Source organism: Medicago sativa, chromosome 6 (genome assembly GCF_051527215.1).
Source record: "Medicago sativa cultivar Bolivia chromosome 6, Bolivia_mono, whole genome shotgun sequence".
NCBI lineage: Eukaryota > Viridiplantae > Streptophyta > Magnoliopsida > Fabales > Fabaceae > Medicago > Medicago sativa.
In genome coordinates, this window is record NC_140754.1 from 45,038,028 (window position 1) to 45,182,206 (window position 144,179).

General features: G+C 35.7%; 6 protein-coding genes, 2 long non-coding RNA genes, 3 other non-coding genes and 10 pseudogenes across 26 annotated transcripts; 12 read left to right on the forward strand and 9 right to left on the reverse strand.

Moving 5' to 3' along the window:
* Positions 1–12,363: 12,363 nt before the first annotated feature.
* Positions 12,364–13,578, forward strand: LOC146915447 (uncharacterized). Its single transcript, XM_085721352.1, has 3 exons — positions 12,364–12,540; positions 12,592–13,281; positions 13,366–13,578. Exons 1-3 carry the CDS (start codon positions 12,364–12,366, stop codon positions 13,576–13,578), a joined length of 1,080 nt encoding a protein of 359 aa, XP_085577478.1.
* A 4,661-nt stretch (positions 13,579–18,239) lies between these two features.
* LOC146915448 (uncharacterized) lies at positions 18,240–19,457 on the reverse strand (annotated as a pseudogene).
* Positions 19,458–20,127: 670 nt separating this feature from the next.
* Positions 20,128–27,253, reverse strand: LOC146915449 (uncharacterized; annotated as a pseudogene).
* On the forward strand, positions 21,755–21,861 carry LOC146915450 (small nucleolar RNA R71). Its single transcript, XR_015017109.1, has one exon. It is a non-coding gene; the product is annotated as a small nucleolar RNA R71 (small nucleolar RNA).
* Positions 27,254–38,988: 11,735 nt separating the features above from the next.
* LOC146915451 (uncharacterized) lies at positions 38,989–39,665 on the reverse strand (annotated as a pseudogene).
* A 247-nt stretch (positions 39,666–39,912) lies between these two features.
* LOC146915452 (uncharacterized) lies at positions 39,913–40,589 on the forward strand (annotated as a pseudogene).
* A 7,981-nt stretch (positions 40,590–48,570) lies between these two features.
* On the forward strand, positions 48,571–50,498 carry LOC146915453 (uncharacterized). Its single transcript, XR_015014604.1, has 2 exons — positions 48,571–48,873; positions 50,246–50,498. It is a non-coding gene; the product is annotated as an uncharacterized LOC146915453 (long non-coding RNA).
* A 2,388-nt stretch (positions 50,499–52,886) lies between these two features.
* Positions 52,887–54,814, forward strand: LOC146915454 (uncharacterized). The gene is made up of 2 exons (XR_015013334.1): positions 52,887–53,189; positions 54,562–54,814. It is a non-coding gene; the product is annotated as an uncharacterized LOC146915454 (long non-coding RNA).
* Positions 54,815–57,107: 2,293 nt separating this feature from the next.
* On the reverse strand, positions 57,108–57,210 carry LOC146915455 (small nucleolar RNA R71). The gene has a single exon (XR_015017223.1). It is a non-coding gene; the product is annotated as a small nucleolar RNA R71 (small nucleolar RNA).
* A 1,013-nt stretch (positions 57,211–58,223) lies between these two features.
* On the forward strand, positions 58,224–58,856 carry LOC146915456 (uncharacterized; annotated as a pseudogene).
* A 3,429-nt stretch (positions 58,857–62,285) lies between these two features.
* On the forward strand, positions 62,286–66,846 carry LOC146915457 (uncharacterized; annotated as a pseudogene).
* A 3,690-nt stretch (positions 66,847–70,536) lies between these two features.
* LOC146915458 (uncharacterized) lies at positions 70,537–71,509 on the forward strand (annotated as a pseudogene).
* Positions 71,510–75,758: 4,249 nt separating this feature from the next.
* On the reverse strand, positions 75,759–77,178 carry LOC146915459 (uncharacterized; annotated as a pseudogene).
* Positions 77,179–95,923: 18,745 nt separating this feature from the next.
* LOC146915460 (putative protein disulfide-isomerase A6) lies at positions 95,924–101,654 on the forward strand. 16 transcript variants are annotated; one of them, XM_085717841.1, is made up of 13 exons: positions 95,925–96,167; positions 96,521–96,702; positions 96,835–96,931; positions 97,071–97,237; positions 97,455–97,526; positions 98,098–98,769; positions 98,899–99,009; positions 99,153–99,454; positions 99,564–99,655; positions 99,753–99,892; positions 99,994–100,232; positions 100,316–100,360; positions 100,500–101,047. In XM_085717841.1, exons 8-11 carry the CDS (start codon positions 99,377–99,379, stop codon positions 100,011–100,013), a joined length of 330 nt encoding a protein of 109 aa, XP_085573967.1. In that variant the 5' UTR covers positions 95,925–96,167; positions 96,521–96,702; positions 96,835–96,931; positions 97,071–97,237; positions 97,455–97,526; positions 98,098–98,769; positions 98,899–99,009; positions 99,153–99,376; the 3' UTR covers positions 100,014–100,232; positions 100,316–100,360; positions 100,500–101,047. The 16 variants fall into 16 exon arrangements, 3 of the variants coding, with proteins under 3 accessions (XP_085573968.1, XP_085573967.1, XP_085573966.1); XM_085717842.1 differs by lacking the exon at positions 98,899–99,009 and having other exon boundaries at positions 95,924–96,167; positions 96,447–96,702; positions 98,098–98,295; XR_015014613.1 differs by adding an exon at positions 96,357–96,446 and having other exon boundaries at positions 99,153–99,655; positions 99,994–100,360.
* Positions 101,655–105,374: 3,720 nt separating this feature from the next.
* On the forward strand, positions 105,375–108,995 carry LOC146915461 (uncharacterized; annotated as a pseudogene).
* A 4,432-nt stretch (positions 108,996–113,427) lies between these two features.
* On the reverse strand, positions 113,428–113,570 carry LOC146915462 (small nucleolar RNA snoR137). Its single transcript, XR_015016945.1, has one exon. It is a non-coding gene; the product is annotated as a small nucleolar RNA snoR137 (small nucleolar RNA).
* Positions 113,565–114,165, reverse strand: LOC146915463 (large ribosomal subunit protein uL14-like). The gene is made up of 2 exons (XM_085716421.1): positions 113,980–114,165; positions 113,565–113,896 (listed from the first exon to the last, which is right to left on the reverse strand). Exons 1-2 carry the CDS (start codon positions 113,990–113,992, stop codon positions 113,580–113,582), a joined length of 330 nt encoding a protein of 109 aa, XP_085572547.1. The 5' UTR covers positions 113,993–114,165; the 3' UTR covers positions 113,565–113,579.
* Positions 114,166–115,511: 1,346 nt separating this feature from the next.
* Positions 115,512–118,173, forward strand: LOC146915464 (uncharacterized). The gene is made up of 3 exons (XM_085721354.1): positions 115,512–115,595; positions 116,553–117,322; positions 117,447–118,173. The coding sequence occupies exons 1-3, from the start codon at positions 115,512–115,514 to the stop codon at positions 118,171–118,173; spliced, it is 1,581 nt and encodes a 526-aa protein (XP_085577480.1).
* Positions 118,174–118,609: 436 nt separating this feature from the next.
* Positions 118,610–121,968, forward strand: LOC146915465 (uncharacterized). Its single transcript, XM_085717844.1, has 7 exons — positions 118,610–119,362; positions 119,452–119,711; positions 119,801–120,004; positions 120,084–120,176; positions 120,333–120,437; positions 120,631–120,984; positions 121,595–121,968. Exons 1-7 carry the CDS (start codon positions 118,639–118,641, stop codon positions 121,733–121,735), a joined length of 1,881 nt encoding a protein of 626 aa, XP_085573970.1. The 5' UTR covers positions 118,610–118,638; the 3' UTR covers positions 121,736–121,968.
* Positions 121,969–122,426: 458 nt separating this feature from the next.
* On the reverse strand, positions 122,427–122,813 carry LOC146915466 (uncharacterized). The gene has a single exon (XM_085721355.1). The coding sequence runs from the start codon at positions 122,811–122,813 to the stop codon at positions 122,427–122,429; it is 387 nt and encodes a 128-aa protein (XP_085577481.1).
* A 638-nt stretch (positions 122,814–123,451) lies between these two features.
* Positions 123,452–125,291, reverse strand: LOC146915467 (uncharacterized; annotated as a pseudogene).
* Between the last annotated feature and the right edge of the window lie 18,888 nt (positions 125,292–144,179).

Below are 144,179 nucleotides of genomic sequence, written 5' to 3' on the forward strand. Positions count from 1 at the left end.
CCTGAGGTCGGGGAGAATCCAAGGCCCTCTTTACGATTGTTTTCCAAAATCTGAATCACTTTGCCCCAGCCGGCGGCTTGCCCTTCTTGAACAGCCTTCTGGGCGTCTTTCAACGAAGCCATGCTAGCACTAGCTCTCCGGGGTTATGCACCTTCAACAGCAAGCCTTGAAATGACGTCCCTTCAGCGGACCCTGCTTCAACACAAGAGAAAGATGACACTTGGCTAACCAGATATGCTTCTTCACCATGCACAGTGACAAGCTTACCATTCCTCACAAACTTGAGTTTTTGGTGCAGAGTGGAAGTGACTGCCCCAGCGTCGTGAATCCACGGTCTTCCGAGGAGACAACTGTAAGAAGCATTGATGTCCATAACCTGGAAAGTGATCTGAAATGTTTCAGGACCAATGGTAATTGGCAAGTCTACTTCCCCAAGAACATCCTTGCGAGACCCGTCGAAAGCCTTAACCAAATAGCTGCTTCCCCTTAAGGAGATTCCATGATGACTCAACTGTCTCAGTGTAGATTCAGGCATTACATTTAAAGATGATCCGGTGTCCACCAGCACATTGGATATCATGTCAGACTTACAGTGCACTGAGATGTGCAAAGCTAAGTTGTGGTGTTTCCCTGCTTCGGGGAGCTCATCGTCACCAAACTCCAAGTTACTGAAAGCAGTAATATTACCCACTATTCCATCGAACTGATCCACAGAGACCTCGTGATCAACATAGGCCTGTTCCAGTACTTTCATCAACACTTTCCTGTGAGCTTCTGAGCTCAAGAGCAAAGACAAGATGGATATCTTTGATGGAGTTTGCAGCAGCTGGTCAACAATCTTATAGTCACTCTTTTTGATAAGCCTCAGAATTTCGTCCAGATTAGACTCTTCAATAGATTGGCCTGTTGGGCCGGTGTTCTTGTCAATAGGAGGAGCCACTGGTGGAGTTATTGTAGCAACAGGTGTAACCACCTTCTTCTGGAACAAGGGTGAACGGACTTTTCCGCTTCTCAGAGCTGTAATTTCTCCTGCAACATTATCAACCGTAGCTGGGGATACCAGAGGCACTTCCACTCCATTCTCAATCATGGTTGCATCATACTTGTAAGGGATTGCTTTTGTAGAGGCATAAGATACCGGACCAGGTAATTTGATCACTAAGGGTTCAACATTCCTTGTCTGGGATACACCTTCAATCGGAGAATCATGAAACACTGGCACAATCACACATACATCACTGACAATCAAGTGCCTGTCATCCATCAGGCTCTGTATATCATCTTGCACCACACAACAGCCCATAGGATTTTGAAGACATTCTGAACAAGAAGCATGGTCGTGACTGAACAAAGAAGCTTGGCAAAGTTTGACATGTAGCGGTACCAGGGGAGTAGCAACATTGCGGACATCCAACATGGGATCCTCTTGAGGAACATGAACTCTTTCGAAAGCCTCGATCATGTTAACAACAGCATGGTTTGGAAGTGGATTGTCGAGAACATGAGGAACACTATTTTCAAAAGTCAACCGTCCTCTGTCCATTAGGTCTTTTACAATATACTTCAGAGCATAGCACCCCTCAACATCATGGCCTTGAGCACCCTGATGGAATTCACATGTGAGATCCTGTCGGAACCTGGGAGGCAATGGTGTAGGCGGAGGCTTGCCTGGCCTCGTGACACAATGTCCCTTAGCAAGTAAAGTTGGGAGCAGCTCAGCATACCGCATAGGTATTGGTGGGAAATAAGCCTTGGGCCGTGGACCCTGTTGTTGTTGCTTTTGTTGTTGTGCAGGAGGCTGGTGTTGTACTTGTTGAGCAATGGCATTAACGGGCACTGGTGGTTGGCCCGGTGGCAAAGGATATTGCTGGTAGAATGGTGCGAAGAAAGGATGTTGAGAGTACTGCATGTATTGGTAGGGTAAAGGTAACTGAGTAGCATTAGCAGGTGTAGACTGATTACCAGATACCATCCCTACTTCGGATTCTTTCCTCTTATGGTGGCCATTACCGTACTTCTTTGGTGCACTGGCTGAAGATTCACCCTTTTCAAGAACGATGATACCTTCTCTGACAGCCTCCTCTAGACGAGTTCCCATAGTAACCATGTCGGAGAAATTGTTTGGAGCAGAGACTATCATTCTTTCCTTATATTCCTTCTTCAGAGTCTTCAGGAATGTCTGTGTTAATTCTTCCTCATCAAGCCGAGGAGAAACACGGGCAGCTGCCCCTCTCCACCTCTGAGCATATTCACGGAAGGTTTCATCTGACTTTTGAGACAAAGACTTAAGAGAATCCCTATTCGGCTTCAAACGGGTATTGAACTCATAATGACTTTCAAAAGCAGCAGCAAGTTCTTCAAAAGTATGGATATTGTCCTTGCTCAAACCAGTGTACCAATCTACCGCATCTTCTGCTAGGCTGTCCTGGAAGCATTGTATCATCAGTGCATCATTATCTGCATAATTAGCCATCTTCCGGACGTACCGAATGACATGGCTATGTGGATAAGAAGATCCATTGTATTTGTCGAAATTTGGCACTTTGAATTTCTTAGGAACCTCAAATCGGGATACCAAGCATAGATCACGAGCCTTAGCAGAAACACCATTCCCACGGTTAGCTTTAACCTCACGGAGTTCTCCAGCTAACTCTCTTAACTGTCTTCTCATAGCCTCCATTATTGGATCTTGTCCGTGCGGAGTATCAACATCAATTACCTGTTGCACAGTGTGTACAACAGGATCGGTAACAACAGTAGTCACTTGAGGCATAAAAGTAGGTGTAGTAGCAAAAGTTGTCCAGGGAATCTGTCCTTGATTGCCAATACCAGAAATACCAGCCGCAGTGTTAGGAGCATAGAAAGCTGAGAGTCCATAAGGGCGTCCATTGGGCATGACAAACCGAGCATCAGACATCACAGTAGATAGTGGAATAGATGGAATCACTTCGGTAGAAGCTGGGACAGACGTGGCTGGTTGTTCTTGTGCAGCCATCATAGTGGACATAGCGTCATGAGCCTTAGCCAAGTCTTCTTTCATAGCAGCCAATTCGGCACGGAGCTGAGCATTTTCTTCTTCAAAGTTAGCCATGATTCTTCTCTTGTAAAATCTTGTTTGATGAACTCTATCTGGTTGGTAAACCTTGCGAACACGAGCCACTTTTCAGACTGCGGCGGACAAAACCAGGAGGCAATGAGCACGAGAGAAGTCTTTTGTGACCAATGAATGTATATGATGCATGAGATGTGTTAATGCATATGCGAAAAGACTCTTTTTTGTGTCATCGAAGGGTTTTAGGCAAATTAGAAACTTGCAAACATTACTAAACAAATGAAACATCAAGGAACAATCAAACATCATAGAGTCTTACAAGATGATTCCCTTTGAAATACTAAGCCAAGGGATAGACTTTGAAATGTAAAACAACATAAACAAATGGAAATAACAACAGGAAATGGAGATCCTCAAGCATAGGAAGTGGAAGCATCATCCTCAGACTCAGACTCATAAATGCAGTATCGGGCATAGAAGTTACGGGCACCCCTAGCCCTCTTGGAATCCCTCATAAGCAACCTATCTTTCTCTTCAATCTCTCTCCTAGCCTTAGCTAACTCTTTCTTCAGTGTCATCACCTCATGAGTCTTCTGCTCATCCTTTCCATCCAAAGTCATGATCAAATTCTCAGCCTCATAGTATCTAGTCTTCCACTGATGCTTCTCCCGACTCTCCATAGCTAGATGCTCCTGATACATCTCCTGAGTAGGTGGTAGTAGAGGCAAAGGCATGGTAGGAATAGATGCAGACACATATCTCATGGAGGGGTAAGGCATACCAATCTCCTCAGCTTGGTTTATCACCCACTGTGTATAGGCCTCATGAGCAACACCGGACCTTACACCCATATGCTTCACCTCTTTCTTCCGAAGCTTGGACCAAGCTTCCATGAAATCTTCTCTTATTCATGTGGGAGCATTGGAATAGTGGAAGAAGTAGGGAGATGTAGCAAGATTGATGGGCTTCTCTTTCATCGGGAAACCAAATTGTCGCAAGGCGAGCTCCGGGTTATAGTTGATTCCACCCCGGGTACCAAGAAGAGGTACATTAAGAAACTTCCCACCACCAAAGATAATTTCCTTAACTCTAGAAGCTGGAGTAAGCCAAACTACTTCATTAGGAGTGAGAGCCATAATCCTCTGTGAAATAGACCAATTCTCCGGATTGTCATGGAAAGACTTCGGAAGGTGCGAAATAAACCACCTATAGAGGAGAGGCACACAACAAAGGATGTATCCACGACCCTTGCCGGAACGATCGTGAATAGCATGGTATGTGTCAGCTAGCAAAGTAGGAACTGGATTCTTGGAGTGGAAGATCATGATAGCATTCATGTCCACGAAGTCATCAAGATTTGGAAAGAGAATAAGCCCATAGATGAGGAGTGCAAGAATAGCCTCAAGAGAGTCTTGACAAGTGGTTTTGAGGTTGGCTTTGTCAAGTAGATACTCTGAAGTGAACCCTCGGATACGAGCTTTAGTGACAAGATTCTTGGAGACATCGGTGGTCTTGAGATAGAGATCTTTAGCAATAACCAATGGAGTAGGAGGATGCTCTGAGAAAGGTACCCCCTTAGCAATAGGTAAACCTGTCAAGGAAGAATAAGCCTCTAGAGTAGGCACCAACTGAAAGTCGGGAAAGGTAAAGCACTGATACTCCCGATCATAGAATTGCACTAGAGTGTGCACAAGCTTCTCATCCACATTAGTCTGGAGAATAGTAAGTAAAGCCCCGTAACGATGTCGGAAACCAGTCGGATCCTCGACCTTGAGTGCCAAATCTCTCAAACTAGCCAAATCCACTTCCTTGAACTTGTAGGACTTAGTCTTCCCCATTCCTACAATGTTTAAAAATTCAATTTGTTTAAGCCCTTCGATAACAATGCATGGAAAAAAGTTTATGCATGTATGCATGTATGCATGATTATGTTCAAATACGGAGAAACATGGTGGGTTGAAATTCAAAGTCAAGGAGTCATGGGTGGACACGGTGTCCGGTGAAACTAGGGCTTTAGGAGATAGTAACTGGGTTCTAAGAAGGTTCCCAAGTTGCAACCTCTCCGACGTATATCATGGTGCCACGAGACGAACACTCGCTCCATGATTATCCGTAAGAAGGTCTAACTTGAGTGTAGTATCGCGTGACGACTAAAACTCGAGACAACACTTGGTTTAGCCTCCGCACTACATCCTAGAAAATGGCCATGGATGGGTTTGGTTATCTACGGTTCATAGCGTCATAGAACAATTAGAAGTAAAGTGCCTAAACGCGACAACACGCGCCGACAACATCACCCCCAAAATGCCTTAGCTATGCGGGATTGATCGCATAATCCAAAACACGAGGCAACCCTCGGAATGAATTGTCGATTATATCCCTCCTAAATCCTAAGTTCACTCAGCCCGGGAGCAGGACTTTTGATATTCTCACCCCACACGTTTGCAAGAATTTAAACATTTATTCACATAAGAAAGCAAGTAAAAGAAACAAGTAAAAACGAAAGCGCAAGCGTGGAAATAAAGACTAGGCGTAACTCTCGAGTCTCCCCAGTGAAGTCGCCAGCTGTTTTATCTTGGTTTTCGGGTGTCAAACATTGATTACGTTTGAACCTTTTTAACCGATGATATCTTATTTTTTCTTGGGAAGGGAAAAAGTAAGCAAAACCCTTGAGAATCGAGGTCCGGGAGTTGTTTTCGCTACGGGAAGGTGTTAGGCACCATAACGACTATAGTATCCTATAGGAACCGTCTTTATTTTCTACGCGCGCGCTTTATTTTTAAATGCTATTTTGAAAAGTGTTTATTTGAACCTAAGAGTTTCTAAGTGAAGAATTGGAGGGAGAAAGAAGTGTTTGAATTTTTATTTTATTTGAATTGAAGGAATTTTGATTCCTTGCCTACGTACCCGTTTAAGGGATCAAATCCATCGTAGTTCTCTTCCAAAAATGTTTTTGTTTTTGTTGATTGATTTTAAGTTTGAAAATTGGAATTTTGAAGAATGCAGATTGAGAGGCCTTAAGGGCATGAGATTGAAGAAAAAAGTGAGGTTTGATTAGTTATTTTGGAAAAAGGTCAAGTATGATTAATTTTCATTGAAATTTGATTAAGAAAATAAGAGGGAAAATCAATGGGATTTTGGATCCCAAGGTTTATTGTGAAAATGATTTGAGTGATATTGTTCATATTTTTTGGAAAAGAGATTTTTCTAAGTGTAAATCCTAAACATTCATCTAAACATTCAATCCTAACCATACATCTAAACATGCATATCCTAGACATACATCTAAAAATATCTATGTGATGTGTGTGCATGTGTCGGTGCTTGTGTCGGTGTACATTATTAGAGTCCATTGTCCTTTACATCATTGGCCTAAATACATGCTATGGTCTTGCAAGAATTTAAAAGCATAGGAAAAAATATTACAAAATTCCTAAGTTTTACATTCTAATTTTTTTGGTAAAATTTAAAGTGCAAGAAATAAGATGAAGGAGGAGATGAAATATGGAATGCTTATGAATGAATGAAACATGAAATGAAATGGTTAGTAACACAAAGTCTAATAGCATGAAAATTATAAGCAAAAGGAATACTTAAAAACTTGACAAAAAATAATGAGACTTCTAATCTAAAGGTGGCAAAGCACATCAAAAATTTACCATAGCATCAAGGCTCCTAATTCCCCATATCATGACAATTTTCAAAGGGTTTATTTCAGCCATGACATGAGAATTACCAAGAAATATCAAGCCAAGAGTTATGGCACATTCATAGACTTATCTTTACACTTTATTTTCACAAACAAATGTTCACATGACTTGTAGAATAAGTTATCAACCACAACACATTAACATATAGTAAAAAAAACACATCAAATACAGATGTAAGCTCATCACTAATCCACATGTTACCAATCAACAATAGGTTTCAAAAATTTGGATCAAGGTTGTGCAATTTTCACAAGTTTTAACACTAAACATCACAAGGAAGCAAGAAAGACATCACAAACATTTTTACTAACCTTTAATATACAAAATCATCATAGAACCATCACAAAACTAACAAGAAACATGTAAGAAATTTTTTAGGATTTCAAAGGATTTTTAGACTCAAAACATACAAAAACTTCACAAATTTTAAGAAAATGGTAAACAAATTAACAAGAAAATACTACATATATCTTTCTTAAGCTTTAACACATAAAACTATCACAAAAAAGTCAAGAAGAATATCAAGAACATGTGAAAAAACTTATGGAATTTTTAAAGGATTTTTAGGCAAGGCAGGGGGTGCAGTGAGCAAGAATTTCAGTAAAACATGCAGGAAAGGGGGGTGCGCATAGCAGGCTAGTACGCAGGCAAGTTATTGGGCTCAAGAAAGGCAGGAAATGGGTCCGGGAGCGGGTTGAACCGGTTCACAGGTCTATATAAGGCCTTGAACCGGTTCCCTCTCACTTTCCACATCCCTCTCTCTCTCTAGAACGCTCTCCTTCTCTCTCTAGTTGCAGAGCTTCGCCGGAAACTTCATCTTCTCCGGTGAGAAGTGCAGATTTTGGCGAGCTTCAAGATGCTCCGATCTAAACTTTCTTTACATTTTTAAACAGCTACTTCTCTTCTCTTTTCAAATCCATGATTAGTTTTCAAAGATGATGAGTAGATCGGAGCAGATCTAGAGTTGAACTAATCGGTTTTAGGTTTTCAAAACCTTTTTCGAATCTCTTGAAACGAAACCCTAATCTACTCTATCCTCTTCACTGATTATGGATTTGAACTCAGGTTTTGCAAATGAACGGTGAATCTTCACGAATTGCATTTTTAGGGTTTCAGTTTCAAAGTTTTTCGAATGTTTTCATGATTCTTGTTTCGATTCACCGTTCATTTTCGTTCACAAGTCTTCGATGATGATTTATGACAAAAAAACGAGAGGATTTGATGAGTTTACCTGGAGATTCTTCGTGAATCCTTCCTGATGTGTCTGGTAGATTCTTTGTTGTTGCGAATTGAGAAATGAACCGGTGAACTCCTCTTCTTCTTTTATGCTTCGAATCTTTTCGATCTTTCTTCTTCTCTTCTCTCACTGTCTTCTTCCTGTGATCACCTTAGGGTTTGAATTGTAGGGAGAGGACAACGATTTGATGATGAAATCTTCGTTGAAGATATCTGAGAATCGAAATGATTCTCAATCAATTGAGAAATTGAAGCTGTTTGATTCGTTTTTTGTGGAATTTGTTGTTGAACTGTATATTTGATGATGAATTTGGTACGAATTTGAGTTGGATTGTGTTGCTGGAAAACGGTTAGGGTTTGAAGATTCTTCAAACCTTCATTGTGTTCTTGTGAAATTTCTGGGTTTGATCTTTTTGATCTGGGGAGAGAAACGTGAATGTGTTTGTGAGTTGGCACTGTGTGATTGATCCCCTCTGCATTGATGAGTTGGCCTCTATTTATAGGCCAAGTGTGATACTCTGGACTAATGGACTTGTGACACCTGTACTGGACTTGTGTGAATTCGGCCTTGCTGGATTTTATCAAAAGGACCTTTCTGCAAAATTGGGAACTACAAGGACCTGTCTGCAAAATAATAGAAAAAAGACTAAAAAAATAGACTGGACAAAATTAGGACCATTTTGCAATAGTTAAAATTTTTGGGGACTGAAATGCAATTGACCAAAAAGGAACTAAAAGATAAAAGTTTGACTTGGAGGACCAAAATGCAAATTAGAAAAATTTTAAAGGAAGAAAAAAGGAAAAGGACTAAAGTGCAAAAAACTTAATAAAAATTGAATTTTAAAAATGTAATTTGGAATAAACGTAAAGTGAAACCAATAAAAAACACAAAATGGACTAAAACGAACCAACTACTTAAATGAGGTACTTTAAAGTAACCTCTCTCTGCCAAAATTTCGTGTGAAATGACCAAAATGCCCCTAGGGACTAAAATGACTCAGATGCAATTCTTAAAATGGATTTTAACATGGAGTTAGAGCAAGAGTTTATTTAGACAAATTGAAAAGACTCAGAGACAATTTTTTTAGAATTTAAACAGAGTTCTAATACATGAAAAGACTAAAATGCCCCTAAGGGCTAAACTGACTCAAAATGACTTCAAATGTGATTTTTGAAATGGATTTTGACATAGAATGGAAACAAAGAATTATTCAAACTATTTGAAAGGACTCAAACAATTTCCAAGGACTAAAATGAATTTGGATACAGGAAATGACTAAAATACCCTTTTTCATGAATTTTACAAGTAATATTGAAATAAAATGCAGAGAAAGATGTAATTGATCAGAGACAGTTCAAATGACTTAAAATGTAAGAAAAGGAGAATTGAGCTAGTATTTTTAGGTCCAAAATTAGGGTATAACATATCTGCCTTATACATGAGCAAGAAAAAGGTTGGACTGCACACACACACTCACTTGAGACTTGATGTTGGGTTGAATAGGTTCACGAGGAATGTTTGAAATTGTGATTAGTGTACTTGAAACAAAACCTTAAGAGAGACATGTTGTTTCAATTGCATTGCCATAATTAATCTTTTTGTTGCTGCTATGTCCATTGCCTTTTGCTTGAGGACAAGCAACGATTCAAGTGTGGGGGAGTTTGATGAGTCATAATTTAGTATATTTTAATGCATTATTTAGTTTAGTTTTATTTAGATTTGATTTTATTTTATTGCAAATTTATTTCCTTTTTGAATCTTTTACTTTAAATTGCATTTTATTTTATTTCTGGAATGAATATATGGTGGAAGGTGTCTTGGAGCAAAAGAAAGAGGACTGGAGCAAATACAGTGCAAGAATACGAAGATACGGAGACAAAAATATGTCTCCACAAAGTCATAAGCTTAGCACGGCCCGTGCCAACATGTGGCACGACCATGCCACCCTCCGAGCCTCTTTTGCTGCTTTTTCTTTGGGCCCAAGTTACTCTGTTGTAGTTTTACTGATTAGCCCTTATAGTTGCTTAGATTTTAAGTCAATTGTAAAGCTATAAATAGAGTAGCTCTCCCTCATAAACATTCACCTTTTCTTAGAATTTGTTAGTGACAATTATTTTAATAAAGTTCTTTTCTTTTCTTTACTTTCTTTCTCGCAATTTATTTTATTGTTTTCTCTCTTCTTCCCCCATGTCTACGATGAACATGAGTGAGTAGACTTCTTTGTCTTGGGATTATTGGATAAGTCTAATGACGTAATCCTAATCGAACCAATGCTTTAACCCTAATTTCATGTAACTTTAATTTCTAATCTAAATTCACCACTTTAACATGAATTAACCATTATCAAACTGTAGAAGCGAAAGTGGAGGGTTTGATAATTGTTAATCCATCATCTCAAACATCAATTCATAATGCGAAAGCGGAGCTTTGATGTTGGAACAAGTGAATTTAGACAAGAATTGCAAAGGCAGTGAAATAGTCTTTGCAATTCTTGAGACACAAGTAGTTTCAAACCTTATAAGCATCTTCTAGTAATCAAGTCAGCGAAATAGGCTTGGTTACTAGGGGTAAACTCTCACCGGACTTTCATCGGAAAGGTGAGAGGCTAAAGGGAAACCGGTCTTTAGAAATTAAGGTGTAAACCATGAAATTAGAAGTTAAAGTCTTGTCTAGAGAAGGGTTTGTTATTATGACGAACCAATGATCCCAAGGCTATTTTTATTAATTGTTATTTACTTTCAACAACTGAACCTCCTCTTTTCAATCTCTCTCCTCCTCTAATCATTTTGTAAAAGTTAATTAGATTGACCAACTCCCTAGCGGAACGATACTCTTTTACTACTATTACTTCGATAGATCGTGCACTTGCGGTTTGGCCTATCAAGCTTCTGAAGAAGTTCAAGCTAGAAGATTGTAAAGTGATGAACACTCCAATGCATCCAACCTGCACCTTAAGCAAAGAAGATACTGGACCAACAGTAGACTAGAAGTTGTATAGAGGTATGATTGGTTCTTTGTTATACATCACTGCATCTAGGCCAGATATTTTATTCAGTGTATGTTTGTGTGCAAGATTCCAATCAGACCCTAAAGAATCTCATTTAACTGCTGTTAAGAGAATCTTCAGGTATTTTAAAGGAACAAGTAATCTTGGACTCTTTTATATGAAATCCTTAAATTATCAGTTGGTTGGATTTTGTGATGCTGATTATGCTGGTGACAGGATTGAAAGAAAATCAACCAGTGGCAACTGCCAGTTTCTGGGTGATAATCTGATAACCTGGGCTAGCAAAAGACAAGCAACTATTGTTATGTCTATAGCAAAGGCAGAATACATCTTAGCTGCAAGTTGTTGTACACAACTACTTTGGATGAAACATCAGTTGGAAGATTATCAGATTAATGCTAACAGTATTCCCATTTATTGTGATAATACTGCTGTTATTTGTTTGTTAAAGAATCTAATTCTACATTCAAGAGCCAAGCATATTGAAATCAAACACCAATTTATTAGAGACTATGTTCAAAAAGGAATTTTAGATATACAATTCATTGATACCGAATATCAATGGGCTGATATATTTATTAAGCCTTTAACTATGGAAAGATTTGATTTTATAAAGAAAAATTTGAACATGCACTTTGTGTCTGATTAAATTTGCTTGCTCCTGAATAGGAATTTAGGTCCTGAAGTTGTTCAGAAGCTATGGTCCATCAGAAGCTCTTTATTGAGGTTCTGAGGAAAATGTGTTTTTGAAGATGACATCAGCATCTGAACTCTAGAAGCTGGGATTTGTGCTCCTGAACAACAGAGTTAGTGGAAACATTGGAAGTTAATTTTTAGTAACACATGTCCCACTAACTTGGCAGTTACTCTGAGAAACTCTGATGTGGCTTATGTGTATTGGTGTGTAAAGTAAGAGGGCAATGATGATTTTAAGCTTTGAACGTTCTTTCTCGCGCCCCCATGTCATTAATGTTGTGTTTGTTTGTCCCCTTCTGAATTGTAAACGTTTTTTACTCAAAACACTTAGACAAAACACACACAACTCACTTCACAAGCTACACTTTCTACTTTTCACACTGTTCTCTGCGAAGTAAGCTCGTCCTCTCCAAACCAAATCCTAGAACCCTAAAAACTGTCTTCAACATCAATGGCATCCTCAAGCTCCGTTCCAGAATCAAACATGCAAGAAGTAGTTCCAAAATCAACTACTCAAGAAACTCCTGCGTATGAAATCAGAGGAAGAACCATGTCTCTTGAGGAATGGGAACTCAATGTTCAGACTGAGAACCCTATAGATTTCATCTCTTTGTCATATCATGGTTGCGACATCAGAAGCTACTATGAAGCTTAAGTTTTGATGGATTACTTCACTATGTTGAATGGTCCAACATATAAGAACCTAGTGAGGCACTTCTGGGTTAGAGCACAAGTTTACGACCATAAAGCTGCTAAGCTGGAAGAAACGGAGAAAATTATGATTGATCCTACTCTTACTGGGAAATCAAGAAAAGAAATGGGCTTGGAACCTTTCACGGTTACAGAAATTAGGTCAAGCATCATGGGAATTCCTGTCTTCATCTCTTAGGAAGCTATTGCATTTGTAATCAGAAGACCATCAGAAGGAAGTTTCACAGATGGTGTGGACAACAGCAAGAACATTCCATGGAATGAAGTTGTGAACATGTCTATGTTCAACAGCACGAAGAAAGGGGCTTACTGTTATCTGACCATGGAGAAGAAGCTGCTCCTGAAGATACAGAATGAGAATCTCCTACCAAAAGGTGGTGGTGGAGATCAACCTTCTTTGCAGTACAGAGTGTTCCTTCATTACTTCATCAAGAAGGAGAGTGCAAATATGCCTAAGTACATCTTCAAGCACATGATCAAAGAGCTCAGGGAAAGCCAAGATAACAGAATGTGCAGGATTCCCTATGGAAGGCTAATTTTAGAGATTTTTCATCAAGGAGGAATTCTGAAAGTACTTACAGAGCTCAACATATTCACTAATGATCAGCTTGGCACTAAAACAGGCAAAGTGATCAATGGGCAAACTCTCAGGAAGATGAAGCTGATAGAGAAGGGAGCTTATAAGAAGTTTAGCACAGATCTGAAGGAATCAGATGTTGTATCTGATTTAATGGATGGGTTTCCTCCTATATGTAAGCAAGATCCTATTAATGTTCAGATGAACTACATTGTGGATCACTTTGAAAGTACTGGCAAGAATATCAGGCTCTGTGATGTTCCAGACACCATGTATGGTGGTGCTTTGCCTGTGGCCAAGAGTTGGAAGACCAAAAGGAAAGCTCTCACAAAGGAATAGTATCTGGATGATGGTCCTGAACAACCTGCTAAGAAGGCCAAGTTAGATAAGAAGGAGAAAGCTTCTTCTAAAGTGAATGAATTTAGTCCTAGTGTACCAACTATTCAAGAAGAAGTTCAGGACCTTGATGCTGATATGGTTCTGAACAAGAGAACCATAATTGGTAAAGCTGCTGCAACTTCACAATCTGCTCCTGATCAACCTTCTATCCCAAAGAAGAAGAGAAAGCAAGCTATCAGGAAACTATAGGAATCAAGTTATGTAGAAGAAGAAGATCAAATTACAGCTGTTACTGATCTAGTCACAAGAGAAATGAAGAAGAAGAAAACTGAAGATGTTGCTGCACTTGAAAAGATAAGGGAACTTACAAAAAGAATTGAAGTCCCTGTATCAAGCATAGCAAGGGAAGATGTTGGAGTAAGTGCACAGGAAGTAATAAAAGCTACTGAAGAAGTACAAGAGTTGGTGACTTCAGAAGCTGGAAGTTTGCTGATGGTAGCTGCAGAGGGAGTCCAGGAGGAAAATGTTGATACTTCAAAAGCTGGTGTGTCAAAAGCTGATAAAGGAAATCCTGATTCTCCACATATTGATAATATTATAGTAGTAGAATTTGATTCAACCTCCACATCCTCTCAATCAACCTCCTCAACATCCTCTTTAGACATGGATAATGTTCCTTTGATCAAAGTCTATGAAAACTTACAAAAAGCTTTATCCCCATCACCATCCACCAAACTCCACAAAAAGCATGTTGATAACACTCCCTATGAGCCCATAAATTCAAATATTGATGAAAGGATTATTGGTTTGTCTCAAATAAAAGCAGACTTTTGCAATAGACTACCTGTTAACCATCCTTTAAAACCACCAATGATTGAACCTCTCAGCTTTGTTCCTACTGATGCAGAGTTGATAGATGAACATATAGGTCCTGAGTCTTCAATTCTCAATGAGTCAACATCATCTCATCCATCTTCAACCAACCAAACTTCAGGAACATCAGTCTTATAGAATCTGGTCAGTCACTATTCTGGTGAACTATTAGGTGTTAAGCCCAAACTAGAGAGAGCCTCTGAAGTAGCTTCTATGGAAGTTGCTTTAGAAAGCCCCCCACATCAAATACCTAACTTACAAATGGCCTTAACAACATGCCCTAATGTCTCTACCTCTGAACATGTTGTTCTTGAACTTTCTGTTCCAGAACAACTTGTTCCTGATCAAACTGAATCTCTTTCTATTCCTGAAACCATCAGTGAACCTGATTTTATGATCACATCAGAAGCTTCTGATGTTGAGGTTGAGCAATCAAACTCTTCCTCTACTGTGATTGTAAACTATGTTCCTGATCAACCCTCAGAAACCAGAATTCAAACTCAAACCTTCACAAATGACCAAACTTCATCATCAAGCTTAGCCATTCAACCTTATGCTCCTGCCAAAACCAATGTACCCTCTCCACCCACATTGTTTCTATATTTTACTATTTTAGCAGATGTGTGTGAGAACATATTTCAAGAGTTGAACAATTTGATTCAAGCAAGGAATGATCTGATTCTTAAGGACAACTATGAGAAGCTATGGAAAAGATTAAAAGAAAGAGTAGACTTCTTCTTGATTGAGCTTCAGAGAACTTGTCTTGATGCTCAAGACTCTGCTCAACAAAAGCTTCAAGATTGGTTGAAAGGAGTTGATAACAATCTTCAAGAAGTGAAAGTGCTAAGAACTTGGGTGCAAAATCCTCTATGCTTAAGAGGAAGGAATGCTACTAATTTCATTCCTACTGGTGTGCATCCCAAGGAATTGGACTTAACTTAGTTGAACAATATCAATTTCAAATCAGCCTCTACTAGTTTGGATCTGATGCAAAGAAATGCTGATTTGGAAAGAGAAAACAAGAAACTGAAGAAAGAACTCCTGGAACAGAAGCTACTTTGGCTTGAATACAAGTCATCAACAGAAGCAAAGCTGGAAGAAGCAAGAATAAGGGAAGAAAACATGATCAGAAGCAATGAAGTTTTCAAGAAGGAAATGAAGCAACAACAAGAAGAGACAAACAAGATGCTGAAACAGATGATGGACATGTTCCAAAAACAAGCCCAACCTTAGATTCCACACCCTTAGTTTTTTTTTTTTTTTAATCTTTTGTATCTTTGCATGCTTGTGCTTCTGAATTTATGCTTCTGAACTAATTGTGCTTCTGACTTAATTTTGCATCTAAACATGTTGATGTGCTTCTAAACAATGTTTATGCTTCTGAACTATTTTTTTTAAATGCTCTGATATATGTCTTGTAATTACAAAATTTCTCCCTGTTTTTATCATCTCTTTCTTTTTGTCTTTGTTGATGACAAAAGGGGGAGTAGATGTATAATATTTATAGGCTCTGAGCCCCATTAATTTAATTTTAATTGAGTTAAATTAATAGGACCTTCTTCTTATCTCTTAGTCTATTAATGTGAGATTATTCTTAGTGAATTTCGTTTTTAATGATGAATTTAATTAACATGGATAGAACTCAGGGGGAGTGACTGGATAAACCGCAAGTGCACGTTTTACCGATGTAGTAATAAAAAGAGTATCATTTCGACAGGTAGTTGTTCAATTCAATTAACTTTAGTTGATGATTAGAAGAGGTTGAATTGCAAAGTTGGGGTTTTTAAACGATAGAATATAATAATAAAAAGAGAGTCTTGGGATTATTGGTTCATCATAATAACGAATCCTTCAGAAACAAACCCTTAAACTTATAACTTTATGTTAGACCTAATTTCTAAAGACAAGTTTCTCTTTAGACTATCACATCTCCTTTCGGTCTCAGTGAGTGTGTTCATCCAACAACCATGCATATTTTCTGGGGTGATTGCCTTTGGAATCCTTGAAGCTCGAAACTTTATGTGTCTCAAGGTTTGCTAGACTATTTTTATGTTTCGCAATCCTTGTCTAAACACTTTAGATTAGAAATTAGGGTTACATAAAATTAAGGTTTAAGGCTTGGTTTGATTAGGATTATGTCATTAGACTTATCCAACAATCCCAAGACAAGAGAAGTCTACTCACTCATGTTCATCGTAGACATGGAGAAGAAGAAGAAAAGCATAAAGTAAAAAGAAATAAAGAAATAAAGAAAGAACTTTTATTAGAAAGACAATTGTCACTTATTGAATTCCAAGAATAAAAGATGATTTGTTGTGATGGCTAGCTACTCTATTTATAGTTTATATTCGACTTAAAATATAAGAAATTACATCACTAGAATGTTCCACAAGAAACTGCGGGCTTTTTGGTCAAAACTAAATAGAGTAGCTTGAAATCTAAGCAAAAGCAGCAAAAGCCTGTCCTACGAGGTGGTACGGCCGTGCTAGTTAGTGGCACTGGCCGTGCCATGCTTCTGACTTGGGAAGACATATTTTTGTCTCCAAATCTTTGTATTTTCGCTCCGAATCAGCTCCAAACTCTTTTCTTTTGCTCCAAGACTCAATCCATTAAATATTCATTCCTGAAATATAATAATATGCAATTGAAGTAAAATAGATCAAAAAGGAAATAATACTTAAATAAAATAAACTTAAATATAAATAAAAAGAGACTAAATATTATATAAAAATAACTAATTATTGACTCATCAAACTCCCCCACACTTGAATCTTTTCTTGTCCTCAAGCAAAAGGCATTAATCATAGCAGCAACAAAAAGATTAACATATGACAATTCAATTAAAAAAACTTATGTCTCCTCTAAGGCTTTATTTTAATGTACACTAATCACAACTCCAAGTATTCTTTGTGAACCTATTCAACCCAACAACAAATCTCAAGTGAGTGTGTGTGTGTGTGTGTAATCCAACCCATTTCTTGCTCCTATATAAAAACAGATATTATGAGGAACAGGTTCTAACCTTAACACTAAAGTAACCGAGAAAAATTCTTTCTTCATTTCGTATAAGAGAGATGGGAATTAGTTAGATTTAATTTGACGATTTAAATACTTGGGGGCTTGCAGATTGCTTAGGGGGTATCAATTCTCATAGGAAGTCAGCGAGGGGGTATCCTTTCCTCCTAGATTCCATGATCACCCTAAGTAGTGCTACAAATTAATCATCTTCACGTAGGAAGTCAGCGAGGGGGTATCCTTTCCTCCATGTGTTGATGATGTATTTAATTATTTCCTCTTTTTAGAGGGATTTATGGAAATTACATTCAGTTTATTAGAGAAGCATCACCACACGTAGGAAGTCAGCGAGGGGGTATCATTTCCTCCATGTGTTGGTGATATTGCTTCCGCCTCATTTTGGTTTAACACATTATAGCACATTATTCCCCACACAAACTTATACTACTTTTACTCTGAAGACGATTAAGGGTCCAAGTTACCATTAAAGTTAGAACGTGTTCCTTAAAATACCTACTCATACACTTGCTCAAGGATTGCAACTAAGAGATTTTCTCATTGGAGAATTTTCACAATAAAACATGATGTGGGTATAGCAAGAACACTAAAAACACAAGAAATCACTTTCATGTACAAGAAACGACCAATTTGGAAAAGACAACAAAAAATTTATGTCATAATTTTCAATAAAAACAAGCTACTTAATCATTCCTTTCACAATAAAACAAAATAAAAGAATAAAGTTCAAGGGAGTTTGGAACACTATGACTCAAGACACTTTATTAGCCCCCCCCCGCCCCCCCCACCCCACCCCCACACTTAGGAGAAGCATTGTCCTCAATGATTCAAAAACAAGAAAAATAAAAGAAAAGAGAAGAAGAAGAAGAATAAGTAGAAGTAGGAGGAGAGGAAAGAGTAGGAGAAAGAGAGAAGAGATAAGGGAAGAGAGGAAGAGGAAAGTTCACAATTTTTCATTGAGGTCCATAAGGAGGACCTAGGAGATGAAAGTGTTGCATCATCTTTCAGAGCATTTCATTGTTCTCTTCGGTCATGCAGTTGCCCCTTAGGACATCATTTCTTAGCTCGAATATTTCAACACCTTGACTTTGTTGCTCGGTGCTTATCCTCTCAACCTCAGTTTGTATCCATGCCCATATTTCATTATCATTGAGCCTACCGGCTTCTTGGTCATGGTGCTCCTCATCATGGTGCAAGTGTGCACCTTCCTCCTCACCTAGATTTTGCTCTTCATGTACCTAGTCATAATCAACATACAACAAATTTTCCTTCACCTCGATGTTAGTCCGAGATGGGTTAAGAATTAGAAATAAAATAGGCACATTGAGCTTGAGTGCATATTGCATGGGTGAACGATGTTTTATGAAGTTCATATAGATGAGGGTCTCTATGTTAAGCCTATTTTTGCCCTCAATTGGATTTATCCCCTCGTCCTCATGCACTCCAAATTGCCTAGTTATGTATGTGATGATACCACCCACTACTATCTCTCCCTTACCGTCAGACCTATTACCTACATAGGCAAGATAATCAAGCAAGTAGAAACAAGTGTTCACATGGTGGTTATTAAGCATAGCCCACAACATGAAAAGCTCATATGTCCTAGTGTTCTCTAACTCAGTTCTTCCCCAAATGGCGCAAGCCATAACCCTATGAAGGTACCTAAGCACAGGGTTGTGAATGTTACTAGCTTTATTGTCACGTGTATTAAATTTCCTTAGACCGGTGATACGTTCCCAAAAGATAGCGGGTTGATAGTCGGCCGACTTTAGATCTTGATCCCAAGAGTCATGGATGTACCCCGCATTTGCAAAACCCATTTCATCACAAAAGTGCTGAAGAGACATCTCGTAATCAATATTCATAAGCGGAAAAGATACTCTATGACCAGGATTATCAAAATTCAACCTATCCTCCGTAAAAACAATTGATCTTAAAAACTCCTAGGTGAAGTTTTCATAACCTCTCATAGGTCTCACCATATCAATCCATCCCAGGTTTCCTAGCAACTTATACACATTATCTCTAATGCCTAGTTCATTCAAACTATGAGAATCAGGGTATCTACAAGCATGTAAAGGTTTATAGGTTAGAACTTTATACCTATCCTTTTGCTTGTTGTCCTTGAATTTTATTCCATGATTCTTTGTCTGTGCTTGTTTCTTTGGGGGAGGTCCTCCTGAAGAGCTTGCTACTTCCTTTCAACTCCTCTTTGAAGCCATTACCTTGACCTTGTTTTGACTTTGTGTGGTTTTGGTGAAGGTTAGGGTTTGGGAAGATTTTTGGTGGAAAAGGTTGGTTTAGTTATGGGATTAAGGTTTAAGTAAGGTTTATGAGTTTAGTTGTGGAGATTGGTGATGAATTTGTGGTTTTTAGGTTAGGTTAATTGGGGTTACGAATTTGGGTGATTTTTGGTTTGGGTGGACGAAAGTTGTTTTTGAGTGAAGGGTTATGATTGAAATGATGTTTGGAATTGATTTGGTGAAGAAATTGTGTTGATGGTTATGGAGGTTTTAGAGAGAAGTTTGAAGGTAGAGAGATGTTTGTGTTGATGAATGAAGGAAGAAGAAGAAAATTTTGTTGTATATGGCTTACTAGGGATCGGGCACGGCTGTGCCAGCTCGGGGCACGTGCCATGCCAAGCTTCTAGTGTTTTTGTCTTTTTTGTTGGCATGGTCTGGCACGGCCATGCCAGTGGGAGCACGGGCCATGCCAAGGTTTTGGTCATAGGGGCTTCAAAAATTTTCATTTTTCTTGAATCATACTTGGACAATTACCTACAAAACAACTTAAAACAACGAAAAACAAACAAAATAAAAGCAGATAAATGCGTGGATTGCCTCCCACGAAGCGCTCTTTTAGAGTCATTAGCTTGATAGTTAGAAAGTTTCTTTAGAAAGGATCAAAGAGATCATATTGTGTAGATGACGCTATGAAGCGTTGTTTCTCATCATGATCTTTAATCATGCAACAAGAATAAAGAGCGGGACCTTTCATAACATTTTCCAACTCAAATCCTACCATTTTATCACTCACTTGAAAAACAATCCTACCATTTTTAACATCAACAATAGCTCCCGCAGTAGCGAGGAAAGGTCTTCCTAGAATTATAGGGTCGTCATCGTCTTCTTCAATGTCAACTACTACAAAATCAGCCGGGATGTATATCCCTTATATCTTAACAGGTATGTCCTCAACAAATCCGACTAGTTTTATAGTAAAACGATCAGCTAACTTCAAGACTAACTTGGTAGGTTTCAACTCTCCTATCCCCATCCTCTTAAAGAGGGATAAAGGCAACAAACTAACACTAGCTCCTAAGTCGCACAAGGCTTTGTCAATGGTCTCACACCCAATCATACAAGGTGTGGCAAAACTACCTGGATCTCTAAGCTTAGGAGGTGCCTTCTGGATGATTGCACTATTTTCCCTAGTCAAAGCTATTGTCTCATGATGCTCTATAGTCTTTTTCTTTAAAAAAAAATTCCTTTAAAAACTTAGCATATAGAGGCATCCGAGACAAAGCTTCCGCAAAGGGAATTTTAATGAAAATCTTCTTAAGTATGTTAACAAATTTATTAAATTGAGCCTCCAAGTTAAGCTTAGCATGTTTTAACGGGGAAGGAGCTTTGGTCTTATCAAGCAGTTTCCCACTTTCTATCACAGTTTTCTCACCTAAAAGCTTAACACTTTCTTCCTCAATGTTTTTAACCTTAGCAATAGTTTCTCCTAACTTACTACCCCCAAAAGAAATAGCATTAACATAGGCTTTGGGGTTGGCTTCGGTTTGACCAAGAAAGACCCCCAGTGTTTGAGAAGAGGTAGCCACTTGTTGGGCCACTTGGGAGATTTGGGTCTCAAGCATTTTAGTGTGGGTAGCAATAGAATCTATTTTGGTATTGAGTTTGGAAAGAGAATCATTCAGAAATTCGGTTTGGTTTTTGAGCTCTTGAAGCTGTTTAGATTGATTCATGATATAGTTTTCCATTAAAATTTTCAAATTTGATTTCTGAGCGACTCTCTGGTTGTTTGCATAGCCAGGTGGTGCTACTTGTCCATAGGAATTTTGAGGGTTTTTATAAAAGTTTTGGTTTTGCCTCATTCCTTGGTTATATTGAGCGTAGTTCATTTGCTCAATACCATTAGTAGCACTACCTAGTGGGCAATCAACACCAATATGACCAAATATACCACATATTTCACTAGAAGGAGATGTAGGAGCAGTTGTGATAGCACTAACATTTAGTTTTTCAAATTTTTGGGTTAGTGCATCAACCTTAGCAGCAAGATGATCATAGTTAGAGACTTCATACATACCTGCTTCTTTTTTACAGGGTGAAGAATTAGTGATGGCTCTCTCATCGGTCCATTTGTAGTGATTCTGAGCCATGTCTTCAATTAAAGCGTATGCCTCCGTAATATTCTTGTTCATTAAAGCTCTACCTGCAGCTGCATCAACAGTCATCTTAGTGGTATATGATAAGCCATTATAAAAAGTGTGGATATGAGCCACTTCTCTAAACCATGGTGGGGACAAAGTCTAAGCATTTCCTTGAAACGCTCCCACACATCATAAAGTGATTCCCCATCTTTTTTATTGAACTGTGTGATTTGGTCTCTTAGTTTAACAGTTTTAGAGGGGGAAAGAATCGGGCAAGGAATGCTTGCCTCAGTTGATCCCATGATGTGATGGAACCAACATCAAGGGAATGGAACCAAGCGCTAGCTCTATCCCTTAAGGAAAAGGGAAAAAGATGAAGTCTTACAGCTTCTTGGTTCTCTTTTATGGTTTCGCTGATTCTTAGAAAAACAGAGATGTGTAGGTTTGGATCCTCAGCGGGCGATCCAGAAAACTGATTTTGCTGCACCAAGTTAAGTAGTGCAGACTTAATCTCAAAGTTGTTACCCTCAACCGTCGGATACACAATAATAACATGTGGCTCATCCGTAGATGGTGTTGCATACTCTTTGAGAGTGCGTTCAACCATAGCGATAATATTTCGTGCTTCTCTCCTTCTTTTATGCAAATACTTTTCGATCTCGGGAACAAAATCACGAAGACTTTTAGTTCTTTGCATAAAAAATTGAGAACCCAAGAAGTTAACGGTAACAGAAAGAAAGAACGAAAGAGAAGAAAAGGAGAAAAAGAAAAATTATAATCACTAAAAAAAAGTTAATCAAATTAGTTAACTCCCCGGCAACGGCGCCAAAAACTTGATGGGATAAACCGCAAGTGCATGGTTTACCGATGTAGTAATAAAAAGAGTATCGTTACGACAGGGAGTTGTTCAATTCAATTAACTTTAGTTGATGATTAGAAGAGGGTGAATTGCAAAGTTGGGGTTTTTAAACGAGAGAATGTAATAATAAAAAGAGAGTCTTGGGATTATTGGTTCATCATAATAACGAATCCTTCACAAACAAACCCTTAAACTTATAACTTTATGTTAGACCTAATTTCTAAAGACAAGTTTCTCTTTAGCCTATCACATATCCTTTCGGTCTCGGTGAGTGTGTTCCTCCAACAACCACGCCTATTTTCATGGGTGATTGCCTTTGGAATCCTTGAAGCTCGAAACTTTATGGGTCTCAAGGTTTGCTAGACTATTTTCATGTTTCGCAATCCTTATCTAAATTCACTTGTTCGAATATCAAAACTCCACTTTTATTTTATGAATTGATATTTGAGATGATGAATTAACTATTATCAAACCCTCCACTTTCACTTCTACAGTTTGATAATGGTTAATTCATGTTAAAACGGTGAATTTAGATTAGAAATTAGGGTTACATAAAATTAAGGTTTAAGGTTTGCTTTGATTAGGATTATGTCATTAGACTTATCCAACAATCCCAAGACAAAAGAAGTCTACTCACTCATGTTCATCGTAGTCATGGAGAAGAAGAAGAAAAGCATAAAGTAAATAACAAAGAAATAAAGAAAGAACTTTTACTAGAAAGACAATTGTCACTTATTGAATTCCAAGAATAAAAGATGATTTGTTGTGATGGCTAGCTACTCTATTTACAGTTTACATTCGACTTAAAATCTAAGAAATTACATCACTAGAATGTTCCACAAGAAACTGCGGGCTTTTTGGTCAAAACTAAATAGAGTAGCTTGAAATCTATGCAAAAGCAGCAAAAGGCTGTCCTGGGAGGTGGCACGGCCGTGCTAGTTAGTGGCACTGGCCATGCCAAGCTTCTGACTTGGGGGAGACATATTTTTGTCTCCAAATCTTCGTATTTTCGCTTCGAATCAGTTCCAAACTCCTTTCTTTTGCTCCAAGACTCAATCCATCAAATATTCATTCCTGAAATATAATAATATGCAATTGAAGTAAAATAGCTCAAAATGGAAATAATACTTAAATAAAACAAACATAAATCTAAATAAAACGAAACTAAATATTATATAAAAATAACTAATTATTGACTCATCAGGGAGCTAACAAACCTCACCTCAAAGTACTATTAGATTGAGGGGGAGCTTACAAACCTCAAACCCTTATAGTCAACTTGTTAATTAGATTAACAACAATTGCACATTTTAAATACTAATGTTTGTCATCATAAAAAAGGGGGAGATTGTTGGAATAAAATGTGTTTAACATTACCCTTTGAGAGTTTTGATGATAACAAGGTATTAAATATTGTCAATTGGATAAGTTGATATTTGTTCAAGTGTATAAGACCATAGACAAAAATTTGACATCTTAAATAGGTTCTCGAAGAACAAAAGAGAGCTAAGGAATCAACAAAAAGGAAGCTTGAAGCATCTGAAGAGAAGTGCTCCTGAAGTATAGTTCTCCTGAAGTGATTACGTCATCAGAAGCAAGTTCATCAGAAGCATCTCATCAGAAGCTGAAGATCACCAGAAGCTGAAGTTCATCAGGAGATGCAAAACTTAAAGCTTCAAAGGTTGTTCAATGGATTTAATCTCGTCTAAGCATTGCAGAAGACTGAAAGAGTGAAGCAACGACTATTTTGAAAGGATTTGAAGGCATTGGATGCTTATTCTTTAAAGAGCGTTGACAAAGTACAATTTTACGAAGTGTACAACCACTACCTCCACTACTCTGTTTTTGTCTCTGCTACAAGACAAGAAAAACAGCTCTGCCTGCAACAATGTTCCTTCACAATTGGAATGGATTTGAAATTGATCCTTCATATGACAATAACCATATCAGGCAAAATATCATTGGTGATTGATCAAAACTTCAAACGACTCTCTTTTGATATGCTGGCAATTCACAACATTTCTTTCACACCTCTATATAAAGGAGTGAAGACTTAGAGATTGACAAGGACTCAACAACAATTTACCAGTGCCAAAACTCTGCTGAAATTGTTCTGCATTCAAAAGTTCAGTTAGAATTTCTTTTTCAAAGTTCATATCTTAGAAATTATAAAGTCTTAAGAATCTGTATCTGATTTGTATTGTGAACACCACTGATTGTATATCAAGTGTTCAACGTCAAACATTTTTCTTTGTAATTCTGTTTGAATAGAAGTCTCTTGCAGTTGTGCTTGAGCATAGGATGTCTCTTGATTGTGTTCAGGAGCATAGGAAGTCACTTGCAGTTGTGCTTGAGCAGTTTGAAGTCTCTTGCTAAGTTTAGCAGTGAGCAGTAGTAATCATATATTACATTTTTAGTGAACTATCCTTGGAAGTGCAAGGGGGACAGGACTACTTTCAGTTTATGGAAGGAACCTGTATAATTTCTTTGTGTCTTTCTTCTTTCTCTCTCTCTCTATTTTTATCCGCTGCAAGTTAGTCTTGAACATCACTTTAGAAGTAGAACTCTATCTGTTTCTGATCAGTGCTTTCAGCTTAGGAGAAAACGAAGAAAAAGCTAACACAATTCAACCCCCCTTCTTGTGTTTTTCTCACCTTCAGTCTGCTGGTATTGGATCTGCTGCGTAGTCAATTGCTTGACAAGGTCCTCGAATGAGGGTCCAGATGTAGCCACTGCTGGTGGTGGCGTGGGTTGAGTAGGCTGGGGAAGTGGTACTTGCAGTTGTTGTTGCAATTGTTGCGCGGTTGGATTTCCATACCGTAGAAACTGATGGTTCCTCCAGTTGGGATGATACTTAATTGTTGAAAGGTTAGGGACATTGTACCTATTTTGGTTGTTGCCATGGTTGTACACATTCGCTGCGTATGCTTGAGGCAACTCAATTATGGAATCATCTTGTAAGATGGGACATGTAACACCCAGATATTTTTATACATGTCATTTGTAATAATAATCTTGATTTATAATTTATTCAGCAACTTATTTTATGTGTAAACTATTTAAGAAAATCTTGACATTCCCTACTATGGTTAAATAACTAGAGAATTTTCATGTAGTTCATTTTTATTAATCAATGTGGTGTGACAAGGAATTTTCATGTAATTCTGTTTGAATAGAAGTCTCTTGCAGTTGTGCTTGAGCATAGGAAGTCTCTTGATTGTGTTCAGGAGCATAGGAAGTCTCTTGCAGTTGTGCTTGAGCAGTTTGAAGTCTCTTGCTAAGTTTAGCAGTGAGCAGTTGTAATCAGATATTACATTTTTAGTGAACTATCCTTGGAAGTGAGGGGGACAGGACTACTTCCGGTTTATGGAAGGAACCTGTATAATTGTTTTGTGTCTTTCTTCTTTCTCTCTCTCTCTGTTTTTATCCGCTGCAAGTTAGTCCTGAACATCACTTTAGAAGTAGAACTCTATCAGTTTTTGATCAGTGCTTTCAGCTTAGGAGAAAATGAAGAAAAAACTAACACAATTCAACCCCCCTTCTTGTGTTTTTCTCACATTCAGTCTGCTGGTATTGGATCTGCTGCGTTGTCAATTGCTTGACAAGGTCCTCGAATGAGGGTCCAGATATAGCCACGGCTGGTGGCGGCGTGGGTTGAGTAGGCTGGGGAAGTGGTACCTGCAATTGTTGTTGCAATTGTTGCGCTGCAATTGTTGCGCGGTTGGATTTCCATACCGTAGAAACTGATGGTTCCTCCAGTTGGGATGATACTTGTTTGTTGAAAGGTCAGGGACATTGTACCTATTTTGGTTGTTGCCTTGGCTGTACACATTCGCTGCGTATGCTTGAGGCAACTCAGTTATGGAATCATCTTGTAAGATGGGACATGTAACACCCCGATATTTTTATACATGTCATTCGTAATAATAATCTTGATTTATAATTTATTCAGCAACTTATTTTATGTGTAAACTATTTAAGAAAATCTTGACATTCCCTACTATGGTTAAATAACTAGAGAATTTTCATGTTGTTCATTTTTATTAATCAATGTGGTGTGACAAAAATATGCTATCATTCCTTACATGATTTATTTTTATTTAAATCAATTACTGTTGTACTTTTACTTGTAATCTATTTTAGAGTTAAGAATTTGTATTATATTACTTTATTTTATTTTTGGTCAAGATTATATTAATTATTTTATTAATTGGTTTTCTATTTGGATGTGGTCATACCACACGTTTTTCATTGTCTAATTGCCTAGTCAAATATGCTTCACATTATCTCCTAATTATTTGGGTGTAGTGGCTTTGTTTTAGAGAATTAGTAGGAACATTTACACAGGAAACCAATTCGTTTTTGCATATGCATAGGATAAAACCGTTTCATTCAACAACAGACCCATGATCATTTGTGCTTTCCACAAAGTCATTGAACATGTCTCTTCAGTGCCAATATTGTCTATATTTAATTACACAAAGTGTCCTCCTCTCAATTTAGACATTAGTTTTCTTTAATGGCCCCAAATAAACTATCGATTTCCTCCCCTTATTTCAAATTGGGGCTGCTCTTTCTCTCCATCTCATTCAAGAGAATGAATTACTCTCTTCTCTCTTCCTTCACGGTTTTTCCTTGCTAATATTTTCAAAGAAAAGCTCTTTAATGTTTTTCAATTACCATACATCTTTGGTCTTCAAGGAATCATCAACAACAATTCCACTTTGTTGCCTTAACCCCATACTATAATTTGAATAGGAGAATGAAACCTTTCCCATTTTTGGTACATGCACGTCCTCTCTTTCCTTTGACATATGAATACAATCCCTTCTTCATCCATATTATTTTGAGGATCCATCCAGCAACCACCTTCTTAAAATTCATGGAAGCCTAAGACCTGCCATCGTAGAATTTCGACCACGTCTTCGTTCACCGTTCGATTGAGCTAATTTTCGGACAGTGTGTTCCCAACATGCGGTTCTTCATTTTCAACTGTCCAATCGTCAAAATAATACCTTGAGTGAGATAAATTGTGTCTGCACCGTAACTGAGAATTATGGCTTAGAGTCGTGACTTAGGAAGGAAAGCGTTTGAGGTAAGGGCTTTTTCCCCATACATCCATACTAAGTGCTAGGGCTGTGTTATTAATAGTGGTAGCAATTCTTGTCTGTTGAGAAGAAAAACAACTAAAATATGAATTTATATGGTAAAATTTAACCTTTTATAAAAGTTATTCGTTTAATTATATTTTATATGATGTGTGTATGATATTGTTATGTAGAATGAGATTTATTTTATTTTTCTATGCATATGTGTTTTTGTGGTATTGGGAAAGAAGTGTTCGATTTTGTTGATAAACTAAAGAAATGAAAAATATAGAAATATGAGTTTTATGAAAAGATTGACTTTTGGTTTTTGTGGACAATGATGTGTTAATCTCTGACTGTGTTTGCCTACATGTTTGCCTAAGTGGCAGGTATTTTATTTGACTATGCATTTGCCTTAGTGGCTGGTTAATAATATAATTTTGTGTGGTGCCTTAATGGCGGGTTTTGGTCTGCATTTTCATGATCATGCATGGCATATGCATCTGTGTGGTGCCTTAGTAGCGGGAATTGCAATTATATTCTGTGTGGATGCCTTAGTGGCGGGAATTGCAATTATATTCTGTGTGGATGCCTTAGTGGCGCGAATTATATCCGGATCATGTGGTATTTAAGAGCATGCATTTTACACATCATTGCATTACATTGAGTCTGTTATACATCTGTGTGTTGATAAGTGATTAAACTGTTATATATACAAAAGAAATGTGTATGAACTTTACCTTAAAGACTTAAATGTATTTTTCTTATTTCTTTTTGATTGAGAAGTTTTGATACTATCTATTTTGTGGCATTGTTCTTTTGCTTTGAGTATCAACCAATTTGGATAAGCAAATTGGCCCCTTACACTAACATTTTAGGTATCAAAGAAGGCATGGTGTATGCTTTGAAGTTTTTGCTTGAAGTGTGTACGGGGGACAAATCGGGTTTTAATTGAATTGTAATTTTAGATGTAATTTTGAAGGATATTTAGTTTAAGAATTTTAATTAAATTATGTAAAGAATTTCGTATAGGTTTTATTAAGAATTTATTACCGATTGATTGAAGGAAAAAAAATATAGTCTTATTTTTCTTAAAGAAACAAAAGTAGTAGTGATTTTCTAAAAATGAAAATGATTTAGGCGTAATGTCTTGGACCAAAATCCGGGGCGTTACAGGACAGGTATCTGTCGGATGCTCAGGGGAGGTGCAAATGCCACATACCCTTTCTGTCTGGGTCGTCCTAAAGCCAACTGTTTTACTAGAGATGTAAGCTCGTCAAGTCTGGTTTCTAGAGCTTTGTTTGATGAGGAGGCTTGAATTTCATTCACTCCTTTTGTCAGAGCCACTGAATTGCTTCTAGTGGTGAATTGTTGGGAGTTGAGAGACATGTTCTCAATGAGGGCTTTCGCTGCTGCAGGTGTCTAATCGACAAGGGCTTCGCCATTAGAAGCATCTAGGATGTTTTTTTCCGTGGGTAATAGCCCTTCATAGAAATACTGAACAAGTAGTTGCTCAGTAATTTGATGTTGAGTGCAACTGGATACTAACTGTTTAAATCTTTCCCATTATTCAGCAAGTGACTCGGTGACACGTTGTCTGATGCCACATATTTCTTTCCTTATTGATGCAGCTCGGGAGGCAGGGAAATATTTTTCTAAAAACAATTTCTTCAGTTCGGTCCAGCTCGCAACATTGTTCGGTTGCAGATAGTACAACCAATCCTCTGCCGCTCCTTGCAGCGTGAACGTGAATGCTCTTATCTTAACATGATCTTCAGTAATTCCTGCAGGTCTTAGGGGTGTAGGGAACACGACCTTAAACTCCTTCAGATGCTTATGGGGATCTTCTCCTGCAAGACCACTAAACTTGGGCAACAAATGGATTAAGCCATATTTTAATTCAAACGGAACCTCAACATTAGGGTAATTAATACACAAGGCATTGTACTTAACATAAGGGGCATTGTAATTAATCACCTAAGCTTATTGCTAGCCAGACTATGCCTAATAAGTAAATGCAAAGTTGGTTATATCTCAGGATCAAATGGTTGCAAAACTTCAGGTCTGGACCTAGTCATGCATGATGGAAAAAAAAAACTTGAAAAACTAACAATTCAGCAAATACCGACAATGTTCCTAACTCTAAAATAAATTAAAAAATGCAAAACCCTGTGAAATAAAATCTAAAAAAGTATGAAAATACCACTAAAAAATTCTAGAAACCAAATATAAGTTACGCAATTTTTTTTTGGAATTTTTCGAAAATATGAAAAATTAAAATAAATTAAAAGTACCACTAAACGAAGGAATTTGGGATTTTGAGCACCAGACTCCTTTAGAAGTCACTTCTTCTAAAGGAGTCCTGATCAGTGAATTTTTCTAGATTTTGAGACGAAGTTTCAGAGCAATCGGACACAGTAGACTGAAAACCGATTTTTTACGCGTCTGAAACTCGACAGAAACAGTACGGTCACCTGAAAATCAACAAAAATAAACACAAAACAGATGTTAAAGGGGTTAGTGGGTTCTTATATTGGCTATCCTTAATCGAAGATCCCCGGCAACGGCGCCAATTTGATCGTTGTCGTGCACGATCAAAAATAACTGTTTTAAAATAAATCGTACAAGGTAGTTAACCTTGGTCGTCTCTCGAAGATTTCTGATTTAAAAATTGCCAATAACAAGAACAGCAGCTATGAATTCTAAAATATAAATTGGGGGTTTTTGTTTGCTTCACGGAACAACTTGCAAATTAGGATGACGAATTCAATTAATAGAAAAACAATCCACTGGTTTTAGAAAACTTTGTTTATCATCTATCACAGGTTCTCAAAAAATATTTGTTTTAAGAGTTTATGCTTTGGTTGATTATAAAACTCATTTAACAAGCGAAAATCAGTTTTATAAAGAATTCGTTTGATTAAGCATCATATGTAACAACCCGATTTTCGTTAGATTTATTTTTATACGTGCTTATACGTGATTAATTGCCTCTATGTGTATTTTGGTTGAGATTATTAGAATTCGGTATTAGAAAGGTATTTTAGTCATTTTGGACTTAGGGGTATTTTAGTCATTGTGTGATCAAGGGTAAATTAGTAATTCCTCCGTGATGATTATTTTTAGTGTTTCAAGTGGGAACCATTATTTTTACTAAGTTACTAGTGGGTTCTGGTAATTAGTTGTGAGCCGTTAAGTATTCGATAACTTTTTACCGTAAGTGAGTAAGACTTTGTGGTTTAGTAATTTAGAGGTCTTAAGCCCATTAAAACTTTTTAAGGGTTAAGCCCATTAGTGTGTACACTATTTAAGCTCTAGTCATTGTAGAAAAATAGGGTTCACATTCATTTCATAAGAATTTGAGAGAGGTAGAGAGAGAAAGATCAAGAGGAAGAGAAAAAGGGTTAGAAGAGAGAAGCTTGAAGATCAAGAGGGTGGTAGAGATTCTTGGAGCTAAATTGAAGCTTTTGCTAGGATTTTTGTCAATTGAGGTAAGGGGGATAGTGTTCATTCATAATCTTAAGTTATGATCTCTTTTTCTACTTAAATTCATAAGTGCTTAATTGTGAAAAGTGATTATTGTGAATTTAAATGGTGATTTTCGTGTTCCTACTTTGAAACTAATTTTGGGTATGTGAAATTGATGCTAAGCATGTTGTTGTTGTTGATTTTACATACTTGAATTGTGGTTATATGAAACTTTGTTGATTTTTGCTCAATTTGATGAAAAATGATGTTGTAGTTGTTGAATGATGATGAGATCATGATTATATGATGTAGTTGTTATTTTGTGATGATGTTCTCATCAATTTATGCTTTGGGTATTGCTGAAAGTATTGTTGTGATTGAATTGTGGTGATTTTGCAACTTTTGTGAAAATTGGTTGATAATGAAGAAGTTTGATTTTGATAATGTTGAATGAGTTAAGGAAGTTGTTAGAATGAATTAGGATGATATGATTTTCTGTTTTAATCACTTGGTTTTGGAGAGAAATCATTTTGGGAAGAAAACGGGTTTTTGAGTAAAAGTTGTTTTTTAGTGCTTTTGCAAAATAAGTCATTTTGGGATGAGTTTTGATTAAGTTGTTTTGAGTTGAAATGTTAAGTTTTCATGTGTAGTTTGTATGGTCTAAGTGTTAAGGATGCATTGGCGAAAACGGAATCGAAAACGGATTTGAAAACAAGATTTTATGGGCAAAAACGAGAAAATGCATTTTTCTGTACTGGTGAGGTGACACGACCGTGTGTCTAGGTGACACGACCGTGTCAGGGTCTCCTGTAAGGGGTGACACGACCGTGTGTCCTGATGACGCGACCGTGTCAGTTCTGCAGAACCCCGAAACCTCGTTTTTCATGTTTTTGTGTACTTTTAAGCATGTCAATGGATTCCAAATACCTAACCCTATTTAATCAATTGATAATTAAGCTTCTAAGAGTGTCATAGCTTGATTCTACCTTTGGGTTACAATTGGTTTTCTTTTGTGTTAAGTTAACTTTGTTTTTGAGCCGAAAATTGTCAAATTGGTGTTTTAGTCGCAATTGGCCGGTGAAACACACATGTATATGCAACTGCACACAATTGTGATTTAAGTGTATACATAGTTGAGGCACTAGAGTTTGTTTAATTGGTTTTGGTTCATCTGTCTCAATTATTTTAAAATTGTAAAATATGATACAAAATTTGTCGAAAATAATCTTTAAGGACCAAATACTTGGTAAAACCTTTGAGAATAGCTGTTATAATTATATGAAGATATGTGAATGATTGATAGGTGTTGAATATGTTATTTATCATAATGTGTTGTATTTTCTCCTTTACTTGGATTGTGAGAAATTGTATGGAGTTGTAGAACTATATGATATAGTTGATGTTGATTAATGCATATATGTTAATTGATGGTGATATTGTTGGTGAATGCATATATGTCAATTGATGTTGATATTGTTGGTGAATGCATATGTTAATTGATGGTGGTATTATTGCTGAATGCATATATGTTCAACATATTTGATGTTGAGTAATGCATATAAGTTAATTATGATGATGATTATGTTGATGATAATGTGATGATGACTCTTATTTGAATTGTGACTTGTTGACTATGTGGACGTAAATACTTGATAATGCAATTGTTGCTGGAGTTGATCAATGTAAATGGAGGTGGTCTCTTACATTGTGGTTGTTGAATATATATGAGGTGATTTTGCATTGTCGAGTCTTTGCTTTTATATCCATGCATCATAGTCATATTGAGTCTTAGGATGTTTACATCCAGTGGTGAGATCTGAATACTTTGTATTCAATGGTTAGGATATTTATATCCAGTGGTGAGATTTGAATAGTTTCTATTCAATGGTTTAGGATATTTATATCCAGTGGTGAGATTTGAATACTTTGTATTCAATGGATTTGATGTTTTTATTGCATCATGAGGTGACGACCTTTGTTGTTGGTGATGGTACCGCATGCATCTAGAAGAGTCTAGAACATTGCATGCATTTATATGGTTGATGAATTGTGTCATAATTGAATATGTGAATCTTTAAACTTGAAGGTATGTATAAGCTTGGTAGATATGATGAAGTATGGTTGTTGAATACTAGTACTAGTTTTCATACCAGAAATACATTTTGAACAAGATGGTCACCATTGAAGTTGTTGTTCTTGAGTGTTGTTCATTTTTGATTTGTAGATTTACTTCTATGCAGTAATGCACAGTCGTGCGGATTAAACACATGGTCGTGTGTAATCTCACTGGAACTCTAGTTGGAATTGTGCTGAAGCAAACACACGACTATGTAGATTTTTGGCACGGTCGTGTGTGAGTTACTGTCATTGAATAAGTTTTTTTTTTCTTCTACTAGTATACCTAACCTTGTTTTCCCGCCGTTGGCTATCCAAGTGATTGTGTCTAATTCAATTTATGTATGCATTAGGAACATCAAAATGGATATAAGTGAAATTCTTGAAATTTTTCAAGTTTCAAATGTGAGCAACATAACTGGGGAAGGCAACATATGTGTGGAAGATTCAGAGGTATGTTCAAGTGATTACATCGTTGTCTAAACTCAGTGGTTGTTTAATTAATTTTGTAATGGCAGGTGCGCACGACCGTGCGTGAATTTGGCACGATCGTATGTGACAGTCTGATAGTGTCTTGTGTGTGTTTGCATTAAACACTCGACCGTGTGTGTATTTGACACGGTCGTGTGTGACAGTCTGATAGTGTCCGGTGTTTGTCTTCATTAAACACATGACCGTGCGTGTATTTAACACGGTCGTGTGTTACATTCTGGTATTTTCCCATGTCTATATTTAACTTTTTTCGTATGAACACATACACATATCCAATTGAACCAACAATCATTAACATTAAATATTTAGACAACATACGAGAGTATTCATTATGGGTGTGTACGAGCTAAATATGTTAAGAGCTAAATAAATTACAACAAATTACAATAACATGATAATTTTTCAAACAAGTTCAGAGCTAACTAAGGTAAAATAGGTGCAACACGATTATTGTGGACCGGTTGGAGGATGTTGGATGTTGAGTTGTTGCATCATTGATGCAAGCATTTGTCTGACGAGTGCAACCTCCTCATACGTCCTGCCAACCTTAGCCTTCATCCTTCCACGCCAATCCTCTTCGTTTTGCCTTCCTTCCATAGGTTGTTGTCCCTCACCCATTTCTTCATCTTGCACAGGCTGCTCTGGAGGTACCTGTGGATCTAAATCAATATAAAGCCAATTTGCATGATTTGTTATGCCAGTTCTCACTGGATCTGGCAACAAAATTGAAAATCAAGATACCAACAAATACCAACAATCTAAAATTTGTTCTGTTCCCATCTATGTCCCTAACCATATGAATATTTTTACAAAATCAAGATCAATGGTGTATTTCCCCTCAATGCCAATTTCTTCAGTTGCCACTTTCGCTCCCAACTTCCAAGCGATGAAACTAATCAATCCCCCCGCCACCATCTTACCTTTGGGTTGAGCTACCACATATGCCAAATCGTTTAAAAGGTAATAGCCAGTGTTTACAGCACAGTTGTTAACCATAGCCCATAGAATGAATAGTTCATCACTCCTCATCGTTGTTGTTTCTAGCCTACCCAATATGGTGCATGCCATAACTCTATGTAAGTAGCGGAAAACAGAGTTATGTATCATACTAGCCTTGGCATTATTAGATTCAAAATGGTCCCGCCCAGTTATTTGTGACCAAAACTCATGTTGGTCATAATTTTGAGGCATATTAACCGGGTTACGAGAGACATGAATGAACCCCGTGCTTGCGAAACCCATTTTGTCACAAAATTCAGTAAGTGACATGATGTACTCTACTTTACCCAAACTAAACGAAACGGTGGAATTTTCTCTATCTTGAACAAAACAAATGGTACTCATAAATTCAAGTGTAGTGGTTTCGAAAGTGTAGTGTGGCTCTCCTACAAAATCATTCCAGCCTATGTTACAAAGGAGAGCCATAACATTGTCTTTTATACCGAATGCATCTAATGCACGTGAATTGGGATACCTATTCGGCCAAATTTCTCCATTCAAAAGTGTGTTGTACCTTTCCCTTTTAGATGCAGAGTTCAGAATAATTCCCCTCTCATTACGTATACCCATTTTCTTGGTGCCGCATGAAGTGCCACCAACATCAACTCCCTTTCCCTTAGAAGCCATTTTTCAAATTACCTGTTTCTGTTGACAACAAACAAAATGTGTTACGGATAACGTAAGGCTACATCTTGAATCCTAAAAAAAAAAAAGATTTGCGTGCCAAATGGATGTTAACAGTTCCATTTGACGATAAATTGCATTAAGGCTAAGGCTACAATGCCTGATTGAACAACCATCCATATCAAGAACACCCACATCCAGATAAGTCATTAATATAAAGCATGTTCCTTTGTAGAAAAAACTTCAAAACCAAATCAAGAATGGAATAACAACAATTACTGTTATGAAAAATAACTCATTGAGTAAGACCAAACGAAATCATTAAATGGAAGAACAACAATTTTAAAACCCACATCCAAATAAGTCATTAATATAACTCATTGATATTACGGTTAAGAAAAATTTGCAGTAACTTTAAGATTGTAAACCATTGAATTAAAGAACAACAATTTCAAAACCCACATCCAGATAAGTTAATTTCAAAGAGAAAAATAAAACTATGGAAGAACAACAATTACTTAATCCTAAATTTGAGTTTGTAAAGGGATTGAGTGAGACTAATCAAAAATTACCTCTATATATCGAGATTGATAAAGATATAGGATATGCCGGTGAGTGAGTTCGCCGAAGGAGAGTTTGGCGGCAAGAAAGAAGACAACGTACCTTCGTGAGTGAAGAATGAAAGGAGAGTTGGGATATTGGATTGTGGGTGATTTTCGTTTTTGATAGTTGAATAATGGGTAGATTTATGTTTTTGATTGATTTGGGTTATTTATGACTAGGATTTGGGTGGTTTTCATGAACTATCTGTAGGGTTAGGGAAGTATGGGAGAAATAGTGCTATGAGAACTTGAATAAGGCAAAAAGAAAAGAGTAATGAGAAGTGTTATGAATGAGGGAAAAAAATGTTATTATGCGTGTTTGTCTGAAGAAAACACACGACTGTGTGTAAGTTTGGCACGGTCGTGTGTAACTACACTGGTCCTATAACTCAATTTTGGCATAGGCATACACACGGTCGTGTGCTTTTTTAGCACGGTCGTGTGTAAAGTTACTGGAATGTGGTGTTTTTGTCTGAAGAGAGAACACACGACTGTGTGTAATTTTGGCACGGTCGGGTGTATACACGCTGGCCTTCTAAACCAATTTTAGCAATGGTTTGAATAAAGAGTAAGGCGGGATTATACGCACTGGTCTTCTGAACCAATTTTAGCACTGTTCTTTAAAATATTACTCGAGTAACATGATTTTTGTTCTCCATTAATATGCATACATTTACTAATTCTAAGCACTACCGTTCCTCTATATCGCTCCATCGTTTTTATTTTTTCATTTTTCAATCAAACGTGATACAAGATTTAGGACATAAAAAGATGAAATATTAAATAATTTGTCCACAATAACATTGATATCATGCTAGATTTAGGACATAAGTAGGATTTTTTTCAAGCAAATGTATTTTAAAATTGATGCAATGACATGTCATTCATCATAAAATAGTGCATACATTTCTTGTACTAACAAAGAACAAATTCATAGAAAAGATGGAAGAAACTTAGAACAAATTTACCAAACAAGTTTAGAGCTAAACAAATTACAACAAAGATAAACTTGGATCCATTGTTCACAACATATTCCAATAAGGATTGCAAGTCCTAAAGGAGAATTTTCAAAATGAAATAAAAAAACAAATCATTAAAGTATCCAAGTGGTGCAACGTGATTATTCTGGACAGGCTTGAGGATATTGGATGTTGAAGTGTAGCATCATTGCAAGAAGCATTTGTCCTTGGTTGTCGATCTTAGCCTCCATCCTTCGACGCCAATTTTTGTCATCTTGCATGCCTCTGACTGGTTGTTGTTGTTCCTTGTCAATACCCATTTCTTCATCATGATCATGCTGCTCTTGAGGTTCATCTTGCGCATGCTGTTTTTGTGGTACCTGTTGTGCTACATCATAAAAAAGCCAATTTTCTACGTTTGTGGTGTCAGTTCTCGATGGATTTGGCAATAAAATTGAATCTTTGCCGAAAACCAACAATTGAAAATTTGCATTCGACCCATCTAGCTCCCTAACCATACAGATATTTATACAGAAATCAAGATCAATCTCATAGTTCCCTTCAATGTAATGTCCGTCAGCTCTAGCATCCGCTCCAAGCTTCTCAGCAATGAATTTAATCGCTCCCCTCACGACTATCTTATAAGTCAGATATCCGACTAGTAGCTTCTATCGATTCTTGTCTTCTATCTTAATGTTTTGCATTTTTAATTAATGTTAGCATTTGTAATTTTAACTTCACGTAATCGTCCATTTAATGTTATATTACTCTATTTTCAATTTATCGTGTTTTGAAAAATTATGTGGTGTGGTCATGAATTCAAATAAATATATTATAGTCGAATATTTATATAAATCTTCAAAACTAAAAAAACAACTAAGATAAGGAATTACATAAATTACAAATAAATAACTAAAAAACAACTAAAATTGAAAATCCAAATAATAAGATTTAGTTTTAATACCATTTGTTCATGTTGATGACCAACTCCTATTATTCAAAATCCATGCTTCCTTTTATTGTTCATGTCCATTAGCTTCAGCAACCCTTGAACCCAAATCATGATAAGAACATTAATTTTTTAAAAAAATAAATGAATCATTATATTGACAAGAAATTATTTTATGTAAATTCAAATTATCAGACTTAGATTAAGCAAAATTGTGAGATTGTGCTTGTATATATATAGTGTTACAAAAAAATATTGGTGTGTAACATAAATGAGTAATTAATATGTAACCAACAAATCCTGATAAATATTCATTATTCTGTGTTCTTATCCAAAAATCTGTCAAATTTAATGTTATAAGAAAAGCAAAAAAAAAAAAAAAGCTTTTTCTTTGACCAACTATACAACACTGTCTCGTTTTAGTGGTTTTTTAAAAAGCATTTATATCAATTTCTGATAAAAAAAATGTAACTCCAAAACCAACTTTGGCCTTTTTTAATTTAAATCTGTTACATTTGCCCAAAATGCCAACAAAAAGTACATTTGATTCCCTAAATCTGAAACACATCACAGCTACCTACTATGTTGCTGTCAAATTATCAGATGCAATGCTATTATACAGCGGATAGAACACTTCCTCTTGTACTTTCAAATGTTTGACCACTACAAATTTTTTTCCTTTCCCTCTAAAATTTTGATTTTCAAATCTTCAAATTTTTTAAGCTGTTGAAATTTTTGACCTTTCCCTCCCTCTTTCATTTTAAATTTTCACAAGTTCAATTCAACATCAAACATTAATTTCTACTAATATTAACAAAAAAACATAAACAGAAATATATGTAATTAATTTCATAACCAAATCAAATATATTTCATTAATTCCATAATGAATTTACAATAACCAGTGGACAAATACTAAACTAATAATTAGCAAATCACTTAATTAACTCACAACCTAAAAGAAATTCTAGATAAAATTCAAAAAAGTGACCTGAACATCACACATAACTGTGCTCACTATAGACACGATCGCGCACATCTGCACTAGACGCAAGCATTTTTTGTTCTGGCAGGACGCACGATCGTGTAACAATTGCACACGACTGTGTCTCACTTCACTGGTGTCATCCTTTTCTTCTTCTTATATCCATAGCACGTCCGTGTGAATATAGTGCACGACCGTGCCAATGCTTATTGTTACAACATCAACCTAGAATTCTCATTTGTTCAAGAAACTCAGCCAAACAACCATGACCATCATCATAACCATGACTATCATCATAACCACAACCCATTTCCCCTTGCACAATGAGCTTTTTGACCGTCATAGCTCTTCCTTCAGCAAAGATACCTCATCGTATCAACTTTTTTTTTTCTGAAACCATCTCCTCCATGACTATCTTCTTAAAATTATCAATTTCAACTTCCACATGTTTTTTCACTTCAACCATATGTTCTTTGTTTTCCTCCTGGACCAACTGCACTTAAGCTTCTAACATTTTTTTCAAGTATCTCCATCTCAAATTCCTTCTTCATAGTCTCGATCTCTTCCTCCATTAATTTTTTCATCTCAGTCAACTTACCTTCAAGCTCTTCCTTCATAGCATCAAACTTCAAAGCTTGATCAACTAGTACACCATCTAATTCATCATCAAAATCCATCATGTTACTGTCCAACTTTTGTGTTGTTTTTGTTTCACATCCAATAGGTTCACACCATCACCAATATCTAATACTTTTTTCTGGCTCGTCGTGCTTGCAACGGTAAAACAACCGATTACGATTCTCCACGGTGATTGAGACCTTAATCGCAGCTACATTTTGACAGAAGCAATACTTCTTGGCATATCTGATCCAACCTCCTTTTTTGGTTGATTAGGCCTTTGATACATTCATGGTTCACTAATAAAATCACATTATCAGTTATCAGCATAACAAACCAGCTCAATTTCAAAATATAGGTTTCAAATAAATGATTAATTTCAAAAATTATATTATATTCTATAATTGAATTATTAGTGAACCTATATTTTGAACCTAATAATATAATTTCTGAAATTGAATTATTTTTTTGAAACCTATATTTTGAAATTGAGCTGGTTTGTTATGCTGATAACTGATAATGTGATTTTATTAGTGAACCATGAATGTATCAAAGGCCTCATCAAGCAAAAAAGGAGGTTGGATCAGATATGCCAAGAAGTATTGCTTCTGTCAAAATGTAGATGCGATTAAGGTCTCAATGACCGTGGAGAATCGTAATCGGTTGTTTTACCGTTGCAAGCACGACGAGCCAGAAAAAAGTATTGGATATTGGCGATGGTGTGAACCTATTGGATGTGAAACAAAAACAACACAAAAGTTGGACAGTAACATGATGGATTTTGATGATGAATTAGATGGTGTACTAGTTGATCAAGCTTTGAATTTTGATGCTATAAAGGAAGAGCTTGAAGGTAACTTGGCTGAGATGAAAAAATTAATGGAGGAAGAGATCGAGACTGTGAAGAAGGAATCTGAGATGGAGATACTTGAAAAAAAATGTTAGAAGCTTAAGTGCAGTTGGTCCAGGAGGAAAATAAAGAACATATGGTTGAAGTGAAAAAACATGTGGAAGTTGAAATTGATAATTTTAAGAAGATAGTCATGGAGGAGATGGATTCAGAAAAAAAAAGTTGATACGATGAGGTATCTTTGCTGAAGGAAGAGATAGGAAGGTCAAAAAGCTCATTGTGTAAGGGGAAATGGGTTGTGGTTATGATCATGGTCATGGTTATGATGATTGTCATGGTTGTTTGGCTGAGGTTCTTGAACAAATGAGAATTCTAGGTTGATGTTGTAACAATAAGCATTGGCACGGTCGTGCACTATATTCACACGGACGTGCTATGGATATAAGAAGAAGAAAAGGATGACACCAGTGAAGTGAGACACGATTGTGTGCAATTGTTACACGATCGTGCGTCCTGCCAGAACAAAAAATGCTAGCGTCTAGTGCAGATGTGCGCGATCGTGTCTAAAGTAAGCACGGTTATGTGTGATGTTCAGGTCACTTTTTTGAATTTTATCTAGAATTTTTTTTAGATTGTGATTTAATTAAGTGATTTGCTAATTACTAGTTTAGTATTTGTCCACTGGTTATTGTAAATTCATTATGGAATTAATGAAATATATTTGATTTGGTTATGAAATTAATTACATATATTTCTGTTTATGTTTTTTGTTAATATTAGTAGAAATTAATGTTTGATGTTGAATTGAACTTGTGAAAATTCAAAATGAAAGAGGGAGGGAAGGGTCAAAAATTTCAACAGCTTAAAAATTTTTAAGATTTGAAAATCAAAATTGTAGAGGGAATGAAAAAAAATTTGTAGTGGTCAAACATTTGAAAGTACAGGAGGAAGTGTTATATCTGTTGTATAATAGCATTGCATCCGATAATTTGACAGCAACATAGTAGGTAGCTGTGATGTGTCTCAGATTTAGGGAATCAAATGTACTTTTTGTTGGCATTTTGGGCAAATGTAACAGATTTAAGTTAAAAAAAAGACAAAAGTTGGTTTTGGAGGTACATTTTTTTATCAAAAATTTATATAAATGCTATTTAAAAAACCAGTAAAAGGAGATAGTGTTGTATAGTTGGTCAAAGAAAAAGCTGTATTTTTTTTTTTGTTTTTCTTATAACATTAAATTTGACAGATTTTTGGATAAGAACACAAAATAATGAATATTTATCAGGATTTGTTGGTTACATATTAATTACTCATTTATGTTACACACCAATAATTTTTTGTAACACTATATATATACAAGCACAATCTCACAATTTTGCTTAATCTAAGTCTGATAATTTGAATTTACATAAAATAATTTCTTGTCAATATAATGATTCATTTATTTTTAAAAAAAGTTAATGTTCTTATCATGATTTGGGTTCAAGGGTTGCTGAAGCTAATGGACATGAACAATAAAAGGAAGCATGAATTTCGAATAATAGGAGTTGGTCATCAACATGAATAAATGGTATTAAAACTAAATCTTATTATTTGGATTTCCAATTTTAGTTGTTTTTTAGTTATTTATTTGTAATTTATGTAATTCCTTATCTTAGTTGGTTTTTTAGTTTTGAAGATTTATATAAATATTCGACCATAATATATTTATTTGAATTCATGAACACACCACATAATTTTTCAAAACACGATAAATTAAAAATAGAGTAATATAACATTAAACGGACGATTACATGAAGTTAAAATTACAAATGCTAACATTAATTAAAAATGCAAAACATTAAGATAGATGACAAGAATCGACAGAAGCTACTAGTCGGATATCTGACTTATGAGATAGTGGTGGGGGGAGTGATTAAATTCATTGCTGAGAAGCTTGGAGCGGATGCTAGAGCTGACAGACATTACATTGAAGGGAACTATGAGATTGATCTTGATTTCTGTTAAAATATCCGTATGGTTAGGGAGCTAGATGGGTCGAATGCGAATTTTCAATTGTTGGTTTTCGGAAAGGATTCAATTTTATTGCCAAATCCATCGAGAACTGACACCACAAACGTAGAAAATTGGCTTTATCATGATGTAGCACAACAGGTACCACAAGAGCAGCATGCGCAAGATGAACCTCAAGAGCAGCATGATCATGATGAAGAAATGGATATTGACCAGGAACAACAACAACCAGTCGGAGGCATGCAAGATGACGAAGATTGGCGTCGAAGGATGGAGGCTAAGATCGACAACCAAGAACAAATGCTTCTTGCAATGATGCAACACTTCAACATCCAATATCCTCAAGCCTGTCCAGAATAATCACGTTGCACCACTTGGATACTTTAATGATTTGTTTTTTTATTTCATTATGAAATGCTCCTTTAAGACTTGCAATCCTTATTGGAATATGTTGTGAACAATGGATCCAAGTTTATCTTTGTTGTAATTTGTTTAGCTCTAAACTTGTTTGGTAAATTTGTTCTAAGTTTGTTCCATCTTTTCTATGAATTTGTTCTTGTTTTGTACAAGAAATGTATGCACTATTTTATGATGAATGGCATGTCATTGCATCAATTTTAAAATACATTTGGTTGGAAAAAATCCTACTTTTGTCCTAAATCCTGCATGATATCAATGTTAGTGTGGACAAATTATTTAATATTTCATCTTTTTATGTCCTAAATCTTATATCACGTTTGATTGAAAAATGAAAAAATAAAAACGATGGAGCAAAATAGAGGAACGGTAGTGCTTAGAATTAGTAAATGTATGCATATGAATGAAGAACAAAAATCATGTTACACACGTAATATTTTGAAGACCAGTGCTAAAATTGGTTTAGAAGACCAGTGCGTATAATCCCACCTTACTCTTTATTCAAACCATTGCTAAAATTGGTTTAGAAGACCAGTGCGTATACACACGACCGTGCCAAAATTACACATGGTCGTGTGTTCTCTTCAGACAAAAACACTACATTCCAGTAACTTTACACACGACCGTGCTAAAAAAGCACACGACCGTGTGTATGCCTATGCCAAAATTGAGTTATAGGACCAGTGCAGTTACACACAACCGTGCCAAACTTACACATGGTCGTGTGTTTTCTTCAGACAAAAATGCTTAATAACACTTTTTCCCCTCATTCATAACACTTCTCATTACTCTTTTCTTATTGCCTTATTCAACTTCTCACAACACTATTTCTCCCAAACTTCCCTAACCCTGCAGATAGTTCATGAAAACCACCCAAATCCTAGTCATAAATAATCCAAATCAATCAAAAACATAAATCTACCCATTATTCAACTATCAAAAACGAAAATCACCCACAGTCCAATATCCCAACTTTCCTTTCATTCTTCACTCACTAAGGTACGTTGTCTTCTTTCTTGCCGTCAAACTCTCCTCCGGCGAACTCACTCACCGGCATATCCTATACCTTCATCAATCTCTATATATAGAGGTAATTTTTGATTGGTCTCACTCAATCCCTTTACAAACCCTAATTTAGGATTAAGTAATTGTTGTTCTTCCATAGTTTTATTTTTCTTTTTGAAATTGACTTATCTGAGTGTGGGTTTTGAAATTGTTGTTCTTCGATTCAATGATTTGCAATCTTAAATTTACTGCAAATTTTTCTTAACCGTAATATCAATGAGTTATATAATGACTTATCTGGATATGGGTTTTGAAATTGTTGTTCTTCCATTAAATGATTTCGTTTGGTCTCACTCAATGAGTTATTTTTCATAACCGTAATTGTTGTTATTCCGTTCTTGATTTGGTTTTGAAGTTTTTTCTACAAAGGAACATGCTTTATATTAATGACTTATCTGGATGTGGGTGTTCCTGATATGGATGGTTGTTCAATCAGGCATTGTAGCCTTAGCCTTAATGCAATTTATCGTCAAATGGAACTGTTAACATTCATTTGGCACACAACTCTTTTTTTTTAGGATTCAAGATGTAGCATTACGTTATCCGTAACAGATTTTGTTTGTTGTCAACAAAAACAGGTAATTTGAAAAATGGCTTCTAAGGGAAAGGGAGTTGATGTTGGTGGCACTTCTTGCGGCACCAAGAAAATGGGTATATGTAATGAGAGGGGAATTATTCTGAACTCCGCATTTGAAAGGGTAAGGTACAACACACTTTTGAATAGAGAAATTTGGCTGAATAGGTATCCCGATTCACGTGCTTTAGATGCATTCGGTATAAAAGACAATGTTATGGCTCTCCTTGGTAACATAGGCTGGAATGATTTTGTAGGAGAGCCGCACTACACCTTCGAAACCACTACACTTGAATTTATGAGTACCATTTGTTTTGTTCAAGATAGAGAATATTCCTCCGTTTCATTTAGTTTGGGTAACGTAGAGTACAACATGTCACTTACTGAATTTTGTGACAAAATGGGTTTCACAAGCACGGGGCTCATTCATGTCTCTTGTAACCCGGTTAATTGGCCTCAAGATTATGACCAACATGAGTTTTGGTCACAAATAACTGGGCGGGACCATTTTGAATCTAAAAATGCCAAGGCTAGTATGATACATAACCCTGTTTTCCGCTACTTACATAGAGTTATGGCATGCACCATATTGGGTAGGCCAAAAATGGCAACGGTGAGGAGTGATGAGCTATTCATTCTATGGGCTATGGTTAACAATTGTGCTGCAAACATTGGCTACTACCTTTTAAACCATTTGGCATATGTGGAGGCTCAACCCAAAGGTAAGATGGTGGAGGGGGATTAATTAGTTTCATCGCTTGGAAGTTGGGAGCGAAAGTGGCAACTGAAGAAATTGGCATTGAGGGGAAATACACCATTGATCTTTATTTTTGTAAAAATATTCATACGGTTAGGGACATAGATGGGAACGGAAAGAATTTTAGATTATTGGTATTTGGCAAAGATTTAATTTTGTTGCCATATCCATTGAGAACTGACACAACAAATCATGCAAATTGGCTTTATATTGATTTAGATCCACAGGTACCTCCAGAGCAGCCTGCGCAAGATGAAGAAATGGGTGAGGGACAACAACCTATGGAAGGAAGGCAAGATGACGAGGATTGGCGTGGAAGGATGGAGGCTATGGTTGACAAGGCGTGTGAGGAGGTTGCACTCGTCTGACAAATGCTTGCATCAATGATGCAACAGCTCAACATCCAACATCCTCCAGCCGGTCCACAATAATCGTGTTACTCCTATTTTACCTTAGTTAGCTCTGAACTTGTTTGAAAAATTATCATGTTTGTAATTTGTTGTAATTTATTTAGCTCTTAACTTATTTAGGTCGTACACACCCATAATGAATACTATCGTATGTTGTCTAAATATTTAATGTTAATGATTGTTGGTTCAATTGGATATGTGTATTTGTTCATACGAAAAAAGTTCAATATAGACATGGGAAAATACCAAATGTAACACACGACCGTGTTAAATAAACGCACGGTCGTGTGTTTAATGCAGACACACACCAGACACTATCAGACTATCACACACGACCGTATCAAATACACGCACGGTCGTGTGTTTAATGCAGACACACACAAGACACTATTAGACTGTCACACACGACCGTGCCAAATTCATGCACGGTCGTGCGCACCTGCCATTACAAAATTGATTAAACAACCAGTGAGTTTAGACAACAATGCAATCACTTGAACATACCTCTGAACCTTCCACACCTATATTGCCTTCCCTAGTTATGTTGCTCACATTTGAAACTTGAAAAATTTCTAGAATTTCACTCATATTCATTTTAATGTTCCTAATGCATACATAAATTGAATTAGACACAATCACTTGGATATCCAACGGTAGGAAAACAAGGTTGGGTATACTAGTAGAAGAAAAAAAAACTTATTCAATGACAGTAACTCACACACGACCATGCCAAAAATCTACACGGTCGTTCGTTTGCTTCAGTACAATTCCAACTAGAGTTCCAATGAGGTTACACATAACCATGTCCAGTGGCGTTGCCAGGACCCTGACTCAGGGGGTTCGCACTTTTAATTACAATTATATTATATATATATATATATATATATATATATATATATATATAACTAATATATATTTTAAAAATTATCTAGTATTATGTATCACTAGTGGAAAACGGGCACAACGTGCCCGTTTATCCACTTTTTCTTACTATTTTTTCGTTGCTTTTATATTGTATGTTTGCTTTTTAATTTAAAGTTGAAAAAATATTAGATTGTAATTGGGGAAATTCGTAACAAAAAAATGTTTTAAGTAAATATATTTAGTTTTCAAATTTTCTACAGTTTATGCATGAATTTCAATTTAAACTTTGAAACGAATTGAATTCTTAAGGTAATATTGTCTAAAGGAAAAGTCCGACCAAAAGTAGTTAACTCATGATTAACTTTGGAGTTTGTCATTATATAATGATAGAGATATGAATATTAGAGTCATGACATTTTAATATAATTTTTTTTTGTCGGTTCATCCCTTATTATATACATTTTAAATGTTAAATATATATACATATAAACCGATATATATCACATGTGTTCCCTTATTTTAGTGGCAAAGTGCTTAACATTTTAATGAAAACATGATGCCTCACATGAAAAAGCATGGATTGCTGCACTTAATTGAGACTTTGTGGTGCAAACATGGTGCAACAGTTAAACTTGAGGGGATTCAAAGCCAAAAACTACTAAATAATTTGTGAGAATATAGTAGGTTGAGGGGGTTCAGCTGAACCCCCTGGCACACATGTAGCTCCGCCAGTGACCATGTCTTTAATCCGCGCGACTGTGCATTACTGCATAAAAGTAAATCTACAAATCAAAAATGAAGAACACACAAGAACAACAACTTCAATGGTGACCATCTTGTTCAAAATGCATTTCGGGTAAGAAAACTAGTACTAGTATTCAACCACCATACTTCATCATATCTACCAAGCTTATACATACCTTCAAGTTTAAAGATTTCAGAAATCTACCAACACCTTCAATGAATCCAGATCTACAAACCAAACTAAGATGCAATCTCCAAACTTCAATGGAAAAACATGATGAAGAAGAAATGAAGAAATGAAGGTTAATTGATGGTGAATGAAATTTTCTGGAACTATGAAGAAATGAAGAACATGATGAAGAGAAGAGGATGCAAGAAGGAAACTGTACAAAAAAAAAACAAATGTGAGAAACTAACTTTGCTACTACTCTCAATGTTTAATTTTTGGGGGGTGTATACAGCAAAAACAATAAAACCAATATTTCCCATTATAATATGTTTCCTTTTATTAATTATTTATTTTTAGCAGATCATCCAACCCCACCAAAACCGCCACCTATCCTTCAATGCACAACTTGTGCATGGTGCACAAATCTTGTATTTGTGCACTCTAAATGCCACCGTATAAATAGGTGTTATTTCCTTTCTCAAACCATTTTTCACTATCGATTCTCTTTCTTCTCTCAATTAAGAAAATTGCTCTCTTCTCTCACTTAATGCAACAACAACATTCAGGTGAAGGTAGGGAGTTCCGGTGGTGGATGGCCGGCCGGTATGGCGGCACCACCGCGCCGGAACCCTAAAGATCGTTTTTTTATTTTTTTATTTTTTACGGTTCATTCTTCTTTCTTCCTCCTACTACTTCTTCTTTTCATTTTTTTTGAAGAAAAACAACAACAACAACAACAACAACAACACCTGATTTTTTTTTTTAAAAAAAGGAACATTAGATATATCAAAGAAAAAGAAATGAAGGTTATACCCTTTGATCTTGATTGTTGTACGATCTGGATTTGTTACTGGTTTTGATTGTTGCACGAGTTTGAATCTGGATTTGGATCGGTAGTGATGTGGATGAGGCCGATTTGTGATTGTGGGTGTAACACCCCAAAATTGTTATTAATATTTATAAGTATGAGTATATATGAATAACATAATATTTGTGTGATTAACTTTCTTTCTATGTGTGTATGTTTGGTGTGAACATTTTATATGCGTTTCCTTACTAATTAATTAGATTATGATACAAAACTAATTTTCTATAAATAAATTTCTTTAGAATATAAGTTTTTGAACCAATATAATCATTAGTATAATAATACGATGGTTATCAATGGTTTTATTATATATAAATATTGATGATTTATGCTGCCAATAAAAAAAAATAGAAAAAAATAAAATAAAACGTGAGCCAAAGGAGTGAAGTGGTTGTCACGCTTCACCCAAATTCTATATTCCTTCGTGTATATATATACGTATATGGATCCCTAGCATATAAAAAACCTAATTCCTTTTCTTCTTGTACCGCCGCTTCTTTTCACTCAATTATCAACATAGTCAATACCCAAATTCCAGTACAATTGCCTACCTATTGTCCTTAAATTACGAGAGACAATTTGCAAGTTGACATATATTTTCTCCCTAGTTCAGATTTCCCCACGACGCCTTATTTCGTTGACTATATGATCCTGTCCGCAAGCTATTTAAATTATTGGTTGTGCACTGCTACTTTCGGTGGTTGCTGAGTTCTTTCGTGGTTGCTGAGTTCTAATTATTTTCCTTGTGACACAAGGGATCGTCAAACCAGGTATGGGGTGAGAGAGAAGAGTTCGAGATCATGAGTGTAAATTAATTGGGATGAACGGGAAAGCCGTATTTCCCAAAGTTCATTCGGGGCTCACCGCGACGGTTGTAGCCCTTTGAGAGAATAATTAATTAATGTGAAAATTTAGATGTGGGAGGTTAAAAGAAGAATTAGAAACATTATTAAGGTGTTGCTTGATTTAAATTATGTGAATATGTGGTATTTGAAGTCATGAATAAATTTGTGGGTGCTTATGCTTGATTTGCTGCAACTATTTAGATTCATGACTTATTTAATGATTGATATAGATGTGATGTTATGTATTTGAATGTAATTATTGGTATGCCACATGTATATGATAACTATTGGAATATGATTATGTGTGATTTAAAGATGTGATATTCAATGATGTGCTTCTAAATGGTCATGTGTGAATGATATGTATTTTGCTAAATGTCTTTTTGATATTCTTAAATGTTGATTGATTATCATTTGATACTGTTATATTATGATGTTGATATGCTATGAATTAATATGTGCTGTTTAATGCTGTTGATCATTTAAAAGTTTGAAGTTGCATGAGTCGGTCAAAGTTACAAGAATTTAAGAAGTTATCCATTATTATGAGTTGTATAAGATGATCACGTTGTTGTCTAAGTTGTAGGAAGATTGAGTCCATTGCATACTCATTAAAGTTGGGGGCTTTAGGCCCGACAGCCTTTGTGCTCATTAAAGTTGGGGGCTTTAGGCCAGGCAGCCTTTGTGCTCATTAAAGTTGGGGGCTTTAGGCCCGGCAGCCTTTGTGCTCAAACTATGTTGGGGGCTTTAAGCCCGGCAGCTTTATGCTCACTTGTTGAAGAGCCTAATTACGCTCATATATGTTGTTGAATGGTACCACATGCATTTGCATATCAAGAAGTTTCACGATAATTTAAGTTGTTAAGTTGTTAAGAGTGCATTGTCAAGTTGAGTCGTGTTGTCGAGTCAAGTTGTTAAGTTGTGATGTTTTAACGAATTACCTTGTGATGTCTATTAATGTAATTGTGTGAGACGATGAAGGTGATTATTTGTTGATGTTCTTATGAAGATGGTTATTGGGGACTACATGTGTTGTGACTAGTTGGAATTGAATTGTGACATTGTGTTTGTGAAGTTTTTTTTGGTTCTTAAGTTGTAATGATATTTCCTACTGATATAGATTGAGATGATATAGTATATTCTTCAAGGTTCTGAATATTATGTTTGTGATGTGAAACGACTTTGACTTAATTGCTTACGTGTTCTTCTCATTTTTTTTATACTATTACATGTTCTCGGAACTCACCCCTTCGTTGTTTATGTTTGCTGGCTTGGCCCTGCGGTTGCGAAACCGTAGTTATATAGGTTATGAGTCTTGGAGTCAAGTGCATGCCTTTCGTGAGGACTTGTCTTGTGTCGTCGGTTATTTTGGGGAAAAGCACCGCTCTGATAGTGACACGGGAAAAGGGATATGCTTACTTATTTAATTTTGTGCAAGAAAACCATTGTCTATGATGTAAAATGAAACATTTTCAAAAGAAAAAGATTCGATGTTATTATTACTATAATTTTTAATGAAGTGAAATATGAATTATGTTGTTGTGAGTCAATGTGATATCCTAAATTTTGTGGAAGAATTCCTATATCATTAGAGAAGTTTTTATTTGACACTTTCCGCTGCGAATCAAACTCTATTTTTAATTAAATAATAGTAATAATTATTTTTGGGATTTAGGGTGTCACATTAGTGGTATCAGAGCAGGTCTGTCCAATCAGACCACGTGGGTTGGGCTATGCGTCCGTCATGTGTCTGTTGTGGTTGTGTGGGTCCTTGTTAATTATTTTTTTTAACTGTTTTCCCTTTGTTTGTTTCGAGTTCTTTTATGTTTGTGAGATATGACGATGATGGTGTGACTTAAACCTTCCAAACATTAATCATCGCCCATGACTGGTTTTCAAGATTTTTAGAAATGATTATTCCTTCATATGTCTAACTTTATTTATTTATTTATGCTTTACGGTGCTTGTGAATGTTATAGCCATGTTTGCTGCCTCTAAATGTTTGAATTATTTATTTAGATGTTTTTTTATATTTATTTTATATTTATTTTTTGTTGACAAATGGTTAGGAGTTACTTTTTGGAGGGGTTGGGAGTTATTGATAACAGAAGAATACTGAAGTAATTTTGATTTTAATTTTCTTTCTTTCAAAGATAGAAGAACTATGTTAGATAGGCAGGCTGTAGGCATACTGAACCTCAAAAAAAAAAAAAAATTTTGGCCTATTTGAGTTGAGTCAAAAAGAAAAGAAAAGAAAAATTGCTCTTGCGTTATTAGTACCTAAACAAGAAATCGTTTATGTGAGAATGACTTATTTTTGTAACTGGATTTGACTGGCTTTGTCTTCTTCGTTGTCTGTGATATTTTGGTGTGCCTCTTGGATTTACAGTGCATTAGACTGAACATTTTACTTAAGTTTTGGTTTTAATGTAACCTATGATTATACAAGTTGTGTTCTTGCTTTAGTAACCTATGATTACGTACGTTATGTTCTTGCTTTAAGTTCTTGCTCATCTTATCCTGTAGAGTAAGCTTGACAATATTTTTGGTGTTAAAAAAAAAAAAAAACCATGTGATTTTTCTTTCTACTTCGTGATGTTTTATTATTATTCTTTTTCTTGCTGTGTTTTGGGATCAAAAGCGTTATTGGAGATTAGGCTACAAGATGTTATATTGAATAATCTAAATGATTTAGAGTAATTCTTTTTTGCGTTGTTGGGGGAGTTAATTATTTATCTAAACTGTGAAGAAATTATAGAGAATGAAAAGCGTCCCCCCTAGTTTTTTTTAGTTACGTATTCTTTCACTTTTGTTTGTTTATCTAGATTCTATGTTTTGAATATTTATTCAACTAACACTAAATTTAAAAGTGTCTTCCTGCTTTATAAGAAATTATGAATGCTACTCTTGCACTAATTTATTTTGTGTGGAATTTGTTATGTGTTAGTTGCTAGGACTCTGATTTTCGCTATGTGAATAAATTTTGTTGTTTTCAAAACTTGTGACTCACATCATATTTTGAATATTGTGTCCCAAACAAAACTTTGATTTTAATAGTTTTAGTACATAAAGTAATTTTTCTTTTTGATACGTGAAGTTTATTTTGCTTGTTGTACAAACAAAAGATATATGTGACGTGGACTTGTAGTAAGGAGAAATATTTAATTTTTTTTTAGATCATGTTTAGAAGGCAACTGCAGTATCTCTTGGTAGATTTTATAATACTTTGCAGCTAAAAAAGAAACTATAATACATGCTTGGATGAATTGTATGAGAGTAGAATCTCTAGATATTTTATGTTTGAGTAATAATGCATGCTTGTTATGAGTAGAACTATGATGGGTTGGCAGCTCTTATTTTCATCTACTCGGGGTCTGCTGTCATGAATTTAGTTGTTTAAGTTTGGTGTTGAGGCTTATGATGAGTTAGTGTTTGAAATATTTTATAGTTTAAGATATTTAAGCCATAGTTAAATCTATTTTCTCTTGTGTACTGAATTTCGAGGACGAAATTCTTTTAAGGGGGGTAGAGTTGTAACACCCCAAAATTGTTATTAATATTTATAAGTATGAGTATATATGAATAACATAATATTTGTGTGATTAACTTTCTTTCTATGTGTGTATGTTTGGTGTGAACATTTTATATGCGTTTCCTTACTAATTAATTAGATTATGATACAAAACTAATTTTCTATAAATAAATTTCTTTAGAATATAAGTTTTTGAACCAATATAATCATTAGTATAATAATACGATGGTTATCAATGGTTTTATTATATATAAATATTGATGATTTATGCTGCCAATAAAAAAAAATAGAAAAAAATAAAATAAAACGTGAGCCAAAGGAGTGAAGTGGTTGTCACGCTTCACCCAAATTCTATATTCCTTCGTGTATATATATACGTATATGGATCCCTAGCATATAAAAAACCTAATTCCTTTTCTTCTTGTACCGCCGCTTCTTTTCACTCAATTATCAACATAGTCAATACCCAAATTCCAGTACAATTGCCTACCTATTGTCCTTAAATTACGAGAGACAATTTGCAAGTTGACATATATTTTCTCCCTAGTTCAGATTTCCCCACGACGCCTTATTTCGTTGACTATATGATCCTGTCCGCAAGCTATTTAAATTATTGGTTGTGCACTGCTACTTTCGGTGGTTGCTGAGTTCTTTCGTGGTTGCTGAGTTCTAATTATTTTCCTTGTGACACAAGGGATCGTCAAACCAGGTATGGGGTGAGAGAGAAGAGTTCGAGATCATGAGTGTAAATTAATTGGGATGAACGGGAAAGCCGTATTTCCCAAAGTTCATTCGGGGCTCACCGCGACGGTTGTAGCCCTTTGAGAGAATAATTAATTAATGTGCAAATTTAGATGTGGGAGGTTAAAAGAAGAATTAGAAACATTATTAAGGTGTTGCTTGATTTAAATTATGTGAATATGTGGTATTTGAAGTCATGAATAAATTTGTGGGTGCTTATGCTTGATTTGCTGCAACTATTTAGATTCATGACTTATTTAATGATTGATATAGATGTGATGTTATGTATTTGAATGTAATTATTGGTATGCAACATGTATATGATAACTATTGGAATATGATTATGTGTGATTTAAAGATGTGATATTCAATGATGTGCTTCTAAATGGTCATGTGTGAATGATATGTATTTTGCTAAATGTCTTTTTGATATTCTTAAATGTTGATTGATTATCATTTGATACTGTTATATTATGATGTTGATATGCTATGAATTAATATGTGCTGTTTAATGCTGTTGATCATTTAAAAGTTTGAAGTTGCATGAGTCGGTCTAAGTTACAAGAATTTAAGAAGTTATCCATTATTATGAGTTGTATAAGATGATCACGTTGTTGTCTAAGTTGTAGGAAGATTGAGTCCATTGCATACTCATTAAAGTTGGGGGCTTTAGGCCCGACAGCCTTTGTGCTCATTAAAGTTGGGGGCTTTAGGCCCGGCAGCCTTTGTGCTCATTAAAGTTGGGGGCTTTAGGCCCGGCAGCCTTTGTGCTCAAACTATGTTGGGGGCTTTAAGCCCGGCAGCTTTATGCTCACTTGTTGAAGAGCCTAATTACGCTCATATATGTTGTTGAATGGTACCACATGCATTTGCATATCAAGAAGTTTCACGATAATTTAAGTTGTTAAGTTGTTAAGAGTGCATTGTCAAGTTGAGTCGTGTTGTCGAGTCAAGTTGTTAAGTTGTGATGTTTTAACGAATTACCTTGTGATGTCTATTAATGTAATTGTGTGAGACGATGAAGGTGATTATTTGTTGATGTTCTTATGAAGATGGTTATTGGGGACTACATGTGTTGTGACTAGTTGGAATTGAATTGTGACATTGTGTTTGTGAAGTTTTTTTTGGTTCTTAAGTTGTAATGATATTTCCTACTGATATAGATTGAGATGATATAGTATATTCTTCAAGGTTCTGAATATTATGTTTGTGATGTGAAACGACTTTGACTTAATTGCTTACGTGTTCTTCTCATTTTTTTTATACTATTACATGTTCTCGGAACTCACCCCTTCGTTGTTTGTGTTTGCTGGCTTGGCCCTGCGGTTGCGAAACCGTAGTTATATAGGTTATGAGTCTTGGAGTCAAGTGCATGCCTTTCGTGAGGACTTGTCTTGTGTCGTCGGTTATTTTGGGGAAAAGCACCGCTCTGATAGTGACACGGGAAAAGGGATATGCTTACTTATTTAATTTTGTGCAAGAAAACCATTGTCTATGATGTAAAATGAAACATTTTCAAAAGAAAAAGATTCGATGTTATTATTACTATAATTTTTAATGAAGTGAAATATGAATTATGTTGTTGTGAGTCAATGTGATATCCTAAATTTTGTGGCAGAATTCCTATATCATTAGAGAAGTTTTTATTTGACACTTTCCGCTGCGAATCAAACTCTATTTTTAATTAAATAATAGTAATAATTATTTTTGGGATTTAGGGTGTCACAGTGGGTTTATGGAATTGGCTAGTGTTACTGGAAATTGCAGGTTTTGATTGAGTTATGCGTGTGATGGTTTTGCAGGTTAATGTTGTTTTCGATCTGAAATTGGTTCCTATGTGGTTCTGATACATGAAAGTTGGGGTCAAAAAAATGGCTTTGTGATTTTTGATGTAATTGTTTGCAGGTTTCGGCTGGCTGGAATCGCGTCCCTTGAAACTGTGATTGCAGATTCCTTTTATAGCTTTATGGTTTGAGAAGAAGAGGAAATAAAGCGTTGTAGAAGCAACGCATTTTGACCCTGGAAAATAGCCAAGAAAAGTGGTGCAGCAAGGACAAATTTTTGGACACTGTTGACGCATTTTGGACCCATTAAAAATGATAAAGTAAAAAAAAGTTAGTAAAAAAACTAACAAACGTAATTATACTAAAAAAGGAAAAGGATAAAATAAAAAATTAAATTAAGAATTAAAATAAAAAACTACGAATTACAATTAAAATTAATTAAAAACAATAAAAGATGGAAATAAGGACTAAAAATAAAATTAAAGAGAGAAGAGGGCCCGACTCGGAACCAAACATGAGGTATTTTAAAAATAGCTCTCTGCCGAATTTTTCACTGAAAAGTCAGAGACTATTCATGATCAAACGGTGAATGAATGAAGGACCTTAGGTCAAAAATTGGGGAATGATAGATGCCCCTATTTAAGTTTCTTCGTCTGGAGATTTGAAGATGGAATCTTTGAGTTGACGGGCCGAAGAGACTTAAATACAAAGTACACCAATTTTGAACCTAAGATATTGTGAAATGCTCATGATGCGAGTATGAATGCAGGAAGAAAGGATAATTTGACTGGATGAAAAACAACAACGGGATACCCAAGTTTGTTAAAGAAAGGGATCTGATACCGTATTGGTTTGGGACAATTGCTTAATGAAGACAAAACTTTTTAGCGACATCTCTTGAACAACTATGATGGGGATGACACTTTTCATAAAAGGGTTCAAGCTCTCCTTTTGTCGGAACTAGCCGCTTGAAATTGATTAGCGACGTCTCCGGAATAGATAAACTGGGGACGACACTTTTGAAATTGACTTGATTAGTGACACCTCTTGAACAACTAAGATGGGGATGACACTTTTGAAATTGAAATCGATTAGTGACATCACTTGAACAGCTATGTTGGGGATGACACTATTGAAATTGATATGATTAACGACGTCACTTGAACAGCTATGCTGGGATGACACTTTTGAAATTGATTTGATTAGCGACTTCACTTGAACAACTAAGCTGGGGATGAAACTTTTGAAATTGAAATTGATTAGTGACATCACTGGAACAGCTAAGCTGGGGATGAAACTTTTGAAATTGAAATTGATTAGTGACATCATTGGAATAGGTAAGCTGGGGATGCCAGCATTGAAATTGAAATTGATTAGTGACATCACTGGAACAGCTAAGCTAGGGATGACACATTTGAAATTAAAATTGAAATTGATTAGTGACATCACTGGAACAGCTAAGCTGGGGATGACACTTTTGAAGTTGAAATTGATTAACGACATCACTTGAACAACTAAGCTGGGGATGACACTTTTGAAGTTGAAATTGATTAGCGACATCACTTGAACAACTATAATGGGGATGACACCATTGAAATTGACTTGATTAGTGACATCACTTGAACATCTATGCTGGGGATCACACTATTTGATTAGTGACATCATTGGAACAGCTTAGCTGGGGATGGCACTTTTGAAATTGAAATTGATTAGTGACATCACTGGAACAGCTAAGCGGTGGATGACACCATTGAAATTGAAATTGATTAGTGACATCACTGGAACAGCTATGCTGGGGATGACACAATTGAATTTCACTTGATTGGTGACATCACTTGAACAACTAAGTTGGGGATGACACCATTGAAATTGATTTGATTAGTGACATCACTTGAACAACTACACTAGGGATGACACTTTTTTGAAATTGATTTGATTAGTGACATCAATTGAACAACTATGTTGGGGATGCCACCATGTGAAATAAAAGACTATTGTCAACTATTACAGAACTTACCATTTGCAAGTTGGTTCTATCACTTCCTGGGACCAAATGAGGCAAGCATTCCTTGCCCGATTCTTTCCCCATAGTAAAACTGTTCAATTAAGGAATCAAATTACATGATTCACTCAAAAAGATGAGGAATCTCTTTACGATGCGTGAGAGTGTATCATTGAAATGCTTAGGCTTTTCCCCATCATGTTCTAGAGAAGTGGCTTATTATCCATACTTTCTATAATGGTCTTTTGTTTACCACAAAAATAATTGTTGATGCAGCTGCAGGTGGAGCTTTGATGAATAAAACATACACAGAAGCATATGCTTTGATCGAGGACATGGCCCAAAACCACTATCAATGGACAAGTGAGAGAGCCATCACTGTTGTTACTCCTCCATCATCTAAAAAAGAGGCAGTATGTACGAAGTTTCTACCCTTGATCATCTATTTGTTAAGGTGGACACACTTTTTCAAAAATTTGATAAATTAAGTGTAAATGTTGTCACATCTTGTCATGTTTCACCATCATGTGAAGTTTGTGGAATACTTGGTCATACTAGCGTTGAATGCCAACTAGGTAATACTGTTGAAAGTCCCGAGCAATTAAACTATGATCAATATAATCAAGGGATGAGGTCAAACCAAAATTTTTATAATAAAACTCCTCAAAATCCCTTTGGAAAACAAACAACACCACCCGGTTATGCAAACAACCAAAGATTCCCTCAAAAATCCAGCTTGGAAATTTTACTAGAAAAATGTGTTATGGATCAATCCAAGCAATTTCAAGAACTTAAAAATCAAACTTGATTTTTGAATGACTCTTTTGTCAAGCTTACATCTGAAGTGGACTTCATTGCTACTCACATTAAAATGCTAGAGACTCAAATCTCTCAAGTAGCCCAACAAGTAGCTACTTCCTCTCAAACACCCGGAGTCTTTCCGAGCCAAACTGAAATCAACCCCAAAGGCCGTATAAATACTATTACACTTAGGTGTGAAATCCAAGATAATTGAGGGTGAGATAGAGAGTGAAAAGCCACAAGGTGAGAAAGCCATAAGAGAGAGTGAGAAGCTAATTGTCCCAACACCTTATAAGCCAAAAATTCCTTTTCCACAAAGACTTGTTAAACCTAATCTCGATGCGCAGTTTAAAAAGTTTGTAGACATGCTGAAAAAATATACGTCAATGTTTCTTTTACTGAAGCTTTGTCTCAGATGCCTCTTTATGCAAAAAAATTGAAAGATGTTTTATCAAAGAAAGGAAAAATAGAGGATAATGAGACAATAACTTTAACAAGAGAATGCAGTGTTGCCATACAAAAGAAATTGCCTCCAAAGCTCAATGATTCCGGTAGTTTTTCCATCCCTTGTGTGATTGGGAAGGAAACCATTAAGAAAGCCATATGTGATTTAGGGTCTAGTGTTAACTTGTTGCCCTTGTCCCTCTTGAAGAGGATTGGTATAGGTGATTTGAAACCCACTAAGATGACCTTGCAGTTGGCCGATCGTTCCATTATCTATCCGGTCGAAATTCTTGAGAATATCCCCATTAGTGTGGGAAAGATTTATATCCCGACAGATTTTGTGGTAGTAGACATCAAAGAGGATTCCGAAATTCCAATCCTTCTAGGAAGGCCATTCCTCGCTACTGCGGGTGCTGTTATTAATGTTAAGTATGGTAAGATAGTTTTTCATGTAGGTGATGAGAAGGTAGAGTTTGAAATTGCCAAATTGATGAAGGGTCCCTCTATTTTTGATTCATGATGTATGATTGATGTGATTGATCATCGTGTGAAAGAATGTTCTTTAGCATTATCTGTACACAATGGTCTACGTAACCCACATTGAGAAACATAAACTCTTTTCATCGTCAAGCTAATGACTTTAAACGAGCGCTTCGTGGGAGGCAACCCACGAGTTTAATTGCTTTTGTTTTGTTTTGTTTTGTTTGTTTTGTTTTATTTTAATTTGTTTTATAGGTACTTTTCCAAATTCGATGCGAAAAAGCGGAAAAAAAAAGAATTTTTTTTTGCCTAGTTTGACCAGAAGCTTGGCACGGCCGTGCCAACCCATCAGCAAAAAAGGAAAAAAAACGAAAAAATTCCAGAAGTTTGGCACAGCCCGTGCCTGTGGAGGCACGACCGTTCTACCACAACACCAAAAAAAAATTCTTTTCTTCTTCCCTCTTCTTCCTCATTCAATCACCACAACTCTTTCTTCTCTCAAACTTCTCTCTAAAACCTCAATAACAAAAATCCTTCAAACCTCCATAACTCCACCGAAACTCAACCAAATCAAACAATTTCTAATCGAAACATCATTCCAAACATAAAACAACCATCAAAATTCGTAACCTCTTTAACACTAACCCAAAAACCATAATTTCTTCACCAATCTCCATCATTAAACTCAAAAACCATAATTTAACCCCAACCCCATCACTAAACCAACATAATCTTACCAAAACATAACCTTCACCCAAATCAACCCAAGTAAAACTAGGTGAATGACTTCAAAGAGAAAAGGAAAGGAGGAAAAAATTTCTTTATGTTGGTACCAACCTACAGGTACAAGAAGATCATGGTGATGATAGTGATGATGAGGTTGAGGTAGATGCTCACTTGCACGATGATGCGGTGCACCATGACCATGAAGCCGGTGGACAATATGACAATGAACGATGGACATGGATGCATAATGAAACTCTAAGGATAAGCATCAAGCAAAAAAAATAAGGTGTTGAAATCTTTGGTCTGCGGAATGATATCCAAAGGGATAATCGTATGCATGAAGAAAATAACCATAAGCTCTTGAGGATGATGCAGCACCTTAACCTCCACGGACCCCCTTATGGACTTAAATAAATTGTGAGCTTTCCTCTTCCTTTACTCTTCTCTTCTCTCCTATTCTCTTCTTCTTCCTTTTCCTTTCTCTTCTTCTTCTTTTTCTTTTCTTTTTCAAATCATTGAGGACAATGCTTCTCCCAATGGTGGGGGGAGCCAATAAAGTGTCTTGTCTTATTTTAATTAAGTGTCGTGGTGTTTCCAAACTCCCTTGAACTTTAATTCTTTTGTTATGTTTTTATTGCGAAATGCTTGGAAAGCGGCTTGTTTTTATTGTAAATTATGACATAAATTTTTTGTTGTCTCTTCCCAATTGGCTGTTTCATGTACATGAAAGTGATTTCTTGAGTTTTAAGTGTTCTTGCTATACCCACATCTTGTTTTATTGTGAAAATTCTCCAATGAGAAAAGCACATAATTGCAGTCTTTTAAGGAACATGTTCTAACTTTATTGGTAAATTGAACCCTTAAAAGTCTTCAGCGTAAAAGTAGTATAATTTTGTGTGGGGAGAAAAGACTTGAAAAATAATGAAAGTGACCAAGTGCCCAAAACTGGTTGGTCACTAAGACATTTAAATGATCAAGTGCCTAAAACTGGTTGATTATCAAGGGGTTGAGAACAAATATATCTTTAGAGGAGACATCATTGGATCTGGGGGGAAATGATACCCCCTCGCTGACTTCCCACGTAAAGGTGGTGTTTTCCTTGACAATAAAATATAGCTTCTGTGATCCCTTCTTAAAAATGTCAAATGATCCATTGATCATATAATTCCCACCTCTCTTATATGAAATGAAGACATGACTTTTCTCAATTACTTTAGTGTTAGGGTTAGAACCTGTTTCTCATAATATCTGTCTTATATAGGAGCAAGAAAAGGGTTGGACTACAAACACACACTCACTTGAGATTTGTTGTTGGGTTGAATAGGATCACAAGGAATATTTGAAGTTGTGATTAGTGTACACTTAAAATTAAGCCTTAGAGGAGACATAAGTTTTTAGTTGAATTGTCATATGTTAATCTTTTTATTGCTGCTGTGTTTATGCCTTTTGCTTGAGGACAAACAAAGATTCAAGTGTGGGGGGGTTTGTTGAGTCAATAATTAGTGTTTTTTTATATAATATTTGAGTCCATTTTATTTTGATTTGATTCCATTTTATTTAATATTATTTCCTTTTTAGAACTATTTTACTTCAATTGCAAGTTATTTAATTTCGGGAACAAGTAATTGAAAGATTGAGTCTTGGAGCAAAAGAAAGAGGATTTGGAGCTGATTCGGGTCAAAAATAAGAAGATTGAAGACAAAAATACATTTTCCCCAAGTCAGAAGCTTGGCACGGCCCGTGCCACCAACCACAGGGCCGTGCCACCTCCCAGAACACTCTTTTGCTGCTTCTGCTTCAAAGACAAGCTACCTATTAGTTTATTTCTGACCTAAGAGCCCATGGTTTCTTCTGGAACATTCTAGTGATGTAATGCTTATGATTTAAGTCATTGGAAAATATAAATAGAGTAGCTAGCTATCACAACAAATCATCTTTTGTTCTTGGAATTCAGTAGTGACAATTGTTTTCTCTTAATAAAAGTTCTTCTTATTATTATTTTATTTTATGTTCTTCTTCTCCTCCTCTTCTATGTCTACGATGAACATGAGTGAGTAGACTCTTCTTGTCTTGGGATTGTTGGGTAAGTCTAAATGACATAACCCTAATCAAACCAAGCCTCGAACCCAAATTTTAAATAAATCTACTTTCTAATCTAATTCCACCGTTATTATAATGAATTAACAAATATCAAAGTCATGAAGCGAAAGTGGAGGGTTAATATTTGTTAATTCATCATCTCAAATATCAATTCATAAAGTGAAAGTGGAGTTTTGATATTGGAACAAGTGAAATTAGACAAGGATTGCGAAACATGAGAATAGTCTAGCAAACCTTGAGACAAATAAAGTTTTGTTCTTCAAGGATTCCAAAGGCAATCAACCATGAGAATAGGTGTGGTTGCTAGAGGAACACACTCACTGAAACCGAAAGGAGATGTGATAGGCTTAAGAGAAACTTGTCTTCAGAAAGTAAATCCAATATAACATTCTGGTTTAGGGTTTGTTTGTGAAGGGTTTGTTATTTAGATGAACCAATAATCCTAAGGCGCTTTTTATTATTGTTATTTTCTTTTAATTAAAAATCCAAACTTTTCAACTCAAAACTCTTTTCTAATCATTATTGAAAGTTAATTGAATTCATAACTCCCTGTCGGAACGATACTCTTTTATTACTACTTCGATAAACCGTGCACTTGCGGATTTATCACATCAATAGTCATATTGAGTCTTAGGATGTTTACATCTAGTGGTGAGATTTGAATACTTTGTATTCAATGGTTTAGGATATTGATATCCAGTGGTGAGATTTGAATACTTTGTATTCAATGGATTTGATGTTTTTGTTGCATCATGAGGTGACGACCTTTGTTGTTGGTGAAGGTACCGCATACATCTAGAAGAGTCTAGAACATTGCATGCATTTGTATGGTTGATGAATTGTGTCATAATTGAATATGTGACTTGGTGAATTTGTACATTGGTGAAATTTGTTTAATGTTATGATTTATGTGGATTAGTGTATATGTATATTGGTGCACTTTGTTGATGGTTGTAAATAAGTGAACTATGCTCTAAATTGCATGTCTTATTTGTTTGTGCTTATACACTAGGTGAATCTATTTGATGATAATTATTTTGGTAATAGTAATGAGGTGAGAATTATATATATATATATATATATATATATATATATATATATGATGTGGTGATTCCTTTGATAATGATAATTGCTTGCTTATAACTTTGAAATGATGAATTGTACTTGTTGAGTTAAGTATGCTAAATGAAGAATAAGGTGAGTAATCCTTCATTGATTGATGTTGTTAAATGATGAGCTTATGTCAATGACTTGATTAGAGATTGAATATGCTTGCTATGCTATGTTAGTATTGTGATAGCTTGATGTGCATGGAATGGGGGATAATAATCACGTGATGTTAGTATTCTATGAGGGATGGGTATGTATGTAACACCCCAATTTATAATATTAATTTATTAGTATTATTCTTATATAATATTTGTAAATTTAGTATCAATAGAGAAACTGTCTGTTGGGTGTTTTTTATAAAAAAAAAATTGGATTGTGGGCATTGAGCAAATAGATGGGTTAGTTAGTTGTGGAAAAATAGGAGATCATGAGAAATTAAGGAGAAAGTGAAATTTTTAGCAAATAGGAGAGAATAAAGGTGTATTAGTAAAATGGAGATTTAATTAAGTTAAGTTAAGTAGTGTCTCAATTAATTAAATAGAAGGAGGTGAAAATAGTAGAGCTGAATAGTTACAATAGAATTACTAAAAAAAAATCTATAGGGGTGTGCAGAGAGTAAGCCTGTTAAAAAGATTAAGCTGTTAAAAAGATTAAGTGAGAAACAAACTCAAATGGTAGTTATAAATAGAGGAGAGCATTAGTGAACTAAGGTGACAACAAAACAGAGAAAGAGATAGCAAAGCAAAAGAAACGGGTTGAGAAGAAAGAGGCAAAGGAGGCAAAGAGATAAGAGTTTAGGGAGTGATTCAACCGTAGGAATTTATCAATTCGGCATACTAGAGGTAAGGGGGAGTCTATATTCCCCATAAGGGTTGTATGAACATATGGGTAGTGCAGGATTTTGTTTTCCATTTTTTTTTATGATAATTGATGTTAAATTTGTGCTCTAATTTATTGTTGTGATTTTGGGTATATGATTAATTATGAATCCATGGTGTTGAAGTGTTAAATTTATGTTTTCATTCATCTGTATGTGTGCGTATTTTTATTGTTTCAATTCTTCATGTTTGTTTCCTTGAATATCCTTTGATTTGATTAAGACTATAACCTACCAACTAGCATTGATGCTTAATGAAGTTTCCTTGTTAGTAATTAGAGTGATACGAAAAACAACAAATAGATTTAAATTGTATAACTTTTAAGATCATTGTAATGTTTTTCTTAATTCTATTGCGGTACTGGATAATATAATTTAGAGTTCGATATTTCTCCGGTCTGATGAGTTTCAAATGCTACTTGTTGTCTTGGTTAATTGGTCTATCTAGAGTTTTTGGCCATTTATGTTTGTATAAAAAATGTTTATTTTTGAAGGAGTATAAATAATGTTTATTATGATTTCGGTTTTCGACGCGACTTGCGTATGTTATATTATTAGCAGATAAATTTTAATTAGGCATTCTGTGCAACATAAGAATCCTCATGTTTTTTTTAGGTTCACTAAATTTTCGTGTTTTATATATTCTATAAGTTCTGTTTAGAGAGAAGGTCCCAGCAAATCCCTAGAAAGTAAAAGAAAGTCTGAATATTAAGATGAACAGGAACTAAATCATGAGCAAACCAATTAAATATATCTATATTTATGTAAACTAAGAGGAAAGATAGTTAGCATTATCTTTGATTTTGTAATAGTACTATACCAAGCTAATACTACGATAGGTTGCATTAGAGTAAGGACCATATGTGCACTTCATGTTGTAGTTATTCATGTCACAAAAGAGAAACTAGGTACAATGTGATTCTTACACACACGCCTTTGTGAATAGTATAGGCACTATATTTGGAAATTCAAAGTTCTAATTTCCTGTGACCCACGTACTTGAATTTTGGTGTTTAAGTGGATTGATTTATTCACGGATTAATAGTGCTAATAATTTGGTATGAGCCATGATGAATTATCCAATGATGTATATTTAATGATGTGTAATTGATGTGTGAATTAACGATGCAAATTAAATGTATTATTTGACTGTGTTGATATAAAAATGTGTATATATATAACGATTAAAATAGTAAGATAATACTGACATATGATGTTGATTAATGACGAAATGATGATGTTGTATAATGTTGATTAATGACGACGTAAATGATGAGTCTGATAGATAAATACTCTTGTATTTGTGAGTTATTGATGACGTATTAATATGTGGTATTTAGAGAGTCTTCCCTCATGCATCATATCATCTTTAGGACCATGTTGAATGACGAATGTTGTATGTATGTTCAGTAACACAACTCTGACATACAAATGTTGATTAGAAACCGGTACCGGCATGCATATAAAGTCGAGTTAGGGACATTGGATACATAATTGCAAGTCTATTTGAAGATGTGTGATTAAAAATGTGTTATTTAAAGATGTGTAACTATTTAAAGATGTGTTATTCAATGATGTGCTTCTATAAGATTATGTAAGTAAGATTTATATTTTGCTAAATGACTATTCAATATTCTTAAATCTTGTTGATGCTTACATGTCATTATAAGATGTTGACTGATGCCTATTAATTTTATTAAATGAATGCATGTGTTTAAATGTGAATATTTCCTAACTGTGATGTATACATGCCTAAATGCAATTGATGTGTCTCTTATCTGAATCTATACATGTGCTTATGCACCTCTTGTGTTGGATATATTCTCACTCTCTATTTGGACTGTACCCTTGGTTGGTACAGATACGCACGAAGAAGAAACTTAGGAGCCTTTCTCGTCGTTTTCTCTCGCTGCTTGGAGTCTTTTATTTTATTTTGGGTCAAGCTCTGATTCTGTAACACTAGGGATTGGGGTTTATTTTTAATTATTATATTTTTATTTTTTTTGGAATTCATTATTTGAACTCAGTTAATTTTTAAGACAATGTGACAATATTTGAACTTATTTTCCGTTGCGATATTTTTAATTTATTTGAAGTGATTTTTGAATGATGAGAATGTGTGACACCCTTGTGTGTTGAATTGTTATTTGTATTTTAATTTATAAAATGCTTGTTGGGATTAGGGTGTTACATAGTTGGTATTAGAGCAGGTCGGTCCATCCGTCCTAGACTTTTAAATGATATTTTGCCCTGTAGGTGACCAGTGTATATAACACTGTAGATCCCTAACTTTAATTGTTGCCTGATTTTGACGAATGCAGATAAGAAACGACTGGAAGAAACGACCAAGCAATTGCTAATGCCATGACTGCAGTGGCTCAAGCCTTGAACAATGCGCTACAAGGACAGCAAAACCAGCAAGGGGAAGCTGACGAGCTTTGTCTGGACAGGTTTATGAGAAACAACCCGCCTACCTTCAAGGGGAGGTACGATCCTGATGGTGCGCAGAATTGGTTGCAAGGGATCGAAAGGATCTTCAGGGCGATGGTAAGCAGTAATGAACAGAAGGTCAGACTAGCGACACACATGCTGGCAGAAGAGGCTAAGTTCTGGTGGGGGAATGCTCGTCAAAGGCTTGAGGGTGCAGGAACTATGGTTAAATGGGAAATTTTCAGAGAAGAATTTTTGGGAAAAATACTTTCCTGCTGATGTGCGTAACAAGAATGAGATTGAATTCTTTGAACTGAAACAAGGGAGCATGACAGTGTCGGAATATGCAGAAAAATTTGAGGAATTGTCTCGGTTTTGTCCCTACATCAATGCAGCAGAGGCAGAGGTTTCCAAGTGCTTGAAGTTCGAGAATGGACTACATCCTGAGATCAAGCAGTTTATCGGGTATCAGCAAATTCGCCAATTTTCTTTGTTGGTAACTGCGTGCAGAATTTACGAGGATGATAGCAAACCAAGAACTAGTCATTACAAGGCGGTTAGTGAGAAGAATGGGAGAGACCAAAGCCGGGGTAAGCCATATAACATCCCAACTGATAAAGAGAAGCAGAAGAAGGGTACTGGTGAGAAAGAAGCTAGTGGGGAAGATGTTCGTTCCCCGCTGAGATGTTTTAACTGTGGTGATCCGGGTCATCGTGTGACTGAATGTAAAATTGGTGTTAAATGCTTCAACTATAATGAGCTGGGTCACATCAGTACACAATGTCACAAGCCAAAGAAAGATAAATTTCGGGGGAAGGTGTTTGCCTTGAGTGGAATGGATGAAGTTGATGTCTCGGGTTCAGATAGTTGATTCGAGGTACATGTATCATCCTTTTGACTGTCTATGATGGTTAAGATTCTGTTAGTGTCCTTATATATATGAATGTGAAGTAAAGAGTGAAAGTTGAATTTTTGATTTAAATTTATTGCGTTGAAGTTACAGAATAAATAAGTAAACAGGGTTTACCTGCTATAGCGTTTGTTTAGAGGGGAAGTTCTAGTCTTTAAAGTGAAATATACAATAGGTAATTATATTATGTCAAGGAAAAGAATGTTGTAAGACTGAAGGGTCAGACAAGAGCATCTAGTACAGGGCTATTACCTTCAGATAATTTTCGAGGGAGAAAATTCTTTAAGTGGGGGAGAGTTGTAACACCCCAATTTATAATATTAATTTATTAGTATTATTCTTATATAATATTTGTAAATTTAGTATCAATAGAGAAACTGTCTGTTGGGTGTTTTTAAAAAAAAAATTGGATTGTGGCATTGAGCAAATAGATGGGTTAGTTAGTTGTGGAAAAATAGGAGATCATGAGAAATTAAGGAGAAAGTGACATTTTTAGCAAATAGGAGAGAATAAAGGTGTATTAGTAAAATGGAGATTTAATTAAGTTAAGTAGTGTCTCAATTAATTAAATAGAAGGAGGTGAAAATAGTAGAGCTGAATGGTTACAATAGAATTACTAAAAAAATCTATATGGGTGTGCAGAGAGTAAGCCTGTTAAAAAGATTAAGCTGTTAAAAAGATTAAGGGCCCGTTTCTTACGGATTAAAATAAAAGTGATTTTGACATAAAATAATTTAGAGATTATATTTTATAGATTTTATGAAAAACCAGAATCTATTTTGTGTTTGTTTACCGTAGTAAAAATAACTTTTTTTAATCAAATAATCTAGTTTGTTTTGATACAGCTATATAAAAGCGATTTTTTGTTACAAAATTAGTTCAATCTTTAGATCCATATTTTCTATCTCCTCTAAAAAAAATCTATTTTTTGAGAAGCTGCTCTCAACAGCTTATCATTTGAAGTTGTTTTTAGATTTTTTTTAGATTCTGATTTTTTTTTTAAAATCTATAACAAACGGATGCAATATTCGTAAAAGTGATTATTTTCTTAAAAAAAAGTGATTTTTTCCTAAAAAAAGCTATAACAAACGGGCTCTAAGTGAGAAACAAACTCAAATGGTAGTTATAAATAGAGGAGAGCATTAGAGAACTAGGGTGACAACAAAACAGAGAAAGAGATAGCAAAGCAAAAGAAACGGGTTGAGAAGAAAGAGGCAAAGCAGGAAAAGAGAGAAGAGTTTAGGGAGTGATTCAACCATAGGAATTCATCAATTCGGCATACTAGAGGTAAGGGGGGAGTCTATATTCACCATAAGAGTTGTATGAACATATGGGTAGTGAAAGATTTTGTTTTCCATTTTTTTATGATAATGGAAGTTAAATTTGTGCTCTAATTTATTGTTGTGATTTTGGGTATATGATTAATTATGAATCCATGGCGTTGAAGTGTTAAATTTATTTTTTCATTCATCTGTATGTGTGCGTATTTTTATTGTTTCGATTCTTCATGTTTGTTTCCTTGAATATCCTTTGATTTGATTAAGACTATAACCTACCAACTAGCATTGATGCTTAATGAAGTTTCCTTGTTAGTAATTAGAGTGATACGAAAAACAACAAATAGATTTAAATTGTATAACTTTTAAGATCATTGTAATGTTTTTCTTAATTCTATTGCGGTACTGGATAATATAATTTAGAGTTCGATATTTCTCCGGTCTGATGAGTTTCAAATGCTACTTGTTGTCTTGGTTAATTGGTCTATCTAGAGTTTTTGGCCATTTATGTTTGTATAAATAATGTTTATTTTTGAAGGAGTATAAATAATGTTTATTATGATTTCGGTTTTCGACGCGACTTGCGTATGTTATATTATTAGCAGATAAATTTTAATTAGGCATTCTGTGCAACATAAGAATCCTCATGTTTTTTTTAGGTTCACTAAATTTTCGTGTTTTATATATTCTATAAGTTTTGTTTATAGAGAAGGTCCCAGCAAATCCCTAGAAAGTAAAAGAAAGTCTGAATATTAAGATGAACAGGAACTAAATCATGAGCAAACCAATTAAATATATCTATATTTATGTAAACTAAGAGGAAATATAGTTAGCATTATCTTTGATTTTGTAATAGTACTATACCTACCTAATACTACGATAGGTTGCACTAGAGTAAGGACCATATGTGCACTTCATGTTGTAGTTATTCATGCCACAAAAGAGAAACTAGGTACATTGTGATTCTAACACACACGCCTTTGTGAATAGTATAGGCACTATATTTGGAAATTCAAAGTTCTAATTTCCTGTGACCCACGTACTTGAATTTTGGTGTTTAAGTGGATTGATTTATTCACGGATTAATAGTGCTAATAATTTGGTATGAGCCATGATGAATTATCCAATGATGTATATTTAATGATGTGTAATTGATGTGTGAATTAACGATGCAAATTAAATGTATTATTTGGCTGTGTTGATATAAAAATGTGTATATATATAACGATTAAAATAGTAAGATAATACTGACATATGATGTTGATTAATGACGAAATGATGATGTTGTATAATGTTGATTAATGACGACATAAATGATGAGTCTGATAGATAAATACTCTTGTATTTGTGAGTTATTGATGACGTATTAATATGTGGTATTTAGAGAGTCTTCCCTCATGCATCATATCATCTTTAGGACCATGTTGAATGACGAATGTTGTATGTATGTTCAGTAACACAACTCTGACATACAAATGTTGATTAGAAACCGGTACCGGCATGCATATAGAGTCGAGTTAGGGACATTGGATACATAATTGCAAGTCTATTTGAAGATGTGTGATTAAAAATGTGTTATTTAAAGATGTGTAACTATTTAAAGATGTGTTATTCAATGATGTGCTTCTATAAGATTATGTAAGTAAGATTTATATTTTGCTAAATGACTATTCAATATTCTTAAATCTTGTTGATGCTTACATGTCATTATAAGATGTTGATTGATGCCTATTAATTTTATTAAATGAATGCATGTATTTAAATGTGAATATTTCCTAACTGTGATGTATACATGCCTAAATGCAATTGATGTGTTCTCTTATCTGAATCTATACATGTGCTTATGCACCTCTTGTGTTGGATATATTCTCACTCTCTATTTGGACTGTACCCTTGCTTGGTACAGATACGCACGAAGAAGAAACTTAGGAGCCTTTCTCGTCGTTTTCTCTCGCTGCTTGGAGTCTTTTATTTTATTTTGGGTCAAGCTCTGATTCTGTAACACTAGGGATTGGGGTTTATTTTTAATTATTATATTTTTATTTTTTTTGGAATTCATTATTTGAACTCAGTTAATTTTTAAGACAATGTGACAATATTTGAACTTATTTTCCGTTGCGATATTTTTAATTTATTTGAAGTGATTTTCGAATGATGAGAATGTGTAACACCCTTGTGTGTTGAATTGTTATTTGTATTTTAATTTATAAAATGCTTGTTGGGATTAGGGTGTTACATAGTTGGTATTAGAGCAGGTCGGTCCATCCGTCCTAGGACTTTCAAATGATATTTTGCCCTGTAGGTGACCAGTGTATATAACACTGTAGATCCCTAACTTTAATTGTTGCCTGATTTTGACGAATGCAGATAAGAAATGACTGGAAGAAACGACCAAGCAATTGCTAATGCCATGACTGCAGTGGCTCAAGCCTTGAACAATGCGCTACAAGGACAGCAAAACCATCAAGGGGAAGCTGACGAGCTTCGTCTGGACAGGTTTATGAGAAACAACCCGCCTACCTTCAAGGGGAGGTACGATCCTGATGGTGCGCAGAATTGGTTGCAAGGGATCAAAAGGATATTCAGGGCGATGGTAAGCAGTAATGAACAGAAGGTCAGACTAGCGACACACATGCTGGCAGAAGAGGCTGAGTTCTGGTGGGGGAATGCTCGTCAAAGGCTTGAGGGTGCAGGAACTATGGTTACATGGGAAATTTTCAGAGAAGAATTTTTGGGAAAAATACTTTCCTTCTGATGTGCGTAATAAGAAGGAGATTGAATTCCTTGAACTGAAACAAGGGAGCATGACAGTGTCGAAATATGCAGAAAAATTTGAGGAATTGTCTCGGTTTTGTCCCTACATCAATGCAGCAGAGGCAGAGGTTTCCAAGTGCTTGAAGTTCGAGAATGGACTACATCCTGAGATCAAGCAGTTTATCGGGTATCAGCAAATTCGCCAATTTTCTTTGTTGGTAACTGCGTGCAGAATTTACGAGGATGATAGCAAACCAAGAACTAGTCATTACAAGGCGGTTAGTGAGAAGAATGGGAGAGACCAAAGCCGGGGTAAGCCATATAACATCCCAACTGATAAAGAGAAGCAGAAGAAGGGTACTGGTGAGAAAGAAGCTAGTGGGGAAGATGTTCGTTCCCCGCTGAGATGTTTTAACTGTGGTGATCCGGGTCATCGTGTGACTGAATGTAAAATTGGTGTTAAATGCTTCAACTATAATGAGCTGGGTCACATCAGTACACAATGTCACAAGCCAAAGAAAGATAAATTTCGGGGGAAGGTGTTTGCCTTGAGTGGAATGGATGAAGTTGATGTCTCGGGTTCAGATAGTTGATTCGAGGTACATGTATCATCCTTTTGACTGTCTATGATGGTTAAGATTCTGTTAGTGTCCTTATATATATGAATGTGAAGTAAAGAGTGAAAGTTGAATTTTTGATTTAAATTTATTGCGTTGAAGTTACAGAATAAATAAGTAAACAGGGTTTACCTGCTATAGCGTTTGTTTAGAGGGGAAGTTCTAGTCTTTAAAGTGAAATATACAATAGGTAATTATATTATGTCAAGGAAAAGAATGTTGTAAGACTGAAGGGTCAGACAAGAGCATCTAGTACGGGGCTATTACCTTCAGATAATTTTCGAGGGCGAAAATTCTTTAAGTGGGGGAGAGTTGTAACACCCCAATTTATAATATTAATTTATTAGTATTATTCTTATATAATATTTGTAAATTTAGTATCAATAGAGAAACTGTCTGTTGGGTGTTTTTAAAAAAAAAAAATTGGATTGTGGGCATTGAGCAAATAGATGGGTTAGTTAGTTGTGGAAAATAGGAGATCATGAGAAATTAAGGAGAAAGTGACATTTTTAGCAAATAGGAGAGAATAAAGGTGTATTAGTAAAATGGAGATTTAATTAAGTTAAGTGGTGTCTCAATTAATTAAATAGAAGGAGGTGAAAATAGTAGAGCTAAATAGTTACAATAGAATTACTAAAAAAATCTATAGGGGTTTGCAGAGAGTAAGCTTGTTAAAAAGATTAAGCTGTTAAAAAGATTAAGTGAGAAACAAACTCAAATGGTAGTTATAAATAGAGGAGAGCATTAGAGAACTAGGGTGACAACAAAACAAAGAAAGAGATAGCAAAGCAAAAGAAACGGGTTGAGAAGAAAGAGGCAAAGGAGGAAAAGAGAGAAGAGTTTAGGGAGTGATTCGACCATAGGAATTCATCAATTCGGCATACTAGAGGTAAGGGGGGAGTCTATATTCACCATAAGGGTTGTATGAACATATGGGTAGTGAAGGATTTTGTTTTCCATTTTTTTATGATAATTGATGTTAAATTTGTGCTCTAATTTATTGTTGTGATTTTGGGTATATGATTAATTATGAATCCATGGTGTTGAAGTGTTAAATTTATGTTTTCATTCATCTGTATGTGTGCGTATTTTTATTGTTTCGATTCTTCATGTTTGTTTCCTTGAATATCCTTTGATTTGATTAAGACTATAACCTACCCGCTAGCATTGATGCTTAATGAAGTTTCCTTGTTAGTAATTAGAGTGATACGAAAAACAACAAATAGATTTAAATTGTATAACTTTTAAGAACATTGTAATGTTTTTCTTAATTCTATTGCGGTACTGGATAATATAATTTAGAATTCGATATTTCTCCGGTCTGATGAGTTTCAAATGCTACTTGTTGTCTTGGTTAATTGGTCTATCTAGAGTTTTTGGCCATTTATGTTTGTATAAAAAATGTTTATTTTTGAAGGAGTATAAATAATGTTTATTATGATTTCGGTTTTCGACGCGACTTGCGTATGTTATATTATTAGCAGATAAATTTTAATTAGGCATTCTGTGCAACATAAGAATCCTCATGTTTTTTTTAGGTTCTCTAAATTTTCGTGTTTTATATATTCTATAAGTTTTGTTTAGAGAGAAGGTCCCAGCAAATCCCTAGAAAGTAAAAGAAAGTCTGAATATTAAGATGAACAGGAACTAAATCATGAGCAAACCAATTAAATATATCTATATTTATGTAAACTAAGAGGAAAGATAGTTAGCATTATCTTTGATTATGTAATAGTACTATACCCACCTAATACTACGATAGGTTGCACTAGAGGAAGGACCATATGTGCACTTCATGTTGTAGTTATTCATGTCACAAAAGAGAAACTAGGTACAATGTGATTCTTACACACACGCCTTTGTGAATAGTATAGGCACTATATTTGGAAATTCAAAGTTCTAATTTCCTGTGACCCACGTACTTGAATTTTGGTGTTTAAGTGGATTGATTTATTCATGGATTAATAGTGCTAATAATTTGGTATGAGCCATGATGAATTATCCAATGATGTATATTTAATGATGTGTAATTGATGTGTGAATTAACAATGCAAATTAAATGTATTATTTGACTGTGTTGATATAAAAATGTGTATATATATAACGATTAAAATAGTAAGATAATACTGACATATGATGTTGATTAATGACGAAATGATGATGTTGTATAATCTTGATTAATGACGACATAAATGATGAGTCTGATAGATAAATACTCTTGTATTTGTGAGTTATTGATGACGTATTAATATGGTCTTCAGAGAGTCTTCCCTCATGCATCATATCATCTTTAGGACCATGTTGAATGACGAATGTTGTATGTATGTTCAGTAACACAACTCTGACATACAAATGTTGATTAGAAACCGGTACCGGCATGCAAATAGAGTCAAGTTAGGGACATTGCATACATAATTGCAAGTCTATTTGAAGATGTGTGATTAAAAATGTGTTATTTAAAGATGTGTAACTATTTAAAGATGTGTTATTCAATGATGTGCTTCTATAAGATTATGTAAGTAAGATTTATATTTTGCTAAATGATTATTCAATATTCTTAAATCTTGTTGATGCTTACATGTCATTATAAGATGTTGACTGATGCCTATTAATTTTATTAAATGAATGCATGTGTTTAAATGTTAATATTTCCTAACTGTGATGTATACATGCCTAAATGCAATTGATGTGTTCTCTTATCTGAATCTATACATGTGCTTATGCACCTCTTGTGTTGGATATATTCTCACCCTCTATTTGGACTGTACCCTTGCTTGGTACAGATACGCAGGAAGAAGAAACTTAGGAGTCTTTCTCGTCGTTTTCTCTCGCTGCTTGGAGTCTTTTATTTTATTTTGGGTCAAACTCTGATTCTATAACACTAGTGATTGGGGTTTATTTTTAATTATTATATTTTTATTTTTTTTGGAATTCATTATTTGAACTCAGTTAATTTTTAAGACAATGTGACAATATTTGAACTTATTTTCCGTTGCGATATTTTTAATTTATTTGAAGTGATTTTTGAATGATGAGAATGTGTGACACCCTTGTGTGTTGAATTGTTATTTGTATTTTAATTTATAAAATGCTTGTTGGGATTAGGGTGTTACAATGTATACGTGACATGCATGAAATCCTTGAATGCTTATGTTTGTTTGTGTTGATTATGATTGATGTGAAGCTAACCCCTAGTGGTCTGTGGTGGACCGCCTACCTATTTGTATGAATGGGTAGACGGAGTGCAGTAGTAGTTTTCTTGTTCGGTGAGTGCTTGGATAGCGGGAGCTATCTCCGTTATCGTTTCATTTGGAGTCTTAGATTAGGCTCTGATTAGGATGTTGGTCTTTATAATTATGTTGGATTTAATTGTTCTTGAGATTTTACCCATTTGTTGGGATTTGGAGATTTTATGTATTGATGTACTTGGAGTTTATGACATGTATACTTGGAGATGTATGCTATATGTCCGCTGCGTAGTTGTTTGAATTTTTATGCATGATATATCTTGGTGAACTTTTGGAGACGTGATGTCTATTTCTTGAATAAATATTTTATTCGCGTGTTTTATCGCTTTAATAGAAATAGGGCGTTACATCATAGGTGTTCAATTAACTATGGTGATGATCAAGCGTCACCAAGAACAAAGTTAATATCATAACAAGATTCGATCAACCCTTTTTGCAAGCGAAAAAGAAAGCATATACAGTTTTCTATTCAAATTAATTTAAACAAGCGGTGAATTAATTTGAACAATCTCAATCTTATGAATATGAAACATAATAATTAAGCATCAATTGTACCAAATTCATACACATAAAAGAGACACGAAAATTGATATATGATCAGCATAAACATAACAAATTGCTATTAAAACCGAACCTCAAGAGTCACCAACAAAGCTCCTTCACCAATGGATCGAAAGAGAGATTAGTTCACCATAGCAAGCGGCTGCCTTAGGGTTTCTATTTTGTGAACAGTGAATGAACAGCCCTAGCTGCGTTTTTTTGTTTTTATAACACATGGGAGAAACAGGCCTTAAAAGTATCGGGCCGAAAAAACATAAGTTGTCTCGAAATTAATTATTTAAAATAACGTCTGGACAAAAACGCGATTATTTGACTCCTGTTCGCTTCGAACTGGGTTTTGGCCTCAACATGAATTGTAGCATTTTCTCTTAGCTTTCCAACGCATGGTCGTGGGCCTCAAATCGATAAACGCAGCTCTAGTTATGCCCTGCACAATGAAAGGTGTAAAATTACTGTTCATTCAGAAAATAAGTAGCGAAAATAAAATAAATGCAAAACTAAACTAGACTTAGAAAACACATTAAAAACACTAAAAATAAAGGGAGAAATCATAGAATTTCCATAGCATAAGATAGAAGAAATTACATTAAAAATGAATTGATCATGGGACAAGGTGAGTAGATAGAAAAATGTGTAGGTAAAGGTGTCATGTGCTGAGTTGCTCCAGATTCCAAAATCCAGTATTGTTTAAAGGGTATATCTGAAGCATTAAGTCCAAAAGAAAATGGAAAGTCACCTAAAAAAGATGGAAATGTACCTGAATATGCCAGAGAGCTAGTACCCGTTGGTTTCTCCAACCTGCTGAGGAAAGATCTCAGTTGTTCTATCTCATCTTGGTTGAGTGCCTTGACATTTTTTGGACTTGCTTCACTTGCGCCTGCAGCCATGTGTGCTTGTCTTCCCTTTTTATTCCATTCTCTACCAAGTGGCTCCTTTTTTCCCACTCTCTACCAGGTGGTTTTCCGTTCCCCCTCTCTCTACCAGGTGGCCATCCATTCAATTTCCAGCATTTTTCACGAGTGTGGCGATATTTGTTGCAATAAGTACAAAACAATTCTTCACATTTCTTCTCCACATAGGTTGCTTCTCCGTTTTGCTGGTCAGCCATCACGATAGAATTTTTCTCAGCTAACATAGCTGAGCTTTCAACAATGGGAGGGATGGCTACCATTAGCCCCCTCCTACTTTCTTCACTCCTCACTGTAGCCACTACCTCATTAATTCTAGGTACCATCTTCTGACCAAGAATTTGCACTCTAACTTGATCATATTCAGGTTGAGTCCCACCAGAAAATCATTGACTCTATCCTGCTCAATATACTCCTTGAGCGTTGCTGTATCTTCTGTTCACTTGGCTTTTATAACCCTGTATTGATCCAGCTCCATCCACAAGGTTTTGAGGTGATTTTCATACTGTGTAACAATTTTGTCACCCTGTTCAACACCTATTGTTTTTACCTTCACATCATATATCTGGGCAGCATCTTTGGCTTTAGAATAAGACTCTTATAATGATTTCCAAATGTTCTTTGCAGAACCGAGAAACATGCAATTGTCACTAATTTCTTCAGTCATTGAACTCCATAACCATGACATGATGGCTGAGTCTTCTTCATCCCACTTCTTGAACTTAGGACTTTTCTCTTCGGGAGGATCATCAGTTAAGTTTTCGGCCTTTCCTTTACCTTTTAAAGTGGTTTTCACACATGGAAACCACTTCAAATAATTTGTCTCATGTAATATGAAGGATGAGGGTATGGTTGGTAATTCTTGAGATTTGTAATCCGCTGTTTTAGGTCCTGTATTGATCACTTTTTCATCACTAGAGCAAGCCATTGATTACACAAAGCTAGCGAAAACACGTGAGTTTCAAAAGACCCAAAAAATCAAAGTGCTCAGTTTGTAAAGTGAACACCCAAAACGAAAAGAGAGGGCGCCGATATACAATCTGGGAAAAAACGACGGCGAACGGAGGTCCCTATCTATGGCGGCTCGTGGTGCTTACGCTCTAGAAGGGTGGCCGAAAGGTGGCGGCACGTATGGAGGCCGGTGGATGAAATTTTTTGGGTTTGACCGGTTTTTTTTTCCGGCGATGAGGTTGGTGATGGAGGCGTCGTTTGAATCGCGGAAATAGATGGAACTGGCTGTTTTATGGTTGTGTGAATAATGACAGGATGGGTGTTGGGGCTGGCTATAAATTGAGATAGTGAAAAGTCTCCAATTAGGCAGCAAAAAGGCCACAATTAAGGTGGCTAGGGTTTTAGGAAAAAGAGAACCGTAATGAAGGTGGCTAGGGTTTTTAGGCGGAAGCGAGACCCTCAGAAACGAGAGCTCGTGATACCATGTGAAAACTGAATATATTTCAAAGTTCTGAATAATTTACAACCACGAATGTGTTTATATAAGCTAATGTAACTTGATGGGAAGGACTACTAAACTAATGGGCCCAATACACATAACCACTAATAATAATTAAAATAATATATTTACAACAGTTACAAGTAGCATCGCCTCGACTCTCTTACCCAATTTATTGGAAAGTAGATGGGTAAATCCAACCATGTTACTAAATATGTTTTTAGAGTTGCATCGAAGAAAAGTCGAACTCGAAAAATAAACCAGTTGATTCTGCTGGTCTTCTGCAAAGTTCTGTTGAAATGCTTCCAGCTTCATCACCAGTCCATTCAAACTTACTGATACTGATACACCTCCTTCTACCACTTCATATTTTTATTTATCTTATCTTAATTACTTAAGCATTAATTTAATTCGGAATTCCTTATGCTCTTAGCTTTACCCATTTCAACTCAGCATCATTATAATTCTTTGAAAATCCAATTTATAGTTTTTTTCTTCTTCTCATTAGTGCAAAAAATGTTGGGATTTTCTATTGTATTGATCTGTTTTATTTTTTTATTAATTTATTACAGAAATTGATTAATAGGATTTTTTTTTTAAAAAAATGAAGTAGATTAGGCATAGTCTCTGAAGCACATAACTTTAAAATGGATGATGTACCGTATCCGATACGTATCCTGCACCAACCTGACTAATATGTTCCTATACATATCAAAGAGTATTCAGAGATTAAATTTTAGGCTAAAGTGCATTTTTCTCCCCCTTAGCAATTTTGGCCGCTAAAAAAAATCATATAATCATTTTTTAAATTAAATAAATGAAAAGGGGTTAAATCTTAGGGGGCCAAAATTGTAGTTTTTGTACATAGGGGGACAAAATCGCAACTTTTTGAAACTTAGGGGGGGGGGGGGGGGGGGGGGGGGGAGGTGCACTTAAGCCTAAATTTTATTTAAAAAAATAAAAATTGTCCGATGCTTTTCAGATACATCGGGGATACGCGAGGGATAGACGATGGAAAACCGATACATGTGGTATAAGTGATATTTCAATTAGTTTTTGGATATATGTAATGAACTAAGTAGCAGTGTTTTCTTTTTTGGATATTTCATATATGTAATTGATTAATTGTCACTGTCATTATTATCAATGTTATTATAATTATATTTCCGTTGTTGTTCATTATCTATTTTATGTCTTTTTGTTGTGTTGAGAACGTTGGTATTGTTAATTGTCATGTGAAGGCAATTTCATTGTTGTTCCTTATGTTGTTCTATGTCTGTTTGATCTAGGTTTTGAGCCTATTTTTTGCTTTTGAATTTTAGTTCATAGTTTGTATTATGAGTTTTAATCAGTCGTTTCAATTTAATTTTTTTATTAAAGTATCCGGCCGTATCGTATTTCGAATTTTAAAATTTTCGGTGCCATATTGTTCAAGCTAGTATCCGGGCTTGGCATAGTATTGTCTTTTGCTATAAATTTATTCTTTTTTTAGGAGGAATAGGAGATTTTTCTTGAAGAAGCTAAGCGAAATATATTAAAGAAACAAGCAGTCCTTCAAGCACAAGGCGTGCCTAAGAGAACTGAAAAGTGTTAATACAATACAGTAAGGCTAGGAACAACCTTAAAAAACAAAAGCAGACATTACAAAACAGTCCGTAAACAAACTAAAGGATTTTTCCTCCAATAAGGATAGTCAAAATCGAACATGATGTAATTCGCTGTCAACCACCAATACGTTTGGAGTTTAACCCTTTCAAGAAGAGCTTCTAGATGATCAAAGTGATTCTGAAATATTCTCCTGTTTCGATCTTTCCAAATGACAAATAATACCAAAATTCAAATAACAGTAAAGCCTGTCCTAGAGTTCTTTGAGAAACCTCCATGAGCACAAAATTGGGTAGCATGTGAGTATAAATTACCATGTAAAACCGTAACAATACCAAGCCAATGTGAGATCAAGAGCCAAAGTCGTCCATAGTGATCACAAAGAAAAAACAGATGGTCCCTTTCCTCTTCTTTACCACACAAGGTCGCACATGCCACAAGTGTCGGGTCAAGAACATTCCTTTTGCGCAAATTATCCTTTGTAGCAAGTCTATTCAGAAAGAGATGCCATACAAAATATTTGAACCTTTAACAGAACCACTTTTATCCATAAAAATTGAATAAAATCTTCAGAAATGTTAGTGTCCACCGCAGTTAAATAAGAATAAGCTGATTGCACTGAATAGTGTGAGTCGAATGGAGTTTCCACACCCACCTATCTGCGACATCTACCTGCAAAATAGAGTTAGCCAAACTCCCCACACACTCCCCCACCAATCCTTCCTCCCATGTGAATAATCTCCGCCTCCACCGCCACGCATTCCCATCAGTCCCCCAACTTGAAAATTTCGGCAGGCTAGCTTTCAGATGTTTTATACGATGTTTCAACATCAGATACAAACCGAATGTCGAGTAAGATGTTTTAACATCGAGCTAGCAGAAAACAGACAGATCAAGGCAAATATAACAGATGTTGAATTCTTAGCGCGTTAGTTACAAGTTGTTCTTTGTGATGTTTCAATTCCAGATGCACAGAAAGCAGATGTTCCATTTAATGTTCCAACATCGTGCTAGCAGTAAACATAAACAAAACAGCAAAATAAAAGACAAGAAAGTAAAACACACAGAGAGTTTGTTAACCCAGTTCGGCACAACTCACCTACATCTGGGGGCTACCAAGCCAGGAAGGAAATCCACTAGTGTAGTCCTTATTCTAAGTTTATCAGCAAACTCATCGTTTACAACTCTAGACCTAGAACCTACCCGTATTGATTTTAACCTAGGAACTCCTAGATCTGAGATCCCATCTCACTCCCTACAACAGTCAATCACAGCCCCTGTGATTATCAGACTTAAACACAAACAAACAGTGAAGTTACCTTCAAACAAACAGCTACAACCTTGCTCAAAAGCTTAGTTGTAGGACACGAGTTTACAACTCAACAAACAGTCCTTAGCATGTATCAAGATGATACAAGAAAGATTCACAATAAAACAAAACTAAACTTGCATCAACACGATACAAGAGTAGAACATACAAATGGAAGACGACTCAAAACCCTAAAAACTATTCTTTTAACAATCTATGGTTTTGATCTATTACAACTCAACTAAAGGTCCAACTCAATGCATCTAGATGATACAAAGATAGGCTCACAAATAAAGCACAAGTTGGGTACAAGTCTTCCTTATATAGCCATTTAAAGCATGGGCTTTTTCGTCATAGGCTAAACATATATTTGTATCAAATATTCTCTTCAGTAATATATTGAAACAAATATTCTTCAGAAAATATAATTTCCAAGATCTCTTCTGAAAATATATTTTACAAATATGGTAACTCCTAAAAAGTACGAACATTTTTAGGAACCGCCAAACACACCACCAAGGAATCCTAAAATATTGTTTATATTTTAGAAACAAATCTTCCAGCTGATTCTGGGGAAAAATGTGTTGCTTGGTGAACAAGAAATAGGGCGTGGTTTCCTTAATAAGATAAAGATTACGTAAACCAAGCCACATAAACAAGGCACACTGAACCGTGCCAAGATGTTGGAACATCGTATCCAACATCATACATAAGTATTTGTTTTAGGAACAAATGAAGCCAATACTCAAATACCCAACAATCTCCCCCTTTGGATTTATTTGTTGTTAAAACAAAATGAGATCATACAGACAAGGTAGAAAGATATCACACATACATTTCTTTAATCCACAACCATGAAGAAAAGTAACACAACTGCAAAATGGACATGTTGAGACATCATCCAGCACATCATCCAAAACATGTTTGAACATTGTATCCAACATCACAAACATGGATCTTTGTTTTAGCAATAATGCAGCCAATACAAATACCCAACAATCTCCCCCTTTGGCAAATTTTTGGCTAAAACAAATTAGGGCCAATTACATAAAGCAGAGGGATACATCTTACATTTCTTGAAACAACAAGAACACATTCCTATGAAGAAACGGCCAGCACATAATATCTAAAGAGATACCTTCGATACACTTCCTCAAGTTATCATGAACACATATTCAAGAAGAAGGAGCAGCAAGACAGTATCACTAAAGAAGTGTGCACAAACCAAAAGAATACCTTACACGGTCTTCAGTCATAGCTTGAACTAACCAGACATGAAGAAAGAAAGCACCATACTCTTAACACTCAGAGTTAAGAGATAAGTAGGTATTACATATATCAGAGACATGAAGAAGCGGATAGTCTCACAAGAGCAGAGGAAAAATAAATTCCTATGCTACAAACAGGGAAAAATAAATTCCCACAAACATTGGATGTTCCAACATCCTTCATAACATCAGACAGGAATACCTGTCACACAAAAGCAAGGGAAAAAATAAATTTCCCATACCTACAGAAAGCTGACTGTTAGATTGTTTGACACATCATACTCCACATCTGTCAGACAGCTTGTACTAGAGCAAGCACACATCATAGTATCACTCCCCCTCAATATAACAGTCTATGAGTGACTACTAACAAGAATATTCCTCAACTCCCCCTGAACACATGCATCATAGTAGCACTTGAATGTTCCAACTTTCATTAAAACATCCTCAGGCAACATTCAGCCAAATAAACATTTTCTCCTCCTTTTTAGCCACAAAATATGCCAACGTAAATTCTTCATGCATATACACATCAGGAGGTACCAGAAGACCACAAATTAGCATAATACCATATCGTTCAAAAAAAATCATAGAACCAGAAGGCCAATCAAAGTACAGAATACCATAAGGATTTTAGACCAAGGACATGCTACAGGAAAAACTTCAAGAGCAGAAACAAAAATTAGACAGATGAGATGTTTCAACATCATCTCCACAAGATATCTGACCTGCAGCAAGAGCACTTCCAGATGTTCCAACAATGTCTGGAACATGATCCTCACCAAACAAATTATAGTCCAACATGAGAGGAGATTCCCTCTTCTTAGCAATAACATTGGCAGTGATCTCCTTGCACACCTGATTATTTCTTGAATAGAACAATCTATGATCTTACAGACAAACTAGAGCGATACAATCATACCTTCTTTCATTTAAACACAAGAACTCATCTTGAAAGATAATAACAAATTTCAGCATTACTTCAAAAGAACGTCTTCAAAAATAATAGTAATGCATAATTGGACATGTTGGAACATCTCCAAGAACACCAGAGGACACAGTGGAATAGAGATAGAACCCAGCCTCACAGAAAAACCAAGGGAGAAATAAACTCCCACAAAATATAACAGAGAGAAATAAATTCTCACAACAACAACCCAGGGTGAAATAAACTCCCACATAAAATAACCAGAGAGAAATAAACTCTCACATCAGGATGTTCAGAACATCTGGTATGACATCAATTCACTAGAACACACATACCCACATTCATCCATACATCAATAAACTAGCATCATAACATCATTAGGCTAGTTAAAATTATGATCCCCTTCAATGGCAAATTAACAAAACATACTACCCCCCCTCAGGTAATACTCCCCCTTTAATAAGCATATAAAAATAAAAAAACAACTCAAATACCTCCTTCCTTGAATCTGTCCATGAGTCCGGAATTTATCTTCCCTGGAGCTCACCTAGTAGCAGGTCGGGTGCCTGCTCTGATACCAATTGAAAATTCCGGCAGGCTAGCTTTTAGATGTTTTATACGATGTTTCAACATCAGATACGAACAAAATGTCAAGTAAGATGTTTTAACATCGAGCTAGCAGAAAACATACAGATCAAGGCAAATATAACAGATGTTGAATTCTTATCGCGTTAGTTAGAAGTTGTTCTTTGTGATGTTTTAATTCCAGATGCACAGAAAGCAGATGTTCAGTTTAATGTTCCAACATCGTGCTAGCAGTAAACATAAACAAAACAGCAAAATAAAAGTCAAGAAAGTAAAAGGCACTGAAAGTTTGTTAACCCAGTTCGGCACAACTCACCTACATCTGGGGGCTACCAAGCCAGGAAGGAAATCCACTAGTGTAGTCCTTATTCTAAGTTTATCAGCAAACTCCTCGTTTATAACTCTAGACCTAGGACCTACCCGTATTGATTTCAACCTAGGAACTCCTAGATCTGAGTTCCCATCTCACTCCCTACAACAGTCAATCACAGCCCCTGTGATTATCAGACTTAAACACAAACAAACAGTGAAGTTACATTCAAACAAACAACTACAACCTTGCTTAAAAGCTTATGTGTAGGACACGAGTTTACAACTCAACAAACAGTCCTTAGCATGTATCAAGATGATACAAGAAAGACTCACAATAAAACAGAACTAAACTTGCATCAACACGATACAAGAGTAGAACACACAAATGGAAGACGACTCAAAACCCTAAAAACTATTCTTTTAACAATCTATGGTTTTGATCTATTACAACTCAACTAAAGGTCCAACTCAATGCATCAAGATGATACAAAGAGAGACTCACAAATAAAGCACAAGTCGAAACCCTAAAAGACTCAATCCAATACTCTTGAATTGGTGAATAAAACTAGGGTACAAGTCTTCCTTATATAGCCATTCAAAGCATGGGCTTTTTCGTCATAGGCTAAATGTAACGCCCTATTTAATTATTTATTTATTTGATTGAGTTTAGAGTCTTTTTATAATTTAATTAATATATTTGATAAGTGATATCTTTATTATGTGTTAATATTTATTAGTAGCCCCTATTTTATATATTTAGTGGAAGAATATATTTAGTGGAGAAATATAATTATTAGAATAAGTAGATTAGGGGGCTGAAATAGAAAGGAGAGAGTTATTGGGCCTAATCAGATTTAAGAAGAGTAATTAGTAATATAAATAGAGGAGAGATTAGGTTGAAACAGGAATATATGCAAAAACAAGGATTTGGAGAAAACAAGGTTTAGAGAGAAGAGAAGAGAAGAGAAGAGAAGAGAAGGAGAAGTCTGTAGACCTTGCTGCTAATCAATCTAAGGTAAGGGTGGGACTAACCTTCTTTAATCATAAGTATATGGTTCTGAAATAAGGTTTAACATGTTTGTTGTTGTTTTATTTTGATGATTAGAGAAGATAGGGTTTGAAAAGAAGATAGGGTTTTGAATTGCAATTTAATTGATGAATTATACTCAATTGATGATTTATGTTATGTTGTTGTTGATTTGTGGTTGGATTCATGATTATGAGTTGTGGTTGTTGATGACTGTTGTTGTTAATGTCATATTATGAATTGGGTATGAATTATGTTGAGTTGTTGTTGTTGATTGTGATGATTTTGAATGAATGTGAAGTTTGAATAATATAAGTTGATTTTTCTGATTAATTTCATCTCTGCCCCGAATTTTGATATGAAAACTGGTATTGATCGGTGCGGAATTGGTCTTAGGTGTAAACACGATAGTTGTAGGTATGGATGTTAGATTTCTAATGTCATTGGTCTGACGTCAAAACGATTTATAAAACTTGAGTTATGGTCAAATTACTGCACGTAGGTCACAGTGAATTATTATGGACTGTTAGCATAACTTTTTTCGAATTTGAAATGAAAACTGATATTTTCGGTGGCTTTGGTTTGACGTGAAAATGATGTTTGGTCTTTGAGTTATGATGAAAATACCTCAAGGGGGTCTTAGCGAAATTGCACAGTGACATCATTCTCTGTTTCATGTTTTTGCGTTTTGTTCATATGTTTCTGTTTTGAATTGATCTTTGTTGTAAACATGAAAGTTGTTGATAATTGTGATATCTTTCCAGTAGCCTTGGTTTGACATGAAAATATGTTGTGCATGATTATGTATGTTCTTACAAAGATGCTTGATGAATTGTTGATACTTGAATACGATGATATATGATGAATTGTTGATGTTTGAATACGATGTTATATGATGAATTGTTTTTGTTTGAATATAATATTAATGATGATCTGTGAAGTTGTTATAAGATGATTTAATGTTTTTACTGATGATATATATAATCGTATATGCATTATGTGAATTATAAGTGATGTTTTGAGACGATGATTACATTTTGATATTGTTATATCTTGGGATTATTGATGTGCTGTCATGTTACTGTTTACTATTGATTAAAGCTGCATGTGTCGGTCTATGATGTTAAGATGTTAAGATGCCAAGTTGTTGAGTCGTTAAGATGTTAAGATGTCAAGTTGTTAAGATGTTGAGTCAATGCATACTCATTAAAGTTGGGGGCTTGATGCCCTGTTGGATGCATTTGTCATTCATAAATAAAGTTGGGGGTTTGATACCCTGTTGGATGCATTTGTCATTCATAAATAAAGTCGGGGGCTTGATGCCCTATTGAATGCATAGTCATTCATATATAAAGTTGGGGGCTCGATGCCCTGTTGAATATATAAAGTTGGGGGCTTGATGCTCCGATGAGTGTTTAATCATTCATACCACGATGAGAACCTATGCTCTATAAGTTGGGGGCTTGATGCCCTGATTGGTACCACATGCATGTTAAGTTGTCAAGTTGATGAAGTTGTCGTTGCATACGCCGTTGATGTTAAGTTGTCAAGTTGATGAAGTTGTCGTCGCATATGTTGTTGATGTTGAGTTTTCGAAGTTGTTGTCGTGTTGACAAGTTGCCATTATATTTAATGAGTTGATTAATGAATATTTAAGTGAAGTATTTATGTTGTATAATTGATGTTTAACATTCTTATTCGTTGTTATTTACGTTGTTAAATTCTTTCGAAGAATTATGTGCTTATTATTATTGAATGTGAAATCTCACCCATTCTGCTTGGAAATGTTGCTCTTCGTATGAGTAACATGCAGGTGACCGAGAATAAGTAGTTGTTGATTGCTGTCGTGAGTGGCCATCTCTCACTGTGTCTTAGGGTTGCTCTGATACGTAACGGGATGGGGATCTTTGCATTGCTTCATTTTTGTTACGTGTCTTTATGAGTTATGTTGATGGACCATTTGAAATGGATTATTTATTAAGTTGTTTATGATGTTGAGGCCTATAGTGCCAAGTACTTGTTTAACGTTTAAGAATTTTTCCGCTGCGATATATTTTGAAGTTGATGACAGCATTTGTTTTAAATAAAGAGCAAACTTTGACTCTATTTATATTTGATTTATATTTTAAAGAAATGTGACATTCCGTTTTAAGTTGAATACTCTGATTATTATGTACTATTTTTACATGTTGGGAAAACGGGGTGTTACACTAAACATATATTTGTATCAAATATTCTCTTCAGAAATATATTGAAACAAATATTCTTCAGAAAATATATTTTCCAAGATCTCTTCTGAAAATATATTTTACAAATATGGTAACTCCTAAAAAGTAGGAACATTTTTAGAAACCGCCAAACACACCACCAAGGAATCCTAAAATATTGTGTATATTTTAGAAACAAATCTTCTAGCTGATTCTGGACAAAAACGTGTTGCTTGGTGAACAGGAAATAGGTCGTGGTTTCCTTAATAAGATAAAGATTGCGTAAACCAAGCCACAAAAACAGGGCACACTAAACCGTGTCAAGATGTTGGAACATCGTATCCAACATCATACATAAGTATTTGTTTTAGCAACAAATGAAGCCAATACTCAAATACCCAACACAACCTAACATAAACATCTCCCTCACCGTGGTCATTTTGTAATCTGACTACTCAAATAGCCTAGAAAAAGAGGAATAAGAGATTGATTGATATAATGATAGAAAGAGGAAAAGCTTATTTAGTATCATGGTTAGATTTACATCATTTAATCTAAATATGATTCTACCCACATTTCTGTTGGAGTAAGCCCTAATAGCCAATCTATATTGATTGAGTTTGGCATTTGTATCATAATATTGATATAAATATATATTGTGAATATATAATAATAAGACATTTCTTTATTGATTTTGTTTTGTTTCAAAATAAGAAAGTCCCTAGAATAGTTAGTCTGTTTAATGGAACATTAGTATAACTTAATTGTGAGACCCCGTTAAACATAAGGAAACTATTCTGAAAGTATCTGTAGTCAAGCTTTATTGAGAAGTGAGATATTATTAAAGCATAGAGACTATTATGTGGATAGACTGATGATCACATTTCACAGATCATGGATAAAGAGTTATCAAGTTTACACATAGATATAAATATTAGGAGTAATATTTACATTGGATTTACCCACCATGAGAATACTACATAGTAAAAGTTATGAAAAATGTCATAAGATATTCTCATAGTGATAGTGGTGTATTCCACCCTTTGACCTGAAACCACTATGTACCCTAGATGTTGGAGTCGGGTGTTTTGTCACCATTCAAACGTTGTCTGTAAGAAGATGACTATAAAGTTGGTTGATGGGTACTCTACGAATCATGCTGAGGGACATGAGTTACCTAGATGGAATTTGCCCCTCCTACCTAACAGGAGAAATGTCTACAGGCCCAATATTGAACTGGACAAGGGTGACATGTTATGCCTTGTGTTCAATATAGACATGAGGGCAAAAGGGTAATTATACACATGAACATTATCACATAAAGGTTTAGTCAGATCAATTGACATTCTTGTCACTTGGGTAGCAGTGATGTGTTGCTAGATACCGCTGACTGTTTATAATATTAAATATGTGATTTAATATTATTGTCAACATTACGGGAACCTATAGGGTCACACACAAAGGATAGATAAATGAAAGAAATAAATAAGTAAGACTTATTTATAAAATAATAAGTAGGACTTATTAGTAATTAAATAATTACATATGATTTATTATTTAATTTATGATAAATAGAGAAACGCGGTCCACCATAAGGTACGGTGTGTTTAAGTAAAATATGGTGCACCGTAATATACGGTGTACTTAAGTGCTTGTCTTGCTGACCACACAAGTGATTCTATAAATAGAACCCTTCTGTTGAAGCATTAGTGACTTTTGTAAAATCGCTTAACCTAATTCACAAAGTAAACCTAGCCGCCGCTCTCTAAACCTAATCTCTCTGAATCTCCGTTGGAATTGGGTAGCACCGGTCATCGGAGAAGTTTTGTTCGTTTGAATTGAGTAGAGGCATCGCTGATTTGCTCTGCTCGTGATCAGAAACAATTCTGCTACAAAGGTTCTGCGCTTCAAGAGGTAAACACATAATCTTTAAAGGTGTTTAAGAATGTGTTCTCTTTAATTTGTGATTAATGATTTAATCAAGATCTGTTTTCAATAGGATTTGTTCCGCTAAGAGGATAAATTTTTGAAAAACCTCTCTTAAAATCCCTTCAGCGGTATCAGAGCTTTTGGTCCTCATAGAATCATTAATTCAAATATAATTTATGCATATAACGATGATTATATGATGCCTCTGTTCGTTTAAATGTGTTTAACCATTAACACGTGTTTGTTTCCTATCACACGGATTCAATAAGAGTATTGTTTCATTCTTGTTTTTCATAAGAGCACGTGAAACTTTGTGAATAGCCCATTCGTTGAAACAAATTAAAATTATGAGATCCCGAAGTTTCTTTTATGATCCAAATTGAGTATGCTGATTTTATTAAATCATTATATTTAATTTAGTCTCATGTTATATCCCTGCGAGCAAGAGTTGTTCATCGCCGTTTGTATATATGAGATGTATAGATGGTCTGTCTTTGTACGATGTTGATTCAAATTCAAATTCAATGCAATGATTCAAATTCAATTCATGCAATGAAAAAGTATTTTCTATTTTAGTTTATTGTATATGTACGATGTTGATTTTATATACACTTTGCTTATATGGAATTTAATAACAATTATTTGGTTCCATATCAAGTTAAGTTTAAGTCCAAGCATAAGCTCTTATAGTCAATGAAACTATTTGTTCCATTATAGACGAAGGTGGACTTCACTTATAGATAATGTTCTATTTCTTTAAAACTCTATATTTCAACAAATATAAGATTAATCATCAAGTATCATATACTTATGATGCAGAAGTAGAAAGATAACTTTATATAACTATATGGGTAAATAATAAGTCCTACTTCTTTCTTATTTTGACTCTTTCAAAACTACGAGCAATTTTGTTTTTCAACTATAGGATTTTATTTATATAACTATAGGATTTTATTCATGGAGTACATATATATTCCTAAATCTTGTATTGACAAGAGAAGGATTGTGTAGTTAAATAAAAGACAAATGTTGTTCTATTATCCAAATAATGTTTTCTATACAAGTGTGCTAATCAAGTAATGGAATTGAGTTCCATGATCTTGATAAGCTGATCTATAACATATGAAAAAGGATCAAATGATATTTGAACCTTTTGTATATCATTGACATTACTGTTTAGTACAAACAAGTGTGATTCACATTTCCAAAATACGTGGATATGGACTATTGGACTCATTTGATTTTATATCATTTGAATGATGTGAGTCCCACCTTTCAAAATAGATTAGTATACCGGTCACCAACAAAGGTGAAAGGGCACGTAATTTATTTGAGTTTATATACATATGAGATGTATATGGATACTATAATGAGGTTGAAATTGAGTATTGAACTATTAACTTCTCATTTTGATGAAGTAAATAATCAATGATTATCATTAGATGGAACTGTGTTAAAAATAAAATACCTGCTGGATACTTTTAATTACATACTAGTTATTGAGAAAATCACTTATGCTGCGTATATAGATCATGAGTTTGATCTAATAATCTTTTCACATTTCTACCTTTATTAATACTACTTGAGTAGCTAAAACCCTTTAACTTGGGTGATACTACTTTATTCCACATAGTATCTTGAGTGATATTTGAGCTTCCTGAGTTGTTTGTTTCCTGACCTGACCATTGACAAATGGCATGCTATCCAGATTTCACTGTATAACTACCATTGTTATTGTAAGCCCAAATTAGCCCATCTGCTTCATTATGGTTGATTAGAGGGATTCTAATGATATGATCAACTTCAAAGGGGAGAAAAAAGTTGGTTTAGAGAGTCCATATCGCAATTGTTGGTGGATCTGTTAATAAGGTCACAAACATGAGTGAATTGACACTGGGGGGTTTGGTGCTAATAATTTTGAAACCATTATGCTCTGGCAGCCAGTGTTCCTTCCATATATTGATGGATTTCCCATTGCCTATTGTCCAGAGACTCCATTTGTTAATGACCCATCTGGCCTGCAATATGTTGCGCCAAGAGTAGCTGATGTTACTCTTCTGGGTTGCTTCCCATAACGAACTGTGAGGGAAATACTTTGCTTGAAGAACTCTAGCCATCAGAGAGTTGTGTTGAGTGATAATTCTCCAACTTTTCTTGGCAAGGATAGCTTTATTAAAAGCTCTAAGACCTCTGAACCCCATACCACCATTCTTTTTGGCCTTACACATCTTAGACCAACTGATCCAATGAATCTTATTAGGGTCAGCAGAACTTCCCCACTAGAATTTGCATATAAAGCTTTCTAATTTGTTTGAGAAATGTTTGGGGAGCAGGAAGCCACTCATAATATAGGTAAGGATAGCTTGGGCAACGACCTTTATAAGGGTACCTCTTCCAGCAAAGGAGAGATGCTTTTCTTTCCATCCTTTGAGTTTCTTAAGGATACGGTCTTGAATGAAATCAAACACCTGTCTCTTAGATCGTCCTAGGTGGGTAGGCATACCAAGGTACTTCGAGAAATTTTCAACCTTATTAATATTGAGAATTTGAAGAATCCCATTCTAAGCATCTTCATTTGTCTGTTTACTAAAGATAATTTCTGATTTATCATAATTGACCTTTTGGCCGGAGGCCCTCTCATACTGGGTAATGATGTCTTTAATTTCGTGAGCTTCCTCAATGGTGGCTTTACAAAATATAAGGTTGTCATCTGCAAACAGTAAGTAAGATATTCTGGGGGCCTCATTTGCTATTTTAATACCTTGGAGAGTATTAGATTCTTAGGCTTTGATGATAAGGTTAGATAGGACATCAGCACAAATAAGGAACATATAAGGGGAGAGGGGATCCCCTTGTCTTAGGCCACGTTGAGGTGTGAAGGGTTTTGAGGGTTGACCATTTTTGAGGATGTGAAAAGAGACTGTGGTGATACATTTCATGATGGTAGTAACAAAGGGGCTGGGGAATCCCATAGATAACATAGTGCCCTAAAGGAAACTCCACTCTTGTCATAGGCTTTAGCCATGTCAGTTTTCAGACCCATGTAACCTGGCTTGGTAGTGGTATTGTGGAAGTAATGGAAAAGCTCATTAGCAATTATGGTGTTATCAGAAATAAGGCGACCTAGGAGAAAAGCACTTTGATTTTGGCTGATAATCTTAGCTGAGATAGGTTTAATCCTGTTAGCTATGACTTTAGTGATAAGTTTTAGGATAACAGTGCAAAGGGAAATAGGCCTGTAATCACTAGGGTGGGTAGGGTGCTTGTTTTTTTGGGATTAGGCAAATATGAGTTTGGTTATAGAGGGTGGGGTCACCATTGTTATTTAACACATTGAGGACTTCTTTGATGATGTATGGGCCCACAATATTCCAATGAGTCTGGTAGAACAGAGCTGGGAGCCCATCAGGGCCAGGAGCAGCAAGACCTTTCATGCTAGTGATTGCAGATATGATTTCACTTTCTAAGAAAGGTCCTGCCAGCTCTTCTTGCATCTCTAAACTGACTTTATTCTGCACCACACTAGTAGAAGCTGCTATGTTTTAGGTTTGCTGGCTTGTGAAAATGTCATGGAAATAGGCGAGGAAACTGGCTTCTATGTGTTGCCTTTCATTAACAATTCTACCATCCTCATTAGTAATAGATTCAATCATGTTGTTCCTCCTTCTCTGGGTAGCTTTCTGATGGAAAAACTGGGTGTTCTTGTCCCAACTGGTAAGCCAAAGAACTCTAGACCGTTGATTCCACCAAAGCTCTTATTGAGCTAAAAGCTCATCCAGCTCCTGCTCTTTTGTCTTTATCTTATTTTGGGTCTCTTGTTGATCACTGTGGGCAGCCAATCTGAGGAGCTTTTTTTGGATGTCTCTAATTTTTTCTGGGATGATCCCAAAAGTATGGTTGCCCCAGAAGTGCAGAGCTTCTAGCGTGTCCTGGAGTCTAGATTTAATATCCCCAGTGGTGTGAGTCCATTGAACTTGGACAATATCTCTGTGGTGCTCATCAGTGAGCTATAATTGTTCAAACTTCTTTGATTTGTAATATCTGTTATGACAAGTACAAGAGGTAAAACAATCCAAAAGAATAGGGCAGTGATCAGATTTAAATTTAAGCAGGTGATGATTTTTGAAATTAGGGTAATTGGAGCACCACTCATTAGTGGCTAGGAATCTGTCTAGTCTACATTGAATGTAAGACTCGGGGTCATGGTTGTTAGCCCAGGTGAAAGGTAAGCCATGATACCCCAAATCCTTCAGGTGACAAACATTAAGAGTATTTCTAGGACAGTTAACAATATTAGCATATATAGGGTTCACCCCTTGTTTCTCATTGTTAAAATCCTCAAAAACCAGCCAAGCTGGATTATAGTTAGTGTTAGACAAATCAGTAATCAAATTACAAGTAAGGACCTTGTTCTGGTTTTGGGGGTAGCCATAGATGCCAGTGGCTCTCCAACTAGGAGAATTAGGGGTGTGAGTAGAGAGAAACACATCAATATAGTGAAAACCAAAACCTTTAATATCAATGTTATCAAACTCTTTGTTCCATAAAAGACCTAGGCCACCTGCCTTACCACCACCAGAAGTGGAACAATACACAAAAAATTAACCAGTCGGATCACCTATATTACAGAGATTAGAGGACTTGGACTTAAGATTTTTGGTCTCCATGAGGTATACAATATCAGACTTGCTGGTCCAAATGAGCTTTTTAAGGGCTCTTACTGTCTTGGGATTACCAGTCCCTTGACAGTTCCACGATATAATCTTCATCTCCCTTGGCCAGCCTGCTCTCTCAGACCTGCCATTTGTTTGAGTTGATCTTTAGTAGCCACTTTGAGTTTTTTTTCTTGAGTTGAGGAGCTGACACTCTCAAGTTGATGTGTGACTGAGGTAATGTTCCCTAACCATTCCATAGACTTGATTTGTGTAGGATTCCAGTTTAGTTGTTGCATAGTAGTATGATTCTAGGTTGGACTATTAGTAGGTGTTTCATGCGGGCACTTCAAATGGTTCAATGGTTGATTTAACTCCCTTGCTTCCTAAATACGCATGTCTTCTAGCTGTTTAAGCAGATCCTCAGGTGCAGTTGGGCTTGTCTGACCATACTTTTTAGCCATGGTAGGGTTGCTGTAGAATTTCCAGTCCTTTGTGTCTATAATTCTTCTGCCATAGATGTTAGATCTAATCCAAGGACCTAGATGGGAAGCTTCCTCAACTTCCAGTTTTGGGTTTCTGCAGAATTTCTCAGGGTGCCCTACTAAGCCAAAATTGAAACACATTTGAGGTAGGTTCTCATATCTGAAGTCAATCCAATTTGTGCCATCTATAGTATTGCATATGTGTATGCCTGGAATGATAGGGTTTCTAACATGAATATCTACCTTCATTTTGACTATAACTTTAATCCCAGGATATTCATATAGCTCTGCTTCAGAAACCTGTCCTAGGAGGCTGCCTATGCTTCTTCCCATGGCTTTTGTTTTGCAATGATGAGGCAATCCCCATAGTTGGATCCAAATAGGAAAATTGAGATATTTCTCATGAGCAATGATATTCAAACGAAAAAAAAAATCCATGAAGCCAAGAATAGTCTAAACATGGCCTAAATTCATCAACAAAAAAAAAATCAAACCAAAAGAAGAAGTGCAATGGCTTTGCCAAACTATTTGCAAAGAACAAAACACAAGAAGTAATGAGAAAATTGTCACGAATCCATGAAGCCAAGATTAGTCACCAACTTATGAAAGATTGTAAAATAATAAATAATAAGACGTTCTGTGGCATAACAACTCAAACCTACCTTATCAAATTGCATAAATTCATCTCCATTTTTCATATGTACCTATAAATTCATAAGTTGAAAAAATAACTCCAAAATAAAAATTCTTCAACTTGAATGCTTTTAGGAACTTCTCCACCTATCATATGTAAAGTTTGAGAAACTTGAAAATACTAAGCAAATAAAAACAAAGGATTCAACAATGCAAATGACAGTCCATTGTAAGAAGATCAACACTTACATGATAATCTAGAGAAATGAAAAATTTGAAAAAATTATTCGTAGATTCAACATCAGTTTCTTATCTTGAGACAATTCCACAAACATGTTATGAGCATAAAATCAAATACAAAAAATGATAATGACTTGAACAAACCAAATCCCTAAATCCACCTTCTCTTATGGGAAGAAACTTACATGCAATACAATAGCTCCATTAGTATACAATACTGCATTCATATTACGTTTCATGTTTAGGTCCTAATTCTTCTAAAAAACATACAACAATTGCTTCCTAATTGTGGCACCCTATAACAATTACAATTCATAATTGCATAATTCAAAGGGTAAAATCACTACAAAGTATGAATAACAAAATGAAAGTGATTACCTTATCATCAACACAAGAAATTGGTGAGCTATGTGTATTCCCAAGTTTTTTTTCCAATTCTGCATGTATCTCTTATAATCCTCTGTCTCATAATCTTCTTTCTTTTACCAACAATCTTGTAAATTTTGAGCTCCTAATATTAAATCATGGAGAAATTTAGGTGGAGACCATGCATGCAATTGCTTATGTGCTAAGAAGGTAGATGAAATTGAGGTTTGGTAATGAAAGGTGTGGTTCCGCGAGAGAGAAGAAGGGAGAATGGGACTGATTTCTCTCCTTCGTTCTTTCTTTTTATTTCTCCCCTTTGAATATTTATTAGGCCAATGCAAATGATGTGGCTCTCCCCCAAACTTGAACATTATTGGATTACCAAATTGCCCTTCTGAAGCTTGTACTACAAACAAAAAATTAACCCTCAAAACTTTTTCCTCTCAATGTTTCTATTTTTTCACTTTCCCATTCCTTTTTTTCCGAAGTCATCCCCTCTACAGTCCCAAACAAAGCCTAGGGCTCTTTTCCCCTATATACCGGAAATTAATCTACTAAACTAAATAAGAAAATACATGTCCGGTGAATTTACCATTTTACCCTTATTGAGGGTATTATGGTAAATTAATTAATTGAAGCTACCCTAGCTATATATATGTGTTGTTTTTGTTGATGAAGAAAAGAAAGAAAAAAAAAAGCAAAACAGAACGGACGGGACAGAGAGGGAGAGGAGAAGAAGGAAAAGAAGGGAGGTCGAGGGAGAGGAGAAGAAGAGGAAATGGGTAACCAAGAGGAAGAAGGAAAATTGGAGAAGAAGGCAATTGGGGAAGAAGGCAAGCTTGAGAGAGTTCATTCATCCACTACCACAAATCTCACCTCACATCATTATCATCATCTTCAACTTCAATTTCCAATTTTAAGGTGGGTCTCCCTTTTCCTTTCCCTCATGCATGTAGAAATTTGATGAATTTAGAGTTAGGTTTTCATTTGGGGGAAAGGGAATTCTAGGGTTTTATGAAATTGAGTAATAAGAATAGTGAAGTTTTTTTTTTGTTATTCATTCAATTGGTAATTAAGTTGTTGTGGGGTATGTTTGAATTGATGTTTTAGTGTTTGGGTTAAAATTGAAGTCTTTAGAAGCAATAAGCTGTCAATTAAGTTGTTTTGCTGAAGCTTAAGTTGGAATACAAGTTGTTGCAGGTATGGTTGTGTGCTATATTTAAGTTACCACATGAGTAGTTGGTGAACTGATAAACTATTTTGGGACTTGACAGAATTGCTTAAATCATAATTGAGCTGTTTTAGAAGCTGACAGAAAGTGATTATGGAGGATTAGGGCAAGGGCAGAAGTGGATAAATTGTAATTAGGCTGCTGATTGGGATACAAGCTAGGAATAAGCTGTTTTTGGAAGAAGTTTGGTGAAACCCGTATATGGGATAGGGCTCCACTAAAACGGTAAGAATTCACTCCCTGTAACTTTGTGTATACTTTTTCTGCAATTTTTGTTCTTGATCTTGAATAAGCATTTTGGTTGAATAAATTTGCAGTCTATTTATGTCAAAATTGCTGATCTAAATCTATATGTAGGAAATGAAAGCCGCTAGCATTGTAGATGGAAATGGTACCGAAACCGGACATATAATTGTCACAACCATTGGTGGTAAAAAATGGCCAGCCAAAGCAGGTGTGTGTGTTTGATTTATCATTTCTGATAATTATTGGACAGCTATATAATCTATAAACTTATATGTTTGGCATCTTTGATTTTGAGTAGGTTTGATCTGCTTTGATTTTGATTTGTTTTTCTGCTTTTGCTGTGACAGGCAAAGTGTTTGGAGACTGGGGAAACTGTGGCTATAAAGAAGGTTCTTCAAGATAAGAGGTACAAAACTATTGAAGAAGGGTGGAAACAAACTAAGGGAAGTGCAGTCCTTTGGAACAAAACACATCTTCGTCAATGCGTAGGAAGCCATAACAGTTCTATCTAGAGGTTGTGCCATTGGATTCTCATAAAACTAAAGAGAACGTAACTGTGACGGTTCGATTGTGTCATGAACCAACGCTTCAATCATATTTTGTTTGCTACATGTGCATTTTTGAATAAACTTTGGATTTTGCCTTTTGTGCCATGAAATTTCTCAGCATTTTCACCTATTTTGAAAATTTATTGACATTTAATTATATTTGAACATTTGTTGTGTGTGCAGGTTGGCTTACCTCTTCTTAATCTTGGTGTGTAAGATTTCACCAATCACATATTTGAGAGTTCCTCCTTCAAGGTTTAGTTTTTCTACTCCTCATTTCTTCACCCATGTGTTGGACTATGTTTTTTCAGCTAGGTTGCATTTGCTTTTATTACTGTCCTCTTTAATTTCAATCTCCCTACTGCACACCATTGTAGATTAGTGTTTGCTCCAGTTGGCCTAAATATAGATGCCTTTGATTTTAATTGAAAACTGTAACATTTCATGTCTCCATAAAATTCAACATGCCGCTCCCATTGTTGAGAAGCATATCCTCCATATATAACCATTTGTATCCTTAATAACTAGCACAGTTGGGCCTTCATGATTTGAAATGTTGTCCAAGAATGTATTGAAACTAAGACCATTAACAGAACTATGATACAAAAGATTCCAATCTTCCAAATCATGCTGGGAAAGTGCTCTTCCTATATGCCAAGCATACTCTTTTCTCAAAAGTACAATGTTAGAATCAATATCCTTCGGGGTTAGTAGAAATACAGGAACCAAATGGCTTATTCAAGAAATAAAGCATTCTTTGTTTGTATATATATTATGTTATTCATATTCAAATTACTGGTGTTGATTTATAATTGAACTCTTGCAGCCCCTATGTACTACAAAGGTGTATACCACCTTTTCTACCAACATAATCCACTTGCAGAAACATTTGGTGATATAATTGTATGGGTTCATTCTGTATCCTATGATCTCCTTAATTGGATTCATCTCAACAATGCTCTTGAACCAAATGGGACTTATGACATCAACAGTTGTTGGTCAGGTTCAGCCACTATACTGCCAGGTGAAGAACATAGACACATTTTGGCTTAAGATCTTGCCATTGTTGCAAACCAATCGTTTATTTTTTATGGTGGCAATCTTTACATTATATTTGGATTGTTTCCTTTTCATATTGAAAATTAAGATTGCTAGCTAAACTTGAATTTGTTGTGCTTTCTTTAAGCAGGCAAATAAGAAAATTGAAGATGCTAAGTTGGCAAGAGATTTCCAAACCAGTTTATTTAAAACATAAGTATCTAAAACACGAGTTTTTGTTAAGATTGTAAAATCATGCACAGATCTGATTTAGTGCTGAGTTTGATAAAATCATACGTGACACTGATTTTGACACAATTTGGAGCTTCAGTGAAATGATAGTGTCACAGTGATTTTACTAAACTCGATGTCAATTCAAACATGCATTAAAATTGGAATTATGTGAGATTATAATTAGAGTACCTTTGCGAAGGAGGTTACTTTCCGCAAAAATGAAAATGTGAGTTTCTTCATTGTTTTATGTCAATTTGGATCATTGTTTTGTATGCAAGTAGTCTAGTTTTATTTCTTAATGTAGGATTTTATTTTTGAAGATTTCTGAGTGTTTTGTTACGTGGATGATTCTTAGAGATCATTTGGGGTCAAATTCAGCACTGAACAGAGAGGAGAATGTGATGGAAGATTCTTGTGGATATATTTATATGTTGGGAATTATATTATCACAAAGACTGTAAAATTTGTGAGTGTTGGTGCAAGATGAATGATATGTTGATATGTTGGGAACTATTTATATTCCGGTTTCAATTATATATATATATATATTCAGTTTATATATTTATATGTGTAAAACTATTTATATATAAAACTTTCCGTAATTGACAGGATAAGATGAATGTTGACAAGGATAGTTCCGACTCTGATGAGAGTGAGAAGGAGTGTGAGGATGAACCATCGAAAACACCTCAGAAAAAGGTCAGCATATACTTTGTTCTGTTTGCGTAACTTTGATTTTAATTTTAGTTCGGTGTTTATTTTTAATAAAAAATTTGCTTTGGTTTTCTCTAAAACAATTTCTAATAATAGCTGTGTGTTTGGAGTAAAAAGGGATGATTTCTTTACACTTTTGTCTTAACAAATTCACTGCTATTATCTTTAGGTGTGGTCATTGCAAGGACCTTGCTTATGTAAGGATGTTCTCATGTCTAAGACTACTTTTATCATAGTTTGATGAGTTTCCCCTGATTATGAATATATCAAGGTTGATCATGATACTGTTTTTACAAATTTCTTCAGACTTATGAAAAGGTTGCTGCAGCCTTTAGGCTAGAGGAAGAAGTAGTTATATCTAATGTTGATGCTGACGAGTACAAGGATTTGGCCGAGAAGTGAGTGCCGTAACATATTTTCATTTGTTTTATTAAACTAGGTTGAAATCATATTTAACAAATGCATGTGCCTAATCTGGTTTATTTGCTAATACAGATATGATGTTCATTCCTATCCCACATTTAAGTTTTCCCCAAAGAACAATAAAACCGGTGAAGATTATGTTGGTGGTCGCGATTTGGACGATTTTGTAGTTTTAATTAATGCGAGATGTGGCACCAACTGTGATGAACATGGTCAGCTTACTTCTAAAGTTAGTTTAAAATATATGTTTAGCATCAAAAGAGACTAGAATAATATACTTGATAGCTGAGTGAACTAATTATTCATGCTTTAGGTCTCTGGATGGCTTGGTGAAGGAGTTTGTGAATGTTGACGACGATGAGAAGAAGGTTGTCTTTTCGCGACTTGAAGAGGAAGTTAATACGCATAAGGGTTCTGCTGCAAGGCTTGACTGATATCCCCATCTTTTCTGTCCTATCACATTGGAATTTATTTGTACTTTCTATCTCTATCTTACCTGTGTTGACCAGCAAGGATCCTTTAGCAGACAATCTTAGCCCACTCGAGAGAGCTGTAAGTTAACATCCCCGGGATAGTGCTACTTGTGCATCAATTGATGCAAATGGCTCCTAACATTATTAACTTTGTGATTTTAGGCTGAAAGAGAGCTTATGGTGCTGGACACTAAGGTTAAGCTGCAGGTAGCTTCTTTGATGTTTTAAATTAAATATGTTCCCTCTGTGTGTGTTTGTGTTTGCGAGCTCAATTGCAAAAATGTATCTTTTTTTTTCCATTTTATTTGTTCCTCTCTTTTAATATTATGTTTTTCTTGTCACACAGGATTTATGGCTGCAGCTTCTTAAATTGGGATCGACAAATGATCCTCAATTGGAACCAATGAAGATTAAACTAATTACGATGAAAGTATTGCACTTGCACAACCAAAGAAGCCTGGTTTCTTTTCAGAAGAGAGAGTTTCATGAGTATAGAGTGAGAAGGACATATTTAGCAACAATACTATGACTAATACCTTATTGGAAGCACGAGATTAGGTTCCATTGAATTTGTACCTTTTTAGCAACAATACTATGTACAAATTCAAGACTATTGAAGTTTTAAAAATGCGAAGTACACAATTTGGACCGTTATTTAAGGTAAAAAAAAATTATGTTGACTGCAGGGACATATAGAAAAACCTTGGTCATCATATATCTTAGTTTGTAACAGTATTTATTAGAGGATACTAGAACTATAATGTTCGCTTGAACCATAAAAAAAAAAAAAATTGCGTGAGAATCATAAATAGTGTTACAAAGAAACTTCTCTCCATTCCCCTTTATTTCAAGATTCAAATAAATTTATATGTTCAAAAGTGGCTATAGTAATTATCATCCATTCTTTGACAATTTTCTTTTATTCTTGGTTTTTTCCATCTTTTATATCATTATATCATTTTTGAAAGAAAAAAAATCAAATAACCATGCGTTTAAAAAAAAAATTCCCTTCGATTTTTTTTTGACCTTTTTTTTTTAAGAATATGAAGTTTGCATTTTCACTCATGTTCTGCTCTTTCCATTAATTTGATAGAATGTGAAAAATGCAGCTACTTCTTTGAAAAATACAACTACAAGAAAGACAATGTGGTTGCTTGATGTGCTTACCGGTCAAGAATACGATTGCCGCCTCATTACCGCTGAGCGTAACAAGGCCGAAAAATCCTTGGGAGGAGGTTGGTTCCAGTTTGTTAGGGACAATCACCTACAAGAGGACGACAAGCTGCTATTCGATTTGGAAGTTGTATGCTGGCAAGTATATTATGTATAATATTTCAATGACAATATGTTTTAAATAAGGTTTGGATTTAGTAATACAACCCTTTTTTTGTAATCAACCTTAAATTGGTTGTACACTACATGGCAGCATCTATATTTCTGCTGCAGTACACTATGTATGTAATGGCAATGGTTGTTATGTTATCTTTTATGTTATGCCTTAGACCATGCATCACAAATATTCGGATTATGTGACTTTTGTTCTCAAATTTACAAAGAATAGCAATGTTCCGTAATTTGAACATCTTGCTTAAGCTTGAATAAGACAATTTGCATCTTAATGTATAGGATAGGCTCTTCTATGCACTGATCTCTAATGGCAGCTTCTTTCGCATAATACAGCCGCGAAACCATCACAACAAAGTGTGCAAGCTTGGGAAGGTTGATGTTGGTCTCAAAGTCTGATGAAATTGTTATATAACTGTATCAGAGTATCACCAGCCTGAAAATTCGAAGTAAGAATAATCCGTCAAACAAGTTAGGATTGACCATATGGATAATAAGGTTAGATCATGTGAAAGGATTTATATACGTGGTACTAAATTGCAGTTAATATCTGCCTTTGCTCTGGGTGGCAAAAATACCCATACCCACGGGTACCCGTGGGTAAAATCCGTCACGGGCATGGAGCGGGTAGCTAAACGAGTATCCACAGGTATAATAAATGGGTATTTGACTACCCGTTATTATATGGACACAGACACAGATTTGATTGTATCCATACCCACGGGTACCCATACCCAATAAATTAAGTAAATTACTAAAATATCTTTATATATCATATCTTATTACTTAAAGTTGTTACCTTATTGAAGAAAATTTTACCGCCCACCTAAAAATCCTCAATAATAACCTATTTTTATTTTAAATTTTTTTAATTCATTTTATTAAGTTCACCGTTTCCACTTCATCACATCATAAAACATATAGATTATATAAGAATCATGAATTTTCTATGGATTATGTATGATTTATGAAATTTTGAATGGATTACGTATGGATGTTTAAAAGTTGACGCTTTTTGGTAATTAAAAAAAGTTATAATTTGTACCAAAAAATAAATAAATTCAAAACTCCATGGGTATCCATGGATACCCATGGATACCTCAATGCCCACGGGTACCCGTATAGTGGGCACCCACGAGGATATGGGGTGGGCACGGGTATCATATTTATCCAACCGGGCGGGGACGGGTATCATATTATCCGTACCTATGGGTATCCATTGACATCCCTAGCCTTTCCTGTAGATCATGTGAAAAGATTTATATACGTTGAAGCTAAAACACAAAATGATATAAATCAGGTAGAGAGGCTTTTAGCTATCTGTCTGATGCAGAAGTTTGTTCACCTGAAAGAACTGGATACTAAATTGCAGTTAATATCTGCCTTTGCTGTAGATCATGTGAAATGATTTATATACATTGAAGCTGAAAGTCAAAATGATATAAATCATGTAGCTTTGGTAATAGGGTTTTCATTGGTTTATAGATAGATATCAATTATTACTAGAAAAGTGTTTCTACCGCTAACTAAATATGTTTCATTTGTTACTCGTGGTCAAACAATTTTGAAGATTTAATTTTGTAATCCGTAATACAAGAGTACTCTAAATATTGTATTATGATTTATAATTATCTGTCATTTCGCAATCTATCCTTTCAATATAATATTTTGTCAAATACGTTACTGAACCCCCGTGCGAATCACGGGTTTGTAACTAGTTATAAAAAAAAACTAGATACAACGAAGCTGGTGAACTCAATATTCAAAAGGGCCAATAAATTCGAAATAAACTATTGTTTTATTCTAATTTACAAAATATGAGACCAAACACAATTAGTAGTATGACGGGGAAATATATATTTGCATTTTGACTACTTCTTCAATAATAATAACTTTGTTTGCTACTTCGAGAACATATTATAATCACATTTCAACCTGATATAAGACTTGCTAGTGTCTTTAGGCATGTGTGTAACGCCCTACTTTTAATATTATTTATTTAATTGATTTATTGCATTTTAGTGGAACTTTTTATGATTTATTATATATATATTTTGATGGAATATATATTAATGGTAGATATTATATTTATTAATATTATTATTATTATGTGGGGGAGGAATATAATTATTAGAAATAAATAAGATATTAGGAAGAGAGTAGTTTTTAGGGAGAAGAGCAATTAGAGAAAGGGTTAAGAGTCAGTAAGAGTTTAGAAAAGAAAACAGAATACGTACAATTGGAGAAAAGAGGAGAAGCCAGAGAGAACCCTAGGAACGAAAAACGCAGCCGTTGGAATTCAGAAAAACAATCTAAGGTAAGGGTGAGACTAACTCTCATTAGTATCAAGTTATAATTCATAGGGATTGATCAATTGTTGTGGTTTTGAGAATTTGGGAATTAGGTAAAGAAACAATAAAATGGTAGAATCGAAGTGAATTTTTGTGTAATTGATGTAGAAAGATGATAATTCAGTCATAGGAAATGTATAGACACCAATTCCTGTCGAATTTGAGGCTTGGGTAGTGAATTTAGATGCCTGTGAGTGTGAACAGAGAGGTTGCGAGAGACCTGTCTGTCATCGCTCGCCATTGCGAGTGAATCTGATCGCCTCGCGAGTAAATCCCAACTCGCCATTGCGAGTGTTCCATCTCGCCTCGCGAGTAAACCATGAGATCGCCATTGTGAGTACTATTGTGCGCCTCGCGAGCTTCCCAGTTGAGCTCGCCATTGCGAGTAGTGTAGCTCGCCTCGCGAGCTAGTGCAGTACAGACCTGCTGTTTTCGCGAATTCTTGTCTTTCGCTTGTTCCCATGTCGAGCTAGGTTCTGATGTAAATACTAAAGATGATGCTGTATAAAAATGACGTTCCAGTAATGTTGTTTTGATATGATGATTACTTGTGAATAATTGTTAATGAATTTGTCAAATAAAGATGAAGAAGTTACATTTGAGTCGTGTCGTTGTCGTTGCATAGTCAGAGATGGGGGCTTAATGCCCAACAGGTCCCTTATGACCTTAGAGATGGGGGCTTAATGCCCGACAGGTCCACTATTGACCTTAGAGATGGGGGCTTAATGCCCTGGTGGTACCACATGCATGTTGAAGGTGTCTAAGATGTTGTTGTTTAGGATGAGGAGTCGTTGTTGCATTATAGAGTCGTCATAACATGATATAAATAATGATTACTTGAGATGTTGTTGCTTTCCCTGATGATGATAATGTTGTTCCGACATTAATAGATGATGTTAACTGATGTTTATTTAATGTTGAACCTATATATGTTGATTACTCTTTATGAATTATTGTTTGCTATTAATGAATGTGAAATCTCACCCCTTCTGCTTGAAAATGTTGCTCTTCGTATGAGTAACTTGCAGGTAACCAAGAATAATGCTGTTGTGAGTAATCTCCGTCGTGTCGTCTAGGATGCTCTGATACGTAACGGGATGGGGATTGTCTGATGCATGTTTTCCTTGTTACGTATTTTCTTTCATTATTGTTGAACTATTTTCAAGATGATTATTTAAGATGTTAAATGTTGTGGCTTTTCAGTGCCAATGATTTTTATAAGATGATGTAAAACTAATTCTGCTGCATGATTGTTTGATTTTTATAACGACTGGTTGTTTAATAAATAATATCTTGTTCTATTTAAATTGTGGAAAATATTGAATGATGAATGTGATGCTCCGTTTAAGATGATAGACTCTGATTTATATTATGAAATTTTTATGTTGGGAAAAACGGGGTGTTACAATTGGTATCAGAGCAGGTCGGTCCGTCCGGCCAAGTAGTTGAGTCCAGTAGTGTCGTCTAACAGTTGGAATATCATTATTGTGTTACTTTGAATGTTGTGTGTTGTGCAGAGAACTATGATGGCTGAAAGGAATGATGCTGCTCTTGCTGCTGCATTGCAAGCAATGGCTCAAGTTGTGGGGCAACAACAACAACAACAACAGGCTGGCAGTAATGACGGAGTAAGGATGATGGAGACCTTTCTGAGGAATCATCCACCTATCTTCAAGGGAAGGTATGACCCTGATGGAGCTCAGACGTGGCTCAAGGAGGTTAAGAGGATTTTCAGAGTCATGCAATGTACGGATATTCAGATGGTGCGTTTTGGCACTCACATGCTGACAGAAGAAGCTGATGACTTGTGGGAGAGTGTTCGACCTATGTTAGAGGATGGAGGTGCTGCTATTACTTGGGTTGTGTTTAGGAAAGAATTCCTGAACCGATACTTTCTGGAAGAAGTTCGCGGGAAGAAGGAAATTGAGTTTTTAGAGCTGAAGCAGGGTGATATGTCTGTGACCGAGTATGCTGCCAAGTTCATAGAGCTAGCTAAATTCTATCCACACTACACTGCTGAGAATGCTGAGTTTTCTAAATGCATCAAGTTTGAGAATGGTCTGCGTCCCGAGATCAAGAAGGCTATTGGTTATCAGAGGATCCGTAATTTTTCTGTATTGGTGAGTAGTTGTAGGATCTATGAAGATGATTCAAAGGCTCACTATAAGATTATGGATGAGAGGAGAAGCAAGCAACAACAAAATTGTGGGAAACCTTATAGTGCTCCAGCTGATAAGGGCAAACAAAGGGTGAATGATAGGAGAATGCCTAAGAAGAATGAAACTCCTGCTGAGATTGTTTGCTTCAAATGTGGAGAAAAAGGTCACAAGAGTAATGCTTGTGGTGAGAATGACGTGAAGCGGTGTTTCCGTTGTGGCGTCAAAGGGCATACAATTTCAGAATGCAAGCATGACGACATTATTTGTTTTAATTGCGGTGGAAAGGGACATGTTATTGCTCAGTGTACAGAACCAAAGAAGGCCCCGGCTTGGGGTAAGGTGTTTTCTTTAGCTGGTACTCAGACAGCTAGTGAGGACCGTTTGATCCGAGGTACTTGTTTCATTAATTGTATTCCTTTAATTGCTATCATATATACTGGTGCTACACATTGTTTAATTGCTGCTGACTGTGCCTTGAGGTTGAGTCTTGATGTGTCACCAATGAATGGAGAGATGGTTGTCAAAACCCCATCTAATGGTTCGGTAACTACCTTTCGAGTGTGTTTGAGTTGTCTTTTGTCTATGTACGATAGAGATTTTGCTATGGATCTAATCTGTTTGCCATTGAGAGGAATGGATGTGATTCTTGGTATGAACTTGTAGGAGTATAATTACGCTCACATAAATTGTTTCAACAAGACGGTGCGGTTTTCTTCTCCAGAAGAAGAAGCAGAGACTGAATTCGTAACTACTAAGCAGTTGAAGCAGATGATGCTTGACGGAAGTCAATTGTTTTCCTTGATGGCATCCTTGTCCGTTGAGAACCAGGCAAAGATTGATAAGTTGCAAGTTGTGTGTGAGTTTCCTGAAGTTTTCCCTAATGAGATTCCTGACGTGCCACCGGAGAGAGAGGTCGAGTTTTCCATTGATCTTGTTCCAGGAACGAAGCATGTGTCTATGATGCCTTATCGTATGTCAGCTTCGAAGTTAGCAGAGTTAAAGAAACAGTTGGAAGATTTGCTTGATAAGAAGTTTATAAGGCCAAGTGTGTCACCTTGGGGAGCGCCGATGTTGCTAGTTAAGAAGAAAGACGGAAGCATGAGATTGTGCATTGACTATCATCAGTTGAATAAGGTAACAATAAAGAATAGGTATCCCCTCCCAAGAATTGATGATTTGATGGATCAGCTAGTAGGTGCACGTGTATTTAGCAAGATTGATCTAAGGTCAGGTTATCACCAGATTAAAGTGAAAGACGAAGATATTCAGAAGACGGCCTTTAGAACACGATACAGACACTATGAATATTCTGTAATGCCTTTCGGAGTTTCTAACGCACCAGGTGTGTTTATGGAGTACATCAATCGTATCTTTCACGACTATTTGGATCGTTTTGTAGTTGTATTTATAGATGATATTTTGATATATTCAAAGTCTGAAGAAGAACATGCTGAGCATTTGAAGATTGTCTTGAAAGTATTGAAAGAAAAGAAGTTATATGCCAAGTTGTCTAAGTGTGAATTCTGGTTGAAAGAAGTAAGTTTTCTTGGTCATATTATCTCTAGTAGTGGTACTGCAGTGTATCCATCTAAAGTTGATGCAGTATCACGATGGGAGACTCCAAAGTCAGTTACCGAAGTTAGAAGCTTTTTGGGTCTAGCAGGTTACTATCGAAGGTTTATTGAGGGATTTTCCAAGTTAGCACTTCCGTTAACTCAGTTGACCTGTAAGTGTAGAGCTTTTGTGTGGGATGGTCAGTGTGAAAGTAGCTTTAATGAATTGAAGCGGAAATTGACGACGACTCCAGTTTTGATCTTGCCAAAGTCCGACAAACCTTTTGTTGTTTATTGCGATGCATCCAAGCCGGGTTTAGGTGGGGTACTTATGCAAGATGGTAAGGTAGTAGCGTATGCATCAAGGCAGTTGAAGATTCATGAATGTAATTACCATACTCATGATCTTGAGTTGGCTGCAGTTGTTTTTGTACTTAAGATTTGGAGGCATTGCCTGTATGGTGCTAGATTCGAGGTGTTTAGTGATCAAAAGAGTCTAAAATATTTGTTTGATCGGAAGGAGTTGAACATGAGGCAGAGAAGATGGCTTGAGTTACTAAAAGACTATGATTTTGGGTTGAATTATCATCCGGGGAAGGCTAATGTTGTTGCAGATGCTTTGAGTAGAAAGACTTTACACTTGTCGACATTAATGGTTAAATAGATGGAATTGCTTGAACAGTTCAGAGACTTGAGTTTGGTTTGTGAAGTGTCGCCTCAGAGTGTGAAGTTGGGGATGTTGAAAATCGACAGTGAATTTCTAAATAGTATCAGAGAGGCTCAGAAATTAGATGTGAAGTTGGTAGATTTAATGGTTGCAAACGATCCTGCTATAGACAGTGACTTTAAGGTTGATGATCAAGGTGTGTTGAGGTTTCGAGGAAGAATCTGTATTCCTGATAATGATGAGATGAAAAAGATGATCCTTAAAGAAGGCAATAGAAGTAGTTTGAGTATTCATCCAGGAGCTACGAAAATGTATCAGAATTTGAAGAAGATGTTTTGGTGGTCTGGTTTGAAACGCGACGTGGCACAATTTGTGTATGCATGTTTGACTTGTCAGAAGTCGAAGGTTGAGCATCAGAAACCTGTTGGGTTGTTGACACCGCTAGATATTCCAGAGTGGAAGTGGGATAGTATATCCATGGACTTTGTGACAAGTTTGCTGAATACTCCAAGAGGACATGATGCAATTTGGGTGATTGTTGACAGATTGACGAAGTCAGCTCACTTCATTCCGATTAATATTACTTTTCCTGTGTCCTAGTTAGCAGAGATTTATATTAGAGATGTTGTGAAGCTACACGGTCTCCCTTCGAACATTGTGTCGGACAGAGATCTGAGGTTTACGTCTAGGTTCTGGAAGAGTTTGCATGAGGCTTTGGGTCCTAATTTGAAGTTGAGTTCAGCATACCATCCGCAGACAGATGGGTAGTCGGAGAGAACAATTCAGTCGCTGGAGGATTTATTGAGAGTTTGTGTACTAGAGCAAGGTGGAACTTGTGATAGTCATCTATCGCTGATAGAGTTCACGTACAACAACAGTTACCATTCTAGCATTGGAATGGCACCTTTCGAAGCATTGTATGGTCGGAGATGCAGAACTCTGTTGTATAGGGTGGGTTTGCAACCACATCTTTCGAACTTGCATGATGTATTTCATGTGTCGCAACTTCGGAAGTACGTGACGGATCCATCCCACGTGATCCCAAGAGATGATGTGCAAGTAAGGGACAACCTTACGATCGAGACCTTACCAGTGAGAATATAAGGTCGTGAAGTGAAGAGACTTAGAGGCAAGGAAATACCCCTTGTGAAGGTCGTTTGGGTAGGAGCAGCTGGTGAAAGTTTGACGTGGGAATTGGAGAGTAAGATGCGGGAATCTTACCCAGAATTGTTTGAACAAGGTACATTTACGAGGACGTAAATATCCTAAGTGGGGGAGAGTTGTAACGCCCTACTTTTAATAGTATTTATTTAATTGATTTATTGCATTTTAGTGGAACTTTTATGATTTATTATATATATATTTTTTGATGGAATATATATTAATGGTAGATATTATATGTATTAATATTATTACTATGTGGGGGAGGAATATAATTATTAGAAATAAATAAGATATTAGGAAGAGAGTAGTTTTTAGGGAGAAGAACAATTAGAGAAAGGGTTAAGAGTCAGTAAGAGTTTAGAAAAGAAAACAGAATACGTACAATTGGAGAAAAGAGCAAAAGTCAGAGAGAAATCTAGGAACGAAGAACGCAGCCGTTGGAATTTAGAAAAACAATCTAAGGTAAGGGTGAGACTAACTCTCATTAGTATCAAGTTATAATTCATAGAGATTGATCAATTGTTGTGGTTTTGAGAATTTGGTAATTAGGTAAAGAATCAATAAAATGGTAGAATCGAAGTGAATTTTTATGTAATTGATGTAGAAACATGATAATTTAGTCATATGAAACGTATAGACACCAATTCCTGTCGAATTTGAGGCTTGGGTAGTGAATTTAGATGCCTATGAGTGTGAACAGAGAGGCTGCGACAGACCTGTCTGTCATCGCTCGCCATTGCGAGTGAATCTGCTCGCCTCGCGAGTAAATCCCAACTCGCCATTGCGAGTACTGTTGTGCACTCGTGCGCTTCCCAGTTGAGCTCACCATTGCGAGTAGTGTAGCTCGCCTCGCGAGCTAGTGCAGTATAGACCTGCTGTTTTTGCGAATTCTTGTCTTTGGCTTGTTCCCATGTCGAGCTAGGTTCTGATGTAAATACTAAAGATGATGCTGTATAAAAATGATGTTCCAGCAGTTCTGTTTTGATATGATGATTACTTGTGAATAATTGTTAATGAATTTGTCAAATAAAGATGAAGAAGTTGCATTTGAGTCGTGTCGTTGTCGTTGCATATTCAGAGATGGGGGCTTAATGCCCGACAGGTCCCTTATGACCTTAAAGATGGGGGCTTAATGCCCGACAGGTCCACTATTGACCTTAGAGATGGGGGCTTAATGCCCTGGTGGTACCACATGCATGTTGAAGTTGTCTAAGATGTTGTTGTTTAGGATGAAGAGTCGTTGTTGCATTGTAGAGTCGTCATAACATGATATAAATGATGATTACTTGAGATGCTGTTGCTGTTCTTGATGATGATAATGTTGTTCCGACATTAATAGATGATGTTAACTGATGTTTATTTAATGTTGAACATATATATGTTCACTACTACAGAAATTGTTTTTTACATCAGTTGGAAACGACTTTTTACATCAGTTTGTAACCGATGTAAACTGATATGATGTGGTAAGTCCACATCCTTTCACATCAGGTTGCGACTGATGTGAAATCTTGAATTTCTACATCAAGTCCACTTGCACTGATGTAATAGACGCACTTTGAAATTTAACCCTGCAGTTTTCACATCAGTTATACGATGGGGACTGAAGTTAAATATGTATATTTCACATCAGTTTTCAAAATCACTGAAGTGAAATAATTTTTTTTTCTAAATATTTTTTTTAAATGGCTTATCAAATAAGCTTGACCCCTGCTTTTTTTAAATAGTAATAAAATGAAAACAAATTATGGATAATTTTAATGCAAAAAAAAAAGTTATATTATCTAATTGGATATTACATAATCAATCCTCAATATTCCAATATATAAAAGAGGCATAAGCATACAATATAGCTAGAAATAATCCAATAAAACAATTTTAGGCAGAAATTTCAAACAAAAAAAAAAAATCCACAGCAGAATCATTATTGGATTTCCCCAACCATGTCCAGTTTTAGGTTTGGAAACCCCAATACCTAAAGGAAGCATATAAATCATCACCCCAGGATCTGTTCCTCTTTGTATACTGAGTACACCATTCGTTAATGCACGTTCATAATAATCTGCGTATGAGACTTCTTTTGTCCATCTAAACAGGTGCCGCGAAACCTGAAATCATTATCTTGCAACATAAATACTTCAACAGAATAAACCAAGAATCATCTCTGAATATCAAGTAATGTATCACACTGACATAGGAACACATATTCAACAATAAATCATAAACATAATACCAATAAACTACCAATAAATATAATAACAATAAATCATAAACATAATACCAGATAATTAATTAATTTAATTAAGTTAATGTGAATCTGAAAGGTCACATGGACATGTTGCTAGGCTGAACCCCCTAACAGAAGACGCGTAGATCAATTCTTTGTGAAACACGTGTACGGCTATAGTGACCTTGTATTATCATTATAAGTGGTAGTCAAGCCTGTTCTAAATTACAGTTGTCGAAAATTTGCAGTGAAGAGCTTTGAAAAAGTGGTATTTCACAAATGAACCAATACAATACAATACAAGAAGTTAACACAAACCACTAAAGCTGAACCAATCATTTCATTTAAGAAAATTATGAAATCTAATATAAAAAATAGAAATCTAACAGGAAAAACTGAAAGAAGATAGACAAAATATGGTTACTCAACATCACATGATTTATTCTTTCCATATACATCAACATAATGATAAAATCAATGTAGAGCTTATTGACGAAAAATATACACTTTGCATGAGAAATGACTTCACTTGGGAATCCATAAGCCATGTTCACTTGGGAATCCATAACCCAACTTCTGTCAAGCTCATTGATTCCACAATACATGTGATAATTGGGATCTCCCTTCCTGTCCAAGTCTTTGTTTATGTGAACCTTGATGCAAGTGGAAAAAAATCACTAGCTAGAATTATGGTTTCTAGTCCAAGTGCAAGTTTTGTTAGCTTGATAATTCAAAAGTGGATGAACACTTCTATGGAAATTGTGGGATTAATATCTTTTTATGCTACTGAAGGTTTACTTTTGGCCATGACATTGAGCCTTGTTATTGGTAAAATGTCTTCTAATGGTTGTGGAAATAAGTATGTGGTTGTCAAACAAAGTGGCAATCATGGAAATATCACATGCACACCTCCATATATTTTTCTTGGTAATATCATTTATGTGAAAATTATTTGCCATGATTTTTCAAAAATGATTGATATGCGTGAGATTGGGCCATGGGCATTAATTGATCTAACAATCAATCTGTGCAAAGTTATTATTGTTATTGATGACAAGCCTCCCACTGTGAGCTTTTATGCAGATGTGCTTGTTCACGAGTCTTATTTTGATCCTATGCAACTAAATCCACTTATGAACTATGGGATTCTTGACTCTTGGCCAACTAGTGCTATTTACAATTTTGTTTGTGCTGGGATTACACATTCAGGGTATTATGACTATGATGCAGTTGATTGGCATATAGCTTGGGTTTCCAAAGTTGTTGGTAGTATATCCCCTGTTGAAAAGCGAGACTCTCCACCTGTTAAACACTCATGTTTCAAACAGTGGCATCTAGGAGTGTTCTCTTGTGACAATTTCAACCTTGAGGACAAGGTTGATTTTAATGGGGGCGGTAATGTAATGATCCCAAATAGAGAAAACCATGTCATCAAATGAGGGTAGCATGCTTGTTATAACTAAAAGGACACGTAGACAAGTATTGGAGGAAAGGGGTACATTAAGGAGTGAACAAGGCATATATAAGGAAAATAAGACATTGAAAGAAGGCATTGAATATGTGATTGAAATTCTGATTCTCTCTCTCCTTCTCTGATTGTTCTTGTTCTCCCTTCCCCTTTATCCTTCTTTAACTTTCAATTTCACTTCTATTATGTACTTAACAGTTATTTCCTTTGTGTTGCTTAGTTCTCTGTTATAGAATTATTGAGACCATTACACAATCAAATTTGATTCTATATGTGCATAATTGATTATGACATGTTTCAATTCACTCAATCAATTTTAATCAACACTTATATATAAAACGAGATTTACCAGCAGACAGGTAGCACAATGAAACAAAATTACGCACCATGCTGTTTAAGACTGGCAATAACACAGTTATATGCTTCTCCATTGTGAATGACCAATCAGAACACAGATCACTCATCATGAATTTACAGAAGCAACATTTCAAAATCAACAACATGAATCAAAACAGCGTTTGTTACCTTCAAAGTACATGAAGACACCGTCCTTTCGGCGCCATGGCTTATGCTGACGAACGATGACAGCTGGCAAAACATTCTTCCTGAGATCAGGCTTTCCCTTCTTCACAGTAGCCATCACCACGTCACCAGCACAAGCTGAAGGAAGACGATTCAACCTACCCTTGATTCCCTTCACGGAGATGATGTACAGATTCTTTGCTCCGGTGTTATCAGCACAGTTCACCGTCGCTGCCACTGGTAGACCCAGTGACATACGGAACTTGTTCCCCGCGGAACCACCACGACCTAATCAGAAAATAGGGATACATATCAGAAAAAGAGAACAATACAATTGAATCTGAGAAAGGATTCACAATCACTGTACATACCTCTCTTCGACATGGTTGCGTTCTTTGTTGCCACCGCTCTCAATCGAACAAGAACCGTCAACTTGAACTGTACATGCCGAATCTGATTTTGATGACGACATGATTGCTTCCTCAATCGAACAAGAACAAGAAGAAGAGGACGGTGGTGGATTGTGTAGTGAAAGGGAAAGTGAATGGAACGGTGATTGAATGAGTGAAGGGAAAGTGGATTACAATACATGAAAGGATAAGGTCAAAGTAAAAGTTTGGTTTTACATCAGGCACTTCTCACCCAATGATGTGAAAAAAATAGACAAAGTTTTTACTCATATTGCGAAAATGCCACCGCGTTTTTTTCCCATCATTCCAATAATCCACTGATGTAAATGGTACATGCTATTAAGAATTCCCCTCATGTGCATATTTCAACTGATGTAAAAACTCAAAATGTGTATGTTTTCCTTCAGTTATTTTGCGACTGATGTGAAAACTAAAACCCTTATGATGTAAAATATATATTTTGTAGTAGTGGTTGATTACTCTTTATGAATTATTATTTGCTATTAATGAATGTGAAATCTCACCCCTTCTACTTGAAAATGTTGCTCTTCGTATGAGTAACTTGCAGGTAACCAAGAATAGTGCTGTTGTGAGTAATCTCTGCCGTGTTGTCTAGGATGCTCTGATACGTAACGGGATGGGGATTGTCTGATGCATGTTTTCCTTCTTACGTATTTTCTTTCATTATTGTTGAACTATTTTCAAGAGGATTATTTAAGATGTTAAATGTTGTGGCTTTTGAGTGCCAAGGATTTCTATAAGATGATGTAAAACTAATTCCGCTACATGATTGTTTGATTTTTATAACGACTGAGAGAGAGAGAGAGAGAGAGAGAGAGAGAGAGAGGATTGTTTAGAAATCACTATGTTGAAATCCAACTCATATCCAATTTCGAGACATCAACAGCTCCGGATCATGGTATGACTTTGTCCATATATATGGCAAGTTATATGTAGAGTTTAGTTCTCAAAAATTGAAGAAAAAGTTTAGGTAGCAGTGGAAATATGTTAAGTGTGTTGATAGGTTGTTAAGCGTAGATTTATTTATTGTCGCCTTGGCTCCACGTTAATTACTAAACATGACATGACTGGCCAAGTAAAAATTAGTGGGATAAGTGGGTTAAAGATGGAAAATGGTCTAAATAGTAGTTTTTTTTTTAAACCAAAAGTGGAGCAGTAGTAAGCTACTACCACCAGAAATATATTAAGAGGAAAACCAAGAAAAGCAACAAAAAAGGAGGGGGACCAAACCGAAACCTCCTCAAGAGGGTACAAATCTAAAGATAGGCCAACCTATCTTGTTTTCTACATAGGGTTTCTAAATAAAAGAAAGAAGATTATACCAGCAAGTTAAATGATCCAGAGTTAACCCTACATTACCTAGGCTATCAGCACACTGATTTCCTTCCCTAAAGATGTGAGAAACCAAGAAATTCATGTTTCTAGTTAAACATAAACAATTGTACCATCTATTTCTTAAATGCCAAGGCACCATGGAATTTGACTTGCACTACAACATTTTTGACCTTAGGCAACGAAACTTTAGGCCAGGGATGAAAAACCGTGACCTTATGGGTGTATACGCCACGGATTTTCACGCGTTGACAAGTTTCTATATTTTGTTTAATACCTTAATGAAATCTGTTGCCTATTCGTTTTAATCCACGGTTCTTTAGGTGTGGAAATAACATAGCCGTGGCCAATTTCCTATAGGCAACGACCTTTATTCGTTGACATTTAAACTTGAATCCAAATCCGTCGCGTTTTCTTATTTAAAAAGATGCGAGTATTAAACCCTGGCCTATACTTCATTTGGCGACGGATTTTAAATATCTTAAGCCACTCTAAAATAACGGTGGCTGTTAGTTTTTGGAATCCATAGCCTAAACTATTTCATTTTCCCGCGAAATCTCCCTCCCTTGTTTTTCGATTTTTTTTTCTTAAGACCATCTCTCTATTTTTATATTATATTTAATAATAATAATAAACATTAAAAAAGAAGTACATACATAACTTCAGAAACGTGACCCATTCACTCCCAACTCTCGTCTTCACTTCGAACTCTCGTCTTCACTCCCTTAAAATCTCGTTCTTCACCCTCCAGTCATGAATCTTCACTAATCTCAGCCATCTCTTGAATCACCATGAATCCAGGTCTCTCTCTCTCTCTCTCTCTCTCTCTCAAATTTAACTTTTAGGGTTTTTTAATTTAGGATTTTTTAATTTGGGACTAATTTGGGATTTTATGATTGTTAATTGAGTTTTTAATGATTTTGATTAAAGGGTTGTTGGGTTGGATTTTGATTAAAGGTTTGTTAATTTAGGGTTGTTGGGTTTGACTAAAAAATGAAGGAAAAAAAACTGAAACAAAGCTTTTTGTTTTTGTGTCTATGTTCGTGTGAATTGGTCCTAAAAAGGGTTACTTCAAACCACCTGATCTTGATTCCTTGTTTGTTTATGTAGCCAGAAAAGAAGCTTGTGCCTAAAAAGTTTCAATCTTTTTGGGTTTCATTTCTTGTTTTGTTTCATATTAGTCCTGTTTATTTGTGGTTTTTTCTTTGAGTGCACACGAGAAGACTATTTTTTGTGATGTTTTGAAGGCTGCAAAATTACCAGATGGGACTGCATCAAACATTTCAAAATGTGTTCAAGTTAGTAATAAGAAAATATTTGGGTATAAGAGTCATGACGCACATTTCATGTTACATTACTTATTACAAGTAGCAATAAGAAGCACCTTACCCAATACGGTGGCTGAACCTTTAATTCGCCTTGGGTTATTTTTTCGATCTCTATGTAGAAAAGTTATTCAAGTCAAAGATTTGGATTTCTTAGAAGCAGAGATTGTAGAAATTCTTTGCCAAATGGAGATGATTTTCCCTCCTAGTTTTTTTGACATAATGGTTCACTTACCTATTCATTTGGCAAATGAAGTTAGATTAGGTGGTCCTGTTCAATTCCGTTGGATGTATCCCACAGAAAGAAACTTATGTAAACTTAAAAGGTATGTCCGCAACAGAGCTCATCCTGAAGGTTCTATTGCTGAGGCGTATGTGGTTGAAGAAGCAGTGACATATTGCTCAAGATATGTGCATAAGAGTGTAGACACGAGGTTGAATAGAAAGAGTCGAAATTATGATATTAGTGATTTATGTGATGTGGATTTATCCGATTACTTTTCATGTATTGGTCGTCCTTTAGGAGGGAAGAAAAATGGCAAACCATTTTTTCTAGATTCAACTACAAAATCCCAAGCCCATAGATACCTCTTGTTCAATTGTGATGAAGTTGACACATACATCAGGTATCATAATGGTTCAATTATTCTTGTACTCACATATATATACATGTTGTTATCTTTCAAGGGAGCATAGTGTTTTTTCTAGGTAGTTTGTTTTTTCCTAATAGATAATAAGTTATCTTTGTAGGGAGCATGATGATATTGTTCATAGTCAAACCAAAGGACCAAAGTGGATCAAGGCCAAAACCCAAAGCCAAGATTTTAGTGAATGGTTTAAAACTCGAGCCTTAAAAGATGATGTATCAATTCAGCTGAAACATTTCTCTAGAGGTCCATGTGATATAGCAAAAAGGTTGTCTGGTTACATCATTAATGGATATAGATTCCATACTATGAAACGAGAATCGAGACGTAAAACTCAAAATTCGGGTGTAACTTTGGTTTCATTGACTCCAAGTTTTGCAAGCTCTAAGGATGAAAATCCTAAGACTGAAGCTGTCACATACTATGAAGCAATTAGTGATATAATTGAGTTAAACTATTATGATCAGTTTAAATTTGTGTTGTTTAAATGTGATTGGTTTGAGGTTGAAGAAGAAAAATATGCAACATATGTGTATTTCAACAAAAAGTGCTGCCAAAATGATTCTTTTGTGCTACCTTCTCAAGTCCAACAGTGTTTTTATGTCCAAGATCCACTTGATGCAAATAGGCATTATGCTATGCAAACATTTCCTAGAGATTTATTTAGTATGGGGGACCCATCAGATTTAATGGTCCATGATGCTTATCAAAGTGATCTGTTTGATGGTGAATTGAATTGGGTGAGGGAAGATATTCCTGGAACAATTGATGAGATACCTCCGGTTGCTATGGAAGAAACAAGAGATGAAGATGATTCTGATGATGACTAGTCCCTTGAGAAGAGTTTTAAATTATTTTTTGTTAAACTCAATACTTTGATGTAACATGAGTTACCTTTTGATTAAATTGTAAATGAGATCTTTATGTTCAAACAATATCTTTCTCATTATATTTTAAATGAAATCTTTTGATTGTAAAATTAATCTTTATTTCATTTTAATGCATAATCAGGTTTATTTCTGTTTGTCCTTTTTAATTGATGGTTGTTTTGAGTATCCCTCAATTTGTTTCTATGTTCCGATTGACCTTTTTTTTTCTGTTCAGATTGACCATTGTTTTTCAGTTCAGATTGACCATTCTTTTTTTTTTCTTCAGGAAAAATGAAAAAGGAAACACAAAAGAAAAATATGAATTCTCATCAGAAGGGTCAAAGGGGTGGTTCCAGTTTTGAGCTTCCAGTGGTAAATTCAAGTGCTAAATTGCTACAGAGTTACAAAATCAAGCGTGAGGATAGAATGGCCGATCTTGGACAAACTAAGGTGCGTATAACTGAAGTTGAAGCTCCTAGTATCAAGCCAAATCATCCACCAACGAATAACCAGTTCAAGCTATCTATGTTTGCAACAACCTCCAAAACAAATTTGAATTCAAACAAGGAGCCTGAACCAAAGAATAAAGTGTCTGATAATGCAAGTAGGAATCAACCTAAGATTTCTTCAGAAAGGAGTGTAGAAATGGAAGTATCCTTGAAAAAACACAAAGGTCAATCTTTGGTATCTAAAATCCAAAATTCAAAGGGCCAATCTTCGGCTCAAGGTAAAGGTCTGACACCTACACAGATTCATGATCCAAAGAAACAGCCAATGAAAACAAAAATGATTGAAGGTGTATCAATGGAAAGACAACAAACTGTCAAAACCAATTTGGTTGAAAATGCTAGTTCAAAGATAAAGGAACAGCTACAAAACAAGAAAGTATTTGAAAATGACAAATCAAGGGAAAGGGAGCAGCCTAGGAAAAGGGTGGTGGTTCAAGATGAATCAATGGTAAGGAATGAAAGTGGTAGCAAGAAGACAAAAAGAACCCCTCTGTGTCCATCAATGTCAATTGATGGCTTTCTTAAAGAAAATGGGAAAGATGTTAATAAAGAGATTCAAAATTTAGTTGAAGAGGAAGGAGACATCGTTATGGAAGAACAAGAAGAAAATGCGGACAATGAGGAAGCTGCAGAAGCAAATGGTGATGTTTTATCTTACATTATATTGTTAATCATGTGTTTGTAATGTGTGATGTGTTATCTTACATTATATTGTTAAATGTGAAAACAGGGACAACTAAGAAAAAAACACGAGGACCAACACGGTGTCTACAAATATATGGAAGAGAATATTGTGAAGATGTTACACTAGACAATGAAGGGGAGATAATTGGACCCAATGATAAAACTGTTACAGATGTGGGAAATTTCCTAGGAACTATAGCAAGGAATTCAACTCTTTGTCCTTTGATCTATACGAACTTCAAAGATCTGCTCAAAGAAGAAGAGGATAATAAGACTCGTAAGGAGCGTCTATGGATATATATTAATGTATGGGAAGTAAAATTTCATACTTGTTTCAATCATAAAATATTTATCAACGTTTGATGACATTTTTTTAATTTTTTTAATTTTTGTAGAGGAGGTTCAATATTGCTGATAAAGGAGAGAAAGCGGTGTTTTCCCGCATTAATGATGCTTGGAGAAGACACAAATCCTGGATCAAGAAAAATCATTTTCTGAAGTACACCACAATGAAGGAAAGATTAAAAAACCGTCCGGATTGCATATCTGAATGTCATTTTCGAAAACTGTTGATATATTGGAAACATAATAATGTCCAAGTAAGCAAGCGTTTAGCTTAATAATTATTTCAAGAAAAGATTGATATATTGGAGAGTGATATCATTTAATTTATTGCAGACCATTAGCAAAATAAATGCAGCTAATAGGAAAAAGCAAAAGTTTATGCATCGTGTGGGAACAACAAATTTTGCTAGAATTCGCGCAAAATTGGTATTATATTTTTATTATGTGTGTTTTTGTTTTTGTAATTTGGTTTGATTTATGGGCTTTAGTAACTAGTATGTCATTTTTATTATATTTTTATCATTTCATCTCTCACTTGTTAATTGGTATTTGTATTTTCAATATATATGATTACTAATGTAGCGGGAAAAGAAGGGTGGAGAAGAAGTAACCAAAGCTGAGATGTTCATTGAAACTCGAAAAGGCCGAAAAGGAAAAGAATTGGATGGAGAAACACAAAGTGCAATTGTAAGTTAAATTTTTCTTGTTAATGTTTTGGAGTTTGGGTTTTAATTTGTGATTGTTACAAGTGTTTTACAGAATTTCAATATAATTATATTATGTTCTGTCTTAGATGTATAAGCTGGGTAGTTAGTTTCTATCATATGATATGTTCAGCCACCAACTACCAACAATTTAATCTATCTATGTTTGATATTAGGATAAACTTGAAGAATCGCTTAAAACTTCAGCTGAAGCTGGAGAACAAACTTTTGAAACATTGTTAGGGAAAGAAAGGCCCGGTAGAGTGCGGTGTTTTGGAAGAACTGCCACACCATCATTATTAAACAAAAATGCTGAAATTTCTTTAATCAAAAAGCAATATGATGGTCAAATTGCTGAAATGTCACACAAGATGGGAGCAATGGAATCACTTTTGAAAAATGTGTACATGCAACAAAATCCACATTTAAGTGAAGAAGAAGTTGATAATATGTTGAGAAATCTTTTACACAAAGGTGATAGTCCAACACCACATTCATCGACATCAAACTACGCTCCTACTCAACAAAAGGTATAAATTAATCAAAATTGTGCTTTTGTTGTTTCTGCTTTTGTGTGGGCTGCTGCTGTCACGGATTGCAGGGGGCAATTTTTCTGGTTTGCTGGTTGGGTTGGTTTTTAGGTGGTGATGCAGGGATATGCATCAGCAGGCATGTTGCTTGGTGTATATTCCGGCATCACTATTGTTTTGGTTTTGGTGTTTAGGTGTGCCGCCTATACACGGCCCCTTTTGTATTTCTGTTGCTTTTTCGCGAGTTGTGGGAGTGCCTTACACCCTCTCTTCGTTGAATAAAATTTTCCGTTTCAAAAAAAAGAAAAAAAAGAATGATGATATTCAACTATATTTAAAGTAGATATGTTAGATTTTGGTTGTCCAACTTTAATATCCCAACACTATATTGCTTTTGTTGTTTCAACTATATTTAAAGTAGATGTGTTAGATTTTGTTCATTGGTTAACGATCAAAGTGAGATAAATATGAACTTGGTTTATCCTTTTTATTAGAATATAAGTGAAAGTTTAAGGTGCCATATTTTTTGTTGTCTAATTGTGAAAGGAGCATGCTATTATAGGTGGTTGATGATTATTTAACTTTGTTATTACTACTTTCATAATTTTAGGTTGGAAACAAAGATAATGATGAAGATGTTGATCCTCAATATGATCAAGACCTTCAAGATGATCATGATGATGATCCACAAAATGAGCTCCAAGATGATGCTTTTGATGTTGACCTACTTGAAGAATTTGATGAAGAGTAACCTTGATTCAAGTATGGGAAGATGGAAGATAATGTTTTGCTTTTTGTAATGATCAATGTTAACTATTAGTTATAACACTTTGATGTTTTTTGAAAGTCGTCTCAAAGTTTGGTACACTTCAAGTTATATTAATCTTTTAGATTTTAATCTTTTGAATTTATAAATGTATTAAGATATTATTGTCAAGTGCTTGAAGGTATATGAACAATTTATTAGATGCATCTAATTGATAATATTGCATAAAGTTTGATTTTAGACCAATCTATATATAAATGGAAAAAAATATATAAAGATGTATGACTATAGTTATAGTTGTATATATAATATATAATAGTGGATTAAAACAATAGGGCACGGTTTTATACACTATAGGCAAGGATTTTTTAATCTACAGACAAAGTCATATGTCTTGTCTATTCAAAACCGTGGCTGGTTTATACATTTTAAGCGACGGTTAAAACACATTGCTTCTAAATATCCGTGGCGTTTTCATGTACCCGCCACGCTTTTGATTCATTGCTAAACTGAAACCGTGGCTTAAAAGGAGCTAAAAAACCGTGGATTTTAATCAATTATGCCACGGATTGTACGATCCGTGGCTTAAAGCACAAAAACCGTGACATAAATGAATAGGCAACGGCCGTATATACCACGCCTGAAAATCGTGGCGTAAACCTTTAGGCTACGGTTATTAGGCTTCCAGCCACGATTTTCGGTCGTTGCCTAAAGCGAAAAATGTTGTAGTGTTGAAAGAATTTACCACCAAGGAAGAGTCAAGTTCCAGCCATAGGTGAGTCCAGTTTATTGAAGCTGCTATTTCAATGGCCCTCATAGCACCAGATAGCTCTGCGTGGAAAGCGTTGCCAACACCGGTGTTCTCAGCAAAATAGAAAACAAAATTTGCCTTATAGTTTCTAGATATTCCCCCACAAGCTGTTGTGCTATTATTAGCAGATCCATCCGTATTACATTTCATCCAGAGAGGCAAAGGAGGATTCGAGAAAATCTCCTTGATTAAAGGTGCTTTGGGAGGATGCAAAGCGATGTTGAATTTCTTGAGAAGATAAAAACTAGACATTGATATAGAAGTAGCATTTGTAAAGTTACCGGTTATGTTGACATTTGAAACTATGGAAGATATGGAACTTTTCCAAGGAATCTTTCTATTATTAAATCTAATTTGGTTTCTAGTGTACCAAATAGAATTAATAGTAAAAACTAGGGTTGCATTGATTACCACCTTGCATTGTTTGTTGGAAAACCTATTACTAAACTTCCATAAATCTTCCAAAGATTGAAAGTGTAAAGGTATATTAAATGTATGAGCTAGCCAATTCCAAATGCGCATAGCATAACCACAATCAAAAGACAAGTGAAGAGAGGATTCAGTAGCTGTGTTTCACATGGAACATAACCTCTAAGTTCTAGGTTTTCATCAGTGGGGAGCTTTCCCATCATAAGCCTCCAAACCATCATTGCTTTCGAAGGGGGAATGTCTCTATTCGGGATACACTTTGTCCAAGGGATCTTCAAAGGATGATGTTTCTTGAAATAGAATGCTTCTTTGAGAGGAAGAATTCCAACTGAGTTATGTTTCCAAATTAACTGATCTGGTTGATCGGCTATGGGAAGAATGGCTTGTTGCACCAGATTTTTGATCAAAGGGAAAATAGTTTTCAGAGTTTCAGGAAAATTCCAATGCTTGTTGACAATATACTATTTCACCTGCTGCAGATAAAGAGATGAAATTGTGATGGGGATTTGAAAATGATCATCAATTACCACACCGCTCCAATTATCACGCCAGAAGTTTGTTTTAAGACAATCACCAATTAGCCAAACAGTTTTAGCCTTAATAATCTGAAATTGATGCTTCATGCCGCTCCAAAGTGAAGAGAAAATATGATATGAAATGCAAGAATTACTTCTGTGCACTCTACTTCTAACCAACACTGCCCAGGTTTCTTCAGAGTGGAGCATCTCCCAACAAAACTTCAAACTAGAAGCTTCATTAAGACAGACCAAAGATTTGATGCCCAATCCTCCTTCATCCAGATCAAAACAAACCTTTTTCCATGAGACATTGACTAATTTTCTTTTATCGGTGTCCCCACTCCAAATGAAGTTTTTTATCCATCTCTCTATGTCTCTAAGCATGGAGATCGGCCAAGCATAGACTGGCATTGTGTGAAGAAGCATGTTGTTTATTACATACTATACCATTTGGACTCTCCCAGCCAAAGAGAGAAGAGAAGCTTTCCTTGAGGCCAATTTTGCTTTGATCTTGTCTGTAATAAGTTGAACGTGAATAGGTTTAGGCTTACCTATGAATATTGGAGCTCCCAAATATTTGAAAGGGAGCTCACAATATAATTAAGTCTTTCATTGCTAATTCCTCCAGAGTACATAGGAGACTTGGATACATTAATAATCTGTCATGAGCATGCATCATATCCAGTAAACAACTCCTTTAGGGCAACTCCTTCTGCGTAAAAACAACGGGAAGGAACCTGGAGCTGTCTAGTGCCATTGATCAGAGAGACATTTCCATTCTCTACTAATTTAGAGATACCCCTACTGAAAACTTCTTCAGCAATCCAAAAAATTAGAGGAGAGAGAGGATCTCCCTGCCTGACTCCTCTATTGCAGTAAAAAAACCATGTTGAGAGCCATTAAGGGAAATAGAGATTTTAGCAAACTTCAATATAGCATGAATCCAGTTAGAAAATGTATCATTAAATCCAAATTGGTGCAGGACTTTAAGAAGGAAATTCCAAATCAGTGTATCAAAAGCTTTGGACACATCAATTTTGAGTGCAAGATTACCTCCATAGCATTTTTTGTCAAGAAGATTTATAGCTTCTGAAGTGGTGGCTATGCAGTCTTTGATGTTTCTCCCCTTGATGAAACCTCTTTGTTCTTTGGAAATAATGTTGGGAAGAATAGAAGCCAGTCTATCTGCAATATTTTTAGAGAGGATTTTGAATTTGAAATTGGCAAGCGCAATTGGTCTGTACTTATCAATGGAATCAGCTCCTAGTGTTTTAGGAATCAAGATGATGGTGTTTGAGTTAAAGTTGGGAAGAATCCACCCTGTTGTAAAGAATTGGATGACCGCATTTTCCATATCTTTGTGAACACTATCCCAATAGGTTTGGAAGAAACTTGCTCCAAAGCCATCTGGACCCGGGGCTCCATCAGTGTTAAGGCTGAAAATTGGGTTTTTAATTTCTTTTGCAGATGGAAGCATGGTGAGTAAATTGTTGGTGTTGTCATGAACTAAACTGGGAATAACTTCTTCCATAAGATCCTGCTCTTGCAAAACAGTGTTAGTTGAAAATAAACATTTATAATAATTAACAACATGCTCAACAATGTGTGATGGATCAGTAACAATGACATCATCAATCTTTAGTGAAGAAATGATTTTTATTTTGTTCTTGATTTTGGAAACTCTATGGAAGTATTTGGTATTTCTGTCAACATCAACATGCTAGCTAAGCCTAGCTTTTTCTTGCCAAAAGACATTTTGTTTTTCCAGTGCATCATCCAAATTTAGGTGGGCTAATTTTGTTGGAACAAAATGTGTTTAACAATGAACCTCAAAGAGTTTTGATGATAACAAGGTATTAAAAATTGTAAATTGGACTAGCTAATATTTGTTCAAGTGTACAGGACCATAGTTAAAGTTACATCATTAATTGGTTCTGAATGAGCAAATAAAGAGCAAATGGAAATGAAGCTTAGACGATTCTGAAGGCAATACGCTCCTGAAAGTGGAAAGCGCTCCTGAAGAGAGTAAAACGCGCTCCTGAAGAATAGTGCTCCTGAAGACAAGAAGTCCAGAAGCCACATTATCAGAAGTTGCATCATCAGAAGCAGAAGAAGCTGCACCATCAGAAGCTGTAGAAGTTGCTTCATCAGAAGCTGCATCATCAGAAGCTGCCCATCAGAAGTCATTTCACCAGAAGCTGAAGATCAACTGGATTTGCAGAAGATTCAAAGAATTGAAGAATCTACATTGCAAAAGCTGTCTATTGGATTCGAAAACACAGCAGAAAATTAGTGGAACATTGCAACGGTCATTTCAAAGGTGTTTGAAGGCATGTGCTTGCAATTTGGACGAAAGCGTTGACATTGTACTTTGTACGAATTGTACAACCACGTTCTCCACTACTCTGTTTTGTGTCCACGCTACAAGACAAGAAAACAGCTCCAGAATACGGTCTCGCCTGCATATATGTTCCTTTGGATAAGGAATGGATTTCAAATTGGTTCTTCATAGGACAACAACCAAATCAGGTAAAAGATCATTGGTGAAAGATCAAGCTTCAACAACGACTCTTTGGTGTGCTGGCAATTTCACAACGTCTCTTTCACACCTCTATATAAAGGAGTAAAGACCTAGAGATTTGGTAATGCAAGAACTCTGAACGAAAGACTCACAACATTTTTACAAGTGCCAAACCTCTGCTGAAATTGTTCTGCATTCACTTAGAATTTCTGTGTCTCAAAGTCATATCTTAGAAATTCTTAAGTCCATTGAGTCTGTATCTGATTTATATTGTGAGCACCTCTGATTGTATATCAAGTGTTCAACCTTAAACAATTTTCTGTGTAAATTTGTTTAGTTAGGAAGTCTCTTGCAGTTGTGCTTGAGCAGGAAGTCTCTTGATTGTGTTCTTTAGCAAAGGAAGTCTCTAGCTTGTGTGCTTGAGCAAAGGAAGTCTCTTGCTTGTGTGCTTGAGCAATTGTAATCAGATATTACTCTTAGTGAAATCTCCTTGGAAGTGCAAGGGGGACTGGACTACTTCCGGATTGTGGAAGGAACCAGTATAATTGCTTTGTGTCGTTCTTCTTCCCTCTCTCTGTTTTATTCCGCTGCATTTAGATTATGACCATCACTTCAAAAGCTGTCTCACTTAGCTTCTGATCAGTGTGTTCAGTTTTTAGGAGAAACGAAGAATTTTTCAAAACACAATTCAACCCCCCTTCTTGTGTTTTTCTCACCTTCAATTGGTATCTAGAGCCTTGGTCTGTTGTGTAACACTTAACCGTGCAACAGTTAAAGATCTGAGAAAAACATGTCTACTCCTCCTCCTGCTGGTTCTGGTGATACTAGCTATAAACATGTCTCACATGATTATAGTGATAGTAAGAAATCCAGTGTTGGAAAAGTTCCAAAGTTCAATGGAGATGCTGAAGAGTTCTCTTGGTGGAAGACCAACTTTTACAGTTACATCATGAGCCTAGATGAAGAATTATGGGATATTCTGGAAGATGGTGTTGGTGATTTAGTTCTTGATGAAGAAGGAGCTGCTGTGGATAGAAAGAAACATACTCCAGAACTGAGGAAACTCTACAAGAAGCATCATATTATCAGAGGAGCCCTTGTCACTGCCATACCCAAAGCAGAATACATGAAGATGAGTGACAAATCCACTGCTAAAGCTATGTTTGCTTCTCTCTGTTCAAATTATGAAGGGAGCAAGAAGGTCAAAGAAGCAAAGGCTCTCCTGCTTGTACATCAGTACGAGTTATTCAAGATGAAGGATGATGAAACTATTGAGGAGATGTACTCAAGGTTTCAAACCTTAGTTTCTGGGCTACAGATTCTAAAGAAAAGCTATGTTGTTTCTGATCATGTAAGCAAGATACTCAGAAGCTTACCTGCCAGATGGAGACCAAAGGTGACTGCCATTGAGGAAGCTAAAGATTTAAACACTTTAAGTGTCGAAGATCTTGTTAGTTCTCTCAAAGTTCATGAGTTAAGTCTTAATGAACATGAGTCTACTAAGAAGAGTAAATCAATAGCTCTTCCATCCAAAGGCAAGTCATCAAAAGCTCTCAAAGTGGTTGAATCTGAAGAGGAAGAACAGTCAAGTTCAGATTCTGAACCAGATGCTGCTGAAATGGCCATGCTCTCAAACAGACTTCAATATCTGGCCAAGAAGAACAGAAAGTTTCTTTTCAGAAGGGGTAACTCCAGAAGCTCAAAGAAAGAAGATCAGAAGGGATGCTTCAACTGCAAGAAGCCGGGATACTTCATTGCTGAATGCCCTGATCTTCAAAGAGAAAAGTCAAAGGACAAGTCAAAGAGGTCTACATTCAAACCAAGCAAATTCAAGAAGCAGATTAAGCAGAGTTTAATGGCAACCTGGGATGATTTGGGTAGTGAATCTGGATCTGATAAAGAGGAAGCTGATGAAGATGCAAAGGTAGCTGTTGGGTTGGTAGCAACAGCAACTTCAGAAGCTGAATCAGATTCAGACTCAGAAGATGAAAACGAGGTATATTCCAAAATTCCCAGAGATGAACTTGTTGAGTCACTTAAAGAACTTCTTACACATTTTGAAGTAAGAACCAATGAGTTGAAGGATTTAAAAGAAAAATATGTTGAGTTGGTACAACAGCAAAAATCAACTCTTTTGGATCTGAAAGCTTCTGAACAAGGACTTAGGGGCTTTGACTTCATGTGTAAAACATATGAAGATCAGCTCAGGTTCTTATGTCAGAAGCTACAAGAAAAGTGTAATGAAAAACCTTTAAGTAACCATGAAATTGCTCTTGAAGATTTTATTATATCTGGCATTGACAGAAGCAGAGTAGCTTCTATGATTTATAGCATTTACAAGAACAATGGCAGAGGAATTGGTTTTCCAGAAGTGAAACTTGAGAAAACCAATCTAAAATCTTGTTGTGAATGCATCAAGGAAGGTCTGAAAACCTTCTTTGTACCAGAAGGGGCTGAGTTGGAAACTGTTGTTCAATCAGAACCTGAAGCTTCTAGTTCTAAGGCTAAGATCACTTCAAAGCCAAAGAACTCTAAGTCAAAGGCTATGATCAAATCTGATTCCAAGACTTCAAAGGTTAGGATCCTGAAAAGATCAGAACCTATTCCTCAGAGTCTGGTGAAACCAAAATCTGGGGTTCTGAAGTCTAAGTTTCAGAAGAAGACAGTTACTGCTTCTGAAGTACCAAAACCTAAGGTGATGGTTAATCAGAAGCAACCCAACTTACAGCACAAGGTACAAGAAGTGAAGAGTAAAGCCTTAAGTACTAACCTTCCAGGACCCATAGAACAATGGGTACCTAAATCTAAAAATGTCAATGATGCAGGTATGTCTAAAAGCAGTGCCAAAGCAAAGATCATGGTACCTAGACAGCGGTTGCTCAAGACACATGACAGGAGACAAGTCCATGTTCCTCAGCCTAACAATGAAAGAGGGAGGAAATGTGAAATTTGGAGGCAACCAGTCAGGCAAGATCATAGGTACAGGAACTATTGGTAATTCCTCTACCTCAATTAATAATGTATGGTTGGTAGATGGTCTTGAACATAACCTTTTGAGCATTAGTCAATTTTGTGATAATGGTTATGATGTGCTTTTTGAAAAACCCAACTGTACAGTAATCAACAAGGAAGACAAATCCATTGTGTTCAGAGGAAAGAAAGTTGACAATGTTTATAAAATCAATTTTTCTGAACTGGCTGATCAGAAGGTGATTTGCCTACTATCAGTGAATGATAAGAAATGGATGTGGCACAGAAGGTTGGGACATGCTAACTGGAGGTTAATCTCTAAGCTTAGTAAGTTACAACTTGTGAAAGGGCTACCAGACATTGATTATCATTCAGATGCACTCTGTGGTGCATGTCAGAGAGGGAAAATTGTGAAATCATCTTTTAAAACCAAAGACATTGTTTCAACCTCAAGACCTTTAGAATTACTCCATATTGATTTATTTGGACCAGTGAGTACTGCATCCTTATATGGAAGTAAATATGGATTAGTCATTGTTGATGATTACAGCAGATGGACTTGGGTAAAATTCATAAAGAGTAAAGATGTTGCATGTGATGTATTCAGTAGCTTCTGCACTCAAATTCAATCTGAAAAAGAATCAAAAATTTTGAAAGTCAGAAGTGATCATGGTGGAGAATTTGAAAATGAGCCATTTGAAGCTTTTTGTGAAAAACATGGAATTTTCCATGAATTCTCTTCTCCTAGAACACCACAACAAAATGGGGTTGTAGAGAGAAAGAATAGAACTTTACAAGAAATGGCCAGAACCATGATTCATGAAAACAATTTACCAAAACATTTTTGGGCAGAAGCAGTGAATACGGCATGCTATGTTCAAAACAGGATCTATATCAGACCTATTTTGGAGAAAACAGCATATGAACTCTTTAAAGGAAGAAAACCCAATATCTCTTACTTTCATCAATTTGGATGTACATGTTACATTCTGAACAACAAGCTCTACCTAAAGAAATTTGATGCCAAGGCCCAAAGAGGAATCTTCTTAGGTTACTCTGAAAGGTCAAAGGCATACAGAGTGTATAATTCAGAAACACTCTGTGTTGAAGAATCTATGCACGTTAAATTTGATGACAAGGAGCTTGAAGATAAAACTTCAAATCAAGATGAAAGTTTTGCAGAGATACAGGTTCCTGAAGTTACTCCAGAACCTGATCAGATAGCTGAATCTGAAGATATTCCAGAAGCTGAACCCACATCAGAAGCGCAGGATGAAGCTGCTTCTGATGAAGCACAAGATGGCTCACATCAAGAAGATCCTCCCAGAAACACATTCAAACACAAGTCTTCACATCCTGAGGAGCTAATCATTGGAAACAAAGATAGTCCAAGAAGAACAAGATCACATTTCAGACAAGTAGAGTCAATGATTGGACTAATCTCAATGATTGAACCTACAACAGTTGATGAAGCACTTTCAGATGATGGATGGATCCTAGCTATGCAAGAAGAGTTGAATCAATTTCAGAGAAATGATGTGTGGGATCTGGTACCCAAACCTCAGCACAAGAACATTATTGGAACAAAATGGGTATTCAGAAACAAGCTGAATGAGCAAGGTGAAGTAACAAGAAACAAAGCCAGGCTTGTTGCACAAGGGTATAGTCAACAAGAAGGCATTGATTACACTGAAACGTTTGCTCCAGTTGCTAGATTGGAAGCAATCAGGTTACTTCTTTCCTATGCAATTAATCATGGCATAATATTATATCAAATGGATGTCAAGAGTGCATTTCTAAATGGTGTCATAGAAGAAGAAGTGTATGTCAAGCAACCTCCTGGATTTGAGGATATTAAATATCCTGACCATGTTTTTAAACTGAAGAAATCACTATATGGCTTGAAACAAGCTCCCAGAGCTTGGTATGATAGACTAAGTAATTTCTTAATCAAGAATGATTTTAAAAGAGGACAGGTTGATACTACACTCTTCAGAAGGACCCTTGGGAAAGATATTCTTGTTGTGCAAATATATGTTGATGATATAATATTTGGTTCTACTAATGCATCTCTTTGCAAGGAATTTTCTGAGTTAATGCAGGATGAATTTGAAATGAGCATGATGGGAGAGCTGAAGTTCTTCCTTGGCATTCAAATCAATCAATGCAAAGATGGAGTCTATGTTCATCAATCAAAGTACACAAAGGAGCTTCTGAAGAAGTTCAAACTTGAAGATTGTAAAGTGATGAACACTCCAATGCACCCTACGTGCACCTTAAGCAAAGAAGATGAAGGAGCTAAAGTAGATCAGAAGTTGTATAGAGGTATGATTGGTTCTTTGTTATACCTTACTGCATCTAGGCCAGATATTTTATTCAGTGTATGCTTGTGTGCAAGATTCCAATCAGATCCTAGAGAATCTCATATGACTGCTGTCAAGAGAATCTTCAGGTATTTGAAAGGAACAACTAATCTTGGACTCCTTTATAGGAAATCCTTAGATTATAAGCTAATTGGATTTTGTGATGCTGATTATGCTGGTGATAGGATTGAAAGAAAGTCAACCAGTGGCAATTGTCAATTTCTGGGTGATAATCTTATATCCTGGGCTAGCAAAAGACAAACAACTATTGCTATGTCTACAGCAGAAGCAGAATACATTTCAGCTGCAAGTTGTTGTACACAACTACTTTGGATGAAACATCAGTTGGAAGACTATCAGATAATTGCTAACAGTATTCCCATTTATTGTGATAATACTGCTGCTATTTGTTTGTCTAAAAATCCAATTTTGCATTCAAGAGCTAAGCACATTGAAATCAAACACCATTTTATCAGAGATTATGTTCAAAAAGGAATTTTAGATATACAATTCATTGATACTGAAAATCAATGGGCTGATATATTTACTAAGCCTTTAACTGTTGAAAGATTTGATTTTATAAAGAAAAATTTGAACATGCACTAAATGTCTGATTAAAGTTTGCTTGCTCTTGAATAGGATTTTAGGTTCTGAAATTAGTTCAGAAGCAGTAGTCCATCAGAAGCTCTTTATTGAGGTTCTGAGGAAAACTCGCTTCTGATACTGATGACGTCAGCATCTGAAGTCCAGAAGCTGGATTTATTGCTTTCAAATAGTTGAATTAGTGGAAACGTTGGGAGTTACTTTTTAAAAGTAACTTCTGGCCCACTAACTTGGTAGTTACTCTGTGAACTTCTTACGTGGCCTGTATGTGTTGGTGTATAACAAAAAGGGCAATGATGATTTAATAGCTTTGAAAGTACTTTTCACGCGCTCCCAATTTGTCATTAATGTTATGTTTGTTTGTCTCTTTTGAATTGCAAACGTTTTTACTCTTAAACACTTTTTCAATTCACACACTACTCACTCACAACAAACACATTTTGCTCTCAAACCTCTTGCGAAGTAAGCGCAAAAACCTTAGAACCCTATATTCTCTAAATCTTCTTCAATCATCATCAAATGGCATCATCAAGCTCTAAAGTTTCAGAATCTACTTCAAGCAAGCAAGGCGCAACAGAATCTGGGTCAGTCTACAAAGAAAAGACTATGGATATTCCATGGAAATCCTTAATCGTCCAAGTAGAATCGCCAGTGGACTTCACTTCACTTAAGAAGCACGAAGTGGACATGGAAGGTTATGTAGAAACTCAGAAGCTGTCCGGATACTTCAAGATGCTAAATGGGCCAACGTATGTGAACTTGGTCAAAGATTTCTGGTTAAGGGCTGAAATCGTCAATGGAAAGCCTGTGAAGGTAGCAGGTAAACAAGCTGGGTCGAAGAAAGGAAAGATGGAGATAGAGTTGAATCCCACTTCCTTCAGTAGCCTTGAGATAAGGTCTGAAGTGATGGGTATTCCCGTAACCATCACAGAGGAGATAATTGCTAAAGCTTGTAGAATGAATGCAGAAGGAAGGTTTCAAGAAATAGTTAAGAAGGATGATGTCCTGCTGCAAAACTACTACAACACTCTTCTGGGTGGTAACAAAGATGCTAAGCCTTCTGAAATGGAGATTCACAACAGAATGTTGGTGAAATTCAGTAACGATTGCTTCTTTCAAAGAGCAGGTGGGTCTGGTCAACCCAACAACCAACAGAAGCTAGCAATTTACTTCATGACCAATCTGGAAAAGATAAACTTCCCAAGATATGTAATGGATCATCTCTGCTGGGCTATTAATGAAGGCACAGTCAAAGGAAGGAAACAAGTGCCCTATGGAAGATTGCTCTCTGAGATCTTTTATCAAGGGAGAGTGCTGGTTTTATTGAGAAAGACAAGGGATGCTTCTGATAAATGCTTTGAAGTTTCTACTACAGTGAAGACTATCAGTAGCAAGACATTGCATTCTATGCACATATTCAAGACAGCCCCTAAAGATGAGAAGTGGTTAGAGATGACAACTGCTGAAACTGAGATAATCAGGGACTTTCCTCCCATCTTTAAGGAAAGTGACTCTGATTTCCTAGTTCAATTAGTTGCTAAGTATGTCCTGGAGGGAGTTACAAGACCTCAGGAGGAGGCTGCTCCTACTAAAGGAAAGAGGGCCAGAACTAGTACTCAGTCAGAAGCTGCTGTTGCTAAAACCAAAAAGCAAAAAGTTGCTAAGTCTGAAGCTGAATCTGTTTCTGCCAAGGATAAAGGAAAGATGCAGAAGGTTGGTGCTGCTTCTATTCCTCAGAAAAGAATAAAGGGTAAGGCAGATCTGGTAATCACCGAAGAGCAGCTGGATGAAGCCTTGGATGAAATAGAAAATGAAGAAGCTGAGCCTAAGCTGAAAAGAAAGAAGGCTCCACTTGATATGAAAAGTTCCATGGTTGAAATGACTCCAGCCATGAAGAGAATGGCTAAGGAACTTTCTGATGACTTCTTAGCAAATAGGCGAGAAGTGAAAGCCATGAAAGAACTAGAAAAAGAACAGGAAGGAGAAAGGATGCTAATCGAGGATGAAGCTGATGCTGAAAATGTAGAGCAAGTTCAGAATCCTGGAACTTCAGAAGCAGTAGATAACTCTACAATGTTATCTAAGGTACCTCAAGTTTCTCACACATCTTGTACCACATCCTCTATTCCTTCTGAAGACACATCTCTTTTAGATCACCTAGAAAGCCATTATCTAGGTGAACTACCCCAATCTGGCTTTACCTCAACATCAGAGAAAGCCTCTGAGACAACTCCAGAAGCATCTGCTTCTGATAAAGTTGTTTCAGAAGACCCCCCACAACAAAACCCTTCACCAGAAAAAGCCTTTTCACCCCCTCAATCTTCACCCCCTACAACGTCATCACCCCCAATTGTTCCTGAACTATCTGTTCCTGAACAAGTCACTCCTCAAAAGACCGTTCCTGAACATTCTGTTCCTGAACAACCAGTTACTAAACCCACTCCTGAACCTTAACCTGAAACTGCCGCTCCTGAACACATTGTTCCTGAGCTAACCTCTGCTTCCATATCTTCTTCACCAGTTCAACTCATCAAGATCATCCACCATACTGGTGTATGTGATATGGACACAGACTCTGAGGATGATCAATATGATCATGCCTCTGATATGGTAGTTGACCCCACTCCTGACCAACCATCAACTAGCCAATCCTTCACTACAAATGACCAATCATCACCAAACCTACCAATTGTTCCCCTAGCCCCTCCAAAACCCTCTAAACAACCTTCACCTCCCACCATTTACCTGGATTCTCAAGTACTAAAAGATGTGTGGGAAGATATTGCTTCTGAAGTTCTCAGACTGATAGCAAGTAGAAATGATCTAGGTCATACAATAAGCTATCAGAAGCAATGGAGAAGGATCAAAGAAAGGGTCGTCAACCTTATTTCAGCATTGCATGATTCCTGCATTGAGGCTCAAGAGCAAGCCAAGCAGAAGCTGGAAGATTGGTTGAATGGCATAGAAGAGAATACTGGAGATGTTGAAGTTCTTGGTACTTGGGTGAAGAATCCACTCAGTATCAGAGGCAAAGAACCTGATGAATTCCTGCCTAAGGAGCTGCATCTGATTATTCATTCTGAGATCCTGGAGAAAATTGATGCACCTAACCTGGCTCTAGCTCAGGAGAACAAGGTGCTCAAAGAAGAAAATGACAGGCTTGAAACAGAGTTACTAGAGCAGAAGCTGAAGATATCAAAATTGGAAGCTGATATGCAAGAAGCCAAGATCAGAGAAGACAACTACAGAAAAGTTATGGACAAGAAGTATGCTGATGTTCAAGAGCTTCTGAAGAAGATTCTAGAGAAATAAGCCAAACCCATAGTTGCACACTTTTAGCTTATTTTTCTGTCTTTTTAGGCTTTTGATATTCTTTGTTCATTTCTGCTTCTGAATTAGTTCCTTTTGCTTCTGATATTATAAGCTTCTGAATTCTTCCTGCTTCTGAAAATCTTTAACTGTTTATACCTTGTATGTTATTATTTGCTTTGATAATAATGCTTGCTATGCTTGTTTATTTAATCCTTGAAGATGGTTAATATGCTTTAAAATTATTTGAATTATGCTCTGAACCTTTAATCTTATGTTTTTATCATCTCTTCTTTTTGTTTATGTCTTTTTGCTAATGACAAAAGGGGGAGTATATGTGATAGTATTTAAAGGCTCTGAGTCCCATTAATTAATGTTTGAAAATTTTGAAAATTTCTATCCTTTTTATCGGTGTATCAAAAAGGGGGAGTATCAAATTTCAAATAACAATTAATTGAACCATTCTTCTTATCTATAAGTCAATTCTTTCATTTTTTTTTGCTCTGATATTATTGTGCGAAAAATGAATTTAATTAACCTGGATAGAACTTAGGGGGAGCTTACAAACCTCACCTTAAAGACTATCAGACTAAGGGGGAGTTAGAGCTTACAAACCTCAGACTCTGAGCTTACAAACCTCAGAACCCCAAAGGTCAACTTGTTAATTAGATTAACAACAATTGATCAATTTTTAAATACTATTGTTTGTCATCATCAAAAAGGGGGAGATTGTTGGAACAAAATGTGTTTAACAATGAACCTCAAAGAGTTTTGATGATAACAAGGTATTAAAAATTGTAAATTGGACTAGCTAATATTTGTTCAAGTGTACAGGACCATAGTTAAAGTTACATCATTAATTGGTTCTGAATGAGCAAATAAAGAGCAAATGGAAATGAAGCTTAGACGATTCTGAAGGCAATACGCTCCTGAAAGTGGAAAGCGCTCCTGAAGTCAAGCTGCTCCTGAAGAGAGTAAAACGCGCTCCTGAAGAATAGTGCTCCTGAAGACAAGAAGTCCAGAAGCCACATTATCAGAAGCTGCATCATCAGAAGCAGAAGAAGCTGCACCATCAGAAGCTGCAGAAGTTGCTTCATCAGAAGCTGCATCATCAGAAGCTGCCTCATCAGAAGTCATTTCACCAGAAGCTGAAGATCAACTGGATTTGCAGAAGATTCAAAGAATTGAAGAATCTACATTGCAAAAGCTGTCTATTGGATTCGAAAACACAGCAGAAAATTAGTGGAACATTGCAACGGTCATTTCAAAGGTGTTTGAAGGCATGTGCTTGCAATTTGGACGAAAGCGTTGACATTGTACTTTGTACGAATTGTACAACCACGTTCTCCACTACTCTGTTTTGTGTCCACGCTACAAGACAAGAAAACAGCTCCAGAATACGGTCTCGCCTGCATATATGTTCCTTTGGATAAGGAATGGATTTCAAATTGGTTCTTCATAGGACAACAACCAAATCAGGCAAAAGATCATTGGTGAAAGATCAAGCTTCAACAACGACTCTTTGGTGTGCTGGCAATTTCACAACGTCTCTTTCACACCTCTATATAAAGGAGTAAAGACCTAGAGATTTGGTAATGCAAGAACGCTGAACGAAAGACTCACAACATTTTTACAAGTGCCAAACCTCTGCTGAAATTGTTCTGCATTCACTTAGAATTTCTGTGTCTCAAAGTCATATCTTAGAAATTCTTAAGTCCATTGAGTCTGTATCTGATTTATATTGTGAGCACCTCTGATTGAATATCAAGTGTTCAACCTTAAACAATTTTCTGTGTAAATTTGTTTAGTTAGGAAGTCTCTTGCAGTTGTGCTTGAGCAGGAAGTCTCTTGATTGTGTTCTTGAGCAAAGGAAGTCTCCAGCTTGTGTGCTTGAGCAAAGGAAGTCTCTTGCTTGTGTGCTTGAGCAATTGTAATCAGATATTACTCTTAGTGAAATCTCCTTGGAAGTGCAAGGGGGATTGGACTACTTCCGGATTGTGGAAGGAACCAGTATAATTGCTTTGTGTCGTTCTTCTTCCCTTTCTCTGTTTTATTCCGCTGCATTTAGATTCTGACCATCACTTCAGAAGCTGTCTCACTTAGCTTCTGATCAGTGTGTTCAGTTTTTAGGAGAAACGAAGAATTTTTTAAAACACAATTCAACCCCCCTTCTTGTGTTTTTCTCACCGTCAAATTTTTCTAGGTTGTGGAGTTCATCTGTGTGGCCAGTGTAATTGGATTTTGTCCTGAATGTTGTCCAGGTTTTTCTCCGCTTTAATGATATAATCATGGATGTTTCCAAAAACTTGTTTGTTCTATATCTTCAAATTGTTTTTTCAGGTTTTTCAATTGTGTTTAAGATGAACATGGGACACCCCACCACATTCTCATTCCAACAATCAGAAATGAAGGTTTTGCAATCTTTATGCAATGTCCACATTCTCAAAAACTTGAAGCTAGAGGTGAAGGTCAGGTTATCAGTTTTTAATTCTAGAAGGAGAGGGAAATGGTTTGACCTGTGTTTAGTTAGGGTAAAACAAGATATGGAGGTGCAGCTATCAATCATGATTTAATTACAAATGGAACGATCAAGTCTTCTTTTCACATGTCTTCTTCCACTTCTGTCGTTGTCCCATGTGTAAAGAGCACCGCGAGTTGGTAAATGTAGGAGGGCGTTTGAATCAGTCCAACTATGAAAATTGGCAATGGCTGGTCTGGCAGGGTTAAGAGCACCATAATGTTCATGTTCTCCTATTAACCAAGGAGCAGCAGGATGAGTAGACAACAAAAAAACTTAGGGTTTGCCAAAGATTTTTCCTTTGCAAGTTGCTGGTAGAGGCATAAATAACAGAAAAGAAAAATTATGTATTGTTAATTAGGAGTTTAAAGCAGACTTGTTGATCATCAGAGTGTATGACATTGGGATTAAATTGAATAGAGCATATATACCAAAGATTTGGAAGGTTTCTAGAGTTGAAGGCAAAGGTTTTTAGGTTGAGTCTATTCTAGAGTTGAAAGTATTAAAATTCATCCAAGGCTTTGCTAAAAAAACAAAGTATGGATTATTAAGGTTGATTAATCTTCTAAAGGCCAATCTAGATGGGCAATTGGCAATACCCCTAATGTTCCAATATATGATCTTCATCTAAAAGGTTTACGTGCACCAGTTTTGTTTCTGGTTGCATAATTACTATTTACAGGATTTTTTAGTTTGAAAGCTTTACCTCTTGGTCTAGTCACAAGGGTAAAATCACCTTGATTGTCTGGAATCTCAGACTCCAAATGTTGAATTAATCTTTGGTCCGCCTCATCATTTGCTTCTATGTTGGCCCATGATTGTTGGAGAAAATCATTGTTTAGTTTCCTAATAGCCTCATCACTTTGATCTTCGACTTCTGCACTAACAAAGCTATTATTGTCCATCTCCAAAGAGTTGTTGACTTGTTTTGTGGCATCCACAAAGTCAGTGTCCTGTGTACTTGAATCTTCATCAGTTAAACCCCTAACCTCATTGTTGTCTGCTTCATTACTTTCATTATTTCTGTGCATAACAGCAATCTCGTCATTAATCTCTTGCTCCAATTGCATATCAGTTTCTTTCATCATATTTTTAATAATCTGCAATTGATCATTTTCATCCTCTAGTGCTGCAAACTGGTTCTGTTGTGCAATAGTAGTTGCACTCTTGGTGCCACTAGTGTTGCCTATGTGTTGTGTGTTTCCCTCAAAAGACTTTTTACCTTTGTTGCGTGTCTCCTCCACCACAATTGGGTTTTCAACATTTCTCCCCAGTTCCTTAGCAACATACTTCTTCACTATAACTTCTTTTCTTGCTTGTTTAATGTGTCCTTTGTCATTTTTCACAACCTCATGCTCACTATCAGGAATTCTATGCTTGCAAAAGTCAAAGTGGTGTCTAACTTTCTTGCAATAAGAACTAAAATCAGTAACATTTTCGTAATCAAGTTCGACAAATAACGCAAAACCCTTTCTTTCCACAAGAACTTTATATCTCAAAGGTTGAGAAACATCCATGTCTACCAAAACCCTAGCATAGAGACAAAAGGTTCGTTCAATCATAGGTTTTGAGGATGCAGCATCAGTGCAAATAGGAGTGGCTACCCCTCTATGGAAAACAAAATTTTTGGGCCCCAATATTCTTGTGCCAGACCATAGATGTGATCCCATACTTGTGCAGAAGTATTAGTGATATTTTCAGGGCTAAAGTCAGGGGTCCAATAGAACAACTTCAAAATACCAGGGTTTAAATTCCATGAAGGGATAGATCTGACCCTTTTAACATCCTACAAACAAGTAAATGTAAATTCATAGAAACTCTTACGAATTGAAGTTACACCCCACAAGCTTAGATTTTTCAATATTCCTGAAAGCTTGGCTTTCAAGTCAAAAGTGGAGAGAGGGGTTGTACCCTTTGGCCATATAACCCTGGCATGTAGATTGTACTTGCATGTGTGCCTTCCTGCCTCGTACTCTTCTTCAGGAATCGTAATAGAGATTCTATCACCCATGATCACCGGTTGTGGGAGCTGTGATGAGGGAATATCGCACAAGTTCGAGACCGCTTGAGCAAAGGTTTTTTGTGGTTGTTGGTTTGTTTTTGGGTCTTTTCCAGAGGAAACATGAACAGGAATGGATTCATGGAGACGATTCGAAGGGATTATTGGAGATTTCTTTGAAGAAACAGTGGTTTTGGATTTAGAGTTAGACTTGGTTTGGTTTTTATTTGATTGGTTTTGTTCAAGATCTGAGTCATCAGAGTAGTCAATGAGACAAGGCCATGGAATAATTGTGTTGGACATGATGATCGGAGAAGAAAGAGGTGTGGCGGTGGGTGGTTTACTAGTTACCTACATATGAAGAATGGTTGAAGAAGGTGATGCATGAACAATAATCTTTTCGCAGAAAAATCGCCTTAGCTAGCATGATTTCGGTTAATATGTGAATTTTTCAGTCTAAACAGTAGATTTGATTGGTTAGAAAATTAGGCTTTAGGAATAATGGCTGCAAAACGTAATAGGATTTATAATATATTTCCATGTCTTAAAATAAGTGAGTCATTTGAAGAAAAAAAATTGTCCTAAGAAAATTGACTCATTTCACTTTTCCACGCAATATAAATTACTTTTTTCCAATTATGATTATAACTAATACAATTTTTACTTCTCCCAATTTAATATAGTCTTTGCATTTATGATAATGGAAAATGCACTAATACTTACAATGCACCAAAAATATTTTCCTTTCTGTTTCACTTATATACTTTTTTCTTAATATGTGTGAAATCAACAAAATGCTCAACTATTATGGGACGGGAGGTATTCTTGCATGGACACAAATATAAATGCATAGTATTTGGTCACACACACATCAATAACTTTTTTCTCAAAAGACTAAATCATTTTATTATCAATTTCTTTTTTATTATTAAAAAAATATTTTGATGTGTGTGTGCCCAAACACTATACATTTATATTTGTGACTATGATAGACTTTCTCTATTGGACGGAGGGAGTAATATAATATAGATAAATAGGTACAGCCAGGCAGCAAACAAACACATATAGACAATTAGTTAGTTAGATAGATAGATAGATAGATAGATAAATAGATATAAATGTAGTTTATTTCCATAAACCATCGTTTTATACCATTTGGTTTTTATGATAAGGTTTTTAACAAGAGAGATTATCCCCGAAAATAATGTTGTACTCCTTTTTTTCACTAAAATTTTTCACCTTTAGTTTTTTTCTAGAATGATTTTCATGAGAAAACTCCAATGAACATACAAAAAGGGGTGTTATGATTATTATAAGTAAGTGGATGGCCATTAATAACTAAGTTATTGGGTCACACAATTGGCTCATATCATAATATTGTATTTTTCTATAAATAGAGTTCACTTGTAACATAAATGATATAGAATACTCTCCTCTATTTCTTTAAGCAATAAAATTAATTAAATAATGAAAAAAAAAATATCAAAAGTACTTCATCCATAACTCGAGAAATATACAAGGGATACTCGACCTAAAAAAACAGTCACCCTACTTTAAGAAATAAAACAATTTGACAATCACCTCATCTCTTCCTCTCTTATATTTTTCTTCAATGTTGTATTCAGAGTTTTAAAATAGTTTGACATTTTACTTATAAATCATAACGAAACTAATATTTTTCACATGGTGTTCGCAACAGTAATAAAAAATCCAGCACATTCATGATATATTCACTTGCATAAAAAAATATATTCAGGAAACACCAAACTGTAATTGTAAATATCCTTTCAGTTTCATTTGTATGAGCCTCTTTTGGTTCATAGCTTTAACCATTGATGTTCGTAGATACCGATATTACTCATTTTTATCCTTTCACGCCAAGATAAGCGTAACAGTCTTTCAAAATATTCCACCTCGCTATACAAAAAGAAACATAATTCAATCAATGAAAATTAAATAGGAAAAAAAAAAATTTACACAACAACACTATCATTTTCATAATTTTAGTAGATATATTTTTTGTCGATGTATAATATTAATAGATATAAGCGTTTATAAACGTAAATGAAATTCCAAAATATGTAAAACAACTATGACATAATTTCAATTCATTTAACTTGGATAAGAATCTTCTAGTGTTTTTTTTATAAGGCAAGAGTGAGGAAAACATGAAGGAGAACTCAGACATCCCGGCTTGTTCAACACCCCGAACCCATCCTCTGCCACTCTCTCATAACATATATAAGTTGTTAACAAGAAAATATAACATGTTATTAAGAGAAACATGTCCAAATGCCTCAACGTGATGTGTAAATTGGAGAGTGAAGAGAAAGACACGTTGTATGAAGGCGAGTTTGTGCAGATTGGAATAACATCGCCTGTTACTTTGTTAATGTATATTTGCCTTGCAACATGATTGGTAAGAGGAGAGTATACTTAAAGAATGAATTTCAAGAAGGGGAGTGGTGTGTGGCAAAAGATTTAAACGTTGTTACTTCAAGAAGACAAAGTAAACGAGGTTCGGATAAATACAATCTAGCAAAATTTAGGAAGTTTAACGGGTTCATCGATACTATGAAGTTAGTTGATATTCTAGTCTTTGGAAAACAATTTTCTTGGTTTAGTACAGATGGGAGTGTCATGACTAGCCTATCGCAATGACTAGCCTATCGCAACGGATAGTCTTTGAAGTCCTAAACCCTTTCGATTCAACAATTGTTGGGTTGAACATGGAATACGAAGGTATTTCGGGTGCTAGATTTAAACATTGAAAAGGTTGTTAAAGATATGAATGAATCAGATTCAGTTGCAGTAAATGGTTATTTGGTAACTAAGTAGCAAACAAGGGTGTTACAATATAGGTTTTAGACACAATTGAGGGCCAAGGAGAGTGTTATACACAAGAAATCAAGTAGTTACCGGAGGGTGATGTCGACACAAAATATTTTCATGTGTGTAGGAAATCCAATAGAAAGAAAAATTACATTGAGGTGATCAAGGTGGGGGAGAAGTGTATTAAAGAGCGATTTTTGATGATATTCAGTTTAAGTCAATTTATGTCGCGGATAACAATGAGTTGTTTGGTACGTTTATAGTGGAAGAGGTTCAAGAAACGGTATGGAGTTGTGATGGTAATAAAAGCCTTCGACCGGACATGTTTAATCTCAAAGCCCTGGATATCGTGGCTTACTTAAATGATTTCCATCATCATGCCAAGCCACCCAAAAGCAGTGTATGCTTCTTTTGTGGTCCTAATTCAAAAATGAAGTAACCTCCAATCTTTGAATCATTATAGACCAATATATATATCATTAATATTGTGTTTGTACAAAATATTATCAAAGGTGCTTATTGGTAGGTTAAAAAAGGGTTTTGGTTTTTGTAATCTCAAAATGTTAGAATGCTTTTCTACCAAGGAGATATATCTCGGATGGAGTTGTGAGTCTGAATGAAATTCTATACCTTGCAAACAGAAGGAAAATAGGTGTTTGTTTCCAAAGGTGAGCCCTTGAGAAAGCGTATGGCTCGGTTAGTCGGTGTTGCTTAGACTATGTATTAGGGATGATGAAGTTTTTTATTTCTGGTGGCTACGGATGTGGTCCTGCTTAACTCCAGTGTCGGTATCGATTCTTGTAAATTGTAGTCAAACTGAGGAGTTTGTAACTCTAAAGGGCTTAAGACAGGGAGATCCTTTGGCACCAATCCTCTTTTTAATTGCAGCTGAATGTTTTTCGGGGTTGGTAAATAAAGAAGTGGATTCGGGTTTCGTAAATGGTAAATAGAAAAGTTTATGATGCTTGGTGCAAGTTCAGGAAGTGCAAAGTTTCGTCTAAATCATATATCTCTTTGGAGAGGGAGATCCTTTGGTACCATTCCTCTTTTTAAAATGATATTTTCATAATCATTTTGCATATGAGAATTAGGAGCTCCTAAGAAGTATAGAATGGAGCATTTTCTCCCAAAATATGTGTTTTGTAGGCTATCCATACTATTTCACAACAACAAGATAATTATTATTATAGGTTGCAAGTACGGTATAACTGAGATGGGAATGATATTTAGTATGGTAAATATATTTCTTTGTTTGGGAGGAAGAATTATTTCTAGGGTTTTCAGAGTGCTTGATTTGGTTCAGCTTTCTCGTCATATAGATTCTTGTCGTTAGTGGAACAAAATTTGGAAATTTAATTTTTTTCAAAAGAAAAAACAATTATTTTTCAAAAGAAAAAAGTTTGATCACCGAAAAGGTTTGGTTAATTAATATATTTTCGTTAGAAAAATATTGGGATCGAAAGAATTCACATGCTAACACCATATAAGGAAAATGGTATATTTCACGGATGGATAGACTAAATGACAAAATCATTAGAAATTTAAACACATAAGTG

Coding starts and splice junctions, on each gene's coding strand:
- LOC146915447 (XM_085721352.1), top strand. CDS start 12,364: ATGGATTACTTCACTATGTTGAATGGTCCAACATATAAGAACCTAGTG. Junction 12,541..12,591: donor TGGGCTTGGAACCTTTCACG/GTTACAGAAATT, acceptor TTCATCTCTTAG/GAAGCTATTGCATTTGTAAT. Junction 13,282..13,365: donor TGTATGGTGGTGCTTTGCCT/GTGGCCAAGAGT, acceptor CCTGCTAAGAAG/GCCAAGTTAGATAAGAAGGA.
- LOC146915460 (XM_085717842.1), top strand. CDS start 99,377: ATGATTTCTTTACACTTTTGTCTTAACAAATTCACTGCTATTATCTTT. Junction 99,455..99,563: donor ATTGCAAGGACCTTGCTTAT/GTAAGGATGTTC, acceptor AAATTTCTTCAG/ACTTATGAAAAGGTTGCTGC. Junction 99,893..99,993: donor CACCAACTGTGATGAACATG/GTCAGCTTACTT, acceptor TTCATGCTTTAG/GTCTCTGGATGGCTTGGTGA.
- LOC146915464 (XM_085721354.1), top strand. CDS start 115,512: ATGGAATTTGACTTGCACTACAACATTTTTGACCTTAGGCAACGAAAC. Junction 115,596..116,552: donor AAAACCGTGACCTTATGGGT/GTATACGCCACG, acceptor GTTTCATATTAG/TCCTGTTTATTTGTGGTTTT. Junction 117,323..117,446: donor GAAGTTGACACATACATCAG/GTATCATAATGG, acceptor TTATCTTTGTAG/GGAGCATGATGATATTGTTC.
- LOC146915465 (XM_085717844.1), top strand. CDS start 118,639: ATGGCCGATCTTGGACAAACTAAGGTGCGTATAACTGAAGTTGAAGCT. Junction 120,438..120,630: donor GAGAAACACAAAGTGCAATT/GTAAGTTAAATT, acceptor GTTTGATATTAG/GATAAACTTGAAGAATCGCT. Junction 120,985..121,594: donor ACGCTCCTACTCAACAAAAG/GTATAAATTAAT, acceptor TCATAATTTTAG/GTTGGAAACAAAGATAATGA.
- LOC146915466 (XM_085721355.1), bottom strand. CDS start 122,813: ATGTCTAGTTTTTATCTTCTCAAGAAATTCAACATCGCTTTGCATCCT.